We start from the raw sequence: 141,165 nt of genomic DNA on the forward strand, positions 1-141,165 counted from the left end.
AACTTTTACTCATGCACCTTACTCAAGTGTAATGTAGAAGTAATACGTCATAGTTTTGCAAGATGAGCATATGTTTTGCATATGAGATCTTAAAATACAAGTGTCAAATAAATGCACTAGAGTAAAAACCATGACATATGGTACAGTAGCCAGCAGGTGTAATGCTGGCTATATAAATTATATTGTGTATATTACACTTTTCACGCAGCTCTACAAACAGCTGCAAGAAAAATGAAGTGATTTTTTTGAAGTGAGTTCTTGGTTTTCTGCATAAATTGACACAAACACTGTTTTTGTCTTGTCTTGTGCTGTCTTGTTGAACTTACCCAGAACTTGTTATGTGACACTGAGAGGAGGTGGAAGTATTTCGATCTAACAATAATGTGAGTGGTAAATCAGGGGAACATCAATAATACGAACTCTATTTGTCATTTCATTTTATTCTGAAAGGTTTCGCTGAGGACGGGAAAACCGGAAGTAGTTCGAAGATGCAGTAAACGGTGGTCGCAGTCCAGACGCTGTAAACTGTAAGTTACCGTTTTTCTTAAAATATATTTTTTTACAATACCCAAAATAGAGTCAACCTAACTCTGCTATAGTAGGTAGCGATATAGGTATATGTAAAGTTACGACGAACGCAAATGACAGCTTATTTGGACTCTTCCGGTACAACAATTGAGTTGTTTAGCTAACGTTAGTTAGCCTTAGCTAACGTTAACAAACGTTAGCTGCCAAATTCGGCAACAAAGCTTAATAAAATTCGAAAAAGCGTCGGTATTTTGCCCTCTGTAACCATAACTTTTATTTACGGTGTTACTATAAACAGCTGACAGATGTAGCTAATGTTGGTATTTGCACATCATTAACGGCACTTAGCTTAGATAAACCAAACTCCATTTAAATTTCCACCCATTTAATCATAACGTTACATTAATTAGGTAGGAGAACAGCTTTTGAAATGTCTTAGTCCCCGTTAACGACTTCTGGTATATTCGGCGTGCTTATGCCACATACAAGGTGCTAAAATGATCGTATTTTGTTAATTAGCTGTAACGTTAGCTGTAGGAATTATTAATTCTATCCATCCAAATACATTGTCGTTTTTAAATAAATAAATCTCTCCGGTCTAAATACCAAATACAATAGTGTTATGATAACTTGAAGTACCACAAACCAGTTAAGGGGTGTTGTATGAACCTGCATGAGTTATTAATTGTCATGTAACATGAATTTTCTCTCATGCAGTCCAGTTTAATAAAGACAGATTAATTAAACCCCGTCTATTTTGGTGTCTAAGACAAAGAAAATGTTTTGGACATTGGTTATACAAATAAATAAATAAATAAATAAATAAATAAATAAATAAATAAATATATATATATATATATATATATATATATATATATATATATATATATATATATATATATTATAATATAATATAATATAATATTATTAACATATATATATATATATATATATATATATATATATATATATATAATATTATTAACATATGTGTGTGTGTGTGTGTGTGTGTGTGTGTGTTAAATATATATATATATATATATATATATATATATATATATATATATATATATATATGTTTAACTAAGGTAACCTGGAGTGCTAATCTCTTACTTAAAGACTCAAGATTACACTCTTAAACTTGTGATTTAAGTTTCTATTAACTTCATCTGTAGCCTTTGAGTATTATTGTTTTGACCATATATACCATAATGTTTTAAAATTGTAAAATGCCTGTTATCATTTCTAAGAACTCCAGGACATGCATTCAGATTGCTTGTTTCATTTGGGCATCTATCTAAAACCCATGATTGTACTATGGCTTTTAAAACAACAGTTCTAACCCTCTTTATTCCCTACTCTTGTGTACTATCCAGTACTTTTTGAACATACCTTTGTTTAGTTAAATTAGCATTTTCAGTGGAACAGCCCCATACCATATAACCTTGTTCACTGCTTGATTGTATGAGAGAGTGAATGAGAGCAATTGATTGGCAAGTTGACAACAGGCGAGCACCATGTTGCAGGAGTAAGTTATCTTTGAGCTCCTCCATCATTTGTGTCGACGCTATGCTAGCAAGTCCAGACGGAGATGGAGAAATTGCAGATCAATGTGGATCAATTGTCCTTCTTCACCCCAAAGTCAGCACTGCTTGGTTGTGGGGTGACTGGGGCAAGACTGTACTGATCCATTTCCTGCCCTCTTCCAGCACTCTAATTGAAAAATTTGGGTGGCCCTGCTTGTTTGTTTTGGTGGAATGAGGTGGGCTATGTTTTTTGAGGCTTTTCCTCAGTCTTCTCCATAGACCTCAGGCTGAATCAAGTGTCGGGGGTCAGGCCGAGCATTGTTTGTGGAACAGCGTTTAACTCTCACCCCACCCCACCTGGTAGCCTCTTCCTTTATGACAGGCTTGCTGGGCCACTGGTTTTCACAGTATGGTTTCTGTGACCCTTTCAGACCTGGAAAGAGACAGAAAAGCTTTGGGCTTAGAAACTGAATCATAAGGCAACCTGAAGAGACTGGCACAATACCTTTGGGGTCAGTTAATTTAGTGCAGAGTTTTTTGTTGAGAATAGACACTTACTCTGTAGATGTTTTGATTTTCTATTCCTGGTTTTCCTCAGTTCCATATTGTTAATCATGATCTGTTTCAGACTTGAACTGTAAGACTGGGGTTTTTCCACAGCTGTAAAAAAAATTCACTTTAAACTCTTGGAGCACGTGATAGGGATGTTTTCCTTATTTTGACCAGTGATGATGAATAATCAATATATCGTAATCATCTCTAATTGCATCTGTTAGTGACTTAGTGCTGGTTTGTAGTCGTATGTAGTATGTTGTTATAGTTCATAGCGGTATGCGACTGTGGAACATTCTCACGCTGCTGATGTGTTTTTTATGTAAAGCAGCTGGGACAGCAGAGCTGCAGCCTCACCCATGAAGGTTCAAATCTCTCCATTTCGCCATGTCACTGGGCAGAGCCGCCTGTCTCCAGTTTCTTAATCCTCTGAAAACATCTTCTTGCATTTGTGGACCCATACTTTCTATTTCTGTTTATTGTTTCAGGATTTTTATATGGGAAATTGGGAACTTCAGTTCGTTAGGCCTAACTCTGAAAAGCACTTGAGACTGACAAACAAACAAACACACAGCCATAAAGATAACAAACCCTGTGGGCAGACATCATGATGGTAGGATAGTGAGCCAAAGGCACCCATCTCATCACTCTGTCCTTTTTCCAGTAGGACAGAGAAAGATTCTCCATGAGCTCTGCTGCATACTGACTCATTATGGACAATTTCCATTACTGGATGGTGGTCACAGTCTTCACAGCCTGCACAGTGTATATTCATATGATCTATCTATTTGAAATATCATACAGTTGACAGATATTATGGCTAATTTTTGGCTATCACCTGCATTACCTTCTCCACATCTTAGAGGCATGTGGTGACCTTGGTGTGAGTGAGTACTGAGGAGGATTGTTCAAAGCTCCACCCAGCCTGTGTGATCAGGCCAGTCATCTCAGGCGGGGTGATGTTTGGCCGCTCTGTGCATTCTGAGAAGTCAGGGGGATCTTTGATGGAATCTGGTGTTTGTGTAATGTTGAGGAGCATGGAGTGAAATGGTATTAGTGTATGGGGGGGATTTTGAGCTGCTGATGTAGTGAGTTAGCGACTCTGATGGGCGATGAAGGGGGTTGAGGGTGATGAGCTGTCTAAATAGGTCCCTTTGTGCCCCCTAAACCCATCACACTCTCTCTTACTCACACACATCCGTGCACACCCTTGCCAATCATTGCCATATGTGAGTCACCTTTGAGCCCAGAGCAGCATATGATCTAAGGTTTGAACGGCTCATTCATGTGGATATTCTGGATCAGGTATGGGTAGATTCCCATGTTTGTTATGATGCAGAGAGCTTGGCTTGTTTAGTGTTGAAATATCAAAGTTAAGAGTTTGGAGAAGTGGTTGTCTTAGATCAAAACTGAGGTTTAAACCACTGGAAAATGGTTTTGGTGAAAAGTATTGTGCAACTTTTTTTTTCCTCTTTTATATAATAGTGCAGATAAACAGGCAACATGGAGAGAATGACAGGGATTTCTTTCAATGAAAAACTCCCTGTTTTGAACCATGAGACAATGCACTAGAATATTTGAGTTGGGGTTGGATGATAATAGTTATTTTCTTCTAGGATGTCTAACCTAATACTGATACTATAGTATTACTACACTTATATATAAATCGTAAAATTAAACCAGATGGAATCTGCAGATGTCTGGTGTTTTTGTAAATGGCTTAAATAGTTAAGGTAAATTTTCAGAAATAAAGTATCAACTTGTAGTAAAACAGTAAACCTGAAATTTTGTATAATTGTATTGTATTACTGTTATTTAACAGCAATACAAACTGAACCATACTTCTTCGTCAAACTGCAGCATATGTGCATTAAATAGAAAAATAGCTGTAGATTGCAAATATACTTAAGTTGCACTTTTAGTTGCCCGTTTAAAAATGCCTGCAATCTGGTGGTTTCCCACTTGTAAGTAGTGCTAAACTCTGCTTTAACTGGGGGAAATCAATGACTGTTGAGCACAGCATTTGTGGGATGTGCTGTGGGATGTCAAAATTAAAAGGTTTCATGTGACCAAAAGATTTGTTTAGAGCTTTAATGAAAAGTCTTTTGCTCTCTGACCTGGTACTCCAGCACAGAGCCAAAGAAGGTTTGCCACTTGTTAGCAGTGCTGGAAGAAGATTCCAAGTGTTAGCCTTCTACAGCTACCACACAGATTAGAGCCAGCTATGTTGGTTGTTAGTGAACTTCCAAGGAAAACAAATCTGCCTTTTTATCCTTCTTATTAGAGAGAAGTTGGGGTTGGGGGCTAACAGCATTACGACTGGAAGAGCATTGAATGAGAGAAAAGAGGCTGCATCAGGTTCTGTGTTGTCACTGATTAAATTTAGCCTGCACAGTAGTACATGAAACATGTTGGCAAAAAGTGGGGTATAATCTTATGTGGATCCTCTGATGCCCCCTAGAGGTTAATACCTTTATCCCTCTCCAAGAAAATGCTGTCTACTTCATAAGTTTCCATTTGAAGATTTTAAAACTCTATACTTTTGTTTTTCACTTCATGCTTCTCAAAAGGCAAATATTGTTAACATTTAGTCCCCGTCCTGCATTAAGTTCTGTTACTTAGTTTGCAGGGCATTTGTGATGGTGCATGATATGCAACTTGTGCAAAATTACTCTTAGTTTCTGTGCGACTTGGTGCATGTGTGTGCATGCACACTAGTGTTATAGAGAGGGGTCTGGGCAGTGTTCCCGCGTCCATGCACAGCCCCCAGAGTAAAGTAAACACAGCGGCTTTTTTCTCATCCCAGCCGTCAGCAGGCTCTCCCCAGGCCCGCGCCAGAGACCACACACCCAGACCACACACACACATTCACACTCATACACACACACACACTTATATATACACACACTGCCCAGACCTCTTCGCAGATCCTTCCACATACTCGCATACACAGAGACCACACAACACCAGCTCGGGCCTCTTGCACGCAACCTCGCGTAGCTGTCATTCTGCCCAGCGTGTGTGTAGGGGGGCAGGCTAGCTGTCTGTTTGTGCACGTGTATTTCCAAGATGGGGGGTGGGATAGAAACACTCCTGAAAGCAGAATTAGAATTGGACAAAATAAAGATCCCAGTCTTGTGCCCATCACTGCTCCCACTCAAAACATGTGGGATTGTTGAAGGATTTACCAAGCTCTTGTTTTAGGCTTGTTAACCTCTTATCTTCTTCATGTCAGATCCATAGCCCTTCCATTTCCTCTGACAAGCACTGGGTAGCAGCAGCAACATGAGTTAAATCCCAATGGAGTTTTCTCATTAACTCGGGGAAGTCAGGGCGATGGAGGGGGTGGGCTATGGCAGAAGAGTTTCCCAAAAAGGTTTGTACTCGTGGAATCTTATAGGTCAGGGCATGTGCTGTTGTCCCACTGCTGCTTTTTGAGCTTCTGCATTTGTGTCATGTGCCATGTACATTTTAAAACCTGTTTAGCCAAACTGTAATGAATAAGTCTAAACCTCTACAGGGCCAGGGACAGGGTCAGGGACACTTATTCAACTACGGATAAACTGTGATTTGGTGGGACTGTATCAGTGTTAATGAGGAATAATTAATCTCTCAGTTCATTTGTCAATTAGTCAGTTAAAGAAATATCTTTTTTAATAAACACAACCCATTGAATTAACTGATTTTTATTATTATTATTTACTGAATTAATTGACTCAATATTTGTTCATTTGATAGTTTTTATTACACACTCTTTTCCTGCAATCATGTGGGGTCCTCACCCATTAATTGTAAAAGAGTGGAATAATTATTGAAGTCACTTATCAGGAAAAGATTCCAACTTCTGAAAATTTTCAGCCCTGAATTTTGTGATAATTTCGAACAAAAAAAAACAAATCAAAACAACAGTTCAAAATCAACATTTGTATTTTGATTGAACAAAACTAATAATCTTGTGACATGTACATAATCTCTAGGAAAATTGTGATTGATTACAATTTTCGAAATTTTCTATCATTTTGTAAACTAAACCAGATGCAAACAATTTACTCATTAATTAAAAAATAATTCTCAGATGATACTTGATGATGAAAATAATCTTAATTTGCAGTCCTTTATTTGGTTTCCGACACACACTTCATAGATGCATTGGCTGCTGCAGACGTTGAAACTCTTGTTACAGGAAAGCCTCGCTAACAATGTTGTGTTCTGTCAGTTCTGATTTCCTTTGATATTAGAATCCCTGCTGGCTCTGCACCTCAATTATACGGCTACAGCTAATTAGTGGCCATATAATTGTGCAAAGGGTGACCACCATGTTGCAGGTCCGGTCCGTGTGAACTCCTGCATTGTTTGTGCAGAACGTGTTTTGGCTGTGGAGCAAAAGGGCGGAAGCCTCTCTAGCCTAGAAAGATCAGCCTTTTTGAGACCTGGCTGTAATTTATTAGCAAACATCTGTGCTGCTGAAATACATACTTACAGATTTTTCACTTGGAATCTTTCCTTCTTTTCCTTTACACAGCCTCAACATGAACTGATTTGTATAGGTGCTCCTTCTTTGGTACCATAATCTGTGCTGTATTGTGTGGGCTTATGTGGAATGATCGGGGAGGCCAGGTTTATTTATCCTTTGCTGTGAGGTTTACATTCTTCCTTTCCTCCCTGCTCTCTGTCTGCTCCTTCATTCTTGGCTCACGTCTCTATTTTTTCTATTATTTGAGAGATAACTGCTGCAATGGATATATTGTTTGGAGACCTACAGGGTGGGAAATTAACACGACTGGAGCTGCCAACCAAATGCAGCTCGTATTTTGCTGTCCCAAGTTGGTTCTAAAAACCTAAATGTCTGACTACCTGATAATTCAGTAAAAGTGGTAGCTGACAGTATTTATTTTTAGCACAGGGATATTGGTTCACCAGTTACAGTTCCATGTTGGCTTTAAGTTTTTTTTGATATATGTCCAAAAGATCTGGAGGCCGTTGTTTCCTGCAGATGCTTTTAGAATGAAGTTGTAAGTTGTAAGTTATGTCATCTTAGATTTTAAACCAAGCAATTATTTATTTTTTTCCCTAAAACTTTAAAACGATTACATTGGCCTGTTTCAGTATATTTTATTAAAGACCACACTCATTTTTTTGTTTGATTTTTTTTTTCTTTAGATGAAAAGTGCATAATTTAATAGATAATTTAAGATATAGAGTGCGGAAACCAAACACAATCTAGATGACTCGGAAGATCTATAAACAACGATTCTTTTACTTAACAAAATACTTAAACATTTGATTGTTAAAACCCATGAGACATTTACTCTATCCATTTTAGCTATAATTACTTATAATTGTCTTTTTTCTTCTTCTTTGTATTAACTAAAATGTCAGAATGGAGAGTCTGCACAGTTTTGTTTCTCACTTACACCTTCCTCTGGTTTTTCATTTTTCATGTCCAGGTGCCGACTGATCCAGCATTCCTGTCTGCCTCTGGCCACCATGTCTCGTGCCCGTCAGCCCCCGCTGGTCACAGGCATCTCACCCAAGGAGGGTGCGGCTTGGACCAAAGTTACCATCCGTGGAGAGAACCTGGGCACAGGCCCAGCCGACCTCATTGGTGATACATTTATATTCATATAACCAAACACACAGGCATTTCTGTCTTTAGTGTTGTACGGTAGTTATTAGATTTGTTTATTTTTTTTAAATACATTTCTGTTCACAACATTTTACATACTTCCCCTTGACAATCTTTATTTTTGTTGTTAATAAAATTTGCATATACTATATATAAGTATATACATGTAATGTATATATATTTAAGTATATGAATGACTATGTTAAAATATATATGCAGTATGTAGATATTTAGTTTTAGTCATCACACAGATATAAATATACAAAATGTCATCACATCACATAATTAACATTTCTTTGTTTTACTGTGTATAATAATTTTTAGGTGTTTAATTTTTGTTAATATTTCCTTGTTGTAATTTTTGTTGAAGTAGATGGATACTGATATTAAGTAACTCTGTATAATTTTTGTCTTTTAATTTCTGGTCTGGCTTATATAGTGTTTTTTAACTTCAACCATATTAAGTGATTTTTATTAACTGATCCATCAACAAACCACAGTGGCCACTTTTTAAACAGGCTGGTGTAAAGTTTATTTTTGTACATATGATATGTAAGCGGACAGGATGCCTGAGCCTTTTTTCCCCTCTTCATAACATAATCAACTTCACTTCACAAGTGCAGTTTTTATTTTAACTAAGACGTGAGAAATTAATTTGATTCGGACTGTACACATATATATTGCAAGTATTTACTAAATCAGGTTACTAAAATGATGTTGGTACAGAAACTTTCTCTGAGAAAGTTTCATTTTGAAATTACATATGTAAATATATTCTTCGTGAAATTTCTTGCAAACATAAAATATACACAATCCTCTACACACAAAGTCCACATGCTAACATAAAATCCCTTCATCCTCAAGCATTTTAATAACTGTTAGTAGAAAATGGAGACAAAAAATGCTTAGACAAAAACCTTTTTTTTTTTATCCATGAAGATATGTCAGTCTAAGCATCATACTGTGCTGATATTTTCCCTCGCTTATCTGCCCTGCTTTTTTAATGGAAGTGGAGAAAGTGGTGGGGTGGGAGACCGGTCCAGAGGACTCGCACACTTCTCCACACTCTGCAAGCTGTGTTCTGGCCAGTGATACTGCTCTATTTGTGACCATGACTGTCCCTTGGGGCTAGACATTTAGATACGCACAAATGTGTGTGAGTGGTTATGTATTCAAACAAAGTGGTCAGCAGAGAACAGATGCAGGAAATGGGGCTCTAATGGGCATATTATTCACAGTTTTATGGACTATTTGTTGATCAGCTCTCTCAGGCTTTTATAGTGTTTAATTATACACACGTGAAGCTTTCCGAATCCTCTCAGCTGGAAATGTCTGAGTAATCCCTTTGTCTGTCTTCTTGTTCCTAATACTTCAAATAGGTTTAAAAAGAGGACGACAGATGTAGGGGTAGAGTGTACACTGTGCCAGTAATGAGCCACTTAGTACTGAAGTGACACACGTTAGCTTAAAGGAGCTGAGTGATAGGAAAGAAGGTCACGGCCACCCACACCCATCATGAACCCAACTTGAACTTTGACCCCTGGTGACAGTTTGACTAAACTTGCTGAAAGGCACCAATTCTGCCTGAGTGTGCACCACTTGTTATAGATTGCCTGTGCGTGTGTCTGTGCTACAGTTTGTTTATTTGTGCCGTCACAATGTGTCTATATCTCTCACCCGTTTCACTCTTTACCTCTCTCCTCCATCTCAGGCCTGTCAATTTGTGGCCACAACTGCCTGCTGACAGCCGAATGGATGTCAGCCAGCAAGATAGTGTGCCGTGTGGGTCCCGCTAAGGACGACAAGGGAGAAATCATCGTCACTACAAAGTCTGGAGGTCTCGGCACCTCCACAGTCTCATTCAAACTGCTCAGACCAGAGAGGATTGGTAAGGCATAGGGGACAAAAACAAGAGTAACGTGTCATTTGTATGCACGGACGGATTTCTTATTTAGTTTTTAATAAATAATTTGGTATTGAGTCAGTAAAATGTCAGATAATAGTGAAATGTGCTGATGCAGGTTCACAGTGACTGGGCTGTTGTTTTATTCAACCAACAGCTCGACCTTTCCTAGACTGTTGTGCTAAAATATGGTGGGAACCTAAGTAAGCTCAAAAGAGAAGACATCTATATGTTGGCAGGGGAACTCCATACTATAAAACATTTAAATAGACAAAACATACACCCACTTTTGCATGACAATTTCCAAATAAATTAAACAGGAGAAAACTGAGAAACACGTTGACCAAAAAGTACGTATGTGTGCATCAGACACATCAGTAACAGATTTTTTAAATTAGTTTTCATCATGTGATTCTAAAATCACAAGAGATATTAGCTATATACATGAATTTGTGTGTACTGATTGTGCAGGTTTGTAGGTCTGCAGTAAAAAGTTTGTGTGAGAGAAAACCCACATCTGGAATGTGTTGTAGAGCTCACTGACGTGTATCTCTTCTGTACTGCCCTGTTTTGCAGGTATCCTGGACCAGTCTGCTGTGTGGGTGGATGAGATGAACTATTACGACATGAGGACCAACCGCAACAAAGGCATCTCCCCCCTCTCCCTGCGACCCAGCAATCCACTTGGCATCGATATAGACAAGTACGGACCAAGAACATACGAATACACACTAAAATCCCTCAGCACAATTACACCACCATAAACACACACTCTCTAGTCAGTGAGTCATGGTTTACATCCCTAAACAGAAACAAACTCTTCCCATATGCAGGCATTTGAAATATTATGCCAACACAGCAATGGCTGAACAGCCTCTAACCACTACACAAAGGAAGGGGAAAGAGAATAATCATGTATAGAAGACAGACGATGGCGACAGAAAAGGATTTAGAAAGAAATAAAGGAACAACCCACACACGTACTGAAACTGCTTGAGAGGCCAGGGTGGTGCTGCCTCCCACGCGCCTGGCAGTGCAGGATTTGAAATGTGTTGTTTGTGTTGTCCAATTTTTGGAATTTCTGGCTTAGTGTTTGTTTGGTTTGAAGGAGCTGGGGGCAAGTGACCGCTCGTGGCTAGAGACGAGACCCATAAACAGGCCATACCATTCAATCACCTCAGGGCTGCGTTAAACAACCAGCACACATATTATTTGTGCGCCACAAGTTAAACTTTATCTGTTACTTGAAGGCAATCAAAGGATGATGTTTTGTTGGATAAAAAGAACTCAGTTATCTTAGTGTTATATTAGTGTCATTGTGTACTTTTTTGTCACCGGATGGTTTTTCAGCTGTAGCTTTTCATCGATTGTTTTTACTGTACTGTCATTGTCTTTGCCTAGTTATAATGCGAAGGATTAAAAAGTGAGGACTAAATTGATCAGTCACTAAATTAAAAGAGGGTAGACCAATCAAATAAGCTGTGGCGTAGAGTTTAGTTATTGAATATGAGATGTAACTGTATGACTGACAAATCTAGCTTGCTCCAAAGACATTGTATGACGGTCCTAATGGGAGTAATGAGGACAACACATTTGACTCAGATTGAGACACTGTCTAGATCCATTCATTAATGGCAATGGAAATAACCAGTCACTGATATTATTCTGCTAATTAAACACACAATGCTGTAGAACCAGGCTGTTTTATTATTTTACACAATAATGTCTGTTTAACAGCATAATTGATTATTTTCTCACTATGAATTTCATGTATACTTAATTTATTAGTGACTTATTTTATTTTTGTATTCTTAATGCATATATTATCTGTTGATTTATGCACATACAGAGTATAAAATAATATGAACCATAAAACCAACCTTCACAGGTTTTTATTGTTGATTGCTTTGTGACTACGCAGCACTACAGATTCCTTGCAACCATCCAAAGATTTATAGTTTTAACCATGCAATGGTTATATAATCGTTGCCGTTATCAAACTGTTGGCAGTAATTTGTAGTTGAACATGTTAAACATGGTGAAAAGTAATTATTAAATATAAGATTAATGAACACTGGCTGCAAAACATTCTGTCCTTTCTTTAGTTTGGTATTTTCAGGCTTAGAATGAAAACAATAATGACCAGTAGCATATGGTACACTTCACACTTCATGATTTTAGGCATTTGTATCACCACAAAGAAGAAATTAAAGGGGTTTAAAACACAACAAATGATTAACTCTGACCTCAAAGGCCTACTACTTATAATAATAACTAGTTATAACTAGTTCCCAAAATATTGTAGGTGAATGTGACTGAATGTGTGTTTCATCTTGCATATATCTACTTTTATAATGAGGGAACTTGCTCTTTGTGACACTGTTGAACCATTGCTACTGCTGTGCACAAATATTATGTCATGTACAGTGTGTATGTGGTTGTACCTACTACCACGTGTGTTCAAGTATGATTTGCAGTTGTACTTAAGGCCTAAATCTGGACTGTGGATGTGTTTCTTTTTCTACATATGTGTGTATAGCTAGATGCAGAGTGGGTGGTGGTGGGGTTTGGTTTGTGTAGGCCACGGGTCATTAGTAGAGATCAAGCATCCCTAATGAGTACTGGGTCCACCAGGGGCATCCAGGCGTCACACACTGCACTTCCCACGCTGAGCTCTCCCAGCCTGGGTACTTCTAGGCTGCACACTGCCCCCTGCTGGAAGAAATTACCCCATCATAACATCTCACAAGACAGTGTACACAATTCTGAAGGATACACACAAGTCAAAATCATTTAATTTGTTATAATCATATATTATATTTGATTTTAATAGATTTAATCTATATCAATTTTATTTTTGTTTGTTTTAAGTACACCACCTTTTGATTCTTGTTCTTTTTGTACTCCTGCCTTTTTTGTGTTCATCTGTATTAATCTGCTTTTCCCAGAGGCAAAATCCCACAGAAAGACATAGAGCAGGTATTTCCAGGAATGAGTGGAGACTTCACCAGCGAAAACTTCTCTGCTACCTGGTACCTCATAGAAAACCATGCAGGCTCCAGGTAAGTCCTTTTGTGATCAATAATGCTGAGATTCCCTAACTAACTACTAATAACAAGGGAGGGAGGGGCAACAAAATGGTTTGCATCAGCTGAAATAACCAGAAAAGACAAACAGGAGGGCAGTACTGCTGGGTCTTTTCCCTCTGACTTGACTGAACACTCCAACAAACATGAATGAGACTCGGGCACATTCTGCTTACTGCTGGACCTGCCAGAGTCTGTTTGTTGGGGGTGCTTTGGCAGCAGGGCTTCCATATTTACACAACCCTCTCTTCTGACAGGAGAGATCAATGGCAGGTAAATCCACGTTTTAAGAAAGTGAGATTACCACTTACTCCCTCACCAATCCTGCAGAAAATTATGACCCAGTTGAACTTGAAAAATATAAATTAATTGTTTACATACATTTTCAAGAACAAACATTCGCAGGTTGCAAATTTACAAATGAATATTTTTTAATTATTGAGATGTAACAGGACATTTGAAGACATCGTCTTGGACTTGGCATTTGCTGCTTCTTTACGGTGTGTTGACATTTCACAGACTAAACAGTTAACAAGAAAATAATCACAAGATTAATCTATAATTTCAGTGATTTGGTATACTTGGTTTTATGACATTTATTTTGAGGTTTTATACTTTGGTTAAATCTCCAATAGTGAATTTGTTTTCGAAGGTATATAGAGGAGTCAGCCTGCTGACCCAAAGGGGCTGAGGCCAGTTGACTGTCATGTCAGGGCAGTGGAAAGTTATTTTGGTCTCTCCTGGCTTTCTCTCCCCCTGGCTAGCCTTCCAGTAACCCAGACCCCAGGATTTAGCATGACCAGGGGCCTATGTTTGGACCTCACTGGGTGACTGTTTCTTCCTGCTGAGGAAACCTCACTCAGGACACTGACACACAGAAACACGTACTCACTCTGGCTCACAGATGTGTGCGTCTAGAAAGTTGCTCTGCCTAGACACAAATGCTTGTATGAGCTGCATATAGACAAGCTAAATTATTTACTAATTAGACATTTTTTAAGAAAACAGTAAAATTATCATGTAATATGTCACTGAAATGATTCCTTGATAAATTAAATAAAAAGGAAATTTTATACCAAAACACAATTGTAACAGCTGATTGACATTTGTTGCCTTTGGCTTTAAAAATGTGAAGATATGGTTGCTTTCTATTTTTAATCACTGTTAATTGAAAGATTAATAAGGAATTAGTTGAATGAATAATTTACAGAATGTAATTATTAGTTGCTCCCTTAATGTAATGTCATAATTTTCTACAGTTTTGAGCAGTTGAAGGTTGCAGCCAGTAATCTGAAGAAGCAAGCTACTAAGAAGAATGAGGGGAGTCTGGCCTATGTGAAAGGAGGCCTCAGTACGTTCTTTGAGGCCCAGGACGCTCTAGCAGGTGAGAGGGATTAACACATTTTTGTGTGCTATGTAATTGCACAAAACTGTCTACAGTTAATACGCAAACCTCCAAATCATCACTCTTCATCTCCGCTGAGTAGAACTTTTGATTTTTTTTGGAAAGTGTGCAAGTGTGTGTCTCGAACATTTTTTTTCCCCACATGCGGTTTTGCAGTGGTTGATTAAAGCCTCTCATTTGGACGCTGTGTGAAAGCCCTCCATTTTATACTACAGTTACACCAGCCAACCACAACACGGCAAATTCACCTTCATCAAAATGAGATCAGCTCTCACCTGTCACACACAGTCTCTCTAGAGCCTGTACACACACTCACTGAACCAGACTCCAATAAGATTTCAAGGTAGCAAAGATTGACTCCTGTCGCTCTGCCAGGTACCTCAAATCAATTGTTTGCTTCATCATTCATACTTTTGTCTGTTTACGCTCTGCTCCCACCATAGCCGCTTAGTTACTTCCCCTTACTATTTATACGTACACTTTTCTGCCTCCATCATTATTATTATTGCTTTCCGTATGTTTGTGCCCCGTTTGGGAGAGAAGCAATGTTTTCATTGTTAGTGGCTGAATCTAAATAAACGGAGCAGCCCAACACAATGCAGGCCAGAGTATTAGGACTGATAGTGCTGATAAGAGACCCAATATGACCAATGGGAACAATGCACAGTCATTCTCACGTTCAGACTGAGCGTGCCTACTGTGTGCCCACTGCCCCAATGGGAAATGTACAGTCTCCAGAGATGGAGGAAGCAGTGCACCATCAATGTACTCAAGTGACCTGCAAGGCTAAAGGGCATACTTTATGCTTCATTGCTTCATGATTTGTGTGTGTGTGTGTGTGTGTGTGTGTGTGTGTGTGTGTGTGTGTGTGTGTGTGTGTGTGTGTGTGTGTGTGTGTGTGTGTGTTTATGTATATTTACATAAAAGCATTTTCCTAGTGATTTTCAGATGTTTTTTCTTAATTTTTATTTGAGTTCTGAAAATTCACTGTGTGCTACCTGCTCAGCAACAACAAGGTTAGCTACAAACTAGTGAACATAATCAAGCATTTTTCAAGTGAGATATTTCTCTCAAAAGTTGGTGTAACTAAAAGAGAGGCTGCTCTAGCTAAAGGCTAACATTGCATTGTGCCTGCTCAATGTGTTGAAAGGCAACAGTTTCTTTGCATCATGTTTGTAACAGTTTTGTGAGGTGATAATGATGCAGTTAGTATGACCAGAACTCAAGTGGGCAGAAAAGAAAGCTTTAAAACACACTGTAGATTTCTTTAAATTTGTTCAGGTTGTGTTAACAGACATTCCTCCATTATCAAGACTTTTTTGTAGAGGTCCTGAGTTTGCATTTGCTTTACTCCAATCACGCTATAAACTGGCATAAAGAAATGTCCTACCTTAGCAACATGAAGGCTAACTGTAAAATGCAACTATGTAACTACACCTAATCTTCTTTTCAAGTGTACTCTTTATATTAGGACATTTCTCATTTCTATGACGTCTCATACACAGATCTGTTTGGTACTGTACTTCACCGGCATGACTTAAATGTTCTTTTTTTTTTGTTTAACCGTCTTCTCACCATGAGTCATTACAGCACTGCAACTTCCTTTCTCAGCCAAGACTTGGCTCTCAGTCATAAAAAATGAAGTGGTAGCCCAGAATGGATAGTTCAAGTGGAGATATGCTGTATACTAGGTGTGGTCAGCCAAACCAACATACCAGTCAGCACGCTCCTAGCAGCCAGAGAGCTTGGGACAGCTCTGCAGTAGCTCACTGCCAGACCTAGTTAGCACAGCTGTCTGAGCAATTGTGAATCCTTTCTTTGTTTCTCACCAGCAATTGGCAGGTCTCTGTTGTCCAAATGAACCTCACCTGAGGTTGAGCTATGTCAATTTAAACGAAATTAGCTGTGAAAAAAGAAATGAACAGGGTGCTTGTGTGTTCTCCTTGTTGAGTATTTGCAGTGTTATATGTTGCTGTAGTGCTTCCAGCCCTTTCAATCACCATCAAGACATTTTTGTCTCCTGTGTTTATTTTCAGTTCTGCTTGCATGCAAGATTTTTTTACTGATGACTTAAATAGAAGTATGGAGTTCTTAATGTATTATACTGCTGCCAGCAAGGTGGAAAGTCATTCTGGGAAAAGGATTGAGCCAGATAAAAAATATTTAGAGCAAACAGCCGGAATCTGACTTTAGTATCTTTGGAGTTTCTTGTCCCTATTAATTGACTCTTAATTGCTCTCTGCTATAGCTAATCATCTCCAACAGAAATAGGAAAACAAAATCCCTTGTCTCCTTTTAATGAACTATGAAATCTGTGCTTAAGCACACAGTTTAGACTTTTACATCTGCAAACCACAAATCTTCTCAATTACAGAGCTGTTTGGTTCAGTTAGCTAACGTCAGCTTTTGGCAAATGGACAAACAAGACCGGAAGCTCCAGGCAGCATTTTATACTTGAGGTGTATTCTTCGTAGAGCTTCAAACGTGTAATGTGTGATTAGGTTGCATGATATATGAGTTGAATGAACCCAGATCAGCAGATACATTATTTTCTTAGTCATTTCCTTTCTGCAGAAGCATTTATGCAAATGTTACTTTAAGTTATCAGTTATCTCATTCCAATTGTTGGATCGGCCAGTAATGACTTTATTAAAGAGGTTATCAACCAGATAGACCAATCTATATAATATGCAGTTTTCTGTCTTTTAAATGTAAAAATGTGTATGTTTACTTTATTAAATTCAGCATAAGTTTTCATCATCACAGTAATTCCTAGTCTTGTGACTTTTCATAAAAATGAAAATACTTGATTATGCATTTTGGGTAAAAAAGACGATGTAAAGTGAATGCACTGATTACAAGGACACAAGTTTAAGTTCAGTAGTTCAAGAACATATCACACATCACAGTAAAGCATCTGCTAAGTAAATAAGAATTTGGAGACAAACTAGCTACAGTAAAGAGAAAAATTTCTCAAAATAAGAGCTATTAAAAGATATTTATTTTCGTCTTGAGGTCACATCAGTGGGAATCTAACCAAAAACTGTGGTTAAACTGGTGGAACTACACTACCTGGGTGTACCTGAGGTTTTCACCTATATTTTTACCTGAAATAAATAACAGTGTTCATGTAAAGGCACTGGTCCTCATGGTAAGCACTTTTTAATCTTTGTAGGGTGACCCTGTAGTTACCAGGGGTAGAAAGTTGGAGTTGTTGGCCACAATGGGCATTTAATCAGATAATGTAGGTTAGTGTAATTTTTCCTTCTCACTATATTTTTTGTAGTGGTCAGATTTTTATGCTAGTTCAAGACGTCTCCTGTAGTCATTGTCAGAGTTTACTCCATTGTCAGAGTTTTTGTTGGACATAAGATATTACTTGTTTGCTGATGGGATTTTTTGCAGTGAGTAAACAAGCAGTTGTGAAAACATTCCATGTAAACCAACTGAGACTGGTGAAAGAAATGGAAGGATTTGGGAATGCCAAGCAACTGTTTGGTAATGGAGCCTCAGTGAGAAAATGAGGGATGCTTCTGAGACAGAGACACACCAGTTGATCGACTAAATGACTGACAGTCTGTCAGGGAGTCCAGAGTTGTTTCTATTAAAATGTTGAAATTTGACGTTTTTCATTGTTTTGTGAAAGGAAGTCTCCCATTGATGCAGGAAACGGAACAGCTACCGTGTTCCAAAAATGCCAGATTCCCAGGGTCTATTCCCCGAGCCCCCAGCCCCGACAGGAGTCAAAACATCTCCAGCTTTAGAATCCAGGGACACTGTATTTTTATTCTTGTTCTTTTTTTTCCCCTCAACGGTTCCAGGAAGTGAAGCGGGAGCTGCAGCTCTTCCTCAGGTCCTGGCTGTGTGTGTTATCCGGACCCTGGACCAATGTTTAGGTTAGCTGTGACGTCATAGGCCCTTCAATGTGTGACAGATGCAGAGGACACACAGCTGGCAACAGGGCATAGGGAGTGTGGAGATGTGAAGCAGACCTGCGGTTTGTGTGTGTGTCTTAGTCTTCCTGCGTGTTCAGCCCTATCAATCCTGTGCTCTCCCATATACACTTCCACGTCTACATGCTTTTGTCCTATTCTGCATCTGGCCATATTTTCTACTTGTGAAGAGGTCCAAAAAGGGGCCAGCGGCGTCTGTTCTGATTAAGGACCAGCATGTTTGAACAGTGTGTTTTAGGAATACCTCGGCCTCTGCCTTGAGGCTTCTGTCTGTCAAAATGGACCCACATATTTATTTACAGAGCTCTCCCCCTTCCCTTTGCCTCCCGCTCCCTCTGCTGTCTCCAAGCTCTGCTAACAGCCAGCATTTGTAATGGAATAACTGTGATAGAAAAACTAAGGCAAAGAAGGTGAAGGAAGAGAAATAAGAGGGTGTTTTTTTTTTTTTTTTGTTTTGTTTTTTTTTATGATTTCGTCTCTTAACTTAATTCTTGAGATGTCTGATTGTTGCATATTTAAATCATTCCACAAGTATGTATGAGAAGGTCTCCTAAATCTACTCCACCTCTCTTCCACTCTGTCAATAAACCCACACTGCAGCTCTCAGCTCCCAGCTGCCCACTACTGCACACCATTTATTTATTCACTGGGGTAGCCACACCACTCGCTTTGGCTCTTTTTCTTTCTCACTGGTTTCGTTCTTCATCCCCTCTTTTCGAATTCCCTAACCCGCGTAAAGCTCTTTATGCTAAGTGATGGATACAAGCCATCAGAGAGTTTCTCCCTCTTCCCCCCACACCAGTCATTTTTGGCATCAAGACCTCCAGCTCTGCTCTCCCAAATGTTATTTTTCAGACAGTCGAAACATTTTAGATTCACATTACCTCCAGGTCAAAGGGCTCCAAATGTCCCAAGACCACAATGCTGTGCTGTTTAATGGCTTTGGTTAGGTGAATTGATCCAGTACAGTCACCACTGGGACAAGGTCAGGTCCCTGTTTCATGGGAACAGGCACCAGGGGCTGTGGTTTTCAATAGCAGCGTGTGAAGGTGAAGGACAGGAGAGGTTATCTCCCATCTACCACTGCAGTATGGTCTGTTTGTTGTTGTACTTTTGGCTCCTGAAATTTAAAATGTTCCTATCTCTGGGGATTGCACAGTGGTGACTGTATAATGTAGCTTAATTTGTTTTGTTGGTTTTTTGTTTTGTTTTTGACATTTATTAGTAGTTGTATTTAATTTTGTCAGTCCTTTTACAAAATGAGTTTAAAATTTATTTTTGTGTTGCAGCGATCCACCAGAAGCTGGAGTCTGATGGAACAGAAAGGGTGGAAGGATCAATGACCCAGCGACTAGAAAACATCCTCAACCGTAAGCATCTTTTTATTTAGACTTTTCAAAGAAATAGTATTGTCATCTTTCTGTATGAATAAAGTCTCTGTGGAAGCTGTTTGATGTTGTCATGCTCTGTTATTTTATATAGGCTCAGTTTATGGTACATTTATTTATTACATTTATATTTATTCTTGAGCCCATATTCTTTTTCCCAAATATTAACCTTTGTATGTAAAGTACTACTCACTTAAAAAAATCTCATTAGTATGTCTACACACATATACAGTATCTTTATAATCATTATTTTACTTTGTTTGATTTTAACTTGGGCAAATCAAACATAACAAAACCTCCATGTGAAAAGGGGCCTGAGTTAACATGAGGGAAAAGTTGTCCACTATCAGCATCCAGTGGTTACCACACAAACTGAGAAATTATCAATAGAACAGACATGTAAACTGTGTGTTCAGTTGCCTTAATGTGTCTTCCTCTCTTTAGCGAGCAGACCCCTGAGCAGATACTGTGTTCCCATTCTCTCAACTCATACATGATAATGTGCCTGCTCTAATGGAGGGTCAATGAGCAGGTCCTTTTCCCGCAGTCTAGAGTAAATAAACCTCCCAACCGGACGTAGCTTTCATCCCCACAGTCTCAGTCTTGAGGGCCCACGGCCTCATGGGCTCGGAGCACCGTTCACCCCCAAAAACGTATGCAGCAGCAGTTGTCCAATCACAAAATAGGAATTTTAGCTTCATGACAACTCAGATTGGTGACTGCAAAATGTGAAATATTTCTCTGTTCAGTCCTTCAGGGGTTTTATTTTGGGGGTGGGGTTTTGTTTTGATTATAAGAGCTTGGATTTTCCTCTTTGAAGGCACATCCGAGGCCACCCACGAAGCCATTTAGCTGTGCCAAAGGTTCAACCAAGTTATATGACAAAGAGATAACTGTCACTTTCTCCTGTGCAGCTCACACTCTACTTCTGCTCTTCTTACACAGAGCAAGAAGAAAACCACAGCCAGCAATAAAAGGAAAATGTGGTATCAAAATTTATTTATTTAGTATTCCAGTTTCTCATTTTCTCCTGCTTCTTTCTCTCTCCCTCCCTCTGTTTGTATCTGTCTTTCTCATAGGAGCGAGTGAGACAGCAGACACTCTTTTCCAGGAGGTATTAGGGCGGAAAGACAAAGCTGACTCCACACGCAATGCGCTCAATGTCCTGCAACGTTTCAAGTTTCTCTTCAACCTGCCACTCAACATTGAACGCAACATCCAAAAGGTATTGTTTACACACAAGTCTCTACATGCAGATACAAAACAGAAACAAAAAGACAATAAAAAATAAATTAATAATAAATAAAAAAAATAAACTACCTCTATAGTACAAAATAAATTCAGCTCTTCTATATCTATATATAGAGGACTCCTGAGCTATAAATGGGATATTAGATCGTTCATCAAGAGAAGAGCATTTTAATTTATCTTTTTTTTTCTGCAGGACATTATAATGTTTAAAAAAATGAGAATGAAGAAATATGTTTTCACTTTATGTCACGTGGCTCACTGTTTCTCAGTTATTTTAAAACCCAAGAGAGCAATTCTAAAACTCGTGAGAAGTTTTCCATGCCATCACAAGACCACTAGCATGTGTAAACCTCACTTTACTTAATTCTTTTTTATTGCACCTTTTGCTTTAAGCTGATCATATAGCAACCATTAAAAAATTCATCAGAGGAATAAATGCATAAATACATTTTGAAGTACCCTCGATGTGTAACCATACAGTAATTCAAGACACGCAATTGTACAAATGTAGAAACACGAAACCATGAGTTACAATAGCTTGATCGATTTTTATATATGATGCTGTGAAAGAGCATTAAGAAGGCTTTCATGAGATATATTTTTGTTAAAACACAGAAGTGCATTAAGGCCTGTGGTAATTGTTGAGGCTGCAGGTTTTGCACTATGTTTTGTCTACGTCAGAAAACCTCTTTCTGTTTATGATTTTAAGACCAACATAATGTTTTAAACATTTCGTGCACATTTTGAGTGTTTCATGTTTTTTGGAGAATTTAGTTGTCTTGAGCTGCCTTTAGAACTCTGTGAGTTCTCCATAATAAAAGGCGCTCTATAATTATTGATTGTTACTTCAAAGTTCAAATGCTTTTTTCCCCACTATGTACAGTGTATTTGTTTTAAGGCTTTGATGGATGTCATCCACAGGGTGGAGCTAGAGAAGCTGAAATATACAAAATGTGTTATGATTGATAAGTGAAAAGTTTTCCCTGCACTGTCATCTGAGCTGGGTTTTCTTTCCAGGGGGATTATGATGTAGTGATCAATGACTATGAGAAAGCCAAATCTCTTTTTGGCAATACTGAGGTCCCTGTTTTCAAAAAAGGTAAACAGGTTTTAATTTTGCTTTTTGGGTTTTTTTACATCTGCAGTTTAATGAATTTCAGACTTGAATACCATTATTTTCATGTTACTATTCTCTGTTTAGTCTACGCTGAGGTAGAGACAAGGATCACCGCTCTGAGGAGTCTCTTATTGGAGAAACTACTGCAGACACCTTCAACACTTCATGACCAGAAGAGATACATCAGGTCTCTTTATATTTTTATAACCCTGCACCACCTTTTCTGTTTCATCTGTCTGTACGCCACCCAGTCATCGTGCTCTGGTCTTTACACTGTGTGTCGTTAAATTTGTTTTTACTAATGTTTGGGCATTTTTTTGGTTTTGCTTTTACACGTCATATGGTCTACATGTTGTGTACAGTCTGTAATCATCAGATATAAAGTCATGACATATCTCTTTCTCTTTGATGTCTCTCTGTGTCATCGTTTACCAGAATTTCATCCTCCATCTACTGTCTTCTGTCTTCCTCTCACTTTTCTCTGAATTTTTTAGTCTCTCAACTTTTTGTTGTCCTACTCTTTTGTTCCTGTTTCTGTTTTTCTCTCTCCCTTGACTTTCTTTCCCAGTTTTTTCCCTTCATCCATCTGTTCATTCATACTTGTGGTCTTTCCCGATTTATTATTGTTAAGACCAACCTGTCAGGATCACAGAGACCAGCTCTCCACCACATGGCAACATCTTTCATCCTGCTGCATTAGGCACAGCTCTGAACGCCCACTCAGCTCCTGTTTACTCTTGCTGTAAATGTGTGTGTGTGTGTGTGTGTGTGTGTGTGTGTGTGTGTGTGTGTGTGTGTGTGTGTGTGTAAGAGAGAGAGAGGGAGACTTGCTTAAACTTTTGAAAGATGCCACCTAATGAGAAACAAATGAGCAGCTGTCTGGGTCGTAGGATGACAGTAGACATCCTATGATCCAGACAAATGCCCAGTGGGTGAGTCATCTCGCTCACTCACTCGATCTGAAAGGTCACTCAGTGTTGTCCAGGACATAAAGGATCAGTAAGGGTGGAGATGGATCCAAGGGTGACGTCTAAATTCAGTTTATTTCTGGTTATCTGAAAATTTGTTGTTTGTTTTGTTTTGTTTTGTTTTGTTTTGTTTCTTGTTATTGTGTGTGTGTGTGTGTGTGTGTGTGTGTGTGTGTGTGTGTGTGTGTGTGTGTGTGTGTGTGTGTGTGTGTGTGTGTGTGTGTGTGTGTGTGTGTGTGTTACATCACCTCTCAAGTTATTAAAGATTAAGATGAGACACTGAATTTCTGAAGTCCTTACCAATGTGTGTGAGTTGAAAATCATCTTCTTTATAAAGAATTTTCTCATTCCACTGGAGGGCACCAACGTCAGATGTTTTTATTAGTTTGTTAAGCTAAAATATTAAATGTGTATTTGATTCATATTTGTATTCTTTTTGAGATGTATTACTTAATTTTTATTCTGTTTGTATAATGAGCAAGGCAAACATAACAGATGTATTTTTATACAGAACACAGTTCACACAGTTTAATGAGCATGGAAATTATGTGAATGTTCATTTACCCAGTAGAATTCCAATTATGCATTCAGACAACACTTAACTGAGATGCTTGAGATTGTTGTTACAGTTTTTTTCCTTTATAATTGCGAGCTATTTATTTAAAAGAAAGTATTCCTTTTTCTGAAGAAGGAAATCTGTGCAAAACAATTTGAATCACACAATTCACATTTCCTGCCTTCTTCTCCTTACAGAAACTGTGGGTTTGCGTTTTGTTCATCCTTGCATATATGTTTTTCACACCTGTGTTTGTGTCTCTTGCTCATGTAGATACCTGTCTGACCTGCATGCTCCAGGTGACCCAGCATGGCAGTGCATCGATGCTCAGCACAAATGGATCCTGCAGCTGATGATGAACTGCAGAAATGAGTTCATCAGTGGCCAGAGAGGTGAATAACACACAAGCACACACATGTCTGAGTTGACACGCTTTACACACAGAGTGAATGAAGAGCCCCATTTAGCATTTCCAGTCAGACTGCTGGTGGATGTCATAAGAATATAAAGGTAGCTGAGCGAAGAGAGAGTCAGCTGCCTCTATGTCATACCAGCTCTCTGCATTCCCTTCACCGTCACCGCCCTCCCCTGCCTGTTCGAGGCCCACATGTTTATTTTTCATGAATGTATGAATAAGATGAAAGTGAGGGAGCATTGGCTTTGGATTTGGGTTTCAGTGCTCGACATGTTACTGCACACACAAACTCTCTTTCTCACTCACACACAGCTTCACAGATGGATTGGAACAGTTAACCCCAATTAAGCTGTTCCTCTGTTAAATCAGCCAGGAGAAAAATGTGGATGTGAAACCGTCCGCTCAGGAAGAACGGCAATTCACCAACCACACTTAGACATACACGCACATACACACATTCACTCCTACACCCATACTTACACAAAGGCACCCACACAGATATATTGTAAGTGGGTGGCTTTTTCACATAGTGCAGCTGGAACATAAACATGTCTAATGCTGAGGGTAACAGTGGTTTCCGGTGGTTATCATGTCAGGGATTGCCCCTATTCAGTCCACACATCCATTCATCAGCAGATGAATTTGTATAAGAGTGAATGTGAAATTGTATGCAAATTACATGCAGCCCAGCTATTCAGAAAATTGCTGGTTTGCAAAAATGCGGAGAAACACACTCATAGAAATGCACAGTTTACTTACTTGAATAAGAATCTTTAAATTTTATAAAATACAACTTTAGGTAATTAAAAAGAAACGTACAAATGTGAAGTATAATCAGTGTAAAAGACAACTCACATAAAAACACATTTACTAGGTACAACCTCATGTCCTCATACCTAAAAAACAACAGTTCATTTGTCAGTGTCTTCTAAAATTCACCCACATAGCTTTCCCAAATATGACTCATGAGTTTGTTGTTTTTTGTGCCACGTTTATGTTCTGTTGAGCTCTGTTTGAAGTTTAGCAGCTAAATCTACTTAGTTAAGGTTAGAGAATGATGTTCATATGTAAAGGACATGAAACAAAAAAAAAATTTGAACACGGAGGACATTAGTTGATGTCTCACAGTTCAGATCATGTGATTTTTTTTTTTTTAATCGATGTCCTCTGGTTTAGTAAGACATTCCTGTGAAAATATGAATAATGTCTCGCTGGCCTCTGTCACAGAGAGGGGACAGTCATTATTATTATTATTCAAGTTCTCCTACAAAAAATCTAAATGTAAGTTGTTTAAAGTTACCCTCTGAAGTTATTATCATAAATAAACACAATTCTGTTTACATTCTGTGCTTCCCTTCAAGGTTTGATTTATTTTATTTAAATCTTTTTTTTTTTTTATTTGAAATTGTTTACATCCACAATATTTATTTTTTTATTTCTATTGCCAGCTTATTGGTTTGACAGGAGATCAGTGGGTCATGGAGTAACATTTACCTTTAGACATCTGGCAAAAGCTTTTTATCCAAGTAACACTTTCACAGTGAAAAAACTTTAGTTGTTGCTTAGCTTTCCAGCAAAGTTTTTCATGTCTCTTCAGGCTTCAGTATTTTTGACCATTCTCTGTATAACCTACTAAGTCCTCACACCATGAATGTCAACATAAATAAATTACTGAAATGACTCTTCAATAGGTTTAGTTGCACCTAAAATATTAACACAGAATAACAAATCAATTAATTCACTCATTTATTCTGTTTCACCTGATTTTCTTTTGTCACAGATGTGTATAGGAAAATTCAATTCAATATCATTTGGTTTGCAATACTGTCTTTGACCGCTGCACCAGAAGCTAAGTGTTTTTTGGGGGGGCTTTGTAGTGCACACAGTACAAACAAAACAGGGACCTCATCAAAGCAGCACAGCTACTGCTCAAAAACACCACAGGGTACAGATTACGCTTTAAGTTTTTAAACAAATGATGGAGTCTCTGGAGTTTTTCTGATGAGAAGACTCTTCATATACACAGTGAAGAAAAACACAGACAGGATCACACAATTCTTCAGCCTTTCTTCTGTCATTTTTGCTCTTGTTGTTTCCCACAGACAGTTGTCTCCTGTCCCTTCTGCCTGCACACTGTTTGCCTCTTCCCCTCACACACACCTGGTAGCTATTTACCATCCCCAGTGTTCGCTGCTCACCTCTCGCCCAAGTATGAAACTCGTGCCTCCTGAAACATCCCTCCACCCAGGCAGCCCTTGAACAGCCACCGTGATAAAACCACATCCACCATGTTCCCCCGACCCCAGTCTTCCTTCCACTCCCTCCCACCCTTACCCCTCCTCTCATATAACCAGGATCCCCTTTGTAGGTACCTCACAGCCAGCCCCTCAGCTGGCTGCCTCCTCTTCCTCCACGTAGCACATTTACCATCTCTGCGTATTCATAAGCCATCTTTTATGCTATTGTCAGCATCACACGTGGCAGGGATTATTTCACTGTGATGGATTGGCCATGTCTGCAGTAACTGATGTCATTTTCTCCGTCTCTTGTGTTTCCTAGTTCAGAACAAGGGGCCAGAGGTCGTTCTGGTGTAGTTTTGGTTCCATTAATTAGCCTAGAAATTGCCTTAAATATGAAATGGATCCATCCATCTTTGTTGGAACAAAAGCCTGAATCTGGTTTTCATGTTTTCCTTGTTAGAAAGCATTGCCGTGCATAGCAGTGCAAGTTGCTTCCGTATGTCTAAACACCCTCATCATGCTCTGGTGCTGCAATTTGACTCTGCCTGATTCAATTATAAACTGCAGTACTCTTATTTTCTGAACAGCCCTTTATCTGCCAATGTCAATACAATTAGCAGCAAATTTTGTTCACAGGAAAATAAGTTCGTCAGTGAACAATTAAAGGGATTCTGGTGTTCATGCATTTGATGGGGAAACATGCGGATGTGATTTTAGGCTCAGTCGGTACCACTCATTATTCACACTTCAGTTAGTATGTTAATCAAATATCTTACGTTAACAGTGTTTCTGATTAAAGAAGAAATAAATAAGAAATAAAAAGGTTGAAAAGACTTAAAAATAAAAATTGAAAAATACAAGCAACATTACATTAATTTATGTAGTCTAAATTAATTGTTTTATTTTTTTCCTGTTAACAGATGTAATTTCTCATCTTTTGACGCAGATTTTGTTTATCATAAAATATGATCAGTATATTGTAGTAGATAACAGCAATTTACAAAATTAGGATGAAAATCTAAAAAATCTGAAAGACAAATAGTCCTATATTGTTTCTCTTGAGCATTATACTATGTTTAAACAGGAATTTGTAGTAGTGTGTGTGTGTGTGTGTGTGTGTGTGTGTGTGTGTGTGTGTGTGTGTGTGTGTGTGTGTGTGGGGGTGTGTGTGTGGGTGTGTGTGGGTGTGTGTGTGTGTGTGTGTGTGTGGGTGTGTGGGTGTCAGTCAGTGACCCCTGAGCGAACAGGAACTCAGACGACATGAGGAAGTGAGCAGAAGTAACAGACATTGTCTCTGTGTCTTTAACACGCATACACTAAGGTTCCTATATTTTAACCTTCAGATTTTTAGCAAGAAAACAAGCAAAACACACAAAACTGCTGAGCATACGTGCACACTCTGGGTCTAGTTTAAACTGTTGGATGCACACATTTACTTGTGCGTTCTGTGGGGTCCTGGGATTCGTCTGACACCTGTAACAACAGCAGCTCTCGTCTCTGTATTAAGTGGAAAACACCACAGCAAAAGAATCAGCAAACAGCTTTATATGGGCTGTGTGTGTATGTGGGCCTTTGACTGTGTGTGTGTTTGTGTCCATGATGTGAGAAACCTCCATCTGTTTACAGATAATCTGACTCAATTGAGAATTTCCTTGCATTTTCTAGGCTGGATTGCTGTGTTGTGTACATGGCCATCGCGACCACATTTGCTCCTCTGCTTGGGGATTTCTCAATACTTGCTTACACACTACATTCAGCCTATGACTCACCAGTATACTTTTCTCTATGTGTGTCAGACATATGTTTTGGAAATGTGGCCATCCGTCTCTCTTCGTTTAGACAAACTATATGTAGGCGTATTGCAGCGTTGCACAAACTTGTTTCATTTTCATTGTAGTAAGTTTGATCCCCTCTCATAACTGCAGTGTTTCACTTTCATTCCTGCTTGTTAACTTTCACCCCTTCTTTTCTTATCCTTAAGTTATCTCACACTGCACCAAAGTTATCTCACTATGTAAGACTGGAGTTTGTGGCTGTACAAGAACTTTTCATTCACTGCTGCAGCACAGCTCCCTGTTGCCATCTAGTGGAATCCTGCTGCTTTCCTAGATTTCAAATGGAACTGAAGGCCAGAGTGGCTCATGTAAACCCACTTCACCCCAGACCTCGCAAAGCCCACAGCTCTGTTTCCTCACCCTGGAAACAACAGGACATTCTCTCAGCTGTGGGTCAGATGGATCAGAACACAAATAAAGAAAGGCAGAGAGGACTGAGGAAGGATTGTTTGGTGTGAAAGCCTGCTGAGCTTATTGAGGAATGTGGAATTATGAAATGACTTATTTGATTATTTGATATCTCGAGTATGTGTTTCTTTTTCCCCCAATTCATTTCTCATCTCTATTCCCCCCCCTCCCTCCTCTTTCATTATGTCTGACAGTGGGTGTCGGAGCTTTGGACCTGGAGGGGGATACCCGTTCGTCGGCCCTCGGCAGGCTCAGTCACACTGCGTCTTTGAAGAGAGGGGGCAGTCTGCGAACACCACGATCCAGTAGTGAGTACCACACCACTTCACAGACTCTCCCACACACTTTGTGCTTGAGAGGGGCTTCCCTGTGTAAGCTGCACTCTGAGTGTGTATTTGTTTTTGTGTGTGTGACACTTTTGCCATGTACGGTGTTTAGGGGAATCACATTATATAGTATAAGGGAATTGTGGTGAATCTCTATACATCATTTTATGTGGTAAAAGCACAAACAAAAGACAAACAACTGGAGCCTGCTGTGCCAGGAAGCTCAGTCCTTTATTCTGTGATTCTTTGAATTACTAAAGCATTCTGACATTTTAAACTCAGTTGCACGTGCTATCACACACCATCAGTTTTCCTCTACAGCTGTAGATGAGTATTAAGTGTCAGTCAGTTATTGTTTGTGTATCTTTGTTCCAGCGTGGCACTTTGAAACCCCACAGCAGGTGCAGTTTGTGGAGAAGCTGTCCGATGTGGTGATTGGTCAGCTGCCGAACTTCTGGAAGCTTTGGATCTCTTATGTTAATGGAAGTCTTTTTAGTGAGGTAAATACCAGAGAAGCTCATGCTGTTAAAACAAAAATACCTTAGACAATACACTCAAATAGTCAGGTCACTTGAATCTTCAAGCAGTTATAAATTATTTGGGGTTTTTCTAGACCCTTAGATTCATGTCTCCATCCTAGTAAATAAAATCAAAATTTGGCACTTTATCCACTTGGACTCAGTGATGAACTTATTAGATTTTGGTGGTCAAATGGTAAGGTCACTGTGATCTCATGTACGTCCTATTCTTAACAAATATATCTCAGAAACGTCTGAGGAATTTTATCACATTTGACACAAACATCCAATTGTGCGCAAAAACAAAAGAATATGAGTCTGGACAGGTAAACATGTAAATGGCAACTTCACTGGTTGGCAGAGTCCTTACAACAGCAGTGCAGTTACTTACACTTAGTCATTTGGCAGATGCTTTTATCTAAAGCAACTTACAAGTGTAGGCAGGGTAAGCATAAGGAGGTCTTGACTAAGGACCCCTACTGGAGGTAGGCCACAGATGGGATTCAAACTCCAGTCTCCCACATGGATCTTACCACTACACTAACCAGCCGCTTAGTGAAAAGTTCAGAAAGTTGGCATACTGACACTTCAACGTTAACATTGGGGAATAATCAAAACACTAATAGTTCAAATGGACTTGAAGTGGTATATTCAGTTTTTTCCTATTAAAAGCGATTAGTACTGTTTTTCACTAGATGATAAAAACTGAGAAATCATCAAACAATGTTTCCCATGTTCAGTTGATCTGATTTAAGGCATTATTATTCAATTATTTAAGCTCTTAGTCTAATTTTGAACAAAAGTCATTGAAAGATGATGCCTTCGCATTATATCAAGCATTTCCTTTTTCCCTTGCAGACTGGAGAGAAATCTGGGCAGGTGGAGAAATCCAAGAAAAATGCCAGACAGAGACAGAATGACTTTAAAGTAAGTAGTCTTTCACAGTTCTGTTTAGATCAGTTGTTGTCGTTGTTGTTACGTTGTTGTTTTTTTACAGATGTTTCATAACTGTTGTTTGTGCATATGCTGCTTGTTTTATAGAAAATGATCGAGGAGTTGACCCATCGTCTTGTGAAGCTTATTCGGGGGGCTATCCTCCCCACCACACTGCCACAGCAGGAGCTGAGTTTTTATGGAGGCTGGGAGAACAAAGCGGAGATCTCTGGAGCCTGGCATACACAAATCATCCACACTGTCCGGTTCGGCATTTAGTTTGTATTTAGGTTAATAATGTGTGAGAAGTTTCGACTTAATGCTGATTATACATTATAGTGGTGACCTCCCTCTGTCTCTCATCCAGGGCTTGTTATGAGGCTTTGTTAGCGTTGGAGATCCCAAATGATTTGCTGCAGGTGATCCAGGATCTGTTGCTGGACTTGAGAGTTCACTGTCTCATGATAACTCTGCTGCACACTACAGAAGGTGAGAGAGGACTCTGTGTGCAGATGTACTCAATAATAGATAGAACAAGGTCTAAACATGATACACAAGGTTATTGCCTTGATTAAAAATGTTTTTAGATGCATTCATCTGATTTTTAATTAGTAAAAAACAGGTTTAAAATACTGTTTGTAGAGTTGCTGTGTTAACACTAGATCTACTCAAAAACTGCATAACTGGAATGTTTTGCAGAACATTATTGTAATTATCAAAGCAAACACATTTTTCTGTCTCTTGTGAGTTTAATTGGCACTCATTCTGAAATCGCAGTTTGATTGGCATCCGTTGGTGCATGTAGTGTATCATTTCCTGTGGGTTAAAATGATAAAGTACAATATTTCTTACATACTAACTGTCGAAATACTACTATAATAATTAGTACATAACACATACTGGATACACATTATTTGTAGAATGGCTTTGGGAAAAACTGAGATTTTTTTTTTTAAATTAAAACTGCATGAACAGAGAGCAGGATCTACTGTATATCATTTTCTGTGAATCCTAGGATTATTATTATTATTCTATGCTGTAAAAACAAACAATTAAAGCAGGATCCATTAAATTTTTTTCTGATCACACTTTAACTAAGTATTTTCCTATTGACACACAGGCTTTATCAACATTATTTATTTGCAAAGATCTAAGAGAGATAATAAAGACAGCTATCTGTTTAGTGAATAATTGATGGTCAGTATCCTTAACGGTCACTTTTACCTCATATAACTTCTAAGGTAGTAATGGAGAAAGTGTTATGAGACTAAAACCAGACATGCTCAGTTTCACTTGTGGTTAGGTATGGTCATTTTGAGAAGAGTGACTGGTTTTCGCTTAACTTTTCCCCACACTTAGACTCAAATTGTGGTCTGGGCAGAAAGAGTTTGATTTTATATCACATTGTGGTTTACCCTCAGAAACTCTTTATTCTGTTTATATTTTATGTATAATAACCTTGTCTGAAAGTGATCACACTTCATATGTAGAAAGACTTTTTAGTTTTGAAATTTAATAGACAGCAGAGAGGTTTCAAGTGATTGCCATTTCTCTTAACTCATGTTTGTGCTTTTTATGCTCTCAGATGTCAAGAGGCTTGCTGAGAAAGAGGACTGGGTTGTAGATAATGAGGGAATCACTAGCCTGGTAAGGATGCACTGTTGTGTCAAGCAGTACTTGATGGTTCAGAATGAGACAGACAGACATACCCCACGTTTTTTCTCAACAGATCAATATCAGCATTGCACTTTGCATATTCAGTTTTCAGCAAGATGTGTAGATGTGCAGTCCTTGTTCATAGTGCAGTGAATGAGCTTGTGGAGAATGTCCTCCCTAAAATGCTATGTACAAGATTGTGTGTGTGTTTGTATTGTGAGGACACACTCGCACAGTGAGAAGGGTGTTTAAGACTAGGTTTTAGGGTTAGAATTAGGTTTTGGTTGGGGTAATGTGTTAATGTTTTTTAAGACTTAAAAATTGAAACAGAATAGATTAATATGGCCCATGTTTGTGATCTGTGTTAACGAGTTCTGTTTGTGACATTGGTCTGTGTTTGCAGCCTTCACAGTTTGAGCAGTGTGTGGTCCAGATGCTGCAGTCGTTCAAAGAGCCACTGGAAATTAAACCAGGAGAGATTAATGTAAGAGAATTGTTGCACTCTTTGCAATGCAAATAAAGTATACTAAAGGATTTTAGGCCCAATATTTATAGGTTTGCAGTTGTGAGAAAACTAGTTACAATCACAACATATATGTTTGGTTTGAGAATCTCATACTTCATTTATTGCATGTTACTTACACATTGCACATATTTAGGGTGCGACAGATGCAGAGGATGAAGTCATTTATTGCAAATAGTTGTGTTAAACAAAACAAATGTAATCAAACTGAGGGCAGTGATCTTACCACTACACTCTTCATCCGCTGCTAGCTAGTATTAGTACTGCATTGTTTAACATAGACTCCTCATGGTAGTACTGGTTTTTTGGATTAATTTAATGCCTAAAAAAAACTGTATTTTCTTTTGATGCATGATCTTGTGTCCTTGTTATCAGGTGTTACAGTTGGATCAGGTCCAGGATCAGGCTGCAGAGCTGAGTGTGAGCATCATGAAGGTAAGATCCCTCATGCTCATGAAATCTAGACAACTGAACCCATTCAACATACTACAGAGGTCATCTGTAGTTTTAGTTGTAAATGTACTGGATCCTGTTTTAGGCTGTATCACATTTCTCTCATGATTGTCACATTATCACCTCTGTCATCAATTACATTATTTTGTCACAGATTGTGCTGTAACAAGTACATAGAAGGCCAGTTACAGAGTTTTAGAGGCCAGAGACATCATCACAAATCATAAATTGTTTGGGACCAGTGCATGAAGTTGCAAGTTGTCTTCAAATTCATTGTTTTCTTACATTTCAATCAGGAAATGGCAAAGTTCTGTATCTCTTACTCTTAATTTGTCTTAATTTACATCATAGTTTTGCAGTCTGATGGATTCTCATTAAGATTTTATCTACCCCATCTCCCACAGTGTGACATGCAAGACTGTTGTTACTTTATTATGTGGGCGCTAAAGAAGAATTACCTTGCACTAATGTGATACCTTACTGTATATTCACTGTCCACTAGGAACAACTCACTTTGTATCAGTTTACCTGAGATCTAAATCTGGAGTGAATAGAGACAATATTTAATGTGGAGAAAGAGATGAGTAGTGTTTTGCTACACATCAGCATAAAAACAAACTGATCAATATAATAAAATCAGGTCAAAACGAAACATTAATTGATGTCACAGGTGAACTTTGACACCCCCCACTCAAGAATATAATCGCATCATGCTGATGTCTGTTTTACAACATGTCTGTTTGTTTAACTCAGGTTTTTGTCAACTGCTTGGAGAAGCTGAGTGCTAAGACAGATGGACACATTGATGCTGCTCCGTAAGTTTCTGGGTGGTTTCTGTGGACTAGTATCTTTGATTATTGTGTGTGTGATTTCTTTTTTTTTTTTTTTTTTAAATACATTTTAAAACCTCTTGTGTGTGCAGCAGCATTGCAGTGGACTTGTCCTCTCCAGATCGGTTCACCAATGTTCAAGAGAGCTTCAGTCCAACATCTGTAAGCATGATGTTTTCTTTTTTATTGTTTCCTTTAATGTGTTCAGGGTTATTACAGCTGAAGTCCTACATCTGGTGACTGCCACTGTCAGTGAAGCGTGGGCTCTCTTCTTTACCCAACTAGACAAACATGTGTCTCACTCATTCAAACCACGAAATGTTATCAGGCTGTTTCCTGGTTGTGGACAAGAAGCATATATGTCCTCATTTCCTGTAACTAGTTTGAGATGTTGGTGAGGGGGGTTAAACGCAGGGGAGGAGGAGGATGAGGAGGAGGAAGAGCAGGGTGTAGAGTGCTTCTGGTAAAGGGAAATGGAGCAAGGTGCAGATGGGGTTTCCCCAGACCCAAATATGAGAAACAGGGGTGAGGCAGCCAGAATTAACTGAGTGCAGCTGACCAGAGTTAAGACTGGTGTAAATGGTATAAAATGTGTTTGGCCAGTTGGCAAAGTAGAAACCACCACATAGAAACTAGGATGGTACCGGACTGATCATTGCTAGATAGCAGTCAGTTACATCTGCCCAGTGAAGTTTCTTATCTTGTCTGTAGGTCTGCAGTCTTGGTTTAGTAGAGTGCAAGAAACAAATGCTGGTGCCAATGACAACATCAGTTGTGGTTGTCAAAATGTAGGTTAACCATTCTGTCATTACTCTTAGCAGAGTTTGTGTGCTCGTGCTATTTAGTTTGTGTTAATCTTTTTATGTTAATGGCTTTGTACTTTTTTGTTTGTGACGACATTTTAGAAAGTGAGGGCATGTGAATAACTGTGAATGTTTTGAAAAGTAAGCACATTTTTCTAAGTTTGTTGTTTTTCTCTGGCCCTCACATTCACAACGTAATGGTCAAATCTCACCAGTCCTCTCCTCAAAGTTAGACATTATGAGGGGAATAAGTAGAGGCCAGTAAATACATGTTCTTGTTTATGCAGGAGCAGCGTCTGCTGATCATCCTCAGTAACTGCCATTACCTGGAGAGACGCACCTTCCTGAACCTGGCCGATCACTTTGAGAAACATGGCTTCACGGGGACGGAGAAGATCACAAGAGTTAGTAGTGGACTCCATCTGTTCTTATTTCTTAACCACTGCGCAGCTAATCGTAAGGACGTGCGATAAAGGAAACGACACTGAGCTCTGTTTCAGACTGTTGATGAGAAGTGTGGCGTGTTTGTTGTCACTAACAACAAACCAGATCAGACATGCTAAATGTCCCTTACACTCTTCTGAGCAGAGATATGACTCTTTTCTTTAAAAATAACGTAAAGGTCATCTCTTCAGTCCCAAATAGAAATCCTTACTCTTCTTCTCACATACACACACACACACACACACACACACACACACACACACCCACACAGAGCTACACACACATATTCACTCACTCACTCACTCACTCACACACACACTCACACAGAGCTGCACACAATGACTAATGGCTGAATCACAAAGCAAAGAAGTGTTCGGTTGGTTTTCCTGTAAAAACAGGTGAACGTTTTCTTTGAAAGAATGATTTAGACTACTTCTGTTATCTCAATAATATCTAGAAAGCAACAGTGGGTGACAGTTTTTCTAGATTTTAATCTTCAGATATTAACAAAGCCATAAACATGACTCTCAGAAACCAGACATCTCACTGTATGGTTTATAAGTATTATAAAGTGCTGTAGGTTTGTAAACATTTCCACAGCTTTTCTTGTGAAACAGCACAGAAGAAATAACATGTTCCAATCTGCATATCATCTGATAATATGAGTAGACACATTAAATATTAACTATATGAAGTTTTATACATTTGTCATTGTATAAACAGTGATTAATACAGAAAAGACTCATCAGTTAAGTTAAGTATTGAACATTATTCATTGAAACTGTTGAAGGTTGAATACCAGCTACCAGATAGCTATTTGTTTCAATCACTTTAGTATTTATGCTTGTTTCTTTCATATATTACTCTAAATCAAGCCTTTTTGGATATTGGCATTAAAGCAATTTGAAGACCCACCCTGTGAAATTCTGTAGCAGCAGAACTGTAGCAGCAGATTATCTGAGAAATGTTTGGACAAATTTTCATGGCAGGTGTTGAGATTTCAGCCAAGACCAAAGTGAGAGGCCACAGCAATGTTTTAAGAGTGGATACAAATAATCAATAGTTGTAGTGTTATCGTAAATATTAGTTCTGGAAAATAATTTTATTTCAATCTTGATATTTTCATCAAATTGTGGATTTGGTGGATTTCAGAATTAGAATTTACCTGAGCTGCTAAACGAAAAAGGAACTCACTCAGGTTATCAGTAGTTTCCAAGACACAATTATATACATCCAACTAAACAAAAACAACTCACCCGATGATGTGCAGACAAGAGTAATGACAAGTTTGTGAATCCTTCAGAGTTTTCTCTATTTGTGTAAATAGATAACATTTTAAATATTTGTGTGGTAAAACTATGTGAAACACTTGGATTCTCAGTTTATATTAAATCAAAATTAGAGTCACGTGTTTCAGTCAATGTCTGGGAAACTGGGAATCACAAGGCTGGAAAGAGATTCATAAGTATTTAATTAAAAAGTTTGGATTCAGCACTAATTGTCTGTCGAGCAGATTGTCCTTTATGGATCATAAAGGATCCTGAACTAACAAAAGAGGGTTAAAGCAGAAGTGAATGAAGTGAATGAAGTGCAATGTTTTGGAAAGGCCTAATAAAATGTTGGAGCTGAAGTAGGCAGCTCATGCAACCAACAACCCTCCAAGCTGTTGTGCAGATAATGTTTTAGGGCATATTTATGCAGAAATAAAGAAAATGCTAAAGGGTTCACAAACACTTAAGCATTGCTGTATGTATATTTCATACATTAGCAACACAGACAGCAGACATTCCGGCTTTATATATATATATAATTTAGATTGTATAGTCAGATGTTGTGGTCTTGATCGGATTGTTCAATAATGTGTGGCAGTGCCTACTGTGTCTAGGAATTCATACATTAAAGTGTACAGCCTGCTAAAAGGTATTATATACTGTACTTAGTATGTTTTTTGTTGTAAAAAGATGTGTGTTTGTCCTGCCAGGCCAGTGTAGATGCTGTACGGGAGCTGGACAGAAAACTGTTTGAAGCCTACATCGAGAGACGGGCTGATCCGATTGCAGGTTCTCTGGAACCCGGCATCTACGCTGGATACTTTGACTGGAGAGACTGCCAAACACCTACAGGTACTAAAGAGCAGAGGCACACTGAAAAGTTTTAGCTCTGTTCGCTCTCCTTCTTTATCACAGTGATAAAAGTTGGTATGTCAGGCTGAGACAATGGGGGGGAAATCACCCACCGTAACCACTAACTGACCCCAGTAATGTTATGAAATTAGAGCTCGAAATATCTGTTCTGATCTGTGTTGTTGTGGTTTCCATGTGTCATGTGTCATGTGTAAAGTACGGTTCTTTGATGCATTACTGTAAACACCGCTGAGAACGTTCTATTGGTCCCTCTGACACGTCTCATGGCCTTTGTGTTTAACTGTGGGTGTGCAGCAATGTTTGTATATGAGTTTAGTTTGACTTTTTGCTCACCAGATGCACCCCAAACCCAGGTGAAACTTAAATGCGTATATGTGGTTTACCTTAGCACAGGATGTGAAGCAACTTGTCACAGCGTGTGTGTGTGTGTGTGTGAGTTTTCAGATGGCCAGCGGCTTATTACACAGTTTTAAAAGGCAGCATTGATCGAAAGTTAGTTTGTTTGTGCCGCTGAAAGTTTGTGTGTTTGGGCTACATGTGAAAGAGGAACCGTATGGACACTAACCACAGTTCTAGGATATGATACTTTCACTTGTTGCACTTTCTGTGTGGGACTCATGTTAGCGTGTGGGTGCTGCAAGACATTAAAATTCCAGTTTCAGTACTTTCAGCCTGTTGCTTTTGGTTGTTTCACTGTTTTATTAAATGTTACTTTAACTGTGGTCTCTACTGCCTCAAATTGTGCTGTTTTGTTTACTATAAATGTGTTACATAGCAGTTTCTGGGTGGCATTTATTATTCATCATAAGATCAAGTAAATATTAATAATTGAGTAATGTATAATGAGTAATGTAGACTTATCGCTTAGTCACATTTCAGCACAAATGACAGTGGTTCAGATAAATTGTTTATTATGTACATCAGTCATCAAGACTATGGACGTTTCACTGAAGAACCACTTACTTAAAAAACATGATGACACAAAGCTGTTGTCGTTTAGACCTGATGTAACCAGTAGTATAGTGAATTATTTGCTTTTAGTGTGCACAGTGTGTACTTTACTTCTCTCTGGACGTTGTTAATCGTGAATAGTCTTGATGGTAAACCCTATAAACATGTGTGTAGATTCTCACATGCATCAAAACAACCTGTTCATTATCGATTAAACACTTGTTTACAGCCACTCAGGATACCGTCCTGCACAAATGCAGCATTTCACGTTCACATCCAAGGTTGACCATCCTAGTTACTGTTCTTCTGGCTGTATTACACATCATTACTTTCCAGTGCAACTGATGTGAGCTGCACATTACACCTATCAGAATTCTCACTTTATTGCATTTTGCAGTTTCTTCCACCGCTGTTGTTTGCACCTGACATGCGGCTACACAGGGTTTCAAATCTTCAAGTTCTACTTTGCGTATACGTGATGTTTTGATTAATGTTTTTTTTTCTCTTTTTTCCCACAGGTGTAAGGAACTACCTAAAGGAAGCTCTGGTTAACATCATCACAGTTCATGCTGAGGTACAAACAACCAACACACCTCACACACACACACACACACACACACACACACACACACACACACACTTCTCTTGTTCTTTGTGCTTTGCCCTTTTCTTAAATGCTGCACTGACACAGTTTTGTTTTTGTTGTTTTGCCTTTTCCTCCTCTGCCTTATTCTTTATCACCAACTTCTCTGTCTCAGGTCTTCACAGTCTCTAAGGATCTGGTGCCTCGGGTTTTATCAAAAATTGTTGAGTCAGTTGCAGATGAGATGTGTCGTCTTATGCAATGTGTGTCCTCCTTCAGCAAAAATGGAGCCCTGCAGGTACGTTCACAGGAGCACATACACGCCGTTATAGGGCATTTACTCACTCATAATAAGACCCTGACTCATAATTCGACCCCAACACTTGGAGGGGATTTTCCTGTCGTTTCTGATAATGCCATATTTCAGTTTAAACTACCAACTGCTGACAGTTGAAGGTGTTCATGTTGTGTCTTCGGCTCTGTTCTCTCTGCCCCTTTTTGTAACCCTCGACTCCACCACCACCACCAACACCACCTCCACCACTACCACCTTGCATTGTCCTCAGGCTCGACTTGAACTCTGTGCTCTTAGAGATGCCATAGCCGCATACCTAAACACTGAAAGCAAGTAAGTGCAGCACACACACATTCACACAGTGCCACAGATGGGAACTCGTATATGTGCCCAGTGATTTATGGTAGCGAATGTCAGACATAAATCTTAGCAGTCACACATCCCTCCCTACAATCCCTATTTATGTTACTTGGTGGGTTATAGAAAGGAAGTGAAAGTAATCTGGTTCTGCTGTGTGCACGCACTGTGGTGTGTGTATGTGTGTGCGCTTACAGGTATGTGTTCATGTGGGTAGATCAGTATGCATGCCTGGAAACATACATAGACTCTCACTGAACTGTATTTTCTGGTTTTTGCTGTCAATAAAAGTTAAGCAAACCTTAACTGTCTCGTTCTAGTGCCAGCTTCAAACTGGCTTTGGATGCTCTGCCTCTGTTACAGAGCGGAGCCGATAAGAAGTGAGTATCATACTGGTTCATTACTAATAAAAGGGATTGAGACCTTTTGGTATTTGATTCATGATTTAAAGATTAATTTATAATGATTCATGTGTGTTTCTCTTTTCCACCAGGTTACTGGAAGAGCTGTTGAACAAGTTTAAGAGCAGCATGCAGCTCCAGCTCACCTGCTTCCAGCCCTCCTCCGTCCAGCCTATCAAGAGATAAACTGCTCTGACAAATGCTAAACTGCACCGTCTTCACTTCTTATCTATGTGGAATCATCTAATGAACTTAAACTATATATATCTCGTTAGTTATCACTTGAATGTTTACTCATCACTATTTTTTCAGTGACACTTTCAATTTCTGCTTCACTAAATGAGCCCAAATGTCTGTTCATCTAATCTTCACACTAAATGAGTTGATTTCACTGTTACTGTGCAGGACAGTCCCAGTTATGTTGGTTATGCAAATCAAGTTTGGCCACTCATGTTCCTAACAGTCGGTGTGCAAATGGCTAACCTGCTTGTCTTAGGAAGGTTCTGGGTCAACACTATCTCTGCTCTGGTTTAGTGTCCACAAGATCTAATGTTACTGCTCATGCTTTGTACTGTGCCTCATCAGAATAAAGTGCTTCAACATACTGTTAAGAGCCGTATGTTGTATTTATGTGTATGAATAAGGTTGTTTCTGTAAAATCAGATTTGGCATTTGACAAAACAATCCCAAACCAATGTCCAGCTTTTTTCTGAGCTTGTAACCACATCAGATGATCCTCATCCACCGACCAGTTGATCGTGGAGCTTTAAGTTTTTAAACTTCTCATTATTCAGAGTATTTCTTGGTGTCTTCCCCGTTTGGCTCAATATTTAACCTGATAGTTCTTCGTCTGCTGATTATCTGTGACTTTGAAGTCATTTCTGTAAATTCAGATGAAGTGACTTCAAATGGCTGCTTACAGTAGAACTTCAGGTTGGGCTGCACATTAATTATGATGTTCTTCATTTGCAAAGAATATGGGAGCTGCACGTTACTATTTACATTTACAAAACCCTCAGGACCGAAAGACCAGACTCCAAAACGCAATGTGAGCAATCTACTACACGCAGTCCAATGAGTCCAGTGAAGAGTGTCCAGAGCTCTACTTTAGAAAACTAAACAAGAAGACGTGAGGAGCAACACCTCTGGACCAGAACAGGCTGTGTACCTTCATTTGATGGACACATTTTGGACAGAGAAGATAGAATAAGTGGTGTGAAAACCAATTCATCATCTATACCCAGTAAAATGGAAGGTCACAATTAACAATCACTGTCCACCTAACGATCCTGTCCAGGTCCAAGAAGTGAAACCACCCTGGGGGATTAATTTAAGGTCTCGACAGACTGATGAAACTTCTTGAATTCATATTGAAACGTTTCGACTTCATGACTAAAAATCCTCACTCACCAAAACATCAGGAGTACTAACACAGTTAGTTCCTAACCCGTAACTTTATTTTTTAGCAATTCTGCGAACTAACCAACAAACAGTTGATGATTCTTCTTGGTGCAGGCAGTCAGTCTAATGTCATCTCTTACTGGCAGTTAAACCCAGAGTTTCTGTGGAAATCTAAATTGTTTTGTTTGATTTCAAAGTGTAAAACTCTACAGACATGTACAGATGTTGAATTGCATTGTGCAAATCTGCACAATACAAAGTCCCTGAGTGATCTGTCTAAACTACACTTGTATGTACAGTATCTGTTTGATCAAACAGACTTTCCATACGTGGATTCACAAATGAATTTAAAAGCTTCACAAAGAGCAGAGCTGCTGATGAAGTTGTTCTGATGTTCTTGTTTTCAGGCCTGTGAAATATCTGCAAAACACTCACTTATGAGTGTCCCCACCTAGACGCATTTGCATGTATATGTGTCAAACTCCAGTGAACCATTTTGCTATTGTGCATATTTGCACTTTGTATATACTATGGTTTAAAGCGGGTTAATCCATTCATCTCTGGAGCTCCAGCTCACCATTTCACTCACTGTCTGGTATGTCAGCGTCTAGCTCTCAGGGAGGAGAGTAATCACAGGGCGTATGCTGGGTGGGGACAGGCGTAGGCCGTTATTCAGGGCAGCGAACTGCAAAAGGCAAAAGAAGGATGGTGACAACAGAAAGTGTGATTACGGCTGTGGGAGTAGGGCCTTAGAAAGAGAACGATATGATTGTGGTAGGTCTAGTCACTCTGGCAGAGACAGACACCGAAACGCCCACAGCTCACATGAGAAATCTTTACATGACATTAGGGGTTGAGTGAGGACAATGTGTGAATGCTGCTGTTGTTGTAGCAGCATTAAAACTCAGTCAGGCTACACCTGTATATGTTCTCTCATGGCGTTCAGGTCTCATTCATACATCTCAGAGGTTCTTTTTCTGTCTATTTCCCATCGATATGAAGGGGAAAGCCATGCAGAGCAGGCAGGAGATGTTTTGATTCTCTGTGTTCTAAACTTAGCTCTCTGTCCTCCCACGGATTCATTCACAAAATAAGATCAAAGCTCGAAGCCTTATCCGTTCTCCACCAGCTCTGTGTTTACAGTAACAGAGGTGAGGAGGGGGAGTTTTTTATTTTTATTCACCAGTACTCTGTTCCATTCAGGAGACAAGATGGCAAGAGCTGTAAAAACACAACAACACATCAAGGCTTTGATATGATTTTTTTTAATTTACCATGAGTGGGTAATTAAAAGGTTGGAGACATTTGATTCATCAGAGAAAATTCGACTGTGCTCACCTTGAGGAAGCGTCACATGTTTATCAGACAGATGTTGTGCATCTGGACTGAAAAAACAGGAAGGAGATTAGTAAGAATGGTACGCAGATTTCACACTGGAAATATGTGTGGCGTTTGAGGCTTTGCCCTACACACCCCTCCCTTTTTTTGAGGCGTATCACTTCAACTGTCCTGACATTTACAGGTAAAAGCATTATACTGTTAAATAGGGAAGTGTTGGCCTTTATGCCTCCACACTGGTGACAGAAGTTTTGTGTTTTCAGGTTGTACGTCCATCCTGCACTTGTGAAGATCAAACTTCCACTTGGACTCGTTCATAAACCCATTAGAATAAGAGTCTGGACAAACGTGCACGTAAAGTGCAACTTCACTAGTTGGAGGCAGATAAATACTATGACTTAAATGGATTTTAAGTCATAGGTGCAATATTTCAACAACAAATGTTAAACGTTCAAATAACTTATTGATTGTCGATGGATAAAATGACCCTGATATTTGAATTTATCATTTTCTAAAACGTCAGATTTAAAAACGATAGATTTTCTACTTCAGTGTTACAGTAAAGTGGGTCTGCAGCGAGGCACCCTGTTTGAATTACTGATGTGGTTTTCTTCAGACAAAAACAAGACTACAGCAACTTCTGAGTTCAGCTAGTTGAGAGTAAAAAACAAAAACTGGAAAAACTGTATCTGTATCAGCTGAATGGCCCTGGAAATAGTTAGTCACTGGCAGATGTTTGAGTGTCACAGTTTGCTCTCTGCTTTCCTGCCCTGTCTGTGGCACTCGAGATTTGAAGGGTTCTCAAATATACAAGACTCTCAGTCATACGGGTCGAATACACAGTTCAGTTTCTGAAAAATGTGACCTGTCACTGTATTTGGGGACTAGTTTAACCGCAGATTAATTCACTTTTGATGATCTGGAGAATGTTTCGAACAGCCGGACAGAGTATATCAGCGTCAAAGTAAAATACAGCCTGTGTCCATCGTAGAGAGAAATATGATATCAGGCATGAAATATGTGAAAGTTTATACGACACGTGATGTGTGTGTACTGCTAAAATGGTCAGTTGACGAATTCATTAAAGAGTCAATTTTAATATACATAATTTATATATAAAATACAGTGTGTGATATCAGGATTTGATGAAACCTTATTAATCAATGGAAGTTATTAGCATTAGTTGAGATGCACTGCTGACAGTCTGTCGGCTCTGTTGGGGACAATATTAAACTCAGAAGGCCTCTTCCTGCTGAAAATGCAGTAGACTGTGGTTTTCAAAGTAAGTGTGAGTTGTTTTTCTAAAGCCGCCTTATCAGGAGATGACATCTTCCTTGCTCTTCTTGTAAATTTCACGGTGGTGACAAATGTATTTGTGGGTTTTCTTTGTGATTGTTTTCCATGAAAGTGGAAACAATACTGTAATCTGTGAGTAGAAGCCAGGAAAGCTTTCTCTCCAGCGCAGCGCGGAAAGCGTGGCCGACCTCTTCCTCCCCTCGTGATGTCATCACATTGTTTGTGATAACGAGGCCTTTGATTAACCAGCCTCATCCTGCATCTGAACCACACTTCCTGCTCCGACACGCACACATAGTACTGGCGCTGCTTGTCGAGCTTGCACGGGTATGAACATAGGTCGTCACACTTTACACTTATGCCGTTTATTGTGTTTTTTGTGCATTTTAAAGACATAAAAAGCTCCAAACATTCATTCTTTCTCAGATGTCACTCGTGAGACTTTAAATTTATAAAAATACATGATGTGACTGAACTATTTCGTACTAAATTGAGTTCAAAAAGCTTATCAAAAATGAGTTCCCTGAGTTTCCCTCACAGCCAGGCACAAGACGTCATTCATAATTTACTCCATGCTGGTGATAGTGTCTCCTAGCAACAGAAAAATCTAAGTTATGTACATGTATAAAATGGAAAAGAAAGAATAATTTGATATTTTGGGAAATGTCAAACTAATGCAACAAAGCAAAGACGTTTGCTTTCCTGCAAAGCACTGCAGAAAAAAGTTGACACTACACAGAAGCTTCAAAAGCTTCAACAGCAGTCGATTAGCCTAGCTTAGCATAAAGACTGCAACACAGTCCTCCATCTTTCCTGAAGTCCATGCATTAGCACGCTATGCTGCGTAGGGCTTTGTACAAATTTAGCTTTTATGTGCTACATTACGGTAATTGTCTTTTCAGTCTTTTTGCTAAGCTAACCAGCTGCTACAAGTGGGATCAATCTTTTCCTTTAAGTGAATAACTCTATTTACCAAAATGTCAAAGTATTAAAGGCACAAAAAGGTTCCTTACAGTTTTCTACAGTACAATCACCTAAGCTGTCAGTTTTGTTTGCATAGTAAGTATGGAAAGTATTTATTGACCCCTAAAAGTAAAGTAGTAGTAAAGGAAAAGAAAAATGGCAAATTTGTTTTCAGCCGCACTCGCACAGACCCGTACAGGGCAAACAGCAATTGCTAAATGTCCATCATTTCATTTGAACACTGCCCGAGTTTGTCCTTTTTCCAGCAGATCCAGTTTTATCTCCCGGTCTCCTGTGTGAAAGCTCATCGGTGCATCTGAAGGTTTTCAACAGTCACTTGAACCCGAACAGTTCACTCCTGCAGGCTGCTGCTGTGATGGTGTGTGATGGCTCTCTGGTAGTCCTCAGAGGCGTTTATGTGGTCCGTGACCCCCGGGTGCTCGTAGCTGCGGTAGTAGTGGCCGCCTGACTGCTGGGCGTAGTACAGGAGCTGCCTGGCAAACAGCGGCTCCACCTGCGGGACAGCAAAATCAGCCAGGTCAGTAAAAAGGCTCGGAAAGGGAAAAACAGGATTTCAAACTTTTTAGCATCACGATTTTCCCAAATCTTCGGTGTCAGTGGCCATTTACAGAGCTTTGGTAAATCGTCATGTAGATTAAACAACTGTGGTCACAAGGATCTGTTGTTGTGATAAACTCCAACCACTGAAAGTGACAGTGAGATGTGGTGGAAAGCTCAGGGGAAAAAGACTTAGTAAGTGATGACTTTGTTTTTTGTTATTGTGAATTCAAAGTTTTCTAAACCATCTTATGGAAATTTGACAAAGTTGAAAAGATCTGAAAAGATAAAACTCTGCTCGTTCTCAATGAAATGTATCAGAACTCATGATATTCGACTAAATCATAGCTCAGACCCCAAAATAATTCAACTAAATGTTCAAGGCAACGGCATCAAAACTTTATTGATCCCATTGGTTGGTTGGCACTGACACTGGGGTACGTGGACAACTGCTCCAGCAGCTGAGCTACTGCCACCTCAAATTGCTAAACCTAAAATTAGTATGTTTACTATGAAATAAGACAGAAAAACTGGAAAACATCACAATGTAGAAGCTGGAACCAATGAAACAAAAATCGATTTACATGAAAAACATCTAGTTCTAGTGAGCAGAGCTTGTAAGACTGAAGACTTCAGTAGCTACTGGCTGGTTTGATATAATAACCGCCCTCCCCAGCAGAAATAACATGAAAACAACAGCAGACACAGTAATGAGTAATCTCTGAGCCTGTTTGTTTGGGCTGTTTCTGCATCTAATGCAGCAGATTTAGATTCATTCAGTGTTAAATGAACCTGACGTTCCACTTCATTTTTTATCTAAACGTCCAAAAACTCCCACATGTGGGTGGAGATCTAGAGGTCTGGAAGTGGCTAGTGTTTGAACCTTATGAAGAAGTACTGACAGACTTTCAAATCTTAGTTTTTAACTTTCAAATCCTATTTTTCACTTTTGAATACTTTAAAATTTCAGGACTTTACTTTCAGTCTTTCAGTCTTTACTTTTGATTTTGTGAACTATGATGCTGAGTTGAACTCAGACCTTCACATTTTGTTTCTCAACATCTGGATTCCAGGAATAAGCACTGGGAAACTACAGCAGGGCTCATTAAACAGTATGCAAATAGTAATATTACAGTATGCACACCTGGACAGTGAGGGTCCGTCTTTGCCTCTGTGGGTCCAGACACTCATCTCCAAAATGCAGCAGGACCTGGAAACGAGGCAGTGGCCGACCATGGAGCCCGTAACTCTGGATCTCTGTTGGTTAGAAAGTGGAAAACAAAGCCTCACTATTAGCTTGGATATCAAAAGATGAGTGAATGGGCACATTCAAATGATTTCAGAAGAATTTCACCTGAAATGCTATGACATTTGGGGTGATTCGAATGGAAAGTCCTGGTCACACAATGTATGCAAATACAATTAGCTGTCAGTCTTACACAGCTGGGGTTGTCTTAGCATGTGGGCGGGATGATGTGGCTGTGTGGTCCTGTGATTGTCACCTTATCATGAAATATTACTTAAACTGTCACAGTTGTGTTGATGTTCAGGGGCTTTTGTTTTTCTTCAGTTTTGTTCTTAGAAGACATTCGTGTAGAGAGATTTACAGTAAATGATGAGTCCCTCACATACAGCTCATGAACAGAAACCTCTCTCTCCTCATTTCCACATTCACTTTGTACAGTTTATGGAAGGTTTTATAATCAGTATAACAGAATTTCCATTGTTTTCTTTTTTGATAACTGTTCTTACACTTTATCAGATAGTTCCTGTTAAATTTGAGGGAAGGTTCTTCAGCTACTTGTGAATCAGAGGTTTTGTAGGTGTTATGTCATTTTACTGAAAGCACTTCTTCACAGGAAGTATCTGAATACTCTCAGTCCAGGTGAGAACACAGGAAGCTTCGTTTAGTTTCTAATTATTGTGTACGTCCATCAACACTGAAATGCATCATGCAGAGGAGTTGTGCAACTGATGCTTGTTCTAGTTAATGTAGGATTTGCTGTCTCACCTGTGAGGTAGTCCTGTGTGTGGAACAGTTTGGTGGGGACCTCCCTCTCCAACTTGTTGAACTTCTCCCCGTAGGGAGACAGTCCTCCCTGCCAGTACACTCTGCTCTGACACTGTCGCTGAGCGTAGAGTCCGTCTGCTCGCATCCACACTAACACTCCCCTGTCCAGGAGGGACGAGGGACTCGGGGGACACTCGTCTGCCCTTCTCTGTGCATGCACGGGTGAGAGGCTGTCCACGGGGAGGGGGATCACCTCAGGCCTTCCAGACTGCAGGTAGTGCTTCTCGTCTGGGGGGCACGGAGTGATGTGGCAGCCCTCCGAAGTGGAAGTGGTCACCTCCCTGATCAAAAGGTCCTGGAAATACACAGATACGTGCAGGCGGAAATCTGGACGGAGGAAAAAAGAATCCATGTAAAAAGTCAATAATAATAATAATAATAACATGTTTCTCAGTGTAGTGTTGAGTCCACACCAAACATCTGCTGCTCCAACTACTGTGAAAAGTCCAAATCTCCCGAATGATTTGATGAAATGATTAAAGTGACTCTTGCGTCTAGTTCAATTAACGTGCACCGGATTAGCTTTGTGTTCTTGTTTATGTTGTGGGTAAATACTAAAACTAGACGAGTGCCAAACTGTGATGATGGTTGTTGTGTTAGAAGAATTGTGTCATTTCAAAATTTTAGCAATTACAGCAGGACTGTCAGCACCCAGTGAGTGTTTTGAAGAAAGAAAGTCGTCCATTAGACATCACCGAGTCACATTTTAGTCTTAAACTGAAATCACCCCCAGCACCTTCAACAAGCTCACCTTTATGTCTTATACCCTCCAGCTTCTATTAAAGCTGCAGCTGCTTCCTGACCAGTAGGGGCAGCAACAAACTGTAGACTTTAATCAGTCTTTTAGTCGTGGTTCTGTCATATTTCAGTATCTGTTTCACGCTTTCACAGTTACATCTGAGCCACGTGATTTCATACGACCATATGGACGTTTCCAGGTGTTTCTGTTTGGTCACCTGAAGCCACATTGAAGTCACATCAAATGCTCAGTTGAGGATGTCGTCTGGACTCATGATCCCCCTCCCACTGTTTCCATAGTGTGCAGAGAAAAAGGTGAAATGAAAGTGTTTATTTTTGTACCTGAGAGCGCTTCCGCTGATCTGATGCTGGCGTCCAGTGTGAAAGGCGAAGGCTGGCTGTCAGGAGGACCGTACGAGTAAATCGAGGCTCTGAGCTGGTACCCTGTAAAGAACAGACACAGTTCAGCACCAGAACCAGAACAGAACATGTACAATATCTACTGCATTTATGAAGACAGAGGAGCGTACCATTCTCCATGGATGCGCCCTGCCAGGGCAGGCTGCGGGGGGGACAGGGACACTGAGTGAAGGGCAGCTCCGTCAGAGAGGCCTGCTCCTGACAGTAATCTCTCCAGCTGCATTCTGGTGTGGGCATGTACTGTGTATGTGACATCTACAGACCGAGACAAACACAAACACAGCATGTGAGGACTTCACTTGTGAGAAATGCTACTGCGTTGCATTCACATGCTGCTGGTGAACTCAAGCCTCCAGGTGTGAAGTTGTAAATATGACATAATGTGACTAACATCTGTCCAAACTGTGACTCTATTTCTTTGAAACACGTGTTCTCATGATCATCTAATAATCAGCTCTGTGGCTGCTCTTTAATGAATTTAAACTATATTCATAACAAAAGTTTATGTGTGCTAATTATAGTAGAATTATATTCTTTTTAACGTGGAGAATTTTTTATATAAAAAATTAATAAATCTAGAAGTAACACATCTGCAGGTAAATGAGGGAAAGTACATTTTAAAATTCAAAAAGATGAACAAGAAAAATCCTGTTCCCAAATGGGCACCTGAAGTCATCACTAGTGAAGTGACTGAAGAAGCTACTTGGATGAGTAGCGATAGGTTTCGACCTAACAAAAGGAAGTCCAGTTGCTATGACTCAACTTCCAGATAACTTCACCTGGACGACTGAGACTCTTCACCGACTGACACTGGTGAAGGTTTAGGATGCACATCATGAATCTGTAGCCTTCACTTGTGCAGTGTGTGAAGTAAGCCATGCATGCACAATTGGTTTCTCGTCCATGTTCGTGCTGCACATTTAACCCCAGGCTCTCTCAGTTTCTCCCTCCCTCTCGATCCTAAGTCACCCAGCTTATTTTCATGTGTATGAAAATCACCTGAGTCTGCAGGGCAGGGTAGGAGGGGTGCACCGGGTAGCTCATGGGACTCAGAGGACTGTCCTCCTGTCGGGGTCCTGAACACAAGAAACAAAAGGTTCACTTCAACAAAGAAAGTGTCACACAGAAAAAAAGCCCATGACCTTCACTGGTGGTTTAGTTGTTTGACTCTTCAAACGCTCATTACTGCACCGAGAAGTCTGTGACCTTTATCAGTCACACTCAGACACACTCAGAGAATTTCCAAGCTTAGTTTACTGTCAACTAAAGTAAAGTAGACATCAAATCAGCAGCTGTAATGTTGAAATAAACCAAATGTCTGAGGAGATACTGACTTTTCTTGGCGCCCTCGGGGATGATGCGGTAGACTTTGTACGGGTCGGAGATGTCCAGCTGGCTCCGGTCCACAAGTTCCTCAAAGTCGTTGCTCTTGTTGAGGGCGCAGCGGAGCCGCGTCTTCCAGGTCGGAGGGTCCGGTTTGTCGATGCCCTCCCGAAACTTGCCTTTAAACAGCGCCCAGGCCTGAAGACAAGTCACCGGTAAAACGTCAGAAACCAGGCTGGAGTCTGGTCTGAGTCTAACTACAGCCCGCAGATAGAAGTTTAATAAAGGCATTTAGGAGCTCAAATGATTCTATTATATCGCATCTATCAACAGCAGGACAGTATATAAGTATATGATAGCTGATTATTTTTAAATTAAATCAAACGGGTGATTAAATGATGAGAATATTCTGCTTCACAAAAACACTTAAGACAATAAAACACCAACTCTTAAATGCGTGACTGAGCTGGTACGTTTGCACCAGCTGGATTAGAAATGGGTGATTAAAACTCTTAGACATATAAAAAGTTCTTCTGATCTCTCACATTTGTGCTTTAGATAAATACGAATCTGCTTAAGACTGGGAAACTACTTTGGGACTACTTTTATTCTGAAAAGGCGCATTTTCACGTCTGACCACGCACCGGAGGATGCAGGTCTCTTACCTTGAAAAGCGCGGCATCCTCATCCCGGTTGTAGTCCTGTTTCCCGGCGTGTTTCCACGGTATCCTGAAGATGCTCTTCTCGTCGTTCTCCCACACCAGTCCGGGATATTTCCCGCAGTCCACCTGCTCGATGAGCCACTGGCGCAGCTTCCCGTTCCCGCTGCTCCCGGAGCCTCCGTAATCCAAGTCAGGGTTCATCTCTGCTCAGACAGACACGTGCAACACCTCCACTGTCGTGTGCTGAAATGTGATATGATGCTGTGAGTGTTTGGAAAGTTTAGCAGAGATCAGTCTGTCCGACACGAGCACAGCCCGCTGAAGGTCGAACCCCCTGCTCTCCCACGCGCGCTGCGTGCGCCCTGGAAGCGGATCGGAGTGGTCTTACCTGTGAAACTCGAAACCCGTCAAGTTTTGAAATCAGTCAGTGTCAGAAAGCCCTCATCATTACGGCGGGCCCGCTTAAATCCTGGCAGCCTATAGCGAGCAGCGGGAGGGCGGAGACAGAGCCGGGGATGCTGAGGACGCACCTGCTGCCGCGCTCTCTCTCTCTCTCCTGCGAAGCTTATCAGCGCGCACACAGCGGCCGATCTCCAGTAAGACACAGGGGAAACCCTACCGGCGTCAGTCTGAAGTGTCACACACCCGCACACGTGGAAAATCATGGGACTGCGACAAAAACAATTCTTTGAAATGATAAAGCCTTACGAAAAGTAACTGTGCAGTGGTCCTGCAGTAGAAGTGATCTAGAAAAACATCAGCGCACGTTTGTTCCCATTGGAAGATTAAATAGAACAACTGTGATAATACCGCAGAGAGACAGTAACAGAGCAGCAGATAAGATGTTACAAACGGTGTGTCATCGTTTTAGAGACGAGCTGTTATGGGAATATCACAGAAAAACACATTACAGAGTGGGTTTCCACTCCAACTGGAACTATCTAATGTAAAATGATCATTAAAGTCAAATAAAACACTCAGTTAAAATAAAGGTTCTGTAAAAGTGCTGGATGCTGTAGGACTTAAAGTAATAGTTGGTCCAAGTGGAGCTGAATCCATTGTTATTACTATTATTTCATAGTAATAATAAATGTAGTGAAGTACGTAAAGTAGTTTAGATGTACTTGTACAGCAGTATTCAAATAATGATTTTAATTTATTAACATTTAATTGAAGTAGATGCAAAGTGACTTATGTAAACGACCTCTGCTGGAGCCCAAACACAGACGTGAACTCCAAAAACCATCAGCAATAAAATACACACATATGATTTTTGTGAGAATTCTTGTTATTATCACGTCAAACAGTGCAAACAAAGTCAATACATTTAGTTTATTTAGGAATAATAATGCAATAATAATACTTCTGGTGATGCTGTTTTACTGGAAGATGCTGTAAAACAGCTCCAGCTTTCTCACCGTCTATTGAAAGTAATACTCATATTTCAAGTCCAAAGACACAGCATAACGTAACTGACGAGGGGAGTGCACGCGGCTAAATGTGTGTTCACACTGTGGACTGTATGTACATATTTCCTTGATGTCGTGCTTGACTGCCCTTGCATGTTGTTTTGACAGTTAGAGGCAAGGACATGACATGACGAAAGGGACTCGTGATATTGCCATGAAAATAAAAATCCCCCATCACATGACTGCGTAGCTTTTCTGCAGACACGGGATTCAACATATTGTATCGATACTGAACCCTGTGGGGGACCACAGCTCGTGTGGCCGTCACCAACGAGGGGTGTGTTCAAACAGCTGCTGGTTTTGGTTGGTTTACTGGTCCCAGCAAAAGCCCTGAGTCCTCTGCTGTTTGAGTTTAAGCTAAGATTTAGTGTCTTCAGGTGGTGGATAGTGCAGGAGTAACGCTGGCTGAGCTGCTGCTGCTGTTGGATCTCCTCATTAAAAGGGATTTGACCTCCTCTTCATCGTTGAAGGGGTTCTTCCCGTATCTGTTCTTCCACCAGGCTCGGTACTGGAAGGAGACAGAGCGCAGAGGGTGTTAACGTGGAAAAAAGGTCATCACAGTGAAATCGACAGAGTCCAACTCGAGTAAAGACAGAAGCGACATGATAACAATTATTGTAACTTGCACACTTTTATGTCCTGCTAAACTTTTTGCCCCATGTTCAACTCTAATGTTGCACAACACTAACGTATGATGAGAACTGGAAACACGGCGTCCAGTCGTGAATAAGAAGGAAGCACGTATGCTGAAAACAAAACCCCCCATTCCTCTGGACTCCAGACCATGAACACTCCAGTCGAGCCTCTCTGGGCCCCACGGACATGAATGAGGATAAAATGAAATGAAAACAGTTCATTTAATGAGTTTTACCCCTTTTACAATGATTCTCTCTTCTGTCTCCGGTCATTTCTGGGTTTCCTCCCACATTGTGTGGTCATCTCTTTCACCGGGACAGGTTTGATAAAGGGCTACAACTATACAGTGTAAGTTGTATGTAAGTATCTCTTCAGGAGATACAACCCTGATTAATTCCTATGAGAGCTGCTCACTGGCTGCACTTACTGCGACCTTTCTCTGGCAGAGCTGGTCGAGAGAATCGAGATCGAGACTTCTTCTTGTCGGTGCCTCAAATTCTGATAATTAAAGAGTCATTTGGGGGCGTTTGTGATGCAGATTTCATGTCAAGTGGAAAAGGATGGTAGTTGATATACTTCATGGGTTTAAAACCTTTTAGTTGTGTCAGTAAATGATTTGTTCACAAGGCTCCAAAACAAACTGTGGGCTGAGAGGCCTCATCACATCTTAGTGTTTTGAGGAAGAATAGTTCCAATGGTAGATGACGATGTTGGCCAACATGGTGCACTGTTGCACATGCACCAACTTTCCAACTCTGCATCACTTCCTCCTCATCTCTTTGGTTTGAACAAACAGGCTGTTGTTTAAAGAAGCTCCATAACACTCACCTCTGTCAGTTCTGTGTTTTCAAACTCCTCCAGCTGCCGCAGGAAGCCCAGGTTCGGTCCGGCACAGGGCCTGGCCGCCCTCACCGCCGCCAGCGACTCCACCCAACCGCGGCCCGTCACCGTCATGATGTAGGCAACCACCAGAGTCACGCTGCGGGACACTCCTGCCACACTGAGAGCCAGAGCATCAACACTAGAATCATCACATGTAGTACTGTACCGAGTCTCCTCTTTAGTGTACAAAGAAGTGAAACCCCTTTTTTTCCTAAAGTTGTGGTTAAATGTCTGATTTTGCATGTTTGATTTCAGCAAAGATGAAAGGTAATGAAATTTACTATGAAAGCATTAAGCAAAATGATTGTCATGCAGGTCCTGTGTGCTGAGTGATGTGGTTGAAAATGAAAGTGGGGTTAATAAAATATGAAGACCTCCAGTCAGTGATCCACTTTAGGCAAGCGTGATTGTTACAGACAAGAATCAGTTCAAATAGAAGATTAATGCTTCTTCCTTTCAGCGTCCTCATATGCAAACAACAGAACTTTCATATCATATTCGTGTTTATTTACCGTAGATTTCACCTTAAAGTTGGGACTTTTAGCCGAGTACTGTGCAGCAAATAAAAGAAAATCTCCTGTAATTACTGGAAAGTTTTGTGTCATCGGTGAGAGTGAAGCATTGTTTCAGCATGCAGGTACCTTCAAACATAATTCATCCAACCAACAGTATTTTACGGTTTGTTTTCACTCACCAGTGGACGAGGCAGCCCTCTCTCTTCAGACGACACTCGTGGATAAACATGATACTGTCTCTGAAGTACTGCACCCTAGCAGATGGTATATTTCATATTGGTAAAAATATAAATAATAATATAAATCTAAAAACAACTTAGTGTGTCAAAACATTATATGTGTTTTACATTATCTCTTATTACAACATTTAATTTAACTCTACTTGATTAAACTTAAAGTTTTTATTGAGTATTCATGTGCTACCAACTCACAAAAGTACAGTGTTATTATTCATTTTCTGTGAATGATTGTACACAATATCCAATTAATTAATTCAGCACAAATAATCTGTTTTAATGATTAAAATGTTTAATTCGTTGGACTCTTTTTGTGCATTTGCAGCATAGCTCAGACCTTTAAAAATCAGTTGTACTGTAAATGCATCATAAGTGAAGAACTCACAGATTTTGCTTAGAGTGGTCGGCAGCAGATATGCAAAGGTACGTCATGTCCTACGGGGGAAGAAGGGAACATTTTAGACTGCACAATACGGCGAATTGGTGAAATTAGAATTTTACTGTACATGACAGTTTAGAGAGGGTCATTTGTTTGAGCAGTGAGACTAACACCCTTTCTGTTTCTCTGTGTTTGGGACAGCCCCCGAAACCCTGTCCCCCTGACCCTGCTCAGCGCTGGTGTGGTAGGTCATGACATAACGATATTCATGTGTGCGTGTACTGTGCACCTGGCAGCTGATGGTACATACAGTGGACAGAAACCACCTTGTCCCGTTATGACTGCACCGCTGCAAAACCCCCCTGAGCCCTCTGGGACACACTGAGCTCTGGAAGTGCTCCAGACAGATGAGGTTGCACATACGAACCCCAGACAATCTCATGCACAGACTTTGAAACAGCAGAAAGTGTGCACATTTTGGTGGATTTCACATCAACATTAATATCTGTGAAATTGTAATTTTTGACAGGAAGACTCTGGTTATGCAAACAAATACTGAGAAGTACTCATATCTTTGCACCATCACTCATAAAACTCATCATGACCATGACTCAGCTGCACTATTTGTAAAATCAATCCCACACAGAATCACGCGCATACCCCCAAACAATAGCGTCATGCATTTTAATGATATATGCAGAAATTTTCTTAACAGAAATTCTCAGCCTTTGCCCCATAAAACAGACCTCGTCCTTTTATTTAGCAATATGTTAATTAGAGTCACATAGAGCACTGTACAGTAAATGGCACGTCCCACCTCAGAGACTTGGTGGTTGCAAATTTTACCTTCCTCTCTCAGGAACCATCAAGCTGTCTTCCAAGAAATCGATCAGTCAGCAGTTTGACTGTTAGGTATGCAAATAAACCATCCCATCTGGCCATTTGGCCTGCACTGGGTAAAACAGACCTGAGTCATCTACATGCTACAGAACTGCAGAAAAAGGCTGCGTCATATGAACAAATACAAGAATAATCTGGGGATAGAGATTGAGATTTGTGCAGCAGCCTGGATTCATGAGCAACACAGTTCAGAGAGAATCTGTAGGCTGACACATAATCCCAAGCCCAAAACCTTTTACAAAGTTTTGGTGGTTGACCAGTTTGGGTAGTGATACTGTAATACAAGTTGCTGTTTCTCTTCACCGTTCAATGAAACATGCTAGCATGGATGGAGAAAGTGTACAGAAATCTCTGAGCACTTTTCATCCTCGCTTTCAACAAGAAAAGATGAAAGTTGTGAAAGCGGACACTGAAGATCTCAAACGGATATTTGACAATGCAGACGCAGGGAGGAAAACTGGGTGATGTGATGTTTAAAGTGCTCAAATAAAATGACAATAAATACATACAAATTAATTCTTTCAGAAATAACAAGAAGTTTATAGATCACAAATGTGCAAAATTGACTAAACGCCTCTTTCTACTGTTTCTATGTGTGATTGTATTGAGAAGATGCAACAAGAGGAAAGACTCATTATTAATATACTATAAAATAGAATAATAATGATTCCAGTTTCAGAAAAATTATCTTCTATCATCTGTCATCTAATGTGAATCAACAATAATACATTTCTAGTTAATGCATTTGGTTCTCACTGTGCTGTTTCTCTCATCCTGACACGTACGCACAAGAGAAACACCTTTCCCGCTCTCTCATACACAAATTGCCTCGTCTAAAAGCAGCATTGAAAAGCCAGAAACCTTTTTTAAATGCAGTTGCACTTTCAAGACTTTTCAGACTTCAAGCCGCTGAGCTAAAAGCATCTTGTGTGAAAAATATCCCACCGGCTTTTGGCCTGCATCTGCACCACAGCTGCGAACATGCACATTCACACCGAGTGGAAACTGCATAGAAATGCACTGGGATCCCACACAATATCGCAGTGATTCAGAAAAAGACTTATTTGGCGAAACCTGGTAAATTTCCAGGTGGTGTAACAGACAAGTCAAAAGAACTTTTCATGCAAAATTGAAAATAAGAACATCTGACTTTCACACTTATTGAAGTGGTCAATGTCAACAGCCTTTGCTAAAAATCTGACGTGTTACATCCCATCCACTTCCTGCTTATCCTTTCATAATTACAAACCAGAATAAGTGCTAATATTAATAAATATACTGTTCAAGAGGACATTTTAGAGGATGGCAAGGGTGTAATACAAACTGTGGTTGATTAACTAAGCTGTGTATTGATAGATTCAATCTTATAATGATCAATTAAGTAATTGTTCAAGAAGGAAATGTCAAATCACCTGGTTTCATACTTAACTTCAGAAATCTTCTTCTTTTCATTGAAAACAACCATCAATTAGAAGATTAAATAATCAATTTGACTAACCTAATTAACCTAATCTAGCCTTTTTTGGATGTTTTTGCTTTCTACTTAATAAAAGGTATCAGTACATCAATAATAAGTTTCAGCTGCAGCCTTTTTAAAATGTGAAGTCAGGGAAAGAAAGTGTAGCACCTCAAGTCTCACACTTTCAGAATGACTACACTGAGTGGGGAAACAACACGGGTGAGTTCAGGGGAGGTTAAAGTAGTTTAGGGCTGAATTAACGTTGGGGTCGGGGGGTCGCGCAGACCGATGTAAAGCACAGAACACAGCTCACCTCCAGGATGGGTGCAGCTGTGTCATGGATTGACAGGATGTGGGTGATGTTGTGTTGCCCCAAAAGCTCCCTGTCTCGTGCATCTGTGGATCGAAATCAAGAAATTGCAAATATTCCTTCCATCCAATCACAAATCATCTCATATACATTCTAACCTAAATTAAGCATTTTCTACCCAACAACAAACCCCCTCCTCAAATGTTTCCCAAGCAAATGTGGCTTTATGGCTTAAAAGTTTTACTCTTGTTTTGAACTGAAAGAAAAACCGGAAAACCAGTGTTTCTAAAACAGTCCAACAGCTTGGCCCAAAAGCAAGAAACAGTAATTGTTTTAATCAAATTTTGTTCTTTAAAAGGAAGCCAAATGTTTTCTACGTTGGACAGATGTGTCTTGAGCAGTTTTTTCTCAAGCTTTGCAAGTTTGCAGGAAGCTGATGGCACCAATACAATACCAAGATAAGTCTGTACTGAGCCCTTCTGCCAGAGAATATAGTAGTAAAGTAATGCTTATGAACTGCAAAACATAAATAAGTGCTTATATTACATGAAGTGGGAAGAAAAAGTTAGATTTGTTTTGTTTTCTCGATATAGGGGTCCTGAAATGTGATGTGAACTTCTCCAAAGTCGCAAATATCAACAAACACGATATATCTACGCTGATAAAACAAAAAACAGTTCTGATATTTTATGGTTTTATTAAATATACAGACTTAAGTGGAAAAAGTAAATGAAACAGTGATTTAATAGCTCTTTAAACCACCATTAGCACCTATAACCTCAAGCAAACACTTCCTGTAGCTGTGGATTAGACCTGCACTACATTCAGCTGCTATCACAGCATCTCTATTGGCTTTCAGGTCTGGACTCTGACTGGACCACTCTAGATTTTGTGTCTCTGAAGCCATTTTGTAGTAGATTTACTTCATATTTCAGGGTATTCGTCCTGCTGCATCACCAAGTTTCTACAGAGCTTCAGCCTGCAGACAGCCGCCCTGACGTCCTGTAGGATACCTTGATACACTAATGAATTAATTTCCACTACATGATGACAAACGGTCCAGGTCCAGAGGCAGAAAAGCAGAACCAAAACATGATGCTCCCTCCACCACCCTTCACTGTTGGTACTTGGTTTTCTTTTTACAGCACTTACTGCATGGCTTCTTCTGTGGTATCCTGCCATTTCCAGTGTTTTGAACAGGTAGGACTTGTTGATTCATCAATGGTGATGTTAACCAGCTCCGGTGAACCCTTCAAGTCTTTAGCTGTTACTCTGGGGTGATTTTCACCTTGATTCTGTGTTGTTCCTATTGAGTGATCTTGGTTAGGTGCTCACTTGTACAAAGAGTTGCCACACTACCAGACAGCGTGTCTAATGAATGTCCAAACTCTTTCAGATCGAGAGTCTTTGCAGTTACGTGTAAATCATTGATCGTAGGTCTTCTGAGAGCTCTTTTTTGCAATGCATGGCTCACATCATCTGATGCTGCTTGTGGCACTGTTTGCATGTTTTGTAGCTCTAAGGTTCTCAAGGTAGCTCTAAACCACACCTCCATTCCTGTTTCATTGATTGGACTTCAGGTTTGCTGACTCAAATTAGCGTCTGTATGTTTAATAATTGTGTTTAATATAGATTTGAAATCTCAGGACTGTTTGATCAGCTTAGAAATATTGTGTTTGTTGATATTTGTGACTTTGGTGAAAACATGAAAATTGCAAATTGTCATTTTCATCAAGTTACTGTAAAACCAGACTTGAGGTCATAAAGGTTCATTACAATTTTACCATTAATTACATGACAGAAATACTTTTATGAGTAGTTTAGCAGACAGCTGTCTTTGTGCTTAGGACAGAGCAGTGACACCACATATTTGTTTCCTTAAATAAATTAGTTCATATGGACAAGAATCCCTAAATACCATTAAATAATCATCGGTACTACATTTTCACCTTGTGCTCTGTGAAGATTGTGTAATATTAATTTGATGTATTAATTTTGAGATTATTAATGTGCCTAAAATATTAAAACACAGTTCTTTAATCCATAACACAGTTTCCCTGCTACTCTGAACACTTTAAATCCCTTCTTAACTTACTCTTGTACACTGACAGAACGTTTTAGAAATTGTAAAAGATGCTAAGTCATCGTGATAGAAGACGCCCAAAGGCCTGGTTAACATGAAAAAGTGTTTGACAGTGGTTCCCTGAACAAAGGGATCCATATTTTGATGCCAGTTTCTGTAAAATGTTGTCATTATTTTATCTGTGTAAAGATTTAAAAAAAGCAGCCTAATGATTGCATTTGCTGCTTTATGGAAAGATGTGGAATGCAGTGCACACCGGGGACACCCCCGCTGCAAGGGGCATCCCCTCCCACACCGGCCCTCGTGTACTCTCTGCAGCCCTCAAAAATAATTTGTTTCCTCCAGCTGCTGAGAGATACACGCCATCCCCCGCACTCATACAGGCACAAATACTCTTTTTTTTTAACATTAAAATACAGTACTTCAATAATTCTGTGCTACACTGCGACTCTATTGAAACTGAGCTCAGTGTAGCATCTCACCACATGCCTCTCCGTATGAGGAACTGAAACACGCTCTGCTACATTATCCTGAAAATAAATAAATAATTTACTGAGATGACAAGAAGCAGGACTGCTCACCTTTGAAATTTCCAAGATAAATATCAGGCAGAACCTGCAGAAGGTTCGAAACAGAGTCAAACGGAGAAAGCAGAAGTAAAAACAAAGGTAATTAATGAATATGACTTTACCTTATTTATTCCATTACCCATATCTGTCAACGGTCTCAGTAAAGAACAAAAGAGAAAATAAATAAAGCCTGAAATTCTGTTTTTTTATGGAATCAGTTCAAAGTTACTCAAAATGTCTCGTCCTGTGTTTCCTCCCTCTCAAATGATAATTAGTCACAAGTTATTGCAGCGTCCCAGTCGTAAAACCTTCAGCGAGTCACTGTCCCCAGTGTTACTTGATTGAGAATATGCTGCTTGAGATGACATAATGTGACCTTGGCAGTGGAACACCCTGCTTGGATATTTATATTTAGACCAGGAGTGCGTCATGGGACTGTGGATGAGCACATGCCGACCAGACAAAGATGGTTGAGGGCCAGAGGCCAGAGGAGAAGGGATCCAACAGTGGGTCATGTTTGGCTCTCACTCTCTCCTGAGGTGTTACTGTATACCATACAAGGAGCTCAAAAACACGCTACTTGCTGTTTCAGGGTACGGTTGTGGTTGTCCAAACTAAGAACGATCACATTTAACTTAAATGATCACATACTGGAATGTACAGCAGTGACAGCATTTTCATTATTGCTCAGGGTACTTTACAAAAAGCTTTTAAATAAGGGAAAACGTATCGGTGGACATCAGCAAAGTCATCAGGAGCCATAAAAACTGTCCGTACCGAATGTCATAGAATCCCACTCTAAAGGTAGATATAGGTATAAAGTTAAGGGTCCATCAGCTGGGAACAATGAACATCTGCACCAATTTCAATCCATCTACATTTTTTCAGTTTGAGTGTAAACTGGTGGACAGAACAACCAACACACTCAGGACAATATTTAAAAGGATAAACCCCCCAAATTTCAACTTATTATGATATAAATCAGAGAAAAGTAGCAGATCCTTGTATTTGAGAAGCTGGAATAAGAAAAAATAGAAATAATATGATGATATTATATTAATATAACACACATATTGGGTTGAAAATTATTCCTCATACATGCAGAAAAAGTGAAATGACCCTAATCACCCTAATGACTGTCAAGGTATTTTATTCCAAAACAAAATACCTCATGGTGGCGCTAGAGAAAAAGTAAAGGGGTCAACATAGGAAGCAGGATTCATCCTCTGGGGATGATGACTGTCTGTATGGGAGTTCATTTCAATCCATCCGTCAGCTGCTGAGTTTTTTAGTGAAGTGGCAGCTTGACCAGCTGAACAACCAAAGGACCAGATGCCTCAGTGGAACCAGCAGCATGACGACGAACCTCCAAAACATTTAACTCAGGTAAAAGCAGGACATCATTAGTCTGTATTGTATTGTTTATTCAGCTGGTTACATGAGCCTGCTTCTAATGAGCACTGCTCATAAACGTGATTTTATCTTTTTACTAAGAATTCCCCCTATTACTTCAAATTGTTCTCGATTCAGTTCTCAGTGGACGTCCACCGAAGTCTGCATCAGTCACTGCATTTCCAGTAAATTCTGCTACATCTTCAACACATCTCTCTGAGGCGATCGAGGTATTTTTAGCCCGGCTTTGTCGCGTTGTGTTGTGTTCCTGTGTGTGTGGTTCACAGTGTGTGACACAGCTCAGACGCACTGACAGGCAGAGGAGAGTGGAGGCGTTTACAAAAAGCTCCCTGCCTGCCTGTCTCACAGAACTAGGTCTGAACAGCTCATCGTGAGCGCCACTTCAAACCCATTGATAAACCAACACACACCGGGGGCCTTTCTGAATAGAGCGTGTAGAGAAGAAAAACACCTTCTCCAGAGCGTCAGTGTTTGTGTAGGTGTGTGTGTGTCTGTGTGGGTAGAGGGGGTGGGGGCCGTCGGGGTAGATACTGAAGCATGTGAGATGTTGACGATTAAATTGTTGTTTAAAAAGGGAACAGGAGTTACTTTCAATTTAGAAGTTTGGGTTTTGCACTCAGCAATCAATAGGTGACAGGTCTGCTACAGCAAACGTGCAAAGTGCCACGTCCCAGCATTACAACAATTCGTTTTCAATATTTAAATATTCAGTTTATGAAGATATAACACAAAGAATAGCTGTATTTTATCAGTATTCTATGACAACTACTACACATTGTCCTCCCAGGGGATGAAGACAGCTGACTTTAATTATCCCCTGACACGCCACCATGAGGTTAACAAAGTAAAAAGTAAAAGATCTCGACTGTTCATAACATATTTACAGTATATAATCTGACCTTTCTCTAATGCCACCAGCAAGTGGGGGTTTACTGATCATCTTTAACAGACTGACTCAACATTCAGTACAAACTTCACTGTTTCCAGATCATGTGTTAACATTAGTGCCTATTTTTTATTATTACTATTCTGTGATTCGCTGGTCAAGTGTAAATAAACCAACACTGCATCAGTATCAACCCAGGATTTGTGTCTGCAGTTCTTTGTCTGGAAATAACCTTCCTTCAAACAAAAGATCAATAAATTCTTATTGCAGGACATAAGAACTCTGTTTGGTGCAATATTAATGTTTAAATGCATCGTTCAGATTTTCCACTCATGGATTGACATGAATAGATCTGTTAGGTACAGGCTCAGGAGCCCAGTGGTCTTCACCTGCACAATATCCCACAAGCAAAAAGACAGAAAACATCTCAAATGGATGTAAATCAATGGATGAGCTTGGTGCATGTAGCCTATAGGAAATGTGAGGACAATAATCCGTCCATGTACCCATTTCCATTCATTATTAAACTCTTAATACAGTCGGTACATTTCCAGTAAATGTATTTAATTATTTTCAGCTCAGCATTAAAACATATAAAATGTCAAATTTATAATGAATCAGTATTTGGTTGCAGAGGAACAGTTGTTTGTAGAGTTCATTAAATTAACTGTGACACTCTCCAAGTTATTCAGGGAACTTGAGTAATGCAGCAGCAAAATATTTTTCAGACTCATCTAATATTCTAGGTGGAAGTTGCCTTTCTACGAAGCCCCCTATGGGTCACGTTGGAGAAAAAAATATGTTTTGGCAGTGACTCAATTTCCAGATATCTAGTCGACGTGTGGTGGAAGAAAATATTTTGGAGACTGTAGAAAACATCTGAGCCCAAAAAGGTCACAGTGATTTGGATGATGATGTTTTTTTAGGCTGTTACCATGCAATATATTCCCTTGTCAAAGTATTGCAGTAACTCTCTCTACTAAGTGATCTAAATATTTTTCTGCCATGTTAATTTGGTTTTTTTCTACCTTGTGTCACCTTTATAAATCTCTCTCTCGCTTTAATCGTGTTGTCAGTAAAGACGACGTGGACGGTGCCAAACGAATTCCAACTTCCTGAATGCGCTAAAAACAACTTCCAGTGCAGGATTTCATGATCTGCAGAGGAGGACGGCTGCTGTCTGTCTGCAGCTCAGAGAAATGGCGCTGTTTTTGCTCGGGAGACGATTCTTCACATGCAGAGCTGACATTAACATGACAGCGGTCCATGCGTACTGGTAACAGCTTCCACTGGGTCACATTTGCACGATGACATGCGCGAGTCTGTTTTTTTTGTTTGTTGTTTTAGCTGCAGCAACGAAGCAGGAAATGGCTGATCGACCTTTTCTGCAGGAGTTTATGTAAAGGCTGTTAGATTAGAATCCACTAGATGGAGCAGTATGTCCGGGCAGTGCGCGACGCAGGACGCACGAAATGACAACGCTGCAGATCTTCAGCTCTGTGGGGAAACACCTGCGAATCCCCCTGTTTCACTATTACTTGGAAATATATTGTCGTTTTTCTAACATTATAAGCACCATTGTTTTATCAGTAATGCTGTATGGTGTAGATTTGTTTAGCATCTCTACAGTGTTGTTATATTAAAATAGACTTTTATTAAAAATAGATCCATGAAATGTAAAGATTAGAAACTAATACATAAGAAACCATTTGCCTGAATCATCTCTATAAGTCATATATTTTCATAATATGACATCTCCCCAAAGAAAAATATTAACAATTACATTATGCAATGATGTTGCTTTGATGGACAGAATTATGGAATTATGGTAATTGATAAAGCAGTTGTTAAAGTAATTTTGTATTCTAGAAATATCTTATTTATTTAATTTAAACCTTTATTCATACAGTATATTTGGTCAGTTAACTGAGGGTATATGCACTCATAAATCAGTTACAAAAGACTGTCGGACACATAACTAATTGTTTTCAACTTTTAATCTTTGATTGCTGTAACACACTTTTTCAACCAACCATCAGGACTGTGAATGATCAAAACATCCTGCACGCCCCCACACGGCATTAGCTTGCATGTACCTGTACACCCTGCACTGTAGGATATTTAGAATCCCACAAGACGTCTGCTCAGCTACAGGGTTTGTAACAGGGTGACTCTGCGATGCAATGTGCTGAACAGTCGGTGTCAATGCAGCTTCATGTTTTATTGAAATATCCCTGCTGACATGTTCAGGTCAGAGGGCTTCATCACAGCATGAGTAATGTTTAACACAGGTCACAGTGCACACAAACTCCAAAACTGCCACAAGGGGCATGGACATAAACAAAAGACAACTAACAAGCTAACGCTGCATCTACAGCAGAGCCAAGAAGAATAATCAGACTAAATAATGCCATACATCAAGACCCAGTGTAAAGTGAAGGAATGATTTAAACAAGTGTTATTGTGACCTATTTGGACCATGGTATTGATTTAGTTTTGCTGTGAATGTCAAGATAGAGCTACTCTTGTCATCACTACGGTTATTACTGCCACAGTCTACCTGTTCGTTTCCCTGCAGCTCTTCAGTAGCGTCCGGCCGGCAACGTGTTAATGGAGTGGATCTGTACTATGAGCAGACAGGCAGAGGGAGGCATGCTGTGCTGTTGCTTCCTGGTGCTCTGGGTGAATACGACAACATGCGTTCTCTTAATGTTAGAGAGCTGGCTGTGGGTGAAGAACATCATTTCCAAGCAGGTTCGCATAACTTGTCTTTTGTACCACAGGGAGCACAAAGACAGACTTTGGTCCTCAGCTGAAGTCTCTGAATAAGGAGCTCTTCACTGTAGTAGGGTGGGACCCCCGTGGTTATGGACAGTCCCGACCCCCAGACAGAGACTTTCCCTCTGACTTCTTCGAACGTGATGCAAAGGACGCAGTGGATCTGATGAAGGTGAAATCAGTCAGTCAGTGAATATGTAGATCGTGATGAAAACGAAAAAGATATATGTAGAAAATACGGGTGTGGACATTCAAGTGTTAATAACATGCAGCATTTAGTTGATATATCAGCTAAATGAATATCCAGACTAACTGGAGCAAACAGAAAAATGCTGAAAATAATGAACACGTGCAAATGTGAGTCTGTAATTGCCCCATTGTACCGTTTATTAATCAGTGCACTGCTAAATTGAGCCCAGTTTATGAATGAATGAATGAATCTAGTGCAGAACTTCCTCACCTGAATTTACATCAGCATTAAATATTATATTTCTACCACAACAATGGGGAACTCTATAGGCTTTTATGGTGGATACGTCTTTTATTTCATTACAAGGTAAAGTCCAATTTGTCCATCACTGTCATGATCCGTCACTCTCTCGTCTCTTCAGACAGTTTTCTGGATTTACAATAATCTCTGCACACTTTGACAGTAGTTGTCATTTCTTTGGCAGACACTGGGCTTTAGCAAGTTCTCTCTGCTGGGGTGGAGTGACGGAGGGATCACCGCTCTCGTCGCAGCAGCCAGAAACCCCAACCTGATCAACAAGATGGTTGTGTGGGGATCTAACGCCTTCATTTCTCAGCAGGACCTCAAGCTTTACGAAGGTGCTGCTTCTCCATCTTTTATTATCTTGGTGTAACTGTGAAGACATATTCATCTTTCCTGTCTGTCTGTTCACAGCCGTCCGTGATGTGTCGAAGTGGAGCGTGAGGATGAGGCAGCCCATGGAGGAGGTGTACGGAGCAGAAGTCTTTGCTAAAACTTGGGAGGCCTGGGTGGATGGGATTGCACAGTTTGCTCACAAACCAGAGGGTGATAACTTCATGCTGCTACAGTTTAATTACTCAAAGCAAATAACCACCAGAAATGATCGAGCTGTTTTGCGATGAAATTGTCTCAGTGAGAGATATTTGAACTGAGAACGTATGAGGAGTAAATTGGAGATGCTCTTTAATGTGTGTTGGTCTAATAAATGTCAGCTAAACAAACACATGTGTCCTCTGTTTAGGGAGCATCTGCCTGGAGCTTCTGCCTCTGATCAGCTGCCCAACCCTCATCATCCATGGAGAGAAAGATCCCATGGTGCCCAGCTTCCACCCACAGCACCTCCTCCAACACATCAAGGGGTCACGGTGAGAACAAAACAATAGTGGGTTACTTTTAATTTCTGAAATTTAATATGAGAGAAGGGCGTAAATAAAATTTACATCCATTCATCTAGATTACATCTGATGCCAGAGGGAAAACACAACCTCCACCTGAAGTATGCTGATGAATTCAACAAGCTGGTAGAAGATTTTCTACAACAGTGAAACTGCTTTATTCAAATGTGAACCAGGGTGAACTAGAAAAGAAGCTCATGTCATTGCTATTTGTATATATTTATTCAGCCTGTGTAGACATTTTTATTCTGTCTCGTAACCATCATGTGTCTTTTTGCGGGTGTTTTACACCCCTCTGCAGTCATTTTGTGATAATTAAATTTGTCCTGGTAGATCTTTGTCTATCTGTAGCAGTTGTGTGTCTGTCTTTAGTCATTTTTTGGCTTTTTGTGATAGTTTTTTTTTTCTTTCCCTGTAATTCAGTGATCTGCACATCCACCACATGACTGCATCATTACAGCACATAGATTTTATAAATGCACATGGTTCCACATCAGCTGTCGCATAAGTACATTATTTTAATAATCCTTATTAGTACAAACATTATTTTACATGCTGATTTATTTGTAAATGTTTTAAATGTTTAGGTTTTAAAGTGCGTGTCGAATCCGTGGTGCTGGTTCTACACATCGCACTGGTGGTGATCGATTGCTTTGGTCTGACGTTTTCCTCGAACCCGGAAGTTTCTGTTTCTGAAACACGAGTGTTAGTTTTTGTTTTAGCAGCTGCTGAACGTCGTTTAACACAATGGCCGAGACACCGAACGGAACCGAGTCTGATCCCATCTCACTGCACAATTTCTCGGAGAAGATTTTGGAGCAGGTTGTTCATTTTCACGTGATGAAGCTCAGCGGCGGGTTTTTCCTGTGGGTCGGTTCGTCCCCGGTTCTGTCCAACCTGGCGGTGTCGATGAGCAGCAAATATGTAAGAACGAGGACACATAGAAATAAAAGTGATATTAGATGGACCTAGTGTGTGGAAGCTGCAGCTGGACTGGTCCATTCTAATGCAAATACACACTTTTCAGTACTTTTCAATTGAATTCTGTTGATTTGGGCTCTGGATCCATGTTTGTTTGTTTCTTATCATGTGATGTTTGTCATTCAGGCTTTTATCTGATTCATATGTTTATTTAAAAGTCACTTTGTAGCTTGAGACTGAATAAAACAGCTTTATTGGACTGGATACCCTGGTGGTATTAGGAAATAGAAGACTGTATATTATAAATTACAAAAAAGTGGAGGTGGAATTAAATGATGTGATTATATATCTCACAAGATTAATAAGCTGTGGTTCAAGTAAAAAATACAGTCTTAATACAGTATTGAGGTCTTTGTTGCACCTCAGCAGTCTCATTAATCCACATCTAGTCTGTCATCAGTTTTGTGAACCATTCCTTTAATACAGTCTGTAACTTCAGGCATCAAAGCTAATCTTTTATTTCCTCTAAAGACACTAACGACTGTTCCCCTTGTGTTCTGAATGCAGGATGCCATGCCGTTATCGACTTTAGTCATTGGGGATCCATCCGACACTGCTCCAAATTCCATGGCACAAAGATTGGGTAACGCATGAATTAGTTTTTCCTTTGTAGTAAGAAGTGATAGAAGTGATCTACCTACTGCTGAGACTCAAACTGGCTTGAGTTTTTAGTGTTGACCCATTAAACAATTCAATTCAGTTTTATTTGTCTAGCGCCAATTCACAACAGAAGTTATCTCAAGGCACTTTCCAGTGTAAGGTTTAAGACCTTACAGAGAATAAAACAATAACATAGGTTAGTTAAAGATGTTGAGCTTCTAAACACATCTCAACAGTTCAGTGAAGTTTAGTGATACTAAACTATTTTGTGTGGAGTCTAAATTAAAAGTGAAAACAGTGTCTGTTTCTATTTTGCAGCGAAGAAAACCAAAAAGCAAGTATTTGTGAGTTACAGTCTCCCAATGACGGACTCCAACCTTAGTCTCTTGGTGGAAAACAGAATCAAAAAGGAACTTGAGCTTCATCCTGAACACTTTTGATCCTAAACGGAGCTTTTTTTTAAGGACATTCATGAAGTAGAACAACAGACAGCTACAGGAGCAGCTCCTTCTCCTGTTCCTCCTCCTCGACACACTCATCCAGAGACTTTAATCAAACTCCAACTACAAACAGTCACATCAAATGTTCTTTTATTGACATAATAAATTAAGTGGTTTATTATCAAAACATGTAGGCCTATGGCTTTTTGTACAAATGCATCATATTAAAAAAATAAAACTTAGAAAACAGCATTAGTGGTTGAGTTTTTTTTTTTTTTCTAGTGTTCACCTGTTGAAAACATACAAACTACCAAACCATACAGTGCTGAAAATACGTGCCGAGTACTAAATATGACATAGAAATTGAGGATGTTTGAATCTGTGGATTCAGATAGATTGGGACAAAATGGTTCATGGGATGGTTCATTATTTCAGTGTGCTTATATTCTAAAAAAGTACAGTTAATAATCCACACTTTATGACTGAATGGCACATGTATACATACCTTACATTGTTATGCAGTCCTAAGGAATACTTACATAGTAAAGTGTATAAATGTACACTAATCACAACTAGGCCAGGTCTATGCACACATCAACAGTACTCTATTCTAATCTCCACAAATGTTTATTTTAAAAAAAAATGTAAAATATTGTGCTTTCTGGCTAAAGTTACACATCCTAGGAGCAGGATTACAACATTACCACAGTACAGAGAACAAGGAGTGAGAGTTGGAGTGGAAATATTTGCTAATTAAGGAGGTATTTCAAGCCACAAAATTGCCCTTGGCAGCATGACAAAATAAATACTGTTGTTTTTTATTCATTCTTAAATTATATTCTCTGTTGTGGTAAAAGAACAGAGTCCATATGATAAAGCAATTTCAATGCTGAGATGCATCATAAGACATACAGTGGTTCACTGACTAGTCACTCCAATGTCCGATCAACTCTCAGATTTGTTTAGCATTACTCACAGTCTCTATAGGCTACACGTGCAGTCTGCCGAGGTCTCCGGCTGTACGTCACACAACCATCATACACCCACACCAACAGCAGTAATGCTCATTTAAAATTAAAAAATCAGTGGCCTCAGCTCTGAGGATAAAGTGCCACATTGGATTTCTACTAGAGGGACCACAAATCAAGAGGAGAAAACAAGTAAAACCATTTGTGTCTTTTCATGCAACAAAAAGAAAAGAGTGGTAGTGGTTTAGCCAGTCCCTGGATCTCCAATGTCTTGGCCGAAAATCACAAACACTTGATTGTGTCTCTGACATTTAGTGCAAAATAACTTACAAAGAAGTATACGATGCAGTGAAATCCTCTTTCAACGAGTCAAAAATACAAACTCACATTATTGAAAGCTACTCAGCTGAACTGTGTCTCTTCACTTGCGTCTGCTTCATTTTATTTAAATCAGTCTTGGCAGTGCGGACGGCAGTGCAAGAAAACTCAACACAGCTGAAGACTTTCATATTATGTAACTCACACTGACTTTAGATAAAATTTGTCCAGTACAATATTTTTGGCAACTCCTGAATGAATCATATTCACTACAAACTACACAGAAATGACCATCGTCACCATCTCAACCACGATTGTTCATCTGGTTCCGAACTATTATTTCTCTTAAAAGTTTTTTTTTTAAGTTCATTGACTGTTCAGTCAGGTTAATGTGGGAGCAACTCACAGCGCTACAGGAGACTATTGCTATGATGCTCACACCCCATTGGCTATGGCACGGTTTCCTATTACCTCCCCACCAGTCGCGAGGGCGTATGAAGCAGGTACCGCTGCCAGAGCGGTGGCTGCTGCCACTGTAGCACCCCCAGTTGTTGTGAGGTGTAACGGTGTGTCGTGTACGCGGGAGTAGTCCCTGTCATATTTGGCAAGAAGCAGGTGCTGCTCTCCTGGATGGAGGAGGGTCTGACGGGTAAAGGTCTCTCCGTCAGCCAGGCTCTCCGGCAGAGGCTGGCCCCGTGGCTCAGGCAGCAGCAGCAGGCAGATGATGCACAGCAGGGTGCAGCAGGCAAAGATAACGTGATGCAGGAAGTAGCCCTTCTGGTTGTGGAGCTCCATGATGGGGGCAGTGAGCATCCCAAAACCAGCGCTAGCCAGGACCAGGCCCAGCCCTCCACCCCTGCACAGAGAGAAAGCAGCAGATTCTTAACCAAGGCGACAAGTTCAGGCTTTTGTGCATCTGAGACAAGTTCCGACCTGAGTTTCAAACCGTTATTTACACCTTTACTTGAACCAAATACAGCATCAAGTTGACACTCACTTGAGTCAACACTGCGCCACCAGATGGAGCCAGTAAGCAAGTTGGGATCCAGCTGTTTCCCACTTCATCATACAAACTAATATACTGAGTATGTACCGTATACTATGAGCTGGATTACGGTTTCTTAATAAGACCTAATGGCTGTACTTGATGTAAAAATCCTGCGGCATCACAGTGAAGAGGGTAAGTTAAAAAATGATCGTACATTTTCTATAAATCAAGCGTGTTGTAGGTGACCCTTCTGCTAAATGTCATTTAATGTGTTTCTGACTATCCAGGCTCACCTGATGACAGTAGGAGTGATTTCAGCACAGAAGAAAATGCTGAGTGTGCTGACAGCGTGAGAGGAGAACATGCCGATGATGGAGAAGGCCACCGAGAATTTCCTGTTCAGAGTGTCCCGCAGAACTGTCCAACAGAGGACAAGTCAATGTAAGCATGACAATAACACCCAGCAGAGAACAGTCAGTTTAACACAGTGGGTGTAAATTACAGTGCTTTATTAGAATATCATACAAGGACCCTGAAATTAGACAACAGAATATGACTATAATTTACAGTTTGAATGCACCACTTTGTCCTACAGCTGTACCTGTGTCATGGCGAAGGCTGTACTTCCCAATCACTAGAATCCATTAGGGAGCAGTGGAGCGGGAGGACAAGAAGAGAGAGAACATGTCATTGGTAAGCAGAAAGGGCAGCACGGTGCTGACTCAAAACAAACAGCAGCCTTCGGGAGATCTCTGAACCACTCAAGTCTGAAATAATGACTACATACTGCAGATGTAGGTCAGAAAAAGAAGAATGAGGAGAGATTCCCTTTAGCTGGAGTGTTTTAACTGCAGGATGTGGGTACAACTCAGTTTACTGTTGAATTTATGTTTGACCTTTGCTAAACAGTAAGTAGTCTGCTCTTATGTGCATTTTTCTTAATACCACAGAATAACTTTGCAATTTGTAGCTTCCACATATGAAAAAACGACAGTACTGTTAAAAAAGTCCTCTGTAGCTCATACGTGAAAATGCCTTAATAAGTCTTTTAGAGTAAATAATGAATAATATAATAATGAACATTATCAAACACTGCTATCATTAGACAGCTTCAAATTCAGTGCTAATTTTAAAAACAGGTTGGTGTTGCTGCTCTAATCTAATCTAATGATCCAGTGTGAACTTCACTACTCACAGTTCAGTAAACCCAGCTGTAGCAGTGATGCTAGAGCTGTTATGATCATGAAGGTGAGCAGTCCACCGCGTCGTCCCATCAATCCCACCGCAGGGCAAAGTGCCAGGCAGGTCGCCACAGCGATGCCGGCCATAGTGTAATAGTCCGCATGGCACAAGGCCGTGGGCTGCGCCTCTGGATCCATCATGCTACGAGCGAAGCAGTGGTGGATCCCATAACCTGTCAGACTGCACGAAGGCACAAAAACACACAATGAGAGAGCGAACAGGGAGGAGGTACCTGAGACATGCGTCTGCCACGGGGCAAGAAACGTGTACACTCGCACAAGTGTCTTCATTTCAGTCTAGGGAACGAGCCACGAACCCAACACACTTACGAGTTGACACACAGCACCACAATGTTTTTCCACAGGTTCCTGGTGCTCATCATCTTGACAATGCAGGTCCTCTGGGGCTTCTTGTGCAGCTCCTGCTCCAGCTCTGGTAGGAAATATGAAACGCACACCTTGAGACCTTGAAGTAATGAGAGACCGGCCACTAGAGCACTGAGAAGCTAATGTGCTGTGGGACCTTTACATAGACAGAGGACATCCCAATTTTATAATTTTCTCTGTCTGCTTGGCCACTTGAACAGGCAGAAACAAAAAATCAAACACTGAACTAGGGGAGAAAGAAAGGAGAGGTGTAAGTGAAGTGCCACTGACCATCAACTAGGAGAGAAAATGTTAAGCAACTTCTGTCTACGTTGTCTTTATGACCCTAATGAACCTAAAGGAACACGTCCTTTTCTGATTTCAGGTGCATTTCATCATGTGAACGGGCTGGAAGAACGTGTTTTGTGTCTGTGTGTCTGTATTTGAGTCTGTGCTTGTTACATGTTCATTTCATCACACATCCAGAAGCAGCTGCAGCATAACATAGATGGCAAATTGATCTAATGAGTCATAGCGAAATGGATTTTGGATCATTCATCATGTTTATTGTCCTCACCTGTGAGAACTCCACTAGGCTCGGTTGTCATGTCAACCTGGTTCTTCTTTGCGATGCCCAGCATCATGGCTTTGGACCGCCTGTAGTGCTGGGTGGCCAGCAACCAGCGCAACGACTCGGGAAAAATCCTGTAAAGACAGAGAAACAGAGGAAAAGAAAGGATGTGAAGAGAAAGGGTTGAGAACAGAATGTATTGTGAAAGCAAGAAGAAGAAAACAACAGGAGAAAGAGAGCATTGTTCAGACGTCAAAGCAGAGCGTATCGTGTAGTGCTGTGTGTACTGTACAAGCCGTTGCCTGGCTCAGCGCGAGAAGACTCTAACCCCCACCCCCGCTGTGGATTTCCTCAGAAGGTGGCACTCACCAGACGTACGGCAGCATCAGAACGAAAGGGCTGATTATGACGATCTGCAGGACCTGCCAGTCATCCCGGTCCGGCCAATTGCGGCACAGAGCGGCCACCCCTGGCATCAGTAGCTGCCCGCCCACCATCAGAAAACTGGCCACCATGGTCATGGAGAACCGCCAACCTGGCAAACAAAGCTCGATCCCTAAAATAAATCGGCAGCAAGAGGAGACAGAGGAGGGTTTAGTTTCACTGAAAATATAGATTCTTGTAGTGTTGGTGCACCGTAAATTATTTAGCAGTGTGAATATGATCATAAACTAAGCAGCAGCCTTAATGGCCCTGAAGAGTGTGATGTGTGTGTTTGTTTAATGGTGGAGCCAGTATTGAATTTCTTCTCTGAATTATTGAGCACTCCTATTACTGATCCCCCCCCTGAGGGCACACTAGTTTAACACCACACCTCTTTATGAACTTAGGATGCACTATACATGAAGGGGTTTGAGAGGGTTCAGCTGCTCTGTGAGTGTTTTCACTGTAACTTCCCTTTATTTCCTCCCTAACTGGGCTCCCATTCCCTCCCCTACTGCCTGTAACATGGTAGCGTCCAGATGGCCTGGCCCATATGGCAAGGTCTTTTTGAAGGTGACCATTGTCAGTGGCTGAGGAGGGAGGCGGGTGAGTGGGGGGAAGAAGGGGGCCTCGCTAACCTGTACTGTAACTTGTTATTGTGGAGAAACAGAGGAAGAGGTGGACGATGGGAACATGGAGAGACGAAAAAAGGATCAGTAAGGGCAGAATACAAATGACTTTTCCCTGAGAAGGGCATGAAAAAGTCTCTCCATTCATGACTGGGATCAGCGGAAGAATGATAATAAAGACTAGAGAGAGACGGAGACAGGAAGCAGCAGGGAAAGAAAGAATGACAAAGAAAGAGACAGAAGATTTTCAGATAAGAGAAAGACAGCAACAATATTCACAAGGCAGGCAGACCGAGCAAACAAAGGTAATACTAGAAATCCCTTCATCTCTCTTCTCATCTGCCCCTGACTTACAGTTTCAGAGTTAATGTCTCCAAAAACATTTCCCACAGGAACCTGAACAGATGAAGGTAATTAGACTGACCCATAATCCTGAACCTGAAGGAAGGTGTCTCTCACCCACGGAAACTAGAATTCATTTCTTTTAAGAAGAAGTAACAATTCAACAATACTACCTATAGGATAAATATGAAAGTTTACAGGTTGTAAATAAGCTAATGGGTTTGGCTAAAAAGGAAAATTCTACGTGTGCAGGCCAAATATCTTAGAATTATTGTCTGACCTTTCGTTTTTTCTTGCCACATGTTTTGATTTTGCTGTTTCCAGATCTCGGCTATCAGCTTATTGTGTACAATACTGTCAATATGAACTAGATTTATGCTGTAAAGCTGCAAATTTAATGTATATTTTTATAAACAATGGAACAATTTAACCTAAGTCTAATGTGTCACAGCCCAGAAAACAAATCAAATGCAGCTTTAAGTAGTATTTTATATCTATGATGTTGATATTGTTGTGTATGGCTGTAAGTTGTAGTGAGTGTTACAAGTTGTTGAATCTGTTTTAATATAGTGTGGGACGTTTGAATTACTTTCCAACGATCATGTGAAATTATTTCAAGCCTTAATCTGTAACGTAAAGCTGTCAGATGAATGTGTGATGACTGAATACTGCCCCTTTTAAATGTACCGTACTGTACTTTCCACTGCTGTTACCCCGTCTGTCTGTTGTGACAAACAACACGGCGCCGTGTCTCTGCTGCATCATCGTCCACCACATCGATACGAATGGATCAGACAGAGCCGAACACACATGCACACATATCCCAGCTAAAAACAAATCAGCCGTACTTTGACAAAGGCATCGCTAAACCAACCTGACAAAACACAAACCACTCCCTAACTCTCTGGGGGGGGGGGGCTGACTATTGGGATATGCACACACACACACACACACACACACACTTGCAGGGAGCTATTGTTCCAGCTGAGTGGGAGAATGGTTCTCCTTGTGTTGATTATCTCACTGCAACCCCTCCTCCGTGGGCTGAGTCCTCCCTCGCCCTCCTCCTGCCCACTGCTTCCTCTTTCTCATCAGAGCTGAAGTGGCTCTCTCACCCTCTGTGAAGCCACCATCCCCCACCTCTGCCATCTTTACCCCCTCCCTCCTTCCCTTCCTCTTTCACCAAGCAGCTTCTCCACTGTCTTTACATCTGAAAGTGAACAGTTGCAGTAGGTTCACAAAACAAAAACTATAAAGGGGGAAAAAGGGGAGGCTGAAAACAAAGAGGACTCAACTAAAAGCAGCTGAGCTAATGGCCAAACTATTCTTTGATGACAAATGGCTGGCTGTACCACACACACACACACACACTTTTCGGTGTCCTTTGCTTGGGGCGTGAGAGCAGAGTGAAGAGACAATTGGCTTTCTAACAGCACGAGTTCAGCTTGAGAACCACTATATGTGTTTGTATGTGCATGTGTAAGAAAGAACTTTAACTTTAATTTTAATTAATGCATTAATTGGAAAACCTATAGAAAATTCATCAACTTCTTTTTTCTCCAAAGTGACCTCTAGAAACCTGAAAATGAAAATAATCTTTTGCCGCAGCTTTAGGTGGATGACTTCATAGTGAGACAGGATGGGAGGCGATGTAAACGACTTGTCAAGGGCAGTAGTCTTCCCAGCTGAGTCAGCACTTCTCATAGGCAGCTCGTAACAACACACAAGCAGAAACACACACGTACATACATACATACATTATACAACTGTCTCTAAAAGTCCTTAAGCAGCAGACACAGAGTAGAAGATGAAAACATATTAACCTCTGTGCACTGGTGGAAAAGCAACTTCAGTCTAATCCCTTTGGACCGATGCGAACGTCATTCACTCAAAATCTTTTGAGTTCAAAATATTCACCTCCTGTAGATCGTAGCTCGCTACTGCACCGCTAATCATCAGGGAGTGACACCGTGCAGGATAGATTCAAATGTTGACCCAATTCTGTGAAACAAATCTACCAAAATGTCTACAGCAACTTCTCAAATGCTGTCAGTAAAAGTCAGAAGTCAAGTCAAAGTCATCCTGAAAACAGAATGAGATCGGTGAGACTGAATCTAAACAGTCACAGGACATAAACTCAAAACAATCAGATGAAAGATGCTAAAGTGCACCGTAAAACCACACAAAAGCTACTGATATGTAGGTGACTCTGAACCATCTCTTAGTTCTGCTGATATAGTTTAGTCTGCTGGAGGAACTCTACTGATAAACTGAGCTCCTCTCTCCTTTCTCCATTCAAATTCTACCAGTCTCCTGGTGCTGCTCAACTGGGGTTGTTGGGTTTTCTATATCATTCTGTATACAGTTATATTTTGTAAGGTCTGAAGTCTGAGCCTCAAGTCTGCAGCTCTGTTACAAGAATGACTTCTGCAAAAAATAGCTAAATACACTTCACATCTCCTCATAGCTCTGCAGCTTGATTGTTGGTGATTGAGCAGACGATGCAGAACAGGGTCTTAAATCAAATCATTGTAACTGTTACATTTCTAAACCGTCCATCTTAGTTCAAGGTAGTTCAGCACCCTACAGGTAGCATGTCTTAATCACAGTATGCATTTTAAATAGAGATGACTCTTTAAACACTGTCTCTCCAATTTTCTATTTTTCAGAATAGTATGAACAATGGACAAGAAAAACAAGAGAAAAGCATGAGCCAGAGGAAGCTGTGCCCAAACAGCCCCCAGAGGACAGCCCCAAGGTAGGTGCTACATTACAAACTAATAAACTAGTGTAGATTTAGTGCAACAACCAAATACACACTCATCAACACATTTACATTAGCAAAACAAACTAAAGCCTCTGCTGACAGCTCCAGTGGAGTTTATTATGTGCTGTATGCTGCAGAGAGATAACTGAACGATGAAAGATTTCAAATGAGCCTCGAGAAATGAGGGTGTGAGTGCTGGTAGTAATAAAATGGTAGTGAGAAGGAGGAGAAGGGGATGAATAGGGCAGAGGAGAGTCAAAGGAAGCATAGAGTGGAAATGGAAAGGACCAGAGAGCAGCTGAATTTAGAAATAGATATTTTGTGCTACGCTGACATTGACATGGGGGAGGGAAAGAAAAGTGAGGCAGGGAGATAGAAATGATAATACAGCTGCAACCACAGCACAAAGACATGCATAGTTACTATACGCTCATCTATAATACATTATATGTGTGATACATGAAGGTTTTTGTGTTTCTGCATCTGCTCCGTCCTGCTGCAGCCCATTTAGCACTCAGCAGTGTAACAGAGTCTATAATAATAAGCTTCTGCTGTTCTTAAGCATCAGTCCACGGTGCATTACAGTGCAGCTTTAGGACAGTGATTTGTTTTCTCTGTGGCTCTGTAATTTCAGCATGTTGGAATTAAATGAAACAGTGCCTCCGTTGTTCAAATGCTGGTTTTCAGATTTCATTTAAAGGTGTTTACATCCATTATGGGAGTAAACATCTGGGCTGTTTTACACACAGTTACCCCATTTTATAGACAAGGCAGCCAAGGAGACAAGCAAGAAGCGAAGCAGGTTGTGCTTGGAAAAAAAGTAGTACTACTCTAGTTTACTTCCACTGGCTGCCAGTATTTTTTAGGATTGATTTTAAGATTTATTACAAATTTTAAACTCTGCCGGCCTTTCCCCAGGCTATTTATCCATGCTTTAAAGCCTCTATAGCCGACGTAACCAATCTCTGGTAGAATCTCGTTGTCCCCAATGTCAGATGACTACTAGAGGTGAACAGCCTTTCAGTTAGAGCCCTAACTCTTGAAAATTACCGGCATATGAGCAGCTGATCGAACATCTTTAACTTCCTAAAACAACCTTCGGCGCGCCTTTGCGATCTTCGCTAGCAAAACAAACGGTCGATATCTGATTACGATTACAATGCTTTAGTTGGAACTGGTTCCCAAGGCCGATTGAACTATGTTTGTTTGTATACAGATTCTGCTCCCATTCGTCGAGGACGATGGCGTTTATTGAGCTGGTTCGCTGGAGGTTTTTCCCCATGGGAGTTTTTCTCTCATGTTGCTTGCTGCTCAGTGACTACATGGTTCTGTCTTCTTGTGAGCACTTGTAACATATGTTGAAAAGTGTCTAATTTCTTATTTTTATTACGCAAGTTGTGACTCTGTAGAATAACACCTCAAGGCTGAGTCATACAACAGGACCAGGGCAATGAAACAGGATATTTAAAATTTCTGGAGAGCAGATCCAACATAACAAAACAACGGTCCGTGCCAATATGATCGCTGCCTGAAAACAAAGACCTGTCTCTGCAGACAAACCATAACAGGAGCAACAAGGACGAAGACTATTCCCTGTAAATCGATGTTTAGTTGCATAATGAAAAGTCCGATCGTTTTATTCCAGTCTTTGATTGTGTGTTTATTTGAAGCCTCAAATGTCTTCATGATTCTGTACGTGCTGTTACTCTGCATGTTAATGGGACGGCACTTTCCATTGTATGTGCCGTCGTATTGCGAGTTCACTTCAAAGGGGAGTCATTCTGTGCCATCGAGCCGACTGTTCCACCTACTGTACGAATCCACACCTCACACTTCAAAGTGCATGCACAGAGTCTGTTCTCTCACGCAAACAAAGCAAATACACACAACACACACACACACACATTTATCCCGTCATTATCTGTGAACACCCCAACAAACAGAAATAGAAAATTGCCCCCCATTACAGTTGTCTTTTTTTGTTTGCCAAATAGACAGAAGAAATGTGTTAATATAGTGTGAGTGAGTGTGTGTGACATGAACGAACAAAATGTAGCAGCAGATACAGAGAAGAGGAAACATATACTGGGTTTACAATAAAGTCAGATATATATATATAAATAATAACCAACCATCCACAAACTGCAGTAGTAAGTAGTTTTGTAAACGATGTGTTAATTGGTTTTGTTATTTTCTGACTTAAAATCTTAATACGGACTGTTGGGAATATATGTAGCATCATCAGATTAACTTCAGCTATATTAAGCATTTCTATACTCTACAACGCCACTAACTGTATCATATCACGTATACTAAGCTATTTTTCCTTCCACCTTTTCTACTGAGTCCGTCTCATCTTCATCTTCCTCAAAGACACAACATCGCTCGTGTTTCATTTCCCTTTGCAAATTCAACTCGCGGGAGCCTATCAGCAGATGCCTTAGAGGCATCCATTTTGTTTGTTTGTTTGTTTTCAGAAGCAGTTCAGCAGAGATTCATTAAGGACCCCTGCTGAGAGGGACAAAGAATGCCCCAGCACTCAAGCTCAAAATCTCCCTCGCTTTACACTAATGTGTGACTAATCTCTCTCTGGCCTGAGAGAGCAAAGGGGCCTATAGGAGCGGAGGAGAAGGGGCAGCGTTAGGAGGGAGGACATTCTCATTTTGATCCCCATGACCAGCTGCTCTAATATGTATATCCCTGAAAAGGACGTAAAAACAAACATCGCATAAATCCATTGTTAAAATATCCACAGTGATATAATGGTGCTGTATTTTATGTGATCATCATACCCACAACTTTGGCTAAGTCCTGATGTTTCACAAGCTTCTGTGAAGAAGGAAAGCAGAGAGACAAAAGCAGAGAGACATGAGGAGGCGAAAGCGTGTACTTACTGAGCACGTAGAGGGAGAGAGCGAGGCCCGCCAAGCAGAAACCCTCAAAGAAGCGCAAGGTGCTGAACATGGTGACGTTTACAGAGAAGGCGACACTCAGACCAAACACCAGCATGAAAAGCACCGAGAGGATCAACACTGGGTGCCGACCAAACCTTAGAGACAGAGAAAAAGGCGAGAGGAGGATGGTCCAGTAAAGTGTTTAGAGACTGTTACAAAGTGAGAAAAGAAGCTCTCGGGTGAAAGAATCATTTCAGCCATTGTTTCCTTCAGACTGTGTGGCCTTCCTGGTCTGGGGGCGGGTCAGTGGGGCAGTGGGTCAGGTCAGAGCTGAGGCCTGCACATTTCTTTACATTGTTTCTATTGTTTCTGATCCCAAACACAATGCAAGGACTTTTTTTCCCACGAGGCAGCTCAGGTGGGTCACAGGCTGTAGACAGGACCACAGCGAGTTCAACGGAGATCAGTACGTTCAGCATGTTGATTACTAAAAGACGTTTTCTCACTTAGCCATGTGGAAAATTTGGATGTTTAGTATTCATGTCTATTATTCCATTTCTATCCCTGAGATCTTTGCTGCCACATAAATTGGTGACTAATTAAATCTTGTGGTGCTCACAGCTTTTGAAAACTTGTCTTCCTGATGGACTATTTTCATCTAAAGAAACAGTCCCTGTGAGAGTGGGGGTTGTAGATTTGAAAGCGTAATCAGGAGGATTGTCTGGAAAAAGAAATAGCTGTTGAGTTTTTAGCCAGGGCTCAATATCTCAACACATATCAGATGGATCTCCATGAAATCTGAAACAGACTCGATGATCCCCTGATGTTTAATGTAGTGCCACCATCACCAAAGCTCTTTCCTAGCTGTTCCTATGAAATCAACCTGGTTCTGTTTAACCCACCTTCTGCTTCTAACTCTGTGCTGATCAAGTCTAAACACTATCATATCATACTTTTTAAATGAATCCCATTAAATGGGCATCTCCCAAAGCTGCAGCTGTTTTAGTCCAACGTTCCCTCATTTTGTTATTTTCCCTCCACTGTAAATGTTCATGGAAGCACAGAGTCGAGTAACTTTGGAAGAATTCCTTCATTTAATAAACTCGGACTGCTCACGTCTCACATTAGCTTTAGATGCACATTTGAATGCATCAACGTTGGCCACAATCACTTCTCTAAAAAGGATTTTAGGAAGCGATGTCTTCATGGTTTGTATGAATCAGAGGAAGGATTACAGCTCTACCACAGGTCACCAGAAGACCTGACTGTTGTCTAAGACTGACTGTCCTCTAAGCTTCTGATATCGCAGAGGGAGGAACAGGGAACGTACAGTAAGCAAACTCCTCCACGACACTGAACTCTATGTCAGCACCACTGATGTAAGGACAAAGCAGTCAGAAATCACTAAAGGCAGTTTAACCAAGACTCGAGTTTGGCAGGAAAATGAGTCGGCACTGATTAATTGTCTCTGACGCCTTTGGGGTAATGACGGCTTGTTACTGTAATGAGCAGAGACTTGGTTTATCTGATAATTGGTCTTCTATCTGTGGCTGTCAGACGTTGCTGCAGAGGTTCGTGTGTTAGCTGTGGAATGCTGCATAACTTCCTGCGACTGTGATGCTGACCGATGACCCTGACACAACACAGACAACAGTTGTATCAGCTTATCAGTAACACACAGCAGCTGTGGGATTTCTCAGTCTGACAGTCAAGATTCTTGCTGTTACGTTTGATCCGACTGTCTCTTTTGATCAGCACATCACCAAGACTAGAGAGGTCCAGATTCATGTGTCATTTGTTTTCAGGACTACCAGACTCTAGTAATAAAAGTCTCGTTATTTAACTAAATCCACGTTTGTTGACCACACTAATTCTAACTTGATGCCTCGTGAGCTGATCCACCATTAAACTCATCTTTGCTCCTTTGCTTTCTGTTAGTGGCTTATTCGTTGAATATTTTAAGTGCTGTGTGTGTTACTATTATTATGCCTCAGTCTCAGTCTCAGTTAATGCTATTAAACATGGTTCTTCATCCTCCAGGACTCCCAGCATCCTCAGTGTTTCTCTTTTCTTCTATTTGTATGTTTTCTATCTCCTGTACATGTTTCCTCTTGTCTTTGTTTGTGTGTAGTCTGTTCTATCACCAGGTCTTCATGGTGAAGAGGTCTCGTGGCTCAGGTCCTACCTGGAAGTTGCTTGACGTCCTACATAAATATTTGTTTACAGTCTATCTGACTGATTGCTCTGTTCATGCTGCATATTGGTTCATACTAGAAGATGGATTCCTCCTCTGTTGTTCTCCCTGAGGCTTCTTCCACTATGATACCGAGCTAAATAAATCCTGACTTGGCTTGACTGAATCCAAGCTGAATCAGAAGGTTAATCTGTAAACTGCTGTGGACATTTACAACTGATTGTTTTACTGTTTACTTGTGTTTTCTCTCTCAGATGTGTTTGTCTTCGATCTGCCTGATCCTCTAGCCACGTTGAACAAGATCCCAGCTATTGATTTGGTGAGTAACACGTTATATTGGCCAAAAGAATAAACCTGTAGCCCAAGTCGTGACAAACCAAACTTATCTTATGAAGCTAAGAAACACATCGCAGGGAGACACAAAACAGAGATGAAGGAGGCAGCGTACCAGTCAGCCATGACACCCATCACTAGGTAGCCAAATATGGAGCCCACCAGCAAAGAGAACTTGGCAGTGTGCACCTTCCAGGCAGAGTCACACACCAGCTTCCACTGAAATAGAGACAAAGAAATATTAGAAGACAATGGCACAAAAAGGTAAATGAACATATAAACAGCAGCAGCTTTGCAGCTTTAATGTGAATAAACTAAAAACAACTCTTTCAGCTGAAGTCGGTCAAACTCTTCACTCTCTGACTCACTGTTTCGATAATTCATGAAGGCAGATGAGTGTGCAAACATGCAACCCATGCTTTTCAAATATTAAAACATGCATCTTGAAAAGAAAGAAAGAAAATGCAAGCTTATGTGTGCATGAGAGCGGCGTGTGTGTTTATGTGGGCGCTTGTCTACAATAACAGAAATCAATAGTTTCCCACTCTTTCCTCTGAGCCCATGGGTCAGTGAACACACCGGTGCAGCTCTCAGCATCTGAAACTCTGCCAAGGACACATGTGGAAGCACGACGTGTGCACAACCCTGAAAGTATCTGCAATAGCCCAGTGGACACATTGAGCTGTGTGTTGAAATAGTGTTGGTGTTTAACAGTAATTTACAGAACTCCCCACTGAGTCTCCGGCTGTGCAGAGAAGCAGAGAGGAGAGAGCTGAAGGAGATGCTTATTACTTATGACTGATGATTTTGGTTGTAAAATGGCGAGTGGTGATGAAGGGACACACTCAGTATGGGCTTATTATGAATGGGCTATTAGCTCCAGTGTTATCTGAGAATACACACTACAGCTGGAAGATAATCGCACTTCATTGGAATGACATGATGAGGATAAGACTGACGGTACAAAAGATTCCAACCGAAATACGTTATGATGTTTTTGCATGGCTGAGATAGAACACTAACTGGTCCCACATTTAAGACTAAGTAACGTCTATTACCAGCACAAATCTGAAATAATAAAAGTTTTAAAACTCGATCTGACACGAGCTCTGTTCAGAACAGACCATGATTTGGTTCTAAGCAGCTTTTCATTTGGCAGTATTTTAAAAAACCAGTAAACACAGTAAATAAATATGGAGCTTTTGGGCTCCAGATGGAGTTCTGGGCAAGGATGCACCAACACATCCAGTATGACAACCAAACATTAACTATATTCCTTCAGACGTGTCATTATAGATTTCATATTACAGATTTCACTCTGTGTGCATTTTCAGTTCTCTGGGACAGTTTCCCACAGTTCCCAGTTGTTAATCCAGTCTGTGTGTTGCAGTGAATTACAGTGGAAAACAATTTAGTGAAATGAACATCAGTTAGATTAGTTTAGTCCTTCAGCGCTCATTTGCTATGAATGTTGAAAATTAGGCTTAGTAAGACAGTGACACACACACACACACACACACACACACACACACACACACACACACACACACACTGGGGCTCCTGCCTCCTCTGAGCTCAGCTCATCCTCTCATATTGAGGTCAGTGGGTAACCTGTCAATCAGCTGCTGCTCCTTGGATCAGACAGTGATGATGGAGACACAGGCTGATGGTGAACACGGTTTTTCACAGAAAACACGGGGGTCTATTCGGATCTCACTCGTTACCTTGGTAACCACGTTCTGGCTGAGTCCCGTCTCCAGCTCCAGCTTCCACTCCTTGCAGGCGCACAGCGCGCCGCTCCCGTCGCCGTATCCCTGCCCGGTGCCGTTGCCTTTGAGTTGTAGCGCGGGCGCTACTGAGCTGACGGAGACCGGCGGGGGGGGCACGGTCCAGTTAGTGTCGTTCGCGAGGGGCTCCACGCACGTGCCATTGGGCTGCGCCAGGAGGAAATAATCCGAAAACTGGCTAAAGCCAATGAACAATGCCGGTATCCAGGTCAGGACCACGAGCTGCTTCTGATGTTTCCCGAACCCCCCCAGGGACGGCAGAACGGATCCGTCGATGTGCGGCAGCAGCCGCGGCGTCGGGTGCTCCAGCGCGGTGAAGCCGTTTTCCGGCGGGTGGTCCTGCGCCTCCGGCCGGCCGGCTGCCATCACGGCCGGCCACAAAGAGAGCAGCTGCGCGCAACAGCGGGTGAAGCACAGCCCCTGCTCGGTTACCGTGCGCGCACTCTGTCGTTAAGCCCTTTGACACAAAGGAATCCCGGAGCGCAGATAAATCCTGTGTGCAGCCAACAAAAGTCTGATCCAAAGATAGAGCTCTCCGCTCCGTGCAGTCGTGCAGAGGCACTGAATCACCGAGCAGTCGCCCTCATGGCGAGGGGGCTCGAAGCGACCAGGGGATATCCGAGCGGAGAGGCTGTGTCAGGAGGAGAGGCTCCTGGACGGGACTGGACTCGGACCGACAGGCATGCTCACCAGCACGGGCGGTGCGTTCCATGAGTACAGCACCTACAGCGGTATCCATCCATATGGAGCTGAAGTGGTCCAGGCCTGCTGGTTGTAGAGACGAAAATCTGAGCCACATCCAGAGTGGGATCCGCTAAACATCTGCTGGTCCTTCCTTCATGGGCGCCACAGGTCCGATACCTGTCCACACCGTGCCCTCCTGAGCGTGCGCATCACTTAGCCTGTCCAAGTCCGGAGGTCCCACTCAGCGCCGGTCCCCTTTGAGGTGGTTGAGTCCAGAGACGCGGCGCAATATGATGCTCGGTCGTCGCCGTCTAGTCAATGGGACACGGTTCCAAAGCGGGGCTTGGGAAAGAGATGGAGGGGGGGCAAACCCCGCCCACCGTCGGTCGCGCTATGCGCTGCGATTGGAGAGCCTTCAAAGGGTGACTGCACAACTGACGGGCATCTGCAGCCAACAATGATCCCTTTGTGCAGCCTCTGCCCCCCCACGGAACACAAAGCGTCCAGTAATCACTCCTTCACTCACGATCTCCGTCGATTCCATGTGATTTATGAGGTGAACATCAAGTGGGGGGCTCGATCGAGTTTTTTTTTTTTTTTTTTTTTTTTTTGGGGGGGGGGGGGGGGGCTGATGCGCTTGCTGAATGTCCCACTGAGGCCGTTTTGCGTCATATGACTTTTTCATAACCGTCTTATAAATAGGCAGCGTTAGTTACTGGTCTGAGGAGACAATAGGGGGGTTTAGGTGCTGTGATGCCTCTTTACCGCGAGGGGGCGTCACACGACCACAGTGTGCGTCCTTGCACCGGTTTGTTAATTAGTTCATCAGCATGAAGCATCACAACATAGAAGATGAAGTGTAGCTCACACTGCTGCTTTATGTGTCAGCTCACTTCAGGGTCTAAACACAAACACCGTTGATGCTGCAGCTGCCCCCTTGTGACTCTTTGTCAGTGACCTTGAGTTTCAAGTGACTGACAGATTTTCCCTCCGTGCAGCAGAAGCCTGCAGCCGAGATAATGTGAGAAGCCGAGTGTGTGTGGAGCTGAGGTCTTGTGTGTATTCACCTGACAGCAAACACTTTCCTCCTCCAGCCTGTGAATGACACGGAGCTGGTTTTCAGGGAGGTGACAACTTGTGCTCAGTTCTCACTCATCTCTCACCTCCTTCCTCACTCCACTCCTCTGCCTCCTCCTTGGAGACCTATTAAGGTTTAAGATGGAGGAGGAGGAGGCTGCATGTGTGTGTCTGTGACAGTCTACCAGCCGCACCCATGTTTTTGCACATACCAAAGCTGGCTCAGGCATTCTTGGGGTCTGGAAGGGAAGATCGCCCCCACCACACATGTTCACATATCAATTCAGATAATTAAACCGAAATATCTTTAATTAATTGTCACTGTCAACAATATTTAATAAGTTTTTTTAGGAATGTTTCTTCTACATTGATTATTATTAATTAATTTTTGTTATCAACCATCATTTGGTCTCTGAAACCGATTTAACGAGGGTTAGCTGTTCTCAGCCTTTGGAGCTCTTTACTTGTGCAAACAATGTGTCACCCAGCGCTGCGATGTGACTCACTGATGTGCTTTTAATAGTTTTTGAACAACAGTGGAGCTGTTTCACAGATTAATGTGCAAAAATGTTCAAGTGAGTAGATTCAGTTTATTGTTGGTTTTGCTCACAGTAACAAAAAATCCAGAACCTCCATTAAAGCTGAGACTGTCAGACCAGCTTAGCTTAAAGAGTCCCCGGCATCTTTAAACCTTTAAACCGTCTTTTTATACACAAATCAAACTGTGATGACAGTTTCATGGTTTTCTACATGTTAGGTGCTGCTGAAAAAAGATCAGCAGTCTATGAGCTGGGCTGAACTTCAGCGCCACCTACTGGACATAATTACCAGACTGGAGGCTGCGTTTTTGTAAAGTTGGACTGAGCCAGGCTAGCTGTTTCCCCCTGCTTCCAGTCTTAATGCTGAGCTAGGCTAATAAACTCCAGGCTCCAGCTCCATAGGTTCAATCACTGATTTCTGAAAAGACTGTTTTAATTTTCTTAATCAGTGTCACAGTTTGAGCACATATATACATATTTATATAACACTGAACAATCCACACTGTCACCCCTGGAGTGAAGAACTCTGTGGTATATAAGGAGGTAGTGCAGCATCATTTGCCTCCATTAGACCAGTGACCCAGATTGGTTCAGGTGTCCAGTGACAGCTCTCTGATGGTCCCTCCCTTGTATTCACCCCTTCTCCCATCTCCCCTGCTCCACCCCCATACCCTCAGGAGGCATATCCATGTCACCCTGCTGCACAGGTACACTGCTGTCGCAGGATCATTGAGCTGCAACAGCCTGCCCCCCTCCATGTCCTGTCCTATGGTGGCTTAAATCGACAGCACAATGCACAGTGAGCTCACATTAACGTTCATAACAGCTCCTGTAGTTTTATAATGTCTTCATATAGAATCAGAATCAGAAGCCTTTATTGCGACAATATAAACGGTGTTTGTGTAATTTTACTGCTAATGTCAAATAAACTGGAGAAGAAACACAGGCAGCCATGTTGAAAGCTGAGCAGCCTCTCCTTTCCACCTCTCTCCCTCAGGCAACTCATGAGTCTTGTCCTTGTCGTGTCTTCTCCTGTGTCCTCACTCGCTCTCTCTCAAACCTGCACAGGTGTGAATCCATGACGGGGATACGAGCCCAGTCTTTCTTTCACCTCACTGTGCATGGTTTAGTGTGCCCTGTTAATAATTTACAGCCATCAAACCCTCAAGAATAGAAGTCCATGTTCTTCCTTTTATACGACTGTGTGTGTATCAGTATGTCTTTCGGTTTCTGGTTGCTATGGACTTCACCCAGCTCCACCCTTTGCTCCACCGCAGAGTCACTATCACCACATTTACACAGTGTGCAAATAGTCTCCATGTATACAAAACAAACCCAAACAGCAAGGACAAAGTCAGTATTCACCATCTCCTCAGTATGTAAAACAAAAGAAACCTACATGAGTCACATGTAAAGGACAATTTGACAGAGCTGCTTCTCTGTTTCTGCCAGTGGAAACAAACTGTGTCTTCCTCCCTCACTGGCTTTGTTTGTTTAATCCTCCTTATCATATATGTGAGGCAAATTGGGCATTTATACCACAGTTGTCACTCTTATTGATGTCAGATCTGCAGCAGAAGATATATGACTCACATTTACCACTAGTTTTGGTTGTGAATGCAGATTTTGGACGTGGCTTCATGCTGATTCATATTTCAAGTTCTGCGTCTTAATACGTTTTGTTGTTTTTTTCCAACAGTCAACAGTAGAGACAGCAGAGACATGAGAAGAACAGGGACTGATGTGACCTTCATCAGCTCTCTCTTCATTATTTGCAAACAGTGAAGCACAAAACATTCAAGCAGCCAAATAAAAACAGCCACGGCACAGAAAGGCAGCTTTTCTTATGTAACACACTTCATTCACAGAGATACTGCTTCACACAGACAAAGGAAAGAATTAAACTGACATTCAAAACAAAAACTATTCAGCAACAAAAGTTAAATCAGCAAAGAATCTGATAATAGGAAATAAAATGCATGAAATACAATAAAATACTGTTTCTAAATTTGCAAATCAAGGAAGCTGCACCACAAAGGTTAAAGAGGAGACAGACCAGCAGCAAACAGCTTGTTTGCAGTGCACAGGGGTAATTTACACATCTGTGGAACAATATATGCAGGTTTTGGAGCAACATGCTGCCACCCAGACAACATCTTTTCAGGAAGTTCTTGGTTTTTTTCATCAGCACACTGCCAAACCACATCCTGCAAGTATTCCAACAGTATAAAAGAGTTGTGGTGATACAGTCCAGACCTGCCACCCACTGAAAACATTTGGCACATTATGAAGCAGAAAGTTTAACAAAGGAGACACCTGAAATCCTAAATCAAGCACGACACAGGGGGAAAGAAATTAACTTACAATACTAAAGCAACTAGTCTCTGTTCCCGAAAACCTTCAAAGACGTGATACAAGATGCCATCCGTCCCCAAAAACAGTAAAAACAGTTAAAAGTCTCAGTTTCAACATTTGATATTTTGTCTTTTTAACAAATTTTAATCAAATTTAGGTTTTAACTATATTTTTTATAATCTTCAAAATCTCTGCTGTGGAACTTCAAACGTTGAATTTGTTTAAACATTTTCTGGTAGAAAGAGCTCTAGCACATGATCTGTAACTCACATAATCTGCTTCTACCGGCATCTATCCAGGTGTGTCATGGGCGTGAGAGCTGTGGGAGTAGCCAGGGTAAAACTTCTTATAATTGTACAAACTGATATTTTAGAAAATACACTGTTTTGGCGAGAGTTAGATTGATACCACTTTAATACAGACAGAGAAGAACCAGGTACCTTTGCTCTGCCCAGGGTTTATAAAATGAGACGTGCATGTTAATGAACTTTGGTATCCTGACTGCACTGTTTTTATATTAACAGACACAAAAGATACGGTATCAGCCATTTAATCTAACCTTGTAGGAAAACAAGGACGTGTATTTCCTAAAATATAAAACTCTTCCTTTCAGTTGGTTCTTTTTTTATTTATGATTCTTTTTATCTAAGGACAAATGTTCTTGTGCATTCGTCGTCTCTGCACCACCTGCTTATAGATGTTCACCTTCACATTCCATTAACCTTGAGGGAGTTGAACAGAGAAGACGCCGCAGGGCCGCGCCCAATCAGTGCAGAACCAGCTCTGCCTGCCCTTTGTTCATCATGTGAACCCTCACATCAAAGACGTAGCGAGAAGCTTGGCAGATAATCTGACATATATTTCGCTTTAAGCGTGTGAACTGCAAGAACCAAGACAAGTCTGTGTGTTATCTGAAGCTCCAAGTCCTTTTGACTGCAGACTACACTCCCAAATACACTGTAGCATGAACTGGTCTAGCAGTTTGTGGATCAGACTAAAATCTAGTAATAAAGGCCGTTCTTCATTTCCACTAGTATCTCTGAATGCTGAGAACAATGTTAGACAAGCAGCCACACCCTGAACTATTATTATCATTACTCATCAACACTTTTAATCCTTCTGCTTAATGACTCAAAACTTTCCCTGCACACACACACACACACACACACACATTCACAAAAATCTTTGAGCATTTGCAGGCTGAAGATGCCAAGAACCTGACAAGATGAGACAGCTGTTGAGTCCCGACAGTGAAAAAACAAAACAAAATAATTAAAACGCTTCTCCCCTTATGGCGTGACAGGGTGAACGGGAGGGAGATGAGCTGCCTGTACTTGCAGAGATGTGGTCTGAGTCAGTGCAGCTCTGCTAAGGTGAAGACATAGCTCTGATTGTGTGTGTGTGTAATAAGGGGTTTCACTTTAAAGTAGGATTAATATGCATCACCTCACCCTTAATTCTAGCCTGTCGTGGGTGTGTTCGTGGGTGTGATGGACAAGACCCACCTGTACTCATCAGCTCCCCTGTGAGATAAAAATGCAGACGATCAAAGGGCGTTGAATATATTATTGTAGTATTAATTTAAAAGGTTGTAATGAATCTGTCATTATCCCTGCCTGTCCATGTCCCAGTTCTACTATTTTCCTGCTCCGGCTGTCGCTCTCTCTCTTTTTGTCCCTGTCTGTCTCTCGTCTCCTGTCTTCGTCTGTTTCTCCCCTCTGCTCATTCGGATTGCTCGTCCTGTTCACCTGTCCACTCTCCTCTGCCCTGGTCACCTGATCTGTTCCACCTTTCTATTTAACACCTCCCTGACTTCCCTCCCTCTGGGCATTTGTTCCTGACCTGCCTGCACTGACTGTGGATCTGATCACCGTGTCCTCTGGCCTTTCTATTTTCCCCCGTCTCTGATATTTGAACCGTATGAATTGAATTATGTTTCCCTTCTCAAACAGTTTTTGGTACTGTTCTGTTTTTGTACCCGACCTGTTTTTGGTTTTTAATTTGCATTATACCGCTCCTGGTTCCCCTCAGTCTGCTTTGTTTTGTTGTATACTTCCCAGCACAGCAGCTTAGAACGTTTTTTTGTTTATGCGGTACAGAGGTTCAGAAATTATGCAGCACTTAATTCTACTTTAAAAGAAACCAGGATCCAGTGAAGAGAAATAAAAACTAGAACAGTCTTTTTTTGTAAAAATAAATAAGGGTGGCTTGGTAATAAGTTCAATTAGTTGACACTGCAGGGTGAATGACTTTCTCAGATAAAGACTTAGTTCCCTGTTTATTTCATTTTTCAACCTTTCAACCTTCATTCATTGTAGTTTCACTGAGAAAGTTACACACATTAAAGCTGAAATATGACCTTCCGGGGATATGCCATTAAAATCTGCAAGCCTTGTCCTGTCTCCTGTTGTCAGGAATGAATCGTGATGGGACAGGGTGGGAACGTCGGGACTACACCTCAGATACACACCCTAAAATCGGGACTACGCCTTTGAAACACACCCTAAAATTATTTAATTCATTCAATGGGATCACATATTAAAAAAAATACGCACAGACAGTGAATTCAGCGATTCCTTGTACAGTTATGAAAGTCTTTCATACAGAAATATGACAACCTTGTTCTTTTTCTGCTAATTTAGTGTTCATAGCTCGTCCACTATAACATGCTCAGGCAGACTCCGAGTTCAGCTTCAATACAGAGTAAAAGCACAGTTTCAAAGTCGCAAATTAGGACACAAAGTGCAGCTTTTAAAAAAGCAAAAGTAGCACTGGAATGCTGTTTTGGCAAATGGCGTGTGTCTGCGGGAGTTTATGCACATGCAAAGGCGTGTTCTTGAAAGTCAAGTGCCCGGGGTTATAACATGACAGTAAGGTGGGACAGTGAGGTAGCAATTTATAACCTTCATGAAACGCTGAGTTCAAGTAGAAGTAAAAGTGCAGAGTCTGAGACCAGAGCAGCTCGATTCATCTTCGCATCCAAAATACGATGGGCAAAAATTCTTCTGCACCCAGTCATCCACACCAAGTCTGCAATTACACTTGAGCTAATGGAAAACAACTGTGTGCAATAAATCATAGGCAGCAAACAAACACTCCACAATCAACCCGTTCCCATCTCTCTCTCTCAGCTTCAGTTGTGCCTGCTCAACTCACAACCTCATGCACTTAAAAACACACACATGCTACATTCCTCAATAGCTGCAGAGTTTGCTGGTTGGTGTACGAAGAGTCTGGGATCACATTTTTGTTTTTGTCTTGCAAACACATACAAGTCATTTACTAATAGTGTGAGTATTTGTTGTCACGGACTCTATTAGGTCAAAGCCAAAATGGAAGGCCTTGACTACAGGCTAGCTCCTGCTGTGCAGAAGCATGCTGGTAAAACATGATCATGACTGATCACACTGCAAAACCACCCACAGGATACATCATTGTTGGTTTTCTATTTATGGAGTCTGACCACTTTGTTTTGCTTCTGTTTCTTAAGCTTCTTGCTTTAGTAAAAGTTTCTTGTGCTACTGTTTTGGCAAAGAGAAAAAAAAACTCACAAAAGACACAAAAAGACACAAGATGACACAAGACCACTTTATGAGCTCATGAAAACATTCCTGTCAAATAAAGATCAAAGAAGACTAAGAGCCGTAAAGCTCAGTCTCCTGTAGGGTGCCCCTTTTAAAGTGGTGGGCTGGGGCTAGTGCTGGTTGAGCACTGGTTCAACTTGGTCCAGTGACGTTGGGTAAGAAAGGTAATTAGCAAAAATGTTTTCCTAATTACACAGAACATATTAGTTTTCTAAGCGTTAGCCTTTAGCTATAGCTAATTAGCATCAACTACACTTGTACCAGTCACACTGCAGTTAAACAAATCAGAAATGATAAATCTAATGTTGTCTTTACTGCGTTTTAGTTGATCTTATGGGTCACGATATTCCAGCCCCTGATGCAAGTGGCTCAAGGATCTAGACCAACAGGAGTTGGTGCAGATATGGAACCAGTTTTCCAGACCACGAGCTGGTTCTTTGGCTTTCGAAACATGAAGAACTGGTTTGTAATCAGGGTTTGGTGGGAAAGGGGGTATTACTGGTGCTAGAGTGAGTCCAGTAGATGCTGAGATACTTCAGTCTGCACCAACAGACCAGACGTGCTCCTGTGTATGTCACCAGTAAAATAGTGAACTGGAACTGAGCGTGGAGCTTGTTCACCTGTGTGTGCTGATCTCATACTTCACACCTGTGCAGGTACAGTCTGACTGTGACGTGGGTTCAGACTTGATAAATGAAAAACCTCTCAGTGCTGTTTGTCTTTCAGTGTGTCTCTGGAGACAGACACAGCAGACAACATAAAGACCGAAGCTCTCTATATGTGATCTGTGCAGAAACCCCCCAGGCACCTAACGAACATTATAGAGTTTAACGATGGACGTGCACCACTACAAGTGACACAACACACAGAACCACGGTGAGATGGATCATCCATTGTTTTGGTGTAACACAACTCAACAATGTCTTAATCTGAAGATGATTTATACTTTCTCTAAAGAACACATCAACCCTTTATTGTAGCAGTAAGTGTGACATGTTTTAATGAAGCACTAATCGGTAAACCTTCTTTATCCTTTCCCATTTATCTTGTTTGAAGAGTGTGAGAATAATGGTACAACTGAATAATCCAACTCTTCGTTGCTGTCGCTCAAAGTCAACTGTTTGTCAAACTTGTTTTTCTGGTGAGTCCCACCCACTGGCTGCAGGCGACTGTTTGAGTGTAAAAGTGATGAGGAAAAGTTGTAAAATGCTCTGGGGTTGCTGCTTCTCACTGGAATTCAGCTGCAAAGAGACGATGCAGAAGATATCCAAACATGTCAAATGTCGTTTTAAAACATATTTAAGGTCTAAGTAAGTTTCTATTACAACATTATGACGTTTGTATGCATTTATGTTCTATGGTGCATTTATTTTTGTATGATCAGTAAATATACAGTGTTGTAGCCACACACAGGTCTTCTCTTACTAAAGTGAATAATAAAGTTTTTTGATAATAAAGTTTTTTAATAATAAAGTTTTTCCTCACATTTAGTTTTCTCTCTCTCCAGGAATGATCTACTGTGTCTTCACTTCTCAACAGTCTCCACAGTTTTCACTAAATTTGCAGAATGTCCTGACTTAACTTAAAATATCTTCACTGTTCTGAAAATCCACAAAGAAAAAACAACACACACACACACACACACACACACACTCTGTGCCTCCGGCTGAGTTTGCAGGGGACAGATGGGGAGTGGTTTTTGGCTCGGAAAGTTTGGGAGCGACTGAGAGAGGTGTGGTCAGCAGCCTCCAAAAACGATTCCTCTCTGCTGCTGGTCTCAGTCTGCACCGGAGGGACCGAGGGACCGAGGGAGGGAGCAGGCGGACAGGTGGACAAGAAGGGGGGAGACAGACTCAATCTACCTGCTGCGCCTCTTCTGGTGCCGTTTCCTGGTCGGAATGAGTTTTTACGGGTCTCAGCAGGGCCTGAACATGAACCGCACGGTCGGGTCTAAAGGTGACCTGACCGGCGGAGGGACCTACCATTACTCCCGGAGTGAGATCGTGCACGGAAGCGGCAACGGATACGATCCCTACATGGAGGGATACAAAACCTACAGCTTCTCCAAGGCCTCTGCAGGTGGCATGGGGGGCGGCACGATGAGCGGCACAGGAGGCGGTATGGGGGGCGGCATGATGAGCGGCACAGGAGGCGGTATGGGGGGCGGCACGATGAGCGGCACAGGAGGCGGTATGGGGGGCGGCATGATGAGCGGCACGATGAGCGGCACAGGAGGCGGTATGGGGGGCGGCATGATGAGCGGCACGATGAGCGGCATGGGGGGCGGCACGATGAGCGGCACCGGAATAAGGTATGGTATATCATTTTTGGCCAATATCACTTTCCTGCTTTGCGCGCCCCCCCACCCCGCAGCCTGTTGCGTGTCTCTATTGAAACAGAGTCCACTGTGCTGCTCTCAGTACCTGGAGGATGGACGAGTCAGAAAAGAGCTGGTTCCTCTTAAATATTAATCACCACAGCCTGTTTTTATCCCGGGTTTATTTCACCTCTGGGGGCTCAGTGGGATTCAGAGGACCGCGGCCCTGTCGGTGCCAAGCTGATAAAAACTGGGAGTGTTGAGGCAGGAGGAGCATCCGGCTGGACTTTGACTTATTTCACCTCTGCAAAGGGGAAGTAGACACAGCAGAACAAAATGCAGTAAATGTTTCTGCATGTGAAGTGTAAAGTGCTTCATAGTTTGTTTGAGTTTCAGTTTAGGAACAGTTTAATGACTTCATGCAACAACAGTCGGAAACAAGGTTTCATCTAGTTAATAACAGATCATTTACACATATTAGAGCTGCTGTGCATTCAAAACCTGAGCCTCACGTTAAATAACCCGGTGATAATGAAACCAGGCCTTGTAATAAATTGACTTACAGCTACTGTGCAGATTCCCCAGAGCAGATCCTCAGTTTGATTTACAGCTCCCTGCACACTTCGCTCTGCTGCAACAACTTAACCTCAGTGAAGAAACAGGAACAGAAACATTCATGTAGTCCCTAATCATCATCAGCCGTAGAGGACATGTATCAGTGTTGTACTTAGAAAGGAGCAGCTGGTCCAAGCTATTTGTTAAAATCGTTTGATTGTTGCTGTAGTTTTTACAAAGGAACGGACCTGTAGTTATTAATTGACTACAGAGAGTTTCTCTTCTTATGGTTAAAGTTTGGTGAAGGAGATATAGGAGTTTTCATGATTTGCTCTTTTTAAAGTGCTGTTTTTGTTTAGTGGTGGTTCAAAATGTTTTATTTCATTTATTCTTTACGTGCACATTTATCGACTCATAGTAACAAAACATTGCAGCAAAGAAACGATTGCTCGAGTAACGTTACCTTAAACAAAAAATGAGTTTAACAAAACTTCATTGTGTGTTTGCACAAAAACATTTGTGTTAGTGGAGCAGTGGACGCCTTTGTTGTGTCACCTCGTCCTCATGCTCCAGAACAAACGGTGGTGTCTACAAAGGTCTCTCTGCTGATATAAAGACTCAAGAGGTTTTGTGATTCTTAGCTTCATCGTCTGAGGACAGTTCAGCTCATAATGTTTAGATTCACAGTGCCCACCTGGTTTATTAAGCAAATGACTGAGTTTGACTCTAGTGTGACTTTGGACAACATGACTAAATACTTCTCGAGCTAAACCGGTGTTACCATGCTACATGCATGTTCACTGTCAGCTTTTCTTGGCTTTGGATCCTGAGTCCCTCCCTCTGACAACGACCTGCTGTTTGTGGTTGCTGAAAGGTGACAGGTGACGTCTCACTCTGGTCAGGTTGCACAGAAATTTCGTGTGGGGTCTGGACAAAAGTACATTTGACCTGAATCCACGGATTGAACGCGTGGGTTCTGCACAAATAAGGACTCCAGCCGTCTGACCTGGTGTCGCACTCGAAATACATCAGCGAACCCTCTGTTAAACTGAACTGAACATGTGAAATCCTCTTCAGCAGACTTCACTAGTGGATGTTCATTTTAGAAAATAATAATTGTACAACTCAGACACCAACTTATCCTTCATTATTATCAGTATATATACTGCATAAGACAATTACTGTGCCTTTCATATTCCCAATTTGCCTTATGTGAACAAGATAGCACAAATTAATATAAAGCAGATCCTGTCAACCAGCCCTTAGCATTTTGTATTTACTGGATCTTTTTCTTTATCTATTTGCTGCAGAACGCTTCAGTTATCTACGTCTAACTCTAGATCTTTGCAGAAAAATTTAATAATAAAACTCACCTTTAAAAACAGCTCAACAACCTCTCTCTAAGAAATGACAAAATGAAGTGAAATTTACTTCAACTGTGATATTGTGCTAAACAAATCTGATTAACTAATAGCTGTTTCTGATCACAGTAACGATCTTCATGGTGATTGATTCTCTCTGCTGCCCCCTGCAGTGCCACCAGCCTCATCCACCAGAACGCAAAGATTCTGCAGAATAATTGCCAGGACTACCTGAAGAGAGCAGAATCTGCGCTTCAATCTGTGAGTCCTGGATTATTTTGTGACATTTATTGTTGTTTCCTTTCATTCGGTGGTGAAAAGAAAAGAAAAGCCTCTCCGAGCTCAGGTAATAGGTTTTTATTTCTAAAGACAAAGGGAAAAGCATCGTGTTGCAGCTTCTTTTCTGTTGGCAGAAAGGTGCAGGAAGAAGGTCAGAAATTACATTTAGTTGTAATGTGAGTATCTGAATGAGTAAGCCTTCAATGAGTGCAGCAGAATATGTAACTGAAACCAGGCTGATAAAGAAAGCATGCTGTTTGTATCTCTGTTGGCTCTATTTTTGGAACCACAGTGATACTTCAACTGCCAGTGAATCCACTGATAGATTTACATCGTCAGAGTGAGATCTGTAAACATTTGATTTAGCTAAGGCACACAAAGACCTCCCCAGCTTCGCGTTGAGCAACTTCTTGTGAATAATTTGGTTTTCTGCAAAGTTCACCACAAGTCCAAACTCTTCGCTGTGTGCTTGACTGACGTGGGTGTGTGATTTATTGTCCTGTTGACTTGCATCTCTGGCTTTAACCGCTCCTCACAACTGTGAGACTCTTGTTCAGTGGAATGTGCGAAATACTGAAGATCACTTCCATCTCATCCATTGTCATGAAATGATCCAGGTTGTCGTTTTTCCATGGAATTATTGAACTAAAGCTGCCTAACAACGTTTTTTGTACACCATTACAGTTAGTTAGAGAGCTAGTCACTTTTCTTTACATCTTAGCAAACTAAACAAACTGGATAAGTGCAACAGAACCTATATCACAATAGGATATCAGGTGTGAAAAGACTGTAGACACTTGGATGAGCAGCCGCTGCCAATAAAAACACACCTCTCAATTCAACACTTACAATTCATTAAAGTAAGGAAAGGTGAATTTTTACAGTGGAATTAATGTTCACATCTTCCTGCTGTTTAACAGTCTTCCTGTGCAGCCGGATAAATAGTGTATTTATGACTTGCAGGGCAATACCATAGGTGATGCGGAGCGCTACATGTCATTGGCGAAAGAAGCCATCGAGCAACTGAAGGTCTGTGCTGTAGAAATGCGACAACTGGGGCAGCCGAACGACAACATAGTCAGGAAGTAAGAAAGATTTTCCCCTGACGCTTGTCTCTCACTTTCTGCTGTCTTTGCTATCTGTGCTGTGATTCAGTCACAGCCTATTGTCCCTTCTTTCTTTTTAGGTTGGAGATGTATAAAGACCAGCTGAAGGGGGTCCACATGGTGTATACAGGCAGCATGAAGAGGAGGAGGAGCACCAGAGGGAGCTCTGGTGCCTATGAGGACGTTGGAAGGACCTACAATGACGCTATGGCCTGGATTGCACAGCAGAAGGTGTGCACACGCAAAACATTACAGTACATTTGTAAACCTTACTCTAACCTGAAGGTTAATTCTAATCTAAATCCTCACACAGCTCTTTGATTCAGTGAGGGCTGTTCTGTTGTATCATTCTTTTCTTTACTGAAAAGAGCATAAATGAGGGATTAGATGGTGAAAAACAGAGCAGGCAGAGCATTAGACAGTGCACGTAATACATGATTGTAGGCAATTAGATAGTAGACTAGTACACAGTTCAAACAGTTAATGCATGACAACCCACTGGTCATTAGCAGATGAAACAACTCGCAGATACAAAATACAAAGTGCATAATCTGCCGAACGCAGACAGGAAGCTAAACAAATGAGAAGAGCTGTCATGAAAACTTCTTCCCTCTTGCAGCAGGTTTATCTGTAAATGAACAGTAGAGTGCAATGAAACATGACATTTAATTGTTGCACACTGTGTGTGTCTTTGGCCTGTAACAGCGTGTGCTCCACCCAAAGACAATCTTGGCAGCTGTCACAATGATTTAAAGTGTCTTTGCCACATTTACAGTCGCAATTTGAACAAATAAATATAGTATATATATTCAGTATGTTCCTGTCTTCAGTGTAGAATAGGAAGAGAGGGGGTGTTTACACTCAGAAAAGGTAAGTAAAAAAATGGTGGTTGGTGCTCATGGAAATAAAATGTTGAAATTTAAGAACTTAAATAGTCTTGAACCTGTTTGAAAACCTTACATATATGTGCATTTTTACCATATATTGTATTTTCACCTGGATAGTGGAGCTGCTTCATTTACAGTAGTTCTTTATATGTAGTGTTTAACCTGTTTTTCATGTTTTTAAAGTCTTAATGTGTCAAATAATCGAACCTATACCCATGAAGGTCTGTGTGCTGTAAATATGCTCATATTTGTGCAACCACTTCCATGTCTGAGGACATTTTTGGTGGTTTGTTTAAAGAAGAAAGAAACGGGGACTGACAGATCTCATTAAACCAGAATACTTGGCACACAGAGTTTCGACATGAAAACATTCCTCTGCTATGTGTTGCTTCACTTGACACTTGATCTGAGTGGTGAGACTTGACATTATCAACTATACATTTCTGAGGAATTGCACAAAGGTAAATGCACCCACAGTTTTAGGCAGCATTGCAGAAAATGGGCAGTTTCCTCTTTAGTTTTTATGCTTAAAGCTGCACAAATGTACAGACTTCCTGATCCAACTTGTTCTGTTATCTGCATATTAAACTAATGTGTAGAAAATAATCAGAGCTACCTGTCTATCTTGTGGTGTTCCTCTCTATCAGCGTCTGATCGAAACAGCCTCTTGGGGAGATGATTCTTCTACGATCGAGCAGCAGCTCATCAGCCACCAGAAGTTTCACAGCTCCATCCAGAGGAGCTCTGAGGTGGATCGCGCTAGAAATGACCTGGTGAGTTCAGTCTGCTCAAAGTAGGAATCGTTTGCTACAGCAGCTTATATATTACTGTTATGATGAATACTCTGTTCCAGTTACTGGGAGAAGCCCCAATAATCTGTAAAATCTGTCTAGAACATTGTGCACAGTAACAGTGTTCTTTTTCGTTATAGCTGAAGAATGGAGAAAAAGGAGCTCTTCATGCTCTGGACCAGGAGTGGGACAGTCTGCAGGTGAAACAAACCACCTAATCAAACACAACCATCACTACTCGGGTCGTGTGTTGTCTGGCAAATCGCTGACTTTGCATTTAATCCACTCTCTTCTGCCCATGTTAGAAAATGTCGTTTGGTCGAACCCAGCAGCTGCAAGACCTCCAGCAGATCATCGAGGAAATATCCAGAGAGATCATGTGGGTGAATGATAGGGAGGAGCAGGAACTAGTGTTTGACTGGGGAGACAAGAACATTGACCAGTACATCCCCAAGAAGCAGGAGAGCTACTCGGTTAGTAAAAGTACTCTTTTAATCTCACATTTTGAGAGCTTCAGTCTAGTTGATTAACATTCTTGGCAATACATTTTGATGAAGTTAATCTGCATTTCATAAGGGAGCAATGATCCGTGGTGGATTAGATTTTGGCAGCTGCACACAGTTGTCGACTTGGAACGAAGCCATAGAACATTTCTCCAGCTGCAGCCTGATGTTTATCCGGCGTTCCCAGTGCATACTAACCTTCTCCTTATGTAACAGAAACTAATGAGTGCCCTGGAGGAGAAAGAGAAGGACCTGAACAAACTAAAGGCCAAAGTGGATTTGCTCCTGAGGAACAACCACCCAGCCTCAGGCAAGATCCAAGTACGAATACACTGCTTACATGCACTCGTATGTGGGAAGTTGGAGGGGGGGTTGGTTGAATTATTTTCTCATTTTGTGTGTTTTTTTCCAGGCTTACCAAGACACCCTGCAGACACAGTGGAGTTGGCTGCTTCAGATTACAAAGTGCATTGATACTCATCTGAAGGAAAATGCAGCTTATAGCCAGGTAATGTGACAGAGCACAACTGTAATATAATAAGAATAATATAATATAACAGTTACAATGAAATTAGTGCCGGTAATGTGAAGCCTGAGGTTTTTAACTTACTGTAAATTGTCCACGTAGCTGGAACAACACAGAAATATCCAATTTGATGCCAATGTTTGTCTGTGGCTGAATGTGTGAATAGTCAACTGTATCTGTGTTAGATCAACGTTAGAATATGGTGATGTCTCACAGTTGGTTACAGCTTATTGTGATGGCCCCAAATGACTAAAAAATCTAACAAATCCTTCCGGTTGTTCTGCCAAAGTTGTCTCAAAGGGCTTTTTGTATTATGATGAAAGCTCCTAGTATTCAGCTTCACAATGCCAGATTTCCCCAGGAAGTGGTGAGCATGTTTTGGATGAGCAGACACAGAACTGTGGTTCTATCATCGCTGTAAATGACACACTCTACATATTGAACCAAACTATCATCAAACTGATGCTTTAGATTCAAAACAAATGTTCAGCGAATTATTTAATGTTGCACTAAATAGATATGTATGCAGGTTAATTTTTGGCCTGGAGACCTGATCGGATTGTGACTGATGAAGCCGTTTGTTTGAACTGTCTAAACTCAAAAACAGACAAACTACTGGCAAACATCAATCGATCCCGCTTTCCTCCAACAGTTTCAACCCCTTCGTTAAAAATGATTGGTTGTATAACAACCTCTCTATGTGTTTTTTAACAGTTCTTCAAAGAGGCCAATGAGACATATAGCAACCTGCAGAAGGAACACGAGACAGTTCGTGGGAAGTTCGCCTGTGACAAGAACACGTCACTGGAGAACCTGCAGGAACTTCTCAAGGGGCTGCAGGTATGGCAGCTTGAGACACTGGCAACAGATCAACCAAGTAACAGATGGCTCCAAATGTGCATAGATACTGTAACTGCTGAGGTTTGGGCTGTTTGACTTCTGTCTTTTAGTTTTGCAGAACCCTTCTAAGTCCACCAGTCAACATGTACTGTAAATCCTCAGGACCTTGGGGGATTAAGAATTGTTTTACATAATTGGGTCGTTTTAATTGCCTGTTTCATGAAGAATGAGCTCTTAGCTATGGCCATAAAATGTCACATCTCAGGCTGCACAATAAAGTTCACACAAGGCTTTAGTCTTTAACAAGCAGGAATTTAATCAGCTCATTCTGCATGATTGCATTTATCTGCAGAGAGACAGCAATAGAGGAGAAAAGAAATGACAATTAGGGTTTACTAAGAATATCCTGTTACACTTAAAGAAACTCCCTGAAATGTAGAACCATGTAATGACTCCATATCGATTTGTCCTGTTGGGTTTTATTTCTATTTTTCAGCCTATTTGCTGTTCAGTTTTTCTCATCTCTGTTTAATTTCATCTTTATCTTCACTCATTCCTTCTTTTTCTTCTATAATGAGTTGCTGTTTCATAATATTATTTTCTGTCAACAAATCAATTAGTTTCTTTTATGTATTTTCAGACAGAGAAAGATAGGATTTTGGAAAACAAGAGGCAGGTTCAGCGTCTGGCCATCAAGTCAAAGAGCATTGTGCAACTGAAACCCAGAAACCCTGAAGAGAAGAGCAGCAGCCCCGTCATCGTCAAAGCTCTGTGCGACTTCAAACAAGACCAGGTCAGTTTCTTAATGCTCACTTCACAGTCACACATACAGTGGGTTTGGGCCACTAAACAAAAAATTATTAATATGTATAGATGTTTTAAAATTCTAGATTAATATTGTGTTTATGTTTTTACTAATAAATTCGATTTTAACCCTTTACAGAAGGTGATCTGTAAGGACAATGAAGCCATCTTGAAGGACAACAGTCAGCGCAGTAAGTGGCAGGTGACCGGCCCAGGGGGATTGGACATGTTGGTGCCCTCTGTTTGTCTGATCATACCACCTCCTAATCCACTCAGCATCGGCCTGGCCAACAAGTAAGTAAAACTCTGGTACTGTTACGTGATTACAGCGTATTATAACTCTAGGTTGAGGGACAGATGAAAGTCATCTGTGGTTTGTTCAATTTTGGTTTCATAAATAAATTTTATTCTATATTTCATCCCTGTGTTGTCGAAAAGGAACGATCAGTACTATGAAGCCATCCTGTCAATCTGGAATCAGCTCTACATCAATGTTAAGAGTCTCATCGCCTGGCAGTACTGTCTCTTAGATATCAAACGCATCAACTCCCTCACCATATCGATGGTGAGTGATGCAGAAATTCTGACGTCAGCGTTTGATGTCTTATATATTCATGTTCCTTAACAGAGAGAAGATATATACTGTGCAACATGCATATCTAAGTAGATACCTCGTTATCTTGTCTTGTGTCTTTTTAGTTTCTGATGTTGTTTAGACCTAAATCAAACATATTGTTTGTGTGTGTGTGTGTGTGTGTGTGTGTGTGTGTGTGTGTGTGTGTGTGTGTGTGTGTGTGTGTTCAGCTGGCTGAAATGCGTCCTGAAGAGTACCGGCAAATTCTCAAGAACCTGGAGACTCATTATGAGGAGTTCAAACTGAGCAGTCATGACTCCCAGATGTTTGCTGATGAGGACAAGAGAAGTATTGAGACCCAGTTCAATGGAGCCCAGGCCTACTACGACCAACTGGTGATACAACTGCCTACCTACAGTCAGTATTCCAAAATACTGTTTGTATAGTACTGTATAATATAATTATCTTGTTTTGTGTATAAATATTCACTAACTGGTGGTCTGCATCTAGAGTTGCATCAGAAGGTTGAGGGTCTTTTCCTCTACTAGTTTTAAAACCTTATCTTTTATTTTCCTACAGTTGCACAACAGGAACAAATAGAATTACAGCAAGTAGCCCCACAGCAACATCCAACGCAGCTGATTATAATACAGCAGCCACACCTACAAGTCGCCGTCGAAGAGGAGGCCAGAAAACTGGAAGACGAAAGACGAAGACTGGAGATAAAAAAAGTGACTGAGAGAAAAACGGAGGTGAGGAAAGAGGTGGAGAATAAAGAACAGGTGAGCAAGAAGGACACAGTGAAAATCACCAAGATAGACCCTGGGAAGAAGAAGATAGTGGGGTCTACCTCCTCCCGGTCAAGCTCCTCTTCTTCCCGCAGCCTATCAGAGCTGCACGTGCTCAGACTGAAGCTGGAGGCTGCTGAGGGCTCGCTAAGTCAGCATGTTCATATTTGCCTCGGAGATGATGGGGTGCATGACTGTGTCGTCAGGATCACTCAGTTAGAGGTAGGCAGGGTAACTTGGAAATACAACAAAAACAGACAATCATTAAAATGTGCTGTGCAAAATGCTTAAACTTTGCAATAACTTTTGTAGACGGTGCAGCATGACATCGACTCAATTCGTGAGCAGTACTTACGTCTGAGGGAGCTTATTTTGAAGGAGCTGGAGGGCATGGATGATTCAGATAAAGCCGAGTTTCTCCGCAGTGAGCTTGGAGTCATCAACCAGAGACTGGACAGTCTGGAAAGCAGCTCATCAGCTTACCTACAGCGGTACAAAACACAAACAAACTCAAACTGAAGTCTGAAGAAAGACTTACAAATAGATTGCATAGTAATCACAACTAAGCTAGTGGCATGTCATCACTGCACGCACATATTTTTTTGGAACACTAGTCCCACTAGGATCAATAATAGGTTCTCTAAATTTTGCTTTAAACATACAAACATGTTTTTCCAGTCACTGTAATAAGCATTTATTCCTGATCATATCACTTTGCATCATAATATTTAATGCAAATCAGGTGTTCTATAAACCTATTAAAACCATTGCTGAGATCATAATTCAGTACCGTACTGAAGGTTAATGTCTTCCATAGCATAGAGGCTTTAGACTTACGAATCTTAATGAAAGGCAACACCATAGGACCGTTAGTTGATTTGTCTCAGGCTTTTCAACTGCTTTAGATTAGTTAAACCAACCTAAACAGACCAATCAAATCTATAACCCTCTAAAAATATCATAGAATAAAATGTTATAGTATTTGTTAAAGTAATTTCATTTCTCAACCATTTAAACATAACAGTGAACAATAGTATATACTTGGGTATAACTCACTCCTGTCCTCTTATACAAATAGACAAACAGATATATTCTATCTCATCTGTGTAAAATTAATGAGTTTCCTTCATCTCTTTGTCTTTATCAGGCTGCAGGCTCTAAAGGCCATGCTGGAGAGTGTGGCACATGTTGAAGACACAGTGAAAGTTTATGAAGCAAGACTGACAGAGAAAGAGACAACCTCTCTGTCACCTGGTGAAGTGGAGGATTACATGTCAACCCTTAAGGTATTTCATAAGACACAATAAATTGCTTTTACACACATCTTGCTGTTTTAATTATCTTTGAATGTTTATTACAAACAGTGCAAACTACTCTATTACAGCCACTTCTTATTTACCACTCTACTTGATACTTTGAAAGCTGTAGCTGGGACAGAATACCAGTTCAGATTAGCATATAGCTCAGTTGTCAGCAGTAAGGTTTAATTAGAAAAGCTGCTATGAGAATGCTGAGTGGTTTCTGACTGGTATTTCCTGTATGTGTAGAGTATTAAAGCAGAATTAGATCAGAAGAAAGATGTGCTGGCCTCCATGGAGGCATGCCTGGCTGACACGAGCTATTGGAACAGCCAGGTGGGTGGCCCCTTCCTCAGGTGTGATGTGATGCTGTCTAAATGCACAGAGCAAGTGGGACTTTTGTCAGATCGCTGGAGACGAATCCAAGGACAGGTTGACACCAGGTATATGTCCTATTTCTATTTTTTTTTAAATAATATTTATTATATATTTTTTTAATATATAAAATATTTCTCAATATTTTAATTTAAAGCCGGTGGCCTTCAGTACTGCTGGTGTAGGCATGGATCTCTATCAATAATCCATCAACAAACAAGCAGCAATCAATTTGAATGAAAATCATCATTTGTTAGACTCAGGACATCCTTTTGAAAGCAGGATGTGCCACATTAGAGATTTGTGTAAAACGGACGTCACTGTCACTTAGTACTGTCACATCATTTAATAGTTTTCCACCTTTTGAAAAATGTCTTTCTATCTCTTGTTTAGACTTCAGGATCTTCAGTTGTATCTGCCTCAGCTACAACACTACAAGCAAACCAGCACCTCCCTTGTTGACTGGATTGATAGCACACGGAAAAAACAAGACACACTGCAGGCCACCAAGATAGATAACGTCCAGGCACTGAAAGACCATATTAACAAACAAAAGGTTACTCGCTCAGCCCTTCGGTGCTATTAATTAAATTGTTTACTGTCTACTGTGTTAACTCATCAGACATCTGACTTTATATTTTTGTCTCAAGGCACTGAACACAGAAATCAAGGCAAAGAGAGAGACAGTAGAGAGTGTGCTGAAGGAGAATGAGACCTGTGTGCATTCTGTCAAGGTAAGGAAGCCTACATATGGTATATGCACCGTTTAGTTTTATTTTCCAGCATTAATGGCTGTGATTCTTCACAGGATTATGAAACAGACCTTGCCACCTATACCTCTGGTTTAGAGACTTTGCTTAACATCCCCATCAAGAGGACAATGCTGAGGTCCCCGTCAATGGATCTTAATCAGGAGGTAACTGCACTCCAGAGGCGTTTGAGATGTTGTGATCAAAGAGAAACATTATTTTCCATTACATTTCTAACCTTAACTGAGGTTCAATATGAATTCATTAGACATTTTGTGTATTTTTGTCGCAGGCTTCACAGCTGCAGACACGTTACATGGAATTGCTTACCCTCTCTGGTGACTATTACAAGTTCCTGGGAGAGCTGCTCAAAAACATGGAAGAGCTCAAGGTACGGAACATGTTTTTCATGGTTCTTCGCTGCAGCCATTAATGGTAAAAGATACCATGAATGTTGAGTAACCTCCGGAATATTTTTACACACTGATGTGTTTTGTTTGTTGTTCATTACACAAAGAACACTAAAATATACCAGATAAACTCTGCATTCATCTTTGTTTCCTTGCTTCTAGATTCGTAACACCAGGATTGAACTGTTAGAGGAAGAGCTTCGCCTGCTAAAAGACGATATTGGAGACCGCAATTCCAAGAACAAAGCTTTGGAAGATGCTGTTGCTCGCTACCAGCTGGAGCTTTCCCATTCCCAGAGCCAGCTGCTGTCGATGGAGGAGGTGAAGCGAAACACGGCGATGCAGTGCAGTGCCACCAAGGACAGCCTAGACTCCACCCAGAACCAGTTGGCAGATCTCCAAGATCAGGTCAACCGACTCAACTACTTGCTTGATGAAGAAAAAAGGAAGAAGAGGTTAGCAGAGGAACGCTACACTCAACAGCAGGAGGAGTATGAGTCAGTGCTGAGGAAGAGGCAGAACGAGCTGGAGACGGTCAGCTGGTCCAAAGTGGAGTTGGAGAAGAATGTGTCCAGTAAGGACCACGAAATTGAACAGTTGCGGCGGCAGCTGTCTATTGAAGCAGCAAGGGTCATGGAGCTACAGAAGGAGATATCAAAGGTAAGGAGCCAATACAGTGAGGAGATCAGTAGCATAAAGCTGAGCTACGAATCCCAAATCCATAGCAGTCGTACAGACATTCAGAGGCTGGCAGCTCAGAGGGAGGAGGACACAGCTGAGCTCCAGCTGCAGTATGACAGGATGGAGTCAGAAAGGAAAAATCTGGAGGAGGAGCTCAGGAGGCTCAGGATGTCTGTATGCCAGACTGAGGAACAAATAAAAAGAACAGAGGAAGAAGCTCACAGCCAGCGTGCTGTCATCACAGAGGAGGGGCGCAGAAGGAGAGAACTGGAATGTCAGGTTGAGCTGCTGATGAGGGAGAAAGACCAGGAAAGCACTAAATATATAGAACAGCTGGCTGAGGCCATGAAGCTCCTGCAGGAGAAGGATGAGCAGCTGGCTTATGTCACACACAGTCTAGAAGAGGAGACTCGAAGAAGAAAGACCACAGAGGAAGGGCAGGGAGTGCTCGAACAGACACTAGCCCAGCTTCAGATGAAGCTTACAAATTCGTCAGTGGTGGCAATCCAGTTGAGGGAGTGCGAGGAGGAGCTTCAGAAGATACGTTTAGAGCTGGAGAAGGAGAGCAGGGAGCGAAGCAGAGTAGAACAAAACATGAGCAGGCTGCAGGGACGCATCAAGGACCTTCAGAGTGTAAGAGATGGGCTGGAGATCCAGGTGGAGAATCTGAGGAAAGATAACCAAGACGAAGTGGCCAGAAGAAGGCAGGTAGAAACAGAGCTGGAAAGGACCACCATGACCATGACAGAGTATACCAGCACCATCAATGCATTACGCCAGAACCATGAACAAGCCAGCTCATCAGAAAAGAGAGGGGAAGAAGAGCGTCTTAGGTTGCAGGAGGAGCTGGAGAAATGCTTGATACAAAACAAGAACTTTGCAGAGCACATTACACAGCTGAATGCTGAGCTGAAGGCCCTGCAGCAACAAATACTCCAGGAGCAGGCCCGTGTCAAAGAGGCAAACCTCAGGAATGAAGGTCTTTACAAAACTTTAGAAGAGAAGAGCAAAGCACTAAATGAGAACTCTGCTGATCTTAAAAGGCTGAAAGACGTCACAGAAACCCAGACAAAAGAGAGACTGAGGCTCGAGGAAGAATTAAGAGCAGCACGTCTTGAGAAAGATGAAGTCTTGAGAAGTAAAAAGGGAAGTGATGATGAGCTCTCCTCCCAGATTACTGCACTGGAGCTGCAGCTGCAAACCAGTGAACGCAGCAATATTGACTACCGCAACTTGGTCACAGAACTCTCCTCAGAGACGGAGAAACTCAAGCTGGAGACTGACAAAATACAAAAGCAGGCCATCGAGGTACATGGACGTTTGGCAGTTAGTCCTGGATTACCCTTGTCTTTCCAATAGGTCCATAGTCCCAATTTGGAACAATCACGTAGCAGTCACTGTCTGTAGCCATACTTTTGCTTGCATGCTGGAACACCTGTAGATCCCCTGTAGATTCCTTCCACTTGGTAACTGATTTAAACACATAGATTCTGTATGTGTTTGAAAAAACTTGCATGTCAGTTACTTGCATGCATGGAAACATGATCTGCTCCTCTCTGCCTGCCAACCTCCCCAACTCACTGGCTCCGTCTCTGTCCATACTGTGCAAAGATATGCAATGTGCATGCTTTTTTAGCCTTTTCTTCTTTTGCCTAGAACAATCAATACTGCCTGTGACGTCACTACTGCCGGCCTTCTGCTCTAATACAGCTTAAAGATTGTAGCATGGTTTTTAAGATACATTTTGCAAACTTGTGAAAACAGCATGAATTGTACTTAAAATATCCACAATTTATTCAACTATTTGAGGTACCTCTTTTTGAGTTTGAGATTGGTCCAGTCAAAAATTGGCTGTATTGCAAATTTGCAGAATGTAGACTCTTGATTTGAGTTTTTTTTTTTTTCAACTTGTTCATCTTTAGTATATTGCTGCAATTTCTTTTATCCATATACTATGCCTAGTCTTGTTTTTATATTTTATAAAATATATCAGCTGTTTGAATAGTATATTGCTAATTCAGCAGTACAAATTTGGCAGAATGCACACACACCTGCAGTTTAGGTTTTGATTAGTATTCTAATCAGTAACTGTTTTCAAATTATTCAGTTGTGTTAACACTGTGCCATCTTGTGGTTTGGTAAGTTCTGCAATTTGATTCCACTTGAATTAAATTGAGTCAATTTCTTGGCCTTCATTCAGTAATATTGCTAGAAAATAAATGATACATAAATAGTGCACGTATGTGCGCCTTAATCCTAGTGTGTGATTGATTTTATACTCTAATGTAAAATGCAAAGGATTATAGACACAAATGTATAAATTTATCAATATATTTATTTGAATTGACTAACCTTTTGACCCTGTGTTCTTTCCCTCCTTTTTTTTCCTGTGTTTTCTTACAGACAACAGCAATGATGCAGTCCATTCAGTCACAGTACAATGACATTGTAAAGGAAAGAGATGCTCTGTTGCTGAAATTGCAGTTGTCAGAAAAGGACAAAGATCGTTTGCAAGCACTGGAGGAGGAACTCAGTCGCATTAAATTGTCCTTAGATTCAGAGCTTCGTAATAAGCTACGTCTACAGGATGAGAATGAGAGGGCAAAAAGGGATGTAAGTTACTGGAAGGAGCAAAATGATAGTAAGCAGACCATGATGAGGCAATATGACACAGACAAGGAACGACTGGAAAGGGAAAAGAACTCTTTGAAAAGTGAGATAGAGAAACTGATGAGAGAACTGAGGGAGCTTGAAGAGACATATAAAAGTAGGCTGTCATCTGTCCAGAAAGAACTGCTAGAGGTGACCACTGTCAGAAAGACCATGGAGACTCAGCTGATGAGAGCTAGAGAACCCCCAACCTTGGATGCCTCCAGTCTGATTTTTGATGGGGTCCGCAAACAAGTGACGGCAGACCAGTTACTTGACTGTGGTGTATTGGACAAGTCAACCTTTAACCAACTTGTGAAGGGGAATAAGACTGTCCCTGAAGTATCTGTTGACAAAAGAGTAAATCTGAAAGGAACAGGTCCAATAGCTGGGGTGGTAATTGAAGGTCCAAAAGGTCCAGGGTCCTTTACTGGGCCCCTGTGCAAACTTACTTTCACTGAGGCCAAAAAAGAGAATCTTCTCCCCCCTGATAGTGTTGATCTACTACTGGATGCTCAGGCTGCCACAGGCCACATCATTGACCCAAGAACTAATCAAAAGTTGACAGTTGAAGAGGCTTGTAATCAAGGTGTAGTTGATGAAGAGGACAAAGAGAGGTTGCTAGCTGCAGAGGCTGCAGCTGTTGGGTATGGTGGCTCTAGCACAAGCAAACCCCTTTCAGTATTTCAGGCCATGAAAAAAGGACTGATTGATAAGAACACAACATTGCGTCTGCTACAAGCTCAGGAGTCTGTTGGTGGCATTCTAGATCCCATACTCAGTGTGTTTCTTCCCAAAGACACAGCCATTGAGCGGAATCTAGTGGATGATGATATATGTCGTGCTTTGAATCAGAAGCCTGAGCTCTACCTGGACCCAGATAGTGAGGAGGGCGTGACCTATATGTCAATGAAGAGGAGATGTAAGGTAGAGCCACACACAGGCCTGCTGCTTCTTCCTATACCTGAGAAGGTAGACCCATCAAAGCTTGTCTTTGATGGTGTTCGGAAACCTGTCACAGCCAAGCAGCTGCTTGATTGTGGTGTCTTAGACAAGCCAACATTTAAAGATCTAGAAAAAGGGAAGAAAACTGTGCCAGATGTTTCATTAGATAAAAACATCAATCTTAAAGGGACTGGACCCATTGCTGGGGTTATAGTGGGGGGTCAAGGCAAAATGTCTTTCTCAGAAGCCAAGAAAAAAATGCTCCTGCCTGATGATAGTGCGGATTTGCTACTGGAAGCCCAGGCTGCCACAGGTCACATAATTGACCCTGGAAACAATAAGAAGCTCACAGTAGAAGAGGCATGTGCAAGAGGGATAGTGGATATTAGGGATCGAGACAGATTATTGGCAGCAGAGGCTGCTGCTGTTGGATACAAAGATCCAACCACAGCCAAGCCTGTGTCAGTGTTTGAAGCCATAAAAAAAGGACTAATTGACAGAAAGAATGGACTACGCTTGCTGCAGGCTCAGGAGTCTGTGGGAGGAATTCTTGATCCCAATCTCAGTGTGTTCCTACCAAAAGACACAGCTATTAAGCGCAACCTTTTAGATGAGAACCTCCGTCAGGCACTAAACCAGAGTCCTGCTTGTTACCTTGACCCAGAAACAGAGCGTGATGCTAGCTATGGGGATTTAAAGAAGAGATGTAAGACCGAACCTCATACAGGTCTGCTACTCTTGCCAATTACTGAAAAAAAAGACCCTTCCAAACTGATCTTTGAAGGTGTACGTAAGCCAGTAACAGCACAGCAGTTGCTTGATTGTGGTGTCCTGGATAAACCAACATTCAATCAGCTTATGAAGGGAGAGAAAACTGTACCAGAGGTGTCAGCGGATAAGAAAGTCTTTCTGAAAGGGACCGGATCAATTGCTGGTGTGGTAGCGGGACCTTTGGGGAAAATGTCTTTATCCCAGGCCAAGAAACAGATGCTCATGCCTCCAGATAGTGCAGATTTGTTGCTGGAAGCCCAGGCTGCCACAGGCCACATCATTGATCCTTCAACTAATCAGAAGCTAACAGTAGAGGAAGCATGTGCTAGAGGAGTGGTGGACAATAGGGATCGAGACAAGCTCTTAGCAGCAGAAGCTGCTGCTGTTGGCTACCGAGATCCAAGCACAGCTAAGCCACTTTCTGTGTTTGAGGCAATGAAGAAGGGAATAATTGACAGGAAGTCTGGGCTATGCCTGCTGCAGGCCCAAGAGGCTGTTGGAGGAATTCTAGATCCAAACCTCAGTGTGTTCCTTCCTAAAGACACAGCTATAAAACGCAACCTTTTGGATGATGACCTATGTCTTGCACTAAACCAGACTCCGGGATGTTACCTTGATCCAGATACAGAACATGATACCAGCTATGGAGCTTTAAAGAAACGATGCAAAACAGAGTCTCACACAGGTATGATATTTCTGCCAATCACTGAGAGGAAAGACCCTTCTAAACTGATGTTTGATGGTGTCCGCAAGCCAGTCTCTGCACAACAGTTGTTTGAATGTGGAGTCCTTGACAAGCCAACATATGACCAGCTAGTGAAAGGGCAGAAAACTGTGTCAACTGTGTCTGTGGATAAGATGGTCTATCTGAAGGGATCTGGACCCATTGCTGGGGTGGTAGCTGGGCGTCAAGGGAAAATGTCAGTGTCAGAAGCCAAAAAGCAGGAGCTCCTGCCTGAAGAAAGTGCTGATTTACTATTGGAAGCCCAGGCTGCCACAGGTCACATTATTGAGCCTAAAACCAATCAGAAGCTGACAGTAGAAGAGGCATGTGCCAAAGGAGTGGTGGACATTAGGGATCGAGACAGATTATTGATGGCAGAGGCAGCTGCTGTGGGGTACAAGGATCCTAGCACAAGCAAGCCTGTCTCAGTGTTTGAGGCCATGAAGAAGGGACTAATTGACAGGAAGACTGGTCTGCGCCTGCTGCAGGCTCAGGAGTCTGTGGGAGGAATTCTAGATCCAAATCTCAGTGTATTCCTACCAAAAGACACAGCTATTAAGTACAATCTTTTGGATGAGAACCTCCGCCAAGCACTAAACCAAGGTCCTGCTTGTTACCTTGACCCAGAAACAGAGCGTGATGCCAGCTACGGGACATTAAAGGAAAGGTGCAAGACAGAACCAGCCACAGGTCTGCTACTTTTGCCAGTCACAGAGAAGCAAGACCCTTCCAAACTGATCTTTGATGGTGTTCGTAAGTCAGTAACTGCACAGCAGTTGCTTGATTGTGGTGTCCTGGATAAACAAACATTCAGCCAACTAGTGAAAGGTGAGAAAACTGTCCCAGAGGTGTCAGTTGATAAAAAAGTCTTCCTGAAGGGAACTGGATCAATTGCTGGTGTTGCAGCTGGACCTTTAGGGAAAATGTCCTTTGCAGAGGCAAAGAAACAGAAAATTATGTCTTTGGACAGTGCTAACATGCTACTGGATGCTCAGGCAGCCACAGGTCACATCATTGACCCCAAAACTAATGGGAAACTGACAGTTAAAGAAGCATGTGCTAGAGGAGTAGTGGATAAGGAGGATGAATCTAAGTTGTATGCAGCTGAGGCAGCTGCCATAGGTTACAGAGACCCAAGTACGGCCAAGCTTTTATCAGCTGGTCAGGCCATGAAGAAGGGATTAATTGACAGAGACACCACTCTTCGCATCCTTCAGGCTCAAGAGTCCTTAGGGGGAATTTTGGACCCCACCCTCAGTGTATTCCTACCCAAAGACATTGCTATGGATCGCGATCTCATAGATGAGGACTTATACCGGGCCTTGAATCAGTCTCCTCAGTGCTATCTGGACCCAGACACACAACAAGCAACAACCTATGTATCTCTGAAGAAAAAATGTCAGGCTGATCCTATTACAGGTCTTTTGCTTCTCCCTGAACCAAAAAAACCATTAACTGTCCAGGGGCTCAGGTGCCAGGTGTCTGTCATAGATCTTGTAGATGCGAACCTGCTGGATAGGGCTGAAATGGATCAACTGAGCAAGGGTAGCTTGACAAGCCAAGACATTGAAGATCGTCTTCACGCTTACCTTAAAGGTTCCACTTGCATAGCAGGAGTTTATGATGAGGCTAGTGATAAGGTGATGCCTTTTTATCAGGCCATGAAAGAGGGACTTTTGCGACCTGGAACCACACTGGAGCTGCTTGAGGCCCAGGCTGCCTCAGGTTTTATTGTTGATCCTGTCAACAACCTCTATCTGACTGTTAGTGATGCGTATAGTAAAAGACTGTTTGGGCCAGAATTTAAGGACAGCCTGTTGGCAGCTGAAAGGGGTGTGACTGGTTACAAACTGCCTGGTACAGAAAAGATTATCTCTCTCTTTCAGGCTATAGAGAGGGGGTTAGTGGAGAAAGGTCATGGCATTCGTCTTCTAGAGGCCCAGATTGCCAGCGGCGGTATTATTGATCCTGAACACAGTCATCGTATTGATGTGAATGTAGCCTACAAGAGAGGCTACTTTAATGAACAAATGAACAAGATTCTGACAGGTCAAGGTACTGATACTAAAGGTTTCTTTGACCCTAACACAGAGGAAAACCTAACCTATCAGGATCTCAAGAAACGATGTATCACAGATAAAAAGACAGGCCTCATCCTTTTGCCGATCATGAGCAAGAAAAAACAAGAATCAACTCTGAAAAACACTACGAGGAAAAGAAGAGTGGTCATTGTGGACCCAGAGACCAATAAAGAGATGACAGTTCGTGAAGCATATGACAAAGGGTATATTGATTATGACACCTTCCTGGACCTGTCCCAGCAGGAGTGTGAATGGGAGGAAATCACTATTACTGCTCCAGATGGTTCTGTACGTTTTGTGATCATTGACAGGAAGACCGGAAAACAATATGACATTACGGAGCTACTTGAAAAAGGAGTAATTGATCAGTCAGCCCTAGATCAGTACCGCTCCCGTACCATCACCCTAACTCAATTTGCAGATATAATCACCAAGAAGACCCAATCTGGATCATCATCACTATCATCATCATCTTCAACTTTAAGGTCATTACCAGCCTCAGCTACATCTTCAGTGACATCAACATTAACAAGATCGTCGGCAGCAACTTCAGGAACATCCTCATCAACAACTTTAAGAAAGTCAGATGCATCGTCATCGTCAGTCTTGTCGAGACCCTTATCACCTACTCTTGCGAAGATGACCACAACAAGAACTACCACTATCACAGAGCGAAGCGCTTCAATCAGCAGTGCTACTCAAGACTCACCTGACTCCTTTAAACACATATCTAGTGTGTCTTTCACTCTGACCTCTCCTGTTGAGACTGTGGGTGAACAGGAACCCGTGGGAGCCATCTTTGATACAGATAGTGTAGAGAAGATATCCATCACAGAGGCTCTAAACCGCGATCTGGTGGATACCATCACTGCTCAGAGACTGCTGGAGGCCCAAGCGTGCACTGGAGGAATTGTCAACCCCTCAAATGGTCGTAGGGTCAGCATCCAGGAGGCATCCCGACTGGGCATAATAACTGAGGACATGGCCACAAAGCTCAAGCCTGCGCAGAAAGCCTATTTTGGCTTTGAAGATGTAAAAACCAAGAAGAAGATGTCTGCTGCTATGGCTATGAAGGAGATGTGGCTGCCATATGAGGCAGGACAGAGGTTCCTTGAGTTTCAGTTTGTAACAGGAGGGTTGTATGATCCAGAAATGGGCAGTAGAAGAACCATTGAAGATGCTTTGAAAATGGGCTGGTTAGATGGGAGAGCAGCCCAGAAGCTCCAAGATGTCAGACACCACACAAAGAACTTGACCTGCCCCAAGACCAAACTTAAGATCTCTTACAAGGAGGCTCTGGATAACTGCATGCTGGAGGAAAGCACTGGAGTGAAAATGCTGCAGGCATCGTCTGTGTCTTCCAGAGGAATCAGCAGTCCATACAACACCTCATCTGCCCCAGGATCCCGCACAGGCTCCAGGAGTGGCTCACGACAAGGCTCCCGCAGGGGTAGTTTGGACCTTGGCTCCCCCTCCTCCTCATTAACCACTCGCTACAGCCATAGCTTGACCACCTTCTCGTCCACCAAATAAAAGAAAAAGCCCCCTAGATACATGGTACTTATTCACAAATTAACCATTTTAATCAGATCTGTTGAATGTATCTAGTGAGAGAGGAGAAAAATCTTTTTTGATTTGACTTATTTTGCTTTTAAAATGCTGCAGTTCATGTAATCTTGAATGAACATTACCAAGATATTATTATTCTTTAGAAAATCTATTTGATAAAAACAGTGTTTGCCATGTTCTTGGATACACATATTTCAAAAATCAGTTCTTTTTAAGCCTTGCTTTGCTGACATAAAGGTGTTATGTTTACATTTATTTGACATAAAAATTTCCAGTGTGCCTATTTTATGCAAAGGGGGATATAAGGTTGTTGGTGTGTATTGGCTTAAATACTACTACTTTTACGGTTGGAGTTGTTAACCTTTGGTGTTCTGCTGTTCTGTGCTTCATATTTTCAGTATCCCAAAATAAAAGCTTAACCTTTTATGACTGTTGTCTCCTCTGTGCAGAAATCAAAACACATTCTTCAGTGTGTAGGTATTTTGTAGCCCACAGCCTTTATTCTGTTACAGTACAATTTTAAAACGCAAAGAGTAAATCTAATCATGCAAAAATACGGCCTGCTGTTGAGAAAACGTTTCAGTTTAGTAAGATCACAAGTAATCAAATGAAATATGAAGATGAGTCTGTAAATGTATTTTTGTTCAGGTGATTGACTTTAGAAATAAAACAAACAAACAGGCTGTGATGCAAATTAAACATGTAGGCCTGTAGCGTTAAGTAAAATACAAACTGAGGCTCAGTGGTTTAATTATGACATATAAACCCACTTCTGCAAAAACAAGAGTCGAACTGGAGGAGCTCGGTGGGCTGGGCACCGGAAAAGGTCAACAGGTGCCAAATCGCTTTCAAAATAAAAGGCTTCTATAAGACGTTTTTCATAAGGATGTTTTTTGGTGACACCTTTAACTGTAATTGTAGCTTATTTATGTAACTATTGATAGTTAAAATGGCTCCTGTTAATGTTACAATATTATAAAATATATCATTAAATTATGTTCAGTCTGCATTAGTGTATGAGCAGCATTTCAGTGTTGGAGCTAATTAACCATGTTAGGAAAATTAGTTGATTATTTGAACTATACGACTGTTGGTTAATTTATATTTTATATTATATGTACATGCACTTTGAATATTCTGAATGTATACAACTACATGAAAAGAAAATACACAAGTACCTTTAAATGTGTACCTAAAAACATGTTTTATTTTGATAGGTTAACCCGGAAGTTTTTCTTTAACAACAATGGCGGTAGCTAGCATGTAGCAGACGCACTGTTCATTTATATTCGGAAATGTGGCATCATTCATTATTTAGTGTTGTCCATGTAATGTCATATAATAACCTTTAAGTTAAAGTTAACGCCAAAGAAGAAAAATCATGAAGTTTGTTGGTTTCAGTATCTAAATTAGGGTTAGCTTTCAGTCTGAAGTTATGTAGCAGCTAGCAAGAAGCTGTAGCGTTACGTGAAACGCACCAAGGTAAGAATCTAAATATGTCGTTTTCTAGTATATGTTAGTAATTCTTTGCTTTTAAACTCGGTTTTTATCAGAGGCACAGCTTTTATCACAGTTTTCCTAACAGGACATGTAGCTACATTAAAGATGTAACGTGAGAACAATATTTATCATGTGTAAGTGAAATAAAACATCACACTGACAGTAATTGGAAATGTTTATACGTCAGGTTTCACAGCTCACAGCATGGCCGACGACCCTCAGAGAAACTTTCGCTCTGCATATTATGAGAAAGTGGGATTCAGAGGAGTGGAGGAGAAGAAATCCCTGGAAATACTGCTGAAGGACAATCCTCTGGGTAGGTAGCAAGTCACATCCACCGACATGCAGGACACAGTGTAAACCTGGCAATCATGCTGAAATGGTGCTGATATCAATAACACATACTGGATGCTCTGTCACAATGTTTTCCGGGTGGTATCAAGTTAGGCAACTACATAAAGGGGTATAGTTAACCCTGGTCAGTTATATCATCTTTTTATAATGATTTAAATACTTGATATAATGCACTGTTACTTTTTATTTCATTAACATTTTGTGTCTCTTCATCGCTTTTCTGCAGATCATGTTATGTTTTGGGTTGTCTTGCACACAGTATGCTAAAAGTCTGCTACGGAGGCCTTTCCAAAAACATCAGCTTATGTCTGTTGAATTAGTTCACGGTGGATGTTTACGTCTGCCTTGTATCATTCTCCCGTTGTTGAAGCCAGTTTATTTTCACTTTTCGTTTTATGACCGACTGCAGAACATTTGCATCCAGAATTAGCTAATATTCAGGGAAATCCCTTCTCCCTTTTTTTTGGTGCAAGGTTTCCTGTATCACTGGCTGCTTCAAAATGCCAGAGCAGAATATTTCTACCCCCCTGTCTAACAGTTGGCAGGCTACCAGGGTGTCCAAACTTCTGTACAAGCCACAATCAGGTTTTTAAATAAATTAAACAAAAAGTAACAGAGCATTTGCATTTGGTTTTAATGTGTGTAGTTGCAGAAGTTGTTTACTTCTTTTTCCAGGGGTGGCAAACTTTAGTATGTATCACCAATATTATATCACTAACTTAATGCATTTGAAGTAACTGAGGTACTGCATGCAGCATTGGGAAGGGTACTTTTGCACTGTATTGTACTGTACTACCAGTTAAAGTGTTATTTCTGTATCATCAGGTTTTGATGTAGTAACAGCAGGGTTTTTACTTTTCTAACAGATCTAGAGAAGCTGATCACCTTCAGTCAAAGGTTCCCATTACCCTCCATGTATCGGATTCATGTGTGGAAGGTACTGTTGGGTAAGACTCGCACACCATCATTTACACCACAAATACAGTCAGGTACTGTATAGTGAATCCTTACTCTACTCAGCCAGAGCCTGAACCCCAAAAGCAGAATTCTGAAGGGATCTGTTTTATTAATCATATTTACTGAAAACCCTCCTTGTTATGTCCACTGTGGATTGTCTGAGTAACTCTGTCCCTGTTCCTGCAGGCATCCTACCTCCTCACAGTGACTCTCATGTTTTGGTTGGAGGCTACAGGAAAGAGCAGTACCAAGACATCCTGGAGGCTCTGGAGGTGATGAGACACATCAACTCCTCCACGCCTTCCACCCACATCTACCTGCGCATGTTCCAGCTGGAGAGCCAGGTGCTCCCACGGTGTTCCGAGACCTCACCCCCGGTAAGATGAGGCAAGAAAATGGTAATTTGATACTGATGCAACCCCAGATGATGTTTCAGGACTAGAAATGTGTTTTATATGTTGTATTGAAAAGATAAAATGGGTGCATGGTGGTGGTGCATCCTGCTCACTGGGAGTAGGTCACTTGTATGAGAACGGTTGTTAATGCCCGACATTTATTCAAATCTGTAATATTTAATATATCTATGATATTTTTCCCGGCATGTTTGCATCATTTCATCCAGGTTACATAACAGCAGTGAGTCTGACCCCTGGTTTACTAGGAACTTATAATAATATGATAATGTTATAGTGTGTATAGTCTGATTAATGATACTATCAAACATCCCACATATATTGATGTTAGCTCCAAGCTCTTCATTATGAATTCCGAGTTGAACAGAAAATGAGTGTAATCCTACGCTACAACAGGTTTATGTTAAAGCAAACTTTTGTTACTGCTGCAGGATGAAGAGAACGAGGACTTTCTCTCCATCAGTCGAGCCATGGAGGAGATTGTGGACGATCCGGTCGACTGCTACTGGCTGATCAAATGTTTCGTCAATCAGTTCCATACAAAGTTTGGAGACTCAGTACCTCACCTTGTAAGTGTGACTTTTAGTTCAAAGAAGAAACCTCTTGAACAGCTTTCAGCTTCATCCTGTCCTCATTTAAAATCATTGTTATAATTTTCAACATGTGTCGTGACGCTGAGATGAAAAAAAGCATATGAGATTTTGATAATGACATTCTCATGACTAGGGAGTTGGATCACTTTTTTATATACGCGAATCACCATGAATTAAGACCTTCTTGTTTGCTCTGTTCTGCTGTAGCCAAAGAGCCTGGAGCATTATCTGAGTCAGGAGGAACCTCGGCTGCTGAATCATCTGAAGAGCATTGGAGCCCTGACTCAGCTGCCCTACAGCCTCTGGTTCAGGCGCTGCTTTGCTGGCTGCCTGCCTGAATGCAGCTTGCAGAGGTCAGTCCACTGTTAAAGAAACCTTATCACCGTCATTGCATAGCATTTGAAGTAAGCTAGAATTATTACTCTTAAAATGTTTAGACAGTTTCCAGTAGATTTACAAAGAGTGAAAAACAGGTGTTGAGCATGACAGACTGTCATGTGACATGTCTGTCAAGTAATAACTGACGTTCGGCGCTTCTGTACTTAATCTCCCAGCTGTGGAGCACCATAGTGGTGGCTACAGCAAGGATGTTCTTCTACCTTCAAATTACACTGAATGACACAATTGTGTTTGGATGTGCAAAGAAAGGGTCAGTGGGAACCTGTCATACAAGGAATGATTAGAGTTGTACAAAGACGTTAACAGTTGACTTCATGCAAATGTCAATAGGTGTTTAGTAAAGGGAAATGTGAAACCATAATGATGATGTTAATACAGACTTAGAAAGTCAGGAGACTCTGGTTAAAACTAACTCAGTTTAACAAGAGTCCTGTAATAAATCCTGCTTTGTTCAGTAATTCAGTTCAGGCTTTGTTCATATTGTTTTAGAGGATGTAGTCTGCTGCGGCTGTTGATCAGAGAGGGATTTCTGCTATTTAGCAGGTACTCATTGATAAAAATGGCACAAACAAAATGATGAGGGAAAAAAACAGTTCAGTATAATCTTCAAAAAGGACAGTTTAAACAAAAACTGAATAAAGGAGGTTTTATTGTAGGTTAATGTCTCCTTCACACTGGTGTTATAAACTAATATTTCCTCCTGACCTTAAATGTTACTGAGTAATTGAGTTCTTTAATTGTCTTCAGGGTGTGGGACAAGGTGATAAGTGGATCCTGTAAGATTCTGGTGTTCGTTGCTCTGGAGATTCTGCTCAGCTACAAGATCATGTTGCTGGGCATCAGCCGGCCTGACAGCGTGGTCAAGTTTCTGTGCAATGTGAGTGAATGAAAACATGAGCATAGTGGTGTTACTTAGCTAACAGAACATAACAGATGACGTTTTCTAACATGTAACCAACGTTTCCTTCCAGATACCGCAGGAAAACACAGACGCCATCGTGACTAAGGCCATCGACCTGTGGCATAAATACTGTGGCACCCCAATGCACACTGTGTAGCCATGTGGAGCTGAAGATGCTAAATCTGAGCCCAGAGGTGAGCTGCTTTCCCAAGACACACCAGGACTTAACTCCTCTGAGGGACACTGTTGCGTTCACTGGCCGTGGGGATTAGTCTCTGTATGACTGAGCAGGTTACTTTTGATAAACTGGGCGAAACACTTTCTATATCAGCAAAGTAATTTCCATCTTTCCCCAAAGAGTCGGCACACATGAACACAGGAAATAGGTACTTAATGTGATCACTGAAGCATGTAATGTGTTAATGTCGGCACAAAACCTGTTTGGAAAAAGACCAAGGAGCATTAACTTATTATTTTTAATAAGTTTCTTTCCTTAAGAAACTGCATACATTATAGAAGACTCACAATAAATTAATACCCACATGCAGCTTTTCTGCTTTACAAAAACATTTGAAAAGTATTGTTTACTTTCTTTGATATTTACAAGTCTTATAATTCTGAGAATATTTCTCTCAAAACATTTTCAAACACACAAGAGACGGTAATATTACTGACTCTTACAGGCAAACGTACACACACTCATACACGCAACCAGTTCTCCCAGTAATATGGTCAAAACTGCCAATTCATGAGCTTCTCATGGATAAAAAAAAAACAAAGTGTTCTCACTTGTACTGCACAATGCAAAGAAAGTCTTAAGTTTTCTAATTAAGTGGAGAGTTCTGCAACATTTTACTGTGTCTACAAGTAATATTCTGTAAGAAATAAAACAATTTGGCAACTTTGAAATCCCTGTAAACAATACTGTAGGCACAGAGACACAGTGGCTTACTGAACTCTCAACAGCAGTCAATCTGGGATGCATTCAAGGACACAACTTCCACAGCAGGTCAAGTTGCTTTGGTTTGAATTGGGGATCTGAAATCTGAAATGTGTTTGAGCTCTTGAATGCAGCCCACCTGCAACTAAACAAATGAGGAGAAATTATTGCTCAGGTGATTGATGTGAATGTGTTAGATCAATTTTCTTGAGTGTTACTGAGTTTGTAGAGAATGTTTGAATAGGACTTTAGAACATTTTGGCTTAAGATTCAGCTGCCTCTAACAGCATCAGCTGCTGTGAATATTTTTACTCCTCTGGCAAAGTGAGATGAATGGCTATTGAGATTTCATCTGTGGAATAAAACTGTGCCAACACAATCACGGTGCCTAGATAATAGTAAGTCAAGTAGAGAAATTAGACTTGAACATGGTCAAAGGCAAAAAAAAGTGTGTTTAAAAAAAAATCCTCAAGTCCCATTATCACCTCCTACTGTTCCCATCCTTGACAGTTGGCACAGATTTTGTGTTTGACTTTCATGAGCCTTGTTCAAAAACAAAAGTGCAGCAAAGTAAACAAATCTCCACCTCTTCATCATAAAAAATGATAATTAAAAGCTTTTGAATATCAAGAAGTCTGTAAAATCTCCAGCGAGTGGAGACACCGGTCGAGAGCCTGATCTTTTGTTTTTGCTCCCATTTCCTGTAATGGCTCAAACTCACACGTGTTTAGTCCAGTCTAGTGTTTGAAGTCAGCAGTTCCAGGGCAGCGCGTAGCAGTCACAATGTTCGAGGCTTCAGTGGGAGTATAAAATCAGTGCCGAGGTCTGACAGAGCCATTTTATGGCCGATGAAACCTGCAGGGAGAAACCACAAAGGCAGAATGTGAGAGAAAATGTTATCCTGTCATTATAGTTTGGTATAGACGAGAGTGAATCCCTTGAAGCTTCATCTAGCACCACCTACAGGTCATAATATTCCCTTCAGCTTATGTCTGGATAGACATACAGTTAAAGAATGAATTCCTGTCAGCTTCTGATTACACCTAAGAGGCACAAATGGATGCTCATAATTATGCTCTGAATAATATGACAAGTGTGCAGCAAACACAGCTCAGGATGACGAGGTTTGGTTTATGTTATAGTGCAATGTAGGATTTTTTAAAATTGTCTCTGTGCAGAGGATGAACCTTTAACTCTACCACCTCAAGACAAACCTGATGTAGTGAATAATCTGAATAGATTAAATTCTAAGAGCCACTTTCACTATCTAAATTAGTCCTCTGGTGTATAATGAGCTTTACAGCTGTCTCCGGTGCCCTGCATGAGTGTAGCTTTGTCTCACCTGGTCAGATGACGGCTCGACTCATGTACCTCCATCTCTGTGCTTTTGAACTCATTTAACTCCTTTCTTATGGCAGCCTGAACAGCACACAAAGAAACACATACAACATGTGTCAACTGCTTGAATCTACAGTAATTATTCTGTTTTGTTGTTGTGCTTGTACTTGTTATTGAAGCTGACCTTATCAGCAGCTGTTAGCCTCGTCCATGGCTTGTCTGCTCTCCTGTCGTAGTCCTGGGCCTCAGCGACCTCCACGTAGTCACTAAAGCGGATCAGGATCCTGGCCTCCCTCAGCTCCTCTACGGTCGGCCTCTGGCTGAGCTACAGGGTGGAATTCAAAGAGTTGTTACTTAAATCATTATTCTTGCTGAGGAGAAATTGTGCAGAAAACAAGAAGCTGGTTCATTTGTTCTGAACGAAAGTATGAGAAACAGTTTTTTTTCTATGTGCAATATAAAAATGTAGTGTATGACTGTGTTTTAAAGCCAATTAAATATTCCAGTTAAAAACCTCCTACTCATTTTGTGTCTTCATGGGTGAATTATGGATGTGAGAGCTCAGCCCAAACTAAGAAAGTTACATCAAAATAATGGACATTATGATTTACACAGGGTGAATATATAAAAAAAATCTGAACCTTGTTGTATTTTTTTTATGTTCTAACTATATCTAAAAGATGTTGTGTAAAATGAATCAGTAGAGGTAAAGCAGTGGAAGCAGGTGGCTCTACCTTTAAATTGGTTGATCTATCTAATACCTACAATCAAATACTGTCATTACTGCAGCAGCTGTTTTCTACCATATAACAGCAGACAGTCCTGAGGTCGTCACTGAGATGGAGATGATCACTCACACACACACAACAGGATGATGATGTGACAGATAATACCATCATCTTTTGAAGGGGCTGTAATCTGAAGGGCAGCCATTCAGTCGCTACAGCAACCGTGTTTGTGTTTCCAGCTGGGGTCTTGAACTAAACATTCAGACATGTACCCACTGATCAAAGACTCTCAGTCTCTTCTGCGTCTTACCTTTTTGGACAAATGCCTCTTGATCTCCCTCTTCTCCTCCTGCTCCTCCAGATCGTTTCGAGCTGCAGGAAACAACAGAAAAACAGCATAAATGCACAATGTCATATTTTTTTTTCTCATTATATGCAAAGCGACTTACGTTTGAGGATGTTCCTCTGTTCCAGCTCCTCTGCTGTCGGCCTTTGACTTAACCGCCTGAAAAGGAGAGAAAACATCTATTTCAGGAAACTATTTTCCCATGGTTTTAGTATTTGTGTGCTCGGAGATCATCATTATTGTATTCGACTTATTCAAAAGCTTATGAGGCAGAGATTTGTAGTGTCATTTTTATGAAGCTGTATTTTGTGAATTTACAGCGTCTGTATGCGCTGACTCCAAAGTGGTCCATACAGCTGGGTGGAAAGATTGATAGTGACAGAGAACAGGAGTAAAAAGATGCCAGAAGGCTGTAAACAGTCAGTTGGGTTGGGATTTGCTTCTGTCTATAGGTGGGTGACACTTAAAGATGATTACAACCGTCTCTTAACATATACGTCTCATGTATGGTTGAATTACATCATTCGTTTTAATTCCACATTAGGAAGGATTAGTTACCTGGATATTTTACTTAACTTTCACTGCCCTTTGTAATTCTCCATTTTCTGCGACCACAGTTTTAATCTCTCCCTTCCTCTGCCTCCTCCCTCCACTATGATTCATCATCTGCCATCTGTTCCCTTTTTACAGCAGAGTCACATCTATCATAGACCACATGGTTTGAAGCTCTGTGCAGGTGACTGAGTCTGCATGTGCAGTAATGCGCGTGTGTGCACGAGTGCCAGTAAAATCTCAGCAGAGTCCCGTTAATCTGGCAGCTCACCTGGTGAGTTTGGTGGCTGTTTGTTGTCGAGACTCGAGTCTCTCCTGGTCCGACTGTAGTGGCAGGATGTTCTTCTCCTCCAGCTCCCTCTTCGATGGACGGTTGCTCAGCTTGATGGCCAGAGAGTCTTTTCTTAAAACCTTCATGGCCAACGTGCCTACAGTGATTGTAACATATACACTGTCATACGAGTTGTGCAGTTCCAGACTTTCCATCATCATATTAGTAAGAATATATAATATAGAGGCCAACTTTAACAATTTATTGCCGCTTTCATTTCCCTCTACTTCCTCATTTTTAGTAAAACACGTAGCTGAATTAATCTGTTTTTATTATAACCAGCACAGTTCTTATTTAAATCTTATGTATTATGTATAATTAACACATCATGATCTATACAAAATGGTTCTGTGATAAATTATTCACATCTCTCATTACAAACCGCAGCTCTGAATGCTTCTAGCTATGTGTGACATCAGTACCAGAGCAACCATATGGAGACACCCATATGCTCATACATACAATAAATATGTCACATGCACACACTTCCTTATTAACAGCAACAGGAAGTCCATTTCTGTCTGGTTTGTTGACGTGTCATTGTGATGAGCTCAAATTCAATAATTAGAGAGACACCTACTTGTAAACAGTGTATCATCATCATCCTCCTCCTCCTCGTCTTCATCTTCCTCCTCATCTTCTTCTTCTTCCTCGTCTTCCTCCTCCTCTTCCTCGTCCTTGTACATACCCGGCAGGTCCTCGTAGTCGGCCTCGTTGGGGAGGTTCTCTTTGTCGTCGTCACACTCGATCATCACCGTGGGAACAGTGTGCATCATGGAGCTGCAGGTTGGATGGGAAAGGGCAAAGGTCAGATGCGTGTACTCACTGTTGTGTGATGTGAATTTAACTTGTGAAACCAACAGGACAGCAGCTGCATGATAGAGACCCCGGCTGCGTCTCTGTCGTGTTTGGTTGTGTCAAAAACAGACGATGTTAAAAAAAACACATGATCAAATATGGATTTATAAAAATAAAAAAATAAAAATGGTCTAGAAAATGAATTTAGAGACTAGAGGCTATGATGGATGAGGAGGTGTGAGGTGGTGAAGGAGAGGAGATGTGACCAGTATCCAAGTAGAAGCTGCAGTAATACATAAACAGAAAGTGAAACATGTTGGGGTGGAAATTAGATACCGATTGGATGATTGGAGGATTCACTCAGGTACGTGAGGGGTCAAAGGCAGAACAGATTAATGGAAAATATGATCAGCAACACTAGCAACTCTTTTTATGGCTCTGTGTATGTTGTAAATGTAGACCAGTAAAGCTCAAACCTGGTGTCCTCTCACTATCAAACACTATCCGGAACAGTTCCTCACCTCTCAAACCTCTGCATGGTGAGGGCCAGGGTCTTGTTGAGTTCCTCTATGATCCGGCTGGGCGGGTGGAGGGGGACAGGTAGTGTCCCATACTGCAGAGGGTGCCCGCCCATTGGAGCATGGTTGGCAGGGGCGGGGCACTTCTGGAAGGCGAGAGTAGAGGGCTCCATGCTCCCTGCAGGTACGGAGATCATGAGCTTCTTTGGAGGTAGAGGAGGAGACAGCTTCACCGACATACACGGCAACTTCACGGGGCCGCCGTCTGCAACGAAAGTGAGGAAGCAGCAAGATTAGAAAAGCACGCCCAGATTCAGAAGTGTAACTGTTTAAAATGACGAGCGCACCTGTAATGTGATTAGGTAGCCTGGTGAAGGGTTTGGGTGGTAGTGCAGGAGGCTGTTTGGGTAGCGTTGGAGGTCTGGAGAGTGCTGATTCTGTACTGTCAGATGGATACACAGTGGACTTCTTTGTGGGTGGAGCCTGAATGGATTTCTGTGTGTGGTCCGGTAGAGTCGCACCATCACTGGGCATCTGAAACTCCACGGGGCCTGAGGTGTGAAAAACAGAAAGCTAAACAGTCAGAGGCCACAATGTGTAAAATACACGAGGAGGTTTTAACTGTGGGGAGGCTCTGCTGCCTACCTACAGCTGCAGCCGCTCCTTCCATCAGCTCACTACCTTCAAACTCTGACAGGCTGGAGCCGAGGACAGGGGAACGCCCGTTTTCCATCTTGACTTCCTCTCGTATGGCTGGAGATGTTCCATCTACGGAGAAAGGTTCAGAAGAAAAAAGGAAGATAAGACAATAACTGCCGGGTTCGTTTTTATAATTTATCATGTGATGGATACTGACGGTGACATTGTTCCACTGTTTTATTAAGCAAAGTAAATCCTCCACATGTGAACTAATATACTTTAATCACCAGTTATCTTAGAATTTTATGCATTTAAGATGAATGTTTCAAAAGGAACTCTTTGCAGTCATTGCTACAAACTGAAATCACCAGATATTTAGGAATATGGATATGAAAGAAAACAAAGTCAAACTAATTCGGCTCAAGCCGTCGTTTAATTTCGAAGTTTTATTTATCTCCTCTCTCTGCTCACCTTTCTCATAAACCTCCTTCAGCACTCCTTTCTTGATGAGCTCCTCTCTGCTCTGCCGTGTGGACATTTTCCTCTCCAACACTGAGGGAAGAGAAAGGACATGACATCAGAACAAAAACTAAACAAAAAAAGGAAAGAACACTGTCGGGCTGCTGGTGTGCTGATACTGACAACGTTATTAGTGTTGAGGAACGTGTCAACCGCACCAGAGGTTTGTTTCCATCCTAGCAGCGACCCAGTAATAATCTTATGACTAACCCTCAGAGCTCTGCACCACTGTATCCGAGTAAGGTGTTGAGCCACCACAGGTCTGCTTCATCGTGACACTGACTCTACTGGGGGATGAAAAAACATTTTTCTAAAATATACTGTATTGCCTCATTTGATGTTTTGATAAGAGGCTGCAGATTCTCATCATTTCCATACTCATCAAATCAACCCGTGACCCCTCTTACCCTCTGGATGGGGGCATCGTCATCGTGGGAGAGGCCGCTCCCATCAGGATAGAAGTACTGATCACTTAGAACAACCTTGTGTGGCTGTGCAGTGACCTTTCCCTCAAAGGCTGAGAGTGGACCCACACCATGCCTGTAAAATGCCCCCCACAGCACAACAGAGCCACCAGATTCCCTCGCTGTGGGGGTCGAGCAGTCAGACCTGTACCGTTCTCCTGGTCTACGCCACACACACACTCACCTACTTGCCAAGAATGTGGAGAAGGATGACTCATCTGACCATTTCACTCTTTCCACTTCTCTGTAGAGCAGAGCCAATGGACTCTGGGTAAGCAGCTCTTTTACAGTCCCCTGAGTACTGAGCATTCACCTACTAAATATATATATGAAATGATAGTAATGTAATAAATAATTACCACATATAATAGTTGGTTCTTGTTAATGTTTTTATTTGTGTTTGTTAAATATTTTATTCTTCCACCTTGGTTAAACAATAAAATTGCTTTATGCTTACGCCACAGTTTCCTGATGCGAATCATTAGATTTAATGTAATCTCTCCTCTTCAGACACAGGGTGCTTGGAGTAGGTTTCATTAAATTAACTGGATGCAGGAGCTGTGGTTATTATCCACAACAAAACACAGGGTGATAACAATCAGACAATTACCTACAGACCCAGTTAACACTAAGGAAACAATATGAATCACTGGGGGAATAACAGGGTAGCTCTGTGTTTAAGAACATTTTCTAAGCTTCTGGTTCTGGCTCAACAAACAGGGAATGACTGTCAGGATATATACAACCATCACTGTGTAGTAGCTACTAAAACGTACTGTGCTGCTGACTGTTTGTACATTTTACGCCCGAGGACATTCAGAGCATAGTGGAGCAGTGGTTTCCAGGAAAGATGTGACATATTCTCTGAGCAGTGAAGAATTATTATACAGATGATGGACAAAAAGGCATCGTAGAAGTAACGCATCTGGTTGTAAAACTTGGGAACCTACTAAATTAATTACAGCCCTTTTCATCATAATTACCAAGTCATTGTTCCACAATTTAAATGAAATTACAGCCAATTAATGTAAAATGAGTTATATAAGGCGATTTCACACAATTAATGCAAAAAAACATCATATTTCCCTAGAAAACAAGACAATGTACCAATAAATAACCATCATTTAATTTAATTTGATCTTTTTATTGAACTTTAATTATAATTTTACTAAAATGAAGATACAATTAAATTGGAAATTGACTTTAAATATATTTTTTAACAGTAAGAGGGTGAAATATCTTAATAGTTTAGATTCCCAGGTAATTATTAATTAAACACATGCTGAAATTTAACTAAAATTGTGGCCAAATTGCCTCTTAATTATATTAAAATGTCAGATTAATTTCACACCAATTATTTGCAATTTAATTTAAATCCTCAAACATAACAGAACATCAAAATTAACAGAAACTGTAGTTTTTATTGAATAAAATAATTGTAAATGTCTGTTAAAGTCATTTCTATTTGTTTCTCTCACTATGTACGATGCCAATCCCCCATACTACTGATGTTACCTTCTCTGTGTTAGACCACACATAGTTTAATGCACCTTCACTGAATCATGGCAGTGGTCCAGAAAGAACACACGGTGGTTACAACATGCATCCACCTGTGTGCACGTGTGCACGTTAAAACCTTTACTGTGTGTTACTGGAGGCAGGTTTCAGCAGACAAATATCTGAATAAATAAATAAGAAAACTGAAAGCGCTGCGACAGCTGGGAGAACAGCTTGGCTGCAGGAAGCCTCTCGTCACCCCTCTGCTCTGTGTTTGTGTCTCTCAGTGAGAACAGGATGTGGAACGACTCAGCCAGCTGAACACAACAACAGCTTCCATCTCTCCATCTAAAATACACTACATGCTTTCTTCTGTTCCGCAGCTTTGACTCGGTGCATATTGGAGCTCTGAAGCAGACATATGCACCAGCGTCAACATTTCCTCAGATAGTGCGGCTGTCACTGCTCTGACGGGACAGTTAATTCACCGTTAAAGAGACAACTCGCTGGCACCATCACAATCACATTTAAAACTAATTTGTTGCTGCAGTTATTATCGACTCTCCAGCAGCTGCATCGCCCACGGATGTAATTGAAGGGCAACTTTACTGATTTTCAACTGCTCACTATGATGAGTAAATGTATATGAATGATATCAAACCACCTTCTGCCTTCACAAGTTCTAATTTCTTCTTTGCTTAAAAAGCGAGCTGGACATTTCCTCCAGATCACAAAAGCTGTTGTGTTTGTGTAAAACTTTTCAGGGTCCAAAATTGTCATTTGAAACTCTGCGATCATCTACACAGGAGTCATCATATAATGTGTAGTAAACAGTGAATGATTCTGGACACAAAACTGCACCATTACGTAATGCGAGAAAAATTTATCTAGGTTGTTTGTTTTGTGTTGACGAATCACATCACAAGACAAAAGTTCCTAGTTTTTCTGAAGGTCTACACTGGAGGGTGAAGGAAAAGGAGCCGCTGACCTGAGACCTCCTGGTGCTTTACCAGCCTTACATAATCATCCTCACACACCTCTGTGCTCCCAGAGATCAGTGCTACTGTTGCTAATGCAGCAGGGGAGACATTTATCCACACTGGGATCAGAGCAGATTACCCCAGGGAGGGAGAGCTGATGGACGTGTTTCTGTTCTCACCTGCAGAGGTCTGCTTGAACTTGTCGCTCTTCTTCTTCCTCCATTTCCAGGGTTTAAACAGACGTCCCAGGGTGGCGAATTTGCTCCTCCGGCGGATGGGGGGCGTGTGTGTGCCGGGGACCAGCGAATCAGAGCGCATCGCTGCCAACCTCTCCACTTCCTCAGCTGGAAAACAGAACAGCATCAACAAGGTTGTTAACTTAACGAGCAGCTGAACAACACCTTCAAAAATACGTCTTTCACCTGGAGGATGCAGTTGTTTCCCTGCAGCTGTTAATAATAATTCACAGAGATATAAAGAAAAGAGCTTCAACAATTAACCAAAATATAAACAGCAACTATTCAGATACTAAGTTAACCTGAGGATTTGCTGATTTTCTCAATTCTAAGTTAAACTGAACTTTCTGAACATAGAGATTAAAACAAAACCTATATTCATGTAGAATAAAAGTAAAAAACTGGGAAATGCTTCGTTTTGACTGTTTTGTAAGCTCAGTAAATCAGGCAGTGAGGTAATGGTCAATTACAGCGCATTTCCACTGCAGTAATGGGCTTTTTAAATCCACAGTTAGAGGAAATAATGATTATTTGTCTCTGATTCAAATGTCAAAGGACAGACTCTCCTAGAGGGCTGCACATAATCAAGTCAGGAAAACCTTATTCGGATCGCTGTTAATCACAGATTGTCAGGTGGCTCTGCAGCATAAACCTCATGCATCAAGAGGGAAAATCACCCAAAATATAACCACAATATTAGCAAGACATGACAGTAAACATTCACCACACACTTTGACTCTTATAAGACCAAAATATCACCTTGTTTCAGAGTCTTTTCTCCTAGATTTCATTTCCCCATTTACTCTTCCACCCCGAACTCTAACTCCCTCTGCTCTGCTTGAAAGTAATCAAGCCTGAGGCCTTTCTGTACAGCGTGCTCCAGTTTTCCATTTGAAATTACATCTTTCCCATTGTACACAACACTGTGCTGAACAGCATGAGACAGATTGTGCAGTACAAGGGCGCGACGACTGAGCCAGCAGCCATGAAATCTTAGAAATAATGATAAAATTTAAGGCAACATTTCAGCGGACACACATGAAATACTGCACAGATCTGAGGGAGTTAAACAAGTCACAAGTTCATTCACGAATCCAAGAGTAATGCTGCACCCAAACTCGGATGAACTATAAATTACATGTTAGGAAATAAAATAGAAAATGCTGTGACAGGAGGTCAGAAAATGATCAAATAAATAATAAGCACACTGCTGCACAATCGATCGAACTGTATCAAAATGAAATCATCAAATATTACAAAAATAATATGGAATATAGAAAGGTTATAGTAGCTGTGCTTATTCAAATATGTCAGATGAAATGAAATGTACACACAGTAAAAACGCTTTGAAATAGAAATCAGTTTCAGGCTGCTGATTAATTAATTGAATGATGATGTGATGATAAACTCCATGTGTTGGTATTAAAAGTTACAAGTTTGGTCAGATTCATCATCTTGTTGCCAAATAAATAAATAAAAACAATCACTGAAGAAACCGGAGCCAAAAATAAAGTCTGAGCAGAAAGTGAGTGATGGGGAGAAAAATCAAACTGACTGTAAACCAGTAAACAGCTGCAGACGGGACGAGATGTCGGCCTTGAGGTGGACTTGTATGTCAGTTTAAATCTGTACCAGCTCAGCAGCTACCACCACCAACACCCCCATCCACACCCCGAAAATCCCCACCTCCTCCATCAGCTGCCGCCGTGGTCGTGCTGCATGTCACACTGGTGTTAGAGTCAAAGAGCTCACGGAAACCTTCCCCAGACAAACAAAGAGGAAAATCAACACCAGTAACCAGCACGCTGTAACTAAATACTTTTACTCAAGTACTGAACTGTAGGAGACTGACGTACATTTACTTTGCTTAAGTTATTTTCTTCTTATGATGCTTAAGTTCCAGATTTCAGAGAGTAATACTGTACTTGTTGATCCGCTAAGTGTATTTAATCTAATATTTAAAACTGCAGCTCACACATTACTGCAGGATTTTTAAACTCCATCAGCCTCTGCACAGGTAGCAGTCATTATAAAATTACAATTAAAGAAAAGCTACAAAACTAATTAATACTAATTAAAAATCTTCGCTATTCTCTGATTGATTAGAAGGAGGCACAAACATCTCATTCTGTGAGTCTGTGTTCAAGGAGGCTTCAACTGAGACGCTGAGATAGTTGCTCCTGGTGGTCGAGAGATATCAGGTTCAAAAGATTGGAGGGGCATGAAGTCAGAGTGATGTTGACCTTTAACCACCAAAATCGAACGAGCTCTTCTTCGAGTCCAAGTGGACATTTGTGTCAAGTTTGAAGATATTCCCTCTGGGTGTTGCTGAGATATTGAGCTCACAACAAAAGGACGGACGTACAACTAGAACACGTCATGAGAACACCTTGAAGTAAAGATCTGAATAATTATTCCAGCTGTAGTACATGAATCTGGCTAAACCTGAAACATGACGTGTGCTTTTCCACGTTCTTTAACGAATGGCGCCACAGGTCTCCCTGTAAATAGATGCCCCTGATGCTGTTGACTGACCCCCCACCCCCCTACCCTACCCCAGTGTGAGTCACAGGGCTCAGAGTCACACTGCAGGGAGACATTCTTCCAGTCTGACCCTGGGTCTGTTTTCTGACTGCTGCCTCAATACACACTGAGTCACTCAACAACAACAAGAGCAAGAACAACTCGAAGCAGCCAAACAACAGAACAGATGATGCTGTCGGGGCTGAAATCACTTAGTGCATTAGTTCACTAATCCAGGTTGTTGTGTGAATCATGTTCTTCATTTGTTTCTTTCAGCACTGCCCTACATGCATTCAGCTCCGATCACCTATAGTATGACATGTTTTTCCAGCTATTATTGCCAGAAATGAAGATAATGAGCAGCATACGTTACCGAACCATCATAATAATAATGCTAACGTGCATTTTAAAATTAAATATGCAATAATTTCCATTTCATAAACAACATTTCATTTTATAAACAAGTTCCAGTTGTAGCTTCTCGGATTGTTAAGATGTCATCATCATTTCTACTGTTGACTGGACAAAACAGACTAATATGCATCTTATGAACTAAATAATTAAACAAATATATATTTATATATATCCATCATGTCCTAGGTGATTAAGATAGTTGTGTTTTTATGTGACTCTACAGAATCTTTACTTACTCTCTGGTATTAGTCAAACCAATCGTCTGCTAACTGATCTCTAGACAGGAATGAAAGTGACGACAGCCAGTGATGCTGTGAGTGTGTTACTCCAACAATCACTCAATAAAAAATCTGTTGATGGTTTCAGCAGATTTTCAAGCAGAAATCTTCTGTTCCAGCTTCTCAAATGTGATAATTTACTGATTTTTCATGTTATATCTGCTGGTATTTATGTTTTGATATGTTACACACACACACACGACTTCCTGACTTTCTGATTGTTGATGCTGATGAATGGTTTGTGTATTCAGCCTGTGTTCGCTCTGTGTCTGCTGCACCAGGGATTTCTTTCCTTTACTGTATTTTAGTTTAGTGAAGTTAAAACAAGACTTTTAATTTTAATTCCACTGAACCTCAGGTTATTTTTTGACCTCTTAGACTAAACAAACAACCGGTTTCTGATTTTATCTCCATCATTTGAACCTGTTCGACTGTTTTTAGCTCTAGATGCTGTGAAGGACCCCGGGGAGCCACAGTACGGTTCTCCGGGCCCCGGCACACAGGGAGCGGTCACCAGCTCAGGACTAAGCCCCTGTCCCTGTAGTGAACCGATCCGTGTCCTCTCACCGTCCAGGGGCTCGGCTCCACGACAGTTGCTGCAGATGTGTTTGATCTCCTTCCCGAGGTGACAGTGGATGATGAACGGCGTGTTGTTGTTGTTGTTTGCCGCCGACTGTTGCTGCTGCTGCCGCCGCCGTTCGCCGGAGCTGCCGCGGGACCTGGTCCTGGTCGGGCAGAAGGTTCTCCTCCGCCTCTTCGGTGTCTGCTCCTCGGACGCGGGTACCACTAAAGGTAGGGCACAGTTCGTGGATCCAGACCCGGACCACGAACACATCACGTCTCCTCCACGTCCCGCCATGTTTAACCGGACTTCGGGGCTGCTCCGGTGGAGGGGGGGGGGGGGTTTCAAACGGACTGTGTCCGTGTCCACGAGCGACAAGTCGGCCATTATGAAACCGAGTGTTTCCGGTCACAGCCTTCAAAATAAAACCACCCAAACCGCTGACATCCACAAGAGCCACAAAGAGTGAAAGCAGACCCTACACACTCCCCCTGAAATCCAAATAAACATAAACTAATTGCTGCTTGTATCCGGGGCCTAACAATAAATGAGTGCTCTGCTATGGTCCTACAGTATACTCAAGCAGGAATCCACTGAAAATTATAATTATTTTTTATTCTGTAATATTCTTTGCACAACACATAGCACATCTGTTATAGAAAAAGTCCCGTTCAAGTTACAGATACATACAAACTGGAATGATGAAAGCTGAACAGGAGTGAAATATAAAGTTTTTGAGGTCCTCATACATTAGAATCAGTAAATGAACAGGATAAAGTGTTGACCAGGTTCATAAGGACCCCCAGAGTGAATTACAAACCTAAACAACCTTACAGTATCCTATTAGTCTATAAGTTCTGTGGTCAACTGTGAACAGAAAGAAAACACAGTCTATCAATTCTTATGTCTGATGCCTCTGCACCTCATTTTAAATGAACTATATATTATAATATAGACAAATAAGCCTGAAAATGTCCACATCACTTATTAACCGCTTCTCCTTGAGCCAAACATATCGGCTAATTTTATTTTGAAGACAACATTAACTTCCGGTCAGAGTCTCCCTCTTCGACAGCCTATGACGAAGCTCAGCCTCTGCAGAATCAGCCAATCAGGGGTCACCGATGAGAGTCGGGCCCAAGGCATTAGCCAATGAGGTTGAAGCAGCAGGGGATTTAAAAAACCAAGGTCCAGATGAAAACAGCTGATTTCTACCTCTGAGGTTAAACATAAAAGTACATTAAGCTAAATAAAGAAGAAATAAGTAGTAATAATACATTTACACAGCCAGTCTGGGTTTGTTCGACTTTGTAAATAGCCATAGATTGATTGGTTTAGATTGATGAATTATTTTGTTTAATATAATTATATTTATCTGCATAACTTTATATACCTTTATTTAGATCTTTTAAATCTAGATAATAATTTATTTGATTTGATTACTTTTCAGTGACGCGGGGCCCAGAAGTCTGGAAAATATGTGACATGTGATGAAGTTTGAAGATTTAGAGACTCAAGAATTTAGTTATATACAATGAAGACGAAATATTTATTTAAAAGTTCTAGGTAATAAATCAAACTTCATGGTATTGATCGTGTCTCCTCCTTTACAAGGTGACAGGGCAGTGGATTTGTTCTACTCATCAACTCAACTTAATCTACTACTGTTATTAACATGGTTGTACTTGAGCAGAAAACAGAAAGATACTGTAGGAAAACAACTTCATCACAGATACATTATTTTTTAAAGACCGTATCAGATGAAAGCTGTGTATGAGTGGTCTCAGGCGATGAGTAGTCGTCTTTTAAAGCTCTCACCAAGCATTTATCTGGTTTCTAAAACCCCAAACTTACATCCATTATATAGAACTAAACCAAATATAACAATAGCTTACAGATATATATATAACAGTGTGAAGTTATCACTATTTCTGGATCTGATTTAACTTGCACTGAAGCTCATGTAAGGTCAAAAGCTCAGTAATGTAACCAGGTGCAGGCCTACGGTAAGTCTTTATCATAGAATCAATATCTGAACTTTACTGGAAGACAGTGGAGAGAAGCCAGGAGAGCAGCAACACATTCCTGTTTTCAGGCTGCGAGCGTTTTGTTCTCACTGTAATCTGAGCTGAGACGTCTGAACACAGACGACAAGAAAAGAAGACGAGATTCAAAAGATAAAAACGAGCTAAATTTGGAAAGTCGCTGAAGACCGAACAACTGAGTTGACATGTTTTTAAAAGACACACGTGCTGGAGGCCAACGGAGGGTCACAGTTTGTAGTTAGAGAGCAGGGCCAGCAGGTGGAGCTGACATGTAACAAATAAAATCAAACTATGACCTTTTCCTGATGAGAGTGAGAGACTGAACAGCTGGATGCAGACGGCTCCATCATCTCCAACACTGAGCTGGGGGGGCAGACGGCTCCATCATCTCCAACACTGAGCTGGGGGGGCAGACGGCTCCATCATCTCCAACACTGAGCTGGGGGGGCCACACTCGTACAAAGACCAGGCTGATGGTGTTTGAGTTTACACATTCAATCATTCCACTCGTACATTTGTGCATGTGTTCATGAACTTTACGTAACACTGACATCAAAAGCATATGCTGCATATTTCCTGCTGCACACGATGACTCACGGAGGCTTTCAAATTTAAAGTACAAGGCTGTGTATCCAACATGAAAGGGGAACAGTTTGGTGAACAAGCCTCTTGTCTGGACCGAGGCACTTTTTAATAAAGTGGCAGAACCCCAGCTTTCCTCTCTGTGTCGAGTGAAGATGGACACGTTGGCTGAGAGATCTGGATCATTAAGATGCACAAAAGACTCAAAAGGAGTGGAGAAAGACACTTTTTGCTCTTTATCTGAATCATCACACAGGTTTCATTCTCGACTGAGTCGTACTTGGATGATTCACCTGATCTCAAGTCTCTTTCTGATTCTTTTTCCTTTGCCCTCAGCTTGGCTTTGCATGTATGCTAATTAACATGTGAGCATGCTAACCCACTGAAGTAAGACAGTGACTGTAACAACCTTTATGTGCAGCAGCATGTGGGCATGGTAACACGCTGACGTTAGCATTTACCTCAGAGTATGAAAGACGTGCCACCTCACACAGCTGCTAAAGTAAATATAGATTCTTTATGTTTATAAAACTGCTGTTTTTAAAGGGACACGGCAACAATATTATATTTGTATGAAGTTGGAGGAATCACAGGAGACAAAATTGCTTCAATAACAATTGTTCAACATCTTTTTCATGTTTTCTCTGTATAACTGCTCACACCACTCACTTCCTGTTGTGAATGTGTGATCTCTGATGGCATCAATACATGCAGCATCATTTTCTTCTCCCTTCACACCAACAGTACTATATCTCATTACAATCCACACTCACTTCTTCATCTGAATTTAAATAAATACATTGATTTTAAAGAATCCGAAGAAAAAGAACCTCAGTAAGGATTTGGTGGTTTTTTGTTTTAGCCTCAGACAGGCTTCCTGTGAGCTGCACAGATGAGGGGCTCAGTGGGGGCACGAAGCTTTGGCAGGTTACAGCTCAATGTGTCGCGACAGTAATGGACTTCGTGCCTGTGTCTGACAGATCACAGCTATAACACTGAATCATACCATCACACACTCACACACACATGTAAGACAACTGTCAGATTATTTTCTTCCTGTGAGACAATGAGTTCTGTACATTACACTGTAAAACATCAACACTATCTATTTAACGGAGCAGCAGTGGAAGTATGTGCTGCTCAGACCAGAGCTCCTCACTCTCGTCATGGCCACATCAGCAGATCCCTGCACAGCCTCTACAGACTCTTATCTGTGCATTTGTCCTCTGGTAGCGACTCGGTCGAACTCACCTCTCACTCTCCTTTCTTCTTTCTTTCTATCCTTCTTTGTGTAAAATGCTTCTGATTTTAAAAAGTCCCACATGATTAAAGTTAAAGTTTGCTTGTTTAGTTTTTTGAATACTCAATTAGCCTGCTAATTGATCAGGGTGCAGAGGTCGTGTGTCTGGATCTTTACAGCTCTGCATTAACTGCCAAATGAAAATGCCGTGATCAATAACAGCCCTGTTGCTGATGCCCCGACTGATTCTGGCCCACTGCTCACAGGTCAAACGTGCTTTTAATGCTTTTAAACCGTACATTTAGGCTAAATGCTTTTGACACTAACAGATAAAGCTATTACTGCACTGTTGCTCCACTTCTAGAAGAAGTGTGCTTACTCACCACTAGTGGTTTGGTTTTATAGAGCTTTAGAGATACACTCTACTCTTGTTTTGCTTTTACACCTGAACCTTTACTTTTGTCTCACTGCCAGCTTGAACCCAACTTCAGCTGTTTTCATCAAACCAGATCTGATGTACATGACCTTCCACTGCAGAACCAAACAGAAAATTAGCAAATAGCAGCTAAAAGCCAAACAATGAGGAGAATGAGCGTTGGTCTTAGGTTCACTAGGTGAGTTCAAAGTTACCCAGATAATTCTCATGCTTTCTGTGTTTGGAGCATGCTCACCTGAGACATTCTCCTGTTGCACCTCTCAGTGCCCCACATGTGGGGATAAAATCTAATAGTTTTACAGCCCCTTTCTGTCCGGTCAAGACAAAGCGAGGAGTTTCTACCTACTACAAATGGGCTACTTCTGTCGCATGGATGTGGCTCAGCTATGAAAAGTATAATAAGAAAAACAGTAATTTGCTAATTATACTACAGACCAGCCCCATGTTTACCATCAATTCATTAGATAAAAGCCACAGAAGTACAGTCGAGTGCAAGACGCTTTTCTCTGAGGCACATCAAGTAACTGCAGACATGGATCAAGTTTCCACAGTCAATAAATAGGGCTAAGTGAGTTGGTGCCAATACTTGATATGTGGCATTATGTGGATATGAAAGAATCTCTATTAGGGTGATATGAAAACTACTCACAGAGAGGTGGTTTGGATAATCCTGACCAACACACTGCTTGAAAGATTGTGAGACACTGCTGAGTATTTCCAAATTAAAGCTTTGAGCATGACAAATGAGATCTCAACTCTAAACTTTTTGTATGTCTATAAACCAGTGCTTTTCTATAATGTGTTTTTTTTTTTATATATTATTTGAACTGACCCTTTAAAAGAGCCACTCGTGTCTATATGACTAATCGTTTACTAGACAACCAACTTCCGTCTTCTGCACTGACTGACTTGTCTATTTTTGATGACTATCCATTACCCCACATATCACCTTCTTATCCCATCTGGGCCTCTGTCTCCATCAGGCCAAACTTATTAATCATCCTCAGGCCTTTGATGGCGCTGCTGCTAATTTGGGCCACGAACTGAGACTATGATGCTAACAGAGATTTAGTATGCAAAATTAATGTGCCGTTCTGCCTCTGAGACAGTAAGACCTGCTGTTTCCAGTCTAAAACTGACTCCATTTAATCTCCATCACCTTGCTCCTTTTCTTTCCATTTTCTCACCAGTTCAACCCACTATATCTCTGATTAGGATGCTGACAGCTGCTGTGCCACTGAGGGATCACCTTGTCAAGTCTGAAGGGAGACAGACACGCACACAATAAGCTCTCGGTCTCAGTCAGATGGGGCAAAGAGAGGTCGCATCTCCTGGCTGCCAGTGGATGAATCACACCAAAGTTGTCATCACTCTAGAGACACTGAGAGAGACATCCAAACTCTGGCGTCTGTCTGAGCGATGACAGCGCTGTCAAACGGACCTATTATACAGCAGAACGAAATTTTCTAAAATATCTGGACATTTATGCAAAATCTACGCAAACCTAGCTGAGGACTATTTTTATTGGCGGATTACTACACATTCGCTGCTGTAGTGAGGATTTGGTTGATGTAGTATGTGGGTTTGAGTATGATTGACATCTGAGTCCAGTCTGTGGTTATGTTTTAGTTAAACATGTTAGGATTTTCTCTGTTAAGGCAAATCACCATATTTCCTTAGACTTAAAGAGCAGGTTCCATGTTTTATGGTATTTTGATCAGATCACATCTCTGATGAGGAAACTACAAACAGTGCCTTTACATTTTCTTGTGT

General features: G+C 41.1%; 9 protein-coding genes across 17 annotated transcripts in view; 5 read left to right on the forward strand and 4 right to left on the reverse strand.

Annotated features, from left to right (window-relative positions):
• The first annotated feature begins 470 nt into the window (after window positions 1-470).
• On the forward strand, window positions 471-40,581 carry exoc2 (exocyst complex component 2). Of its 3 annotated transcripts, none has more exons than XM_026345630.1 (28): window positions 471-527; window positions 8,054-8,211; window positions 9,944-10,120; window positions 10,712-10,838; window positions 13,084-13,197; window positions 14,481-14,605; window positions 19,869-19,949; window positions 21,047-21,192; window positions 22,236-22,317; window positions 22,420-22,522; window positions 24,133-24,251; window positions 28,952-29,065; window positions 29,459-29,583; window positions 30,460-30,528; window positions 30,643-30,800; window positions 30,902-31,023; window positions 32,120-32,181; window positions 32,594-32,674; window positions 33,089-33,148; window positions 33,920-33,981; window positions 34,086-34,158; window positions 35,087-35,203; window positions 37,225-37,366; window positions 38,857-38,912; window positions 39,097-39,219; window positions 39,488-39,549; window positions 39,894-39,953; window positions 40,067-40,581. In XM_026345630.1, the coding sequence occupies exons 2-28, from the start codon at window positions 8,094-8,096 to the stop codon at window positions 40,158-40,160; spliced, it is 2,772 nt and encodes a 923-aa protein (XP_026201415.1). In that variant the 5' UTR covers window positions 471-527; window positions 8,054-8,093; the 3' UTR covers window positions 40,161-40,581. The 3 variants fall into 3 exon arrangements, with proteins under 3 accessions (XP_026201415.1, XP_026201416.1, XP_026201417.1); XM_026345631.1 differs by having other exon boundaries at window positions 34,089-34,158; XM_026345632.1 differs by having other exon boundaries at window positions 34,092-34,158.
• A 3,332-nt stretch (window positions 40,582-43,913) lies between these two features.
• Window positions 43,914-51,266, reverse strand: LOC113152906 (interferon regulatory factor 4-like). 2 transcript variants are annotated; one of them, XM_026346427.1, is made up of 9 exons: window positions 51,133-51,266; window positions 50,748-50,987; window positions 50,094-50,280; window positions 49,759-49,835; window positions 48,870-49,014; window positions 48,682-48,783; window positions 47,542-47,928; window positions 46,675-46,787; window positions 43,914-45,486 (listed from the first exon to the last, which is right to left on the reverse strand). In XM_026346427.1, the coding sequence occupies exons 2-9, from the start codon at window positions 50,943-50,945 to the stop codon at window positions 45,325-45,327; spliced, it is 1,371 nt and encodes a 456-aa protein (XP_026202212.1). In that variant the 5' UTR covers window positions 50,946-50,987; window positions 51,133-51,266; the 3' UTR covers window positions 43,914-45,324. The 2 variants fall into 2 exon arrangements, with proteins under 2 accessions (XP_026202212.1, XP_026202213.1); XM_026346428.1 differs by having other exon boundaries at window positions 50,748-51,202.
• A 1,320-nt stretch (window positions 51,267-52,586) lies between these two features.
• On the reverse strand, window positions 52,587-60,325 carry LOC113152721 (dual specificity protein phosphatase 22-B). Its single transcript, XM_026346132.1, has 7 exons — window positions 60,305-60,325; window positions 60,195-60,228; window positions 57,534-57,616; window positions 54,868-54,917; window positions 54,426-54,500; window positions 53,678-53,849; window positions 52,587-52,721 (listed from the first exon to the last, which is right to left on the reverse strand). The coding sequence occupies exons 1-7, from the start codon at window positions 60,323-60,325 to the stop codon at window positions 52,587-52,589; spliced, it is 570 nt and encodes a 189-aa protein (XP_026201917.1).
• Window positions 60,326-63,294: 2,969 nt separating this feature from the next.
• Window positions 63,295-66,929, forward strand: bphl (biphenyl hydrolase like). 2 transcript variants are annotated; one of them, XM_026346229.1, is made up of 7 exons: window positions 63,306-63,757; window positions 65,060-65,163; window positions 65,265-65,431; window positions 65,934-66,087; window positions 66,164-66,295; window positions 66,492-66,615; window positions 66,705-66,929. In XM_026346229.1, exons 1-7 carry the CDS (start codon window positions 63,681-63,683, stop codon window positions 66,793-66,795), a joined length of 849 nt encoding a protein of 282 aa, XP_026202014.1. In that variant the 5' UTR covers window positions 63,306-63,680; the 3' UTR covers window positions 66,796-66,929. The 2 variants fall into 2 exon arrangements, with proteins under 2 accessions (XP_026202015.1, XP_026202014.1); XM_026346230.1 differs by lacking the exon at window positions 66,164-66,295 and having other exon boundaries at window positions 63,295-63,757.
• Window positions 66,930-67,225: 296 nt separating this feature from the next.
• psmg4 (proteasome (prosome, macropain) assembly chaperone 4) lies at window positions 67,226-68,915 on the forward strand. Its single transcript, XM_026346231.1, has 3 exons — window positions 67,226-67,569; window positions 68,134-68,209; window positions 68,545-68,915. Exons 1-3 carry the CDS (start codon window positions 67,393-67,395, stop codon window positions 68,664-68,666), a joined length of 375 nt encoding a protein of 124 aa, XP_026202016.1. The 5' UTR covers window positions 67,226-67,392; the 3' UTR covers window positions 68,667-68,915.
• A 95-nt stretch (window positions 68,916-69,010) lies between these two features.
• On the reverse strand, window positions 69,011-85,460 carry LOC113152789 (solute carrier family 22 member 23). Its single transcript, XM_026346228.1, has 10 exons — window positions 84,425-85,460; window positions 82,816-82,919; window positions 80,174-80,328; window positions 73,488-73,674; window positions 73,125-73,252; window positions 72,512-72,614; window positions 72,136-72,362; window positions 71,542-71,574; window positions 71,234-71,357; window positions 69,011-70,808 (listed from the first exon to the last, which is right to left on the reverse strand). The coding sequence occupies exons 1-10, from the start codon at window positions 84,851-84,853 to the stop codon at window positions 70,388-70,390; spliced, it is 1,911 nt and encodes a 636-aa protein (XP_026202013.1). The 5' UTR covers window positions 84,854-85,460; the 3' UTR covers window positions 69,011-70,387.
• Window positions 85,461-94,475: 9,015 nt separating this feature from the next.
• Window positions 94,476-116,735, forward strand: LOC113152117 (desmoplakin-like). 2 transcript variants are annotated; one of them, XM_026345156.1, is made up of 24 exons: window positions 94,476-95,037; window positions 97,133-97,220; window positions 98,202-98,323; window positions 98,425-98,575; window positions 99,879-100,004; window positions 100,163-100,222; window positions 100,328-100,495; window positions 100,742-100,846; window positions 100,938-101,033; window positions 101,766-101,891; window positions 102,532-102,684; window positions 102,835-102,989; window positions 103,134-103,260; window positions 103,500-103,686; window positions 103,849-104,279; window positions 104,370-104,548; window positions 105,205-105,343; window positions 105,605-105,798; window positions 106,124-106,286; window positions 106,381-106,464; window positions 106,539-106,646; window positions 106,772-106,870; window positions 107,052-108,878; window positions 109,974-116,735. In XM_026345156.1, the coding sequence occupies exons 1-24, from the start codon at window positions 94,625-94,627 to the stop codon at window positions 116,271-116,273; spliced, it is 11,601 nt and encodes a 3,866-aa protein (XP_026200941.1). In that variant the 5' UTR covers window positions 94,476-94,624; the 3' UTR covers window positions 116,274-116,735. The 2 variants fall into 2 exon arrangements, with proteins under 2 accessions (XP_026200941.1, XP_026200942.1); XM_026345157.1 differs by having other exon boundaries at window positions 94,479-95,037; window positions 107,052-107,549.
• Window positions 116,736-117,544: 809 nt separating this feature from the next.
• Window positions 117,545-124,224, forward strand: tbc1d7 (TBC1 domain family, member 7). Of its 2 annotated transcripts, XM_026345169.1 has the most exons (9): window positions 117,545-117,791; window positions 117,997-118,125; window positions 119,030-119,110; window positions 119,307-119,497; window positions 119,965-120,102; window positions 120,334-120,479; window positions 121,273-121,402; window positions 121,497-121,620; window positions 123,884-124,224. In XM_026345169.1, exons 2-8 carry the CDS (start codon window positions 118,014-118,016, stop codon window positions 121,581-121,583), a joined length of 885 nt encoding a protein of 294 aa, XP_026200954.1. In that variant the 5' UTR covers window positions 117,545-117,791; window positions 117,997-118,013; the 3' UTR covers window positions 121,584-121,620; window positions 123,884-124,224. The 2 variants fall into 2 exon arrangements, with proteins under 2 accessions (XP_026200954.1, XP_026200953.1); XM_026345168.1 differs by lacking the exon at window positions 123,884-124,224 and having other exon boundaries at window positions 121,497-122,201.
• phactr1 (phosphatase and actin regulator 1) overlaps window positions 121,737-141,165 on the reverse strand; it is a 26,091-nt gene continuing 6,662 nt past the window's right edge. Inside the window, exons 1-13 of one of the 3 annotated variants that reach the window (XM_026345162.1) lie at window positions 135,095-135,397; window positions 131,256-131,420; window positions 128,088-128,168; window positions 127,659-127,745; window positions 127,325-127,528; window positions 126,981-127,242; window positions 126,242-126,441; window positions 125,602-125,758; window positions 124,882-124,937; window positions 124,743-124,804; window positions 123,889-124,029; window positions 123,709-123,785; window positions 121,737-123,221 (exon numbers count right to left, since the gene is read on the reverse strand). In XM_026345162.1, the coding sequence (XP_026200947.1) occupies window positions 123,206-123,221; window positions 123,709-123,785; window positions 123,889-124,029; window positions 124,743-124,804; window positions 124,882-124,937; window positions 125,602-125,758; window positions 126,242-126,441; window positions 126,981-127,242; window positions 127,325-127,528; window positions 127,659-127,745; window positions 128,088-128,168; window positions 131,256-131,420; window positions 135,095-135,386 (1,800 nt within the window). In that variant the 5' untranslated portion in view covers window positions 135,387-135,397 and the 3' untranslated portion in view covers window positions 121,737-123,205. Of the gene's footprint in view, window positions 123,222-123,708; window positions 123,786-123,888; window positions 124,030-124,742; window positions 124,805-124,881; window positions 124,938-125,601; window positions 125,759-126,241; window positions 126,442-126,980; window positions 127,243-127,324; window positions 127,529-127,622; window positions 127,746-128,087; window positions 128,169-131,255; window positions 131,421-135,094; window positions 135,398-141,165 lie in introns of those variants that run through there. The other 2 variants (XM_026345161.1, XM_026345163.1) reach the window with 2 other exon arrangements.

The sequence above is a fragment of the Anabas testudineus genome, chromosome 4, assembly GCF_900324465.2.
Source record: "Anabas testudineus chromosome 4, fAnaTes1.2, whole genome shotgun sequence".
Lineage (NCBI taxonomy): Eukaryota > Metazoa > Chordata > Actinopteri > Anabantiformes > Anabantidae > Anabas > Anabas testudineus.

What these genes read in the sequence shown, in the direction of transcription:
- bphl (XM_026346229.1), top strand. Translation starts at nt 63,681, where the DNA reads ATGGCGCTGTTTTTGCTCGGGAGACGATTCTTCACATGCAGAGCTGAC. An exon ending in ACGCAGTGGATCTGATGAAG is followed by an intron (nt 65,432 to 65,933) that starts GTGAAATCAGTC and finishes TTTCTTTGGCAG; the next exon opens with ACACTGGGCTTTAGCAAGTT. An exon ending in CAACACATCAAGGGGTCACG is followed by an intron (nt 66,616 to 66,704) that starts GTGAGAACAAAA and finishes CCATTCATCTAG; the next exon opens with ATTACATCTGATGCCAGAGG.
- LOC113152789 (XM_026346228.1), bottom strand. Translation starts at nt 84,853, where the DNA reads ATGGCAGCCGGCCGGCCGGAGGCGCAGGACCACCCGCCGGAAAACGGC. An exon ending in TCTCTCCCTCTACGTGCTCA is followed by an intron (nt 73,675 to 80,173) that starts GTAAGTACACGC and finishes GATTTATTTTAG; the next exon opens with GGATCGAGCTTTGTTTGCCA. An exon ending in ATCACTCCTACTGTCATCAG is followed by an intron (nt 70,809 to 71,233) that starts GTGAGCCTGGAT and finishes CTCTCTGTGCAG; the next exon opens with GGGTGGAGGGCTGGGCCTGG.
- LOC113152117 (XM_026345156.1), top strand. Translation starts at nt 94,625, where the DNA reads ATGAGTTTTTACGGGTCTCAGCAGGGCCTGAACATGAACCGCACGGTC. An exon ending in ATCGCGCTAGAAATGACCTG is followed by an intron (nt 100,005 to 100,162) that starts GTGAGTTCAGTC and finishes TTTTCGTTATAG; the next exon opens with CTGAAGAATGGAGAAAAAGG. An exon ending in AGAAGCAGGAGAGCTACTCG is followed by an intron (nt 100,496 to 100,741) that starts GTTAGTAAAAGT and finishes CTTATGTAACAG; the next exon opens with AAACTAATGAGTGCCCTGGA.
- psmg4 (XM_026346231.1), top strand. Translation starts at nt 67,393, where the DNA reads ATGGCCGAGACACCGAACGGAACCGAGTCTGATCCCATCTCACTGCAC. An exon ending in TGTCGATGAGCAGCAAATAT is followed by an intron (nt 67,570 to 68,133) that starts GTAAGAACGAGG and finishes TTCTGAATGCAG; the next exon opens with GATGCCATGCCGTTATCGAC. An exon ending in TTCCATGGCACAAAGATTGG is followed by an intron (nt 68,210 to 68,544) that starts GTAACGCATGAA and finishes TCTATTTTGCAG; the next exon opens with CGAAGAAAACCAAAAAGCAA.
- tbc1d7 (XM_026345169.1), top strand. Translation starts at nt 118,014, where the DNA reads ATGGCCGACGACCCTCAGAGAAACTTTCGCTCTGCATATTATGAGAAA. An exon ending in TGTGTGGAAGGTACTGTTGG is followed by an intron (nt 119,111 to 119,306) that starts GTAAGACTCGCA and finishes CTGTTCCTGCAG; the next exon opens with GCATCCTACCTCCTCACAGT. An exon ending in TGGTCAAGTTTCTGTGCAAT is followed by an intron (nt 121,403 to 121,496) that starts GTGAGTGAATGA and finishes GTTTCCTTCCAG; the next exon opens with ATACCGCAGGAAAACACAGA.
- LOC113152906 (XM_026346427.1), bottom strand. Translation starts at nt 50,945, where the DNA reads ATGAACCCTGACTTGGATTACGGAGGCTCCGGGAGCAGCGGGAACGGG. An exon ending in AGGATGCCGCGCTTTTCAAG is followed by an intron (nt 50,281 to 50,747) that starts GTAAGAGACCTG and finishes ACTTGTCTTCAG; the next exon opens with GCCTGGGCGCTGTTTAAAGG. An exon ending in ACCCTGCCCTGCAGACTCAG is followed by an intron (nt 49,015 to 49,758) that starts GTGATTTTCATA and finishes CTCGGTCTGTAG; the next exon opens with ATGTCACATACACAGTACAT.
- LOC113152721 (XM_026346132.1), bottom strand. Translation starts at nt 60,325, where the DNA reads ATGGGTAATGGAATAAATAAG. An exon ending in CAGCTGCACCCATCCTGGAG is followed by an intron (nt 54,918 to 57,533) that starts GTGAGCTGTGTT and finishes CTTCCCCCGTAG; the next exon opens with GACATGACGTACCTTTGCAT. An exon ending in GACCACTCTAAGCAAAATCT is followed by an intron (nt 54,501 to 54,867) that starts GTGAGTTCTTCA and finishes ACCATCTGCTAG; the next exon opens with GGTGCAGTACTTCAGAGACA.
- exoc2 (XM_026345630.1), top strand. Translation starts at nt 8,094, where the DNA reads ATGTCTCGTGCCCGTCAGCCCCCGCTGGTCACAGGCATCTCACCCAAG. An exon ending in GCTCAGACCAGAGAGGATTG is followed by an intron (nt 10,121 to 10,711) that starts GTAAGGCATAGG and finishes CCTGTTTTGCAG; the next exon opens with GTATCCTGGACCAGTCTGCT. An exon ending in TCATCACAGTTCATGCTGAG is followed by an intron (nt 38,913 to 39,096) that starts GTACAAACAACC and finishes TCTCTGTCTCAG; the next exon opens with GTCTTCACAGTCTCTAAGGA.